This window comes from Camelus dromedarius, chromosome 18 (assembly GCF_036321535.1).
Source record: "Camelus dromedarius isolate mCamDro1 chromosome 18, mCamDro1.pat, whole genome shotgun sequence".
NCBI lineage: Eukaryota > Metazoa > Chordata > Mammalia > Artiodactyla > Camelidae > Camelus > Camelus dromedarius.
In genome coordinates, this window is record NC_087453.1 from 39,181,334 (window position 1) to 39,303,844 (window position 122,511).

Consider the following 122,511-nt stretch of genomic DNA (forward strand, 5'->3'; position numbering starts at 1 on the left):
GTGTTTTTGATTTTTCAGATATAAACACAGGAATGGAAATGCTGGATCATATGATAGTTGTAGTTTTAGCTTTGTGAGAAACCCCTTTACTGTTTTTCATAGTGGTTACACCAATTTACATTCCCACCAACAGGGTACAAGTGTTCAAAAGCTATATTTCAAAAGTCTTTATTTTGCATTCACTTTAAAAATATTGTTACTATATAGATAACTCTGGTTGACATTTTTCCTTCAGCTCTTTAGAGATGTTATTGTACTTTCTCCTAGGTTTTATAATTTCTAGCAATGTTTGCTTCCAATCCTAATTTTTGTTGCTCTATATGTAGTGTTTCATTTTTTCACTAATTGCCTACAAGCTTTTCTCTTTATACTTGGTTTTTATTGCTAGTCTGTGAGGTACATGGCCATATTTCTCTTCTATTTGTTTTGCTTGGGGTTCAATGAGCTTTTGATCTGACATTTGTTTGCCTGTCATTACTTTTAGAAAATTCCTGGCCATTTTCCCTTAGAATATGTTTTCTCCTTTCTTCTTTACTGCTTCTCTTTTGATTTTTCCAATTACATACAATAAACCTTTAGACATTGTCCTGTGGGATGTTCTCAGCTACTGAATGCTCAGTTGTAATTTTTTTCTGTTTATCTTTGATTTCCATGTGGTTAATTGGTATTGCTCTGTCTCAGGTTCTCTGATTCTTTCCACCAATTTGCCCACATCTTTTTAGTTCATTCCATTAAAATAATTCTTAATATTTGATATTGTGCTTTACTTTTGTAGGATTTTCATTTAACTCTGTAAGTAGTTTCCATTTCATTTCATATATGTTCATGTGTGTTCTTCACCTTCCCACTAGATCCTTCAACATAATAATAATAGCGATTTTAAATCCCTGCCCTGTCTGATTGTTCCAACATTTGGTCTATCTCCGATTTTGGTTCTGTTCCTCATCTTATCTCATTATAATGTATAGTTTTAACATGTTTTGTTTATGTTTTCTGCTTGACTCCATTTTTATTGTATGCTTGGCATTGTGAAAAAAATTGTAGATATTGAGATAATAATTTATGTTTGAAAATTTTCAGTTAGGATGATTATAGGGGGCATTGATTCAATGCAGTTGTACCCCACCTGGCTGGCCTCTGTTGTTGCCATAGCTACATCAAGCAGACAACAAGCTTCCCGTTCCTCCAGTGGGATTCTGCCATGGCATTGCTCTGAGTGGGAGGTCTGAGGATTTCCTGAGTATTCCTGTTCCACCCTCAACTTTTAGCAGACCTGCATACTTTTCTTACAGACAGTCTCTCTCTGTGCCCTTGACCTACTCCAATGGTAGACTGCTCCTTTTGTTACTCAGTGCAAGGCTTTGTTGAGTGCTTGCAGGCTCCTAGGTTCTCCAGGTCTTCCTGCTGCCCCTCAAACCTTGGGAAGCGCAGTCAGCCGTCCAGCCAAGGATGTCACACATCTCCTTCCTGACACCTGCTGTTTCTTATGAGCACCTGATGGAGGCCAATGGGACATTTTTCATGAGTATGTGTGGATTCCTCTTATGTCAAGGTTTCTCAAGATTCTAGCCCTCACTCAGTCAAGAAATTCATTAACATTTTATTTAATTTATTCTAATCTCTATAATTTACTAGTAATCAACAAGTTTATATGGCTTCTCAAAGGAGATTTGGACCCTTTGGAATTCAGTTTATATTCCTACCTTGTGACATAACCCGAGGTGGATTTTTAAAAGCATGATTTTATAGATTTTTTGGTCCTTTCTTGTTTTTCAGACTGTGACAGTATTTTCTTGAGGCATTTTGGATTCTTAGCAATTTGGAACACGGATCTCATTTCTTTTGATACGTCACTCTAGCTTTAACAGTTTCACAGAGTACCAACATTTTGGATGCTTTGATCCCATTACTGTATATTGGTTTTCTGTTTCATTAAGTATGCTTTCATTTTTATTTTGGTTTATTCTGCTTTGTCTGTATTTGTATCACGTGTAGAGATTGATATTTAGCTTGTTTTCAACTTTAATTCTTTACTAGGATATGGTTCTGAGGCCATGAATTTCACTGAAATCAGTGATTTGGCTGCATCCTGAAAGTTTAATGTATAGTATTATCAGTATTATTCATTTAAAAACACTTTATAATTTTCAAAATAAAATTTTCTTTTACCTATAGGTTTTATATATATACATATACATGTATATATATAAATTTCTAGTTATATTTTTATCATCACTTTTTAACATTGTATTATGATGAATTCATATACTTGGCTTGCTTGACTTTAATTCTTGAAGTTGAAAAAATGTTTTCTACAGTGTTTGATCACAGTTATCACATGAAACTCCAGTCCTGGCCAACATCCTGATTACAGTCTTGTGATAGACTTTGAAGCCAAAGGACTGGCTCAACAATTTTCTAATTCTTGACCCATAGAAACTCTGAGGTAATTAATGTTTGTTGTATTAGCTGCAAAGTTTGTGATAACTTCTTATCTAGCAATATATAACTAATAAGTGGGCTTTTAAAAACTATAGCTTCTCAAGTTCCAGTCCTATGTGATTCTTTAAGTTTGGGATGTTAACCAGAATATGTGGAGTTTGGTTTTTTTTTTCCTAACTCTCTGTGTAACTCTTATTACAATCTATCCGGATTGTGAATCACTGCTCTAGGTCGTATACCTCCTTCCCCCAAAACTTTTACATTGTGAACAGAACATTCTTACTAAAACTCACAACTGACCACACTTTTTGTGTTTTAAACCTCTCAATGACTACACATTACTAATACAATAAACTTCCAACTAACTAGCAGAGGGCACAACACCCTTAACTCTCTGGCTGCTGTGTATCTCCCCATATACTCTCCTAGTCACCCCACAAAAGGCGTCATAAACAGTATGCACCTGGTCCTCCTTGTAGACTCTTTCCTGTCTCCACACATTTGCTACTCTTGTTTCAACTTAGAATTTTCATTCTCTATCCCAGCTCCCATCAAACTGTAAACTGTTCATCTACAAAATGTAAATAAAAATTTGCCTCCTCTATGAATCACATAACTATTATGAGACTTATGGCACAATTAATTTTTATAATTTGTCTCTTGAGCAGTAGATTGTGTACTTTTGCATGGCTTAGACCCAATTTCATCAATCTTTGTTTACAACAGTATTGTTAAAAATTAGACATCCATCATACATAAAGAGCAAACTCATGCCAGAAGATTGTTGTTCAATGAAATACAGAATGAATTTTTAAAAATATGTGTTCAGCCCTAGCTGTTCATAATGTGCTATACACACCATTGTGTTACTGCCCTTATTCTTAACATGTATTTTTTCCTAATTCAATATTTTATATATCAAATAATATGGTTGATTTTCATTATTGCTTTATAGTTTTATATTGTATCATTGTTTTCAAATATCCACCAGTGAGTAACCAGTAATCCAGTAAAGGTTCTTGACCCCAAGAGGGGCATAACTCTTAGGATTAAAGTTAGTGCAAAGTAAGACATTCTCAACTCCTAACCCCAGCTCCCAGCTCAGGAAGTGTCTGTATAGACATGTACTCAAATATATACAAATGCTTTTCTTTGTTATTTGTAACCACATTAGAAATGTATTGGAACTGTCACAATTAGGTGTAGCCCAATTAATTTTTATATATGTGTGAGTATTACTTTTTTAAAAAATACATTGATGAGTTACTGTCTTTTTTTTTTCCTTAAAAAAAATTAATTTGTGTGTTTGAGAGGTCAAAAGGTATTTTAACTGTAGCAGTAAATTCAGTCCCATAATGTTTTGGTTTAATGAAATCATACTTTAAATGAACTTTAGATTATGACATGTTTTTTACATTGAAGAATCTGGATAAATGCTTTGCTCCAGGCATTATATAGAAATCCATTTTCTGGAACTTTGGCCAAAAGTTAGAAAAGTATCAAAGCTTAAGTAAGCTATTTCACTTCTACCAGCAAGTAAGGGTCTGTGAAATTAATAAGAGACAGACTTTTTTTTTGTCTTTAGCTTTAAGGGGCTTGGACTCTTCAGCTTTTTAACCTGAGATTGACAATCCAGTTAGCTGTCTCATTTTAAGAAGGCCCATTTCAAGCCATCCCCTACATTAACAGTACCTTCCCTGTGTATGTGCAGGGCCTCTCTGAGTAGCAGGGTTTGAGGGAAGTGGGCGTGACAAGCACCTCTCAGTTTTCTGATCTCCTTTTTATAACTTGCTGAAGGTCTTCCAGGGTGTTTATTTTCTGATATCTGTTAAGTTATCCTGCAGACTTGCAGGCTGGAGCAGTCAGTGTAAGGGACATTTCTATGATGTCTGCTGTGTATCTCATACTGTGTTCAAAGTGTCACTTTTCAACGTTTATGAGAGAGTGGTGATGTTTTACATTTGAAGAAGCAGGCTTGAAGAAATAATTTTTCTATCATCATGCCCCTGCTAAGTGGTGAACTAGACATTCAGAACCAAACCAGACATTTGGTCTCAAAGGCTGAGCGTTTTATTCATTGCCTCTCATACTTCTTTGAAAGCAGTTTTCATGTTTTAGCCTAAAGGTGGCCTCTGGACTGAACCACCTTAGAGATGTGCTTTGTTGATATGCAATGTCTTTGAATTTCAACTAGTGATCAGCATTGGAAAATTGGAAAATTTCTCGATGAGGCTTATGGATTTCTGGATTTTTAGGGATGACTTGAAAATCCAGTCACTGGCTGTCTGTGTTCCCACCGTTTGGAGCAGAGAGGTGGGGCAGTAGCTGCCCTTTGTAGATCGGGCTCGTGCAGTCAGCGCGGTCCCCCTTGTCCTCACTGGTGATGTGCTTGGCCTGCGGCACTGATGTTCTGTTACCTGCCTCACTGCTTGTAGTTGTGTTAGTCACGTCTCTGCCCAAGCTTCACCTTGTATGTGTGATTCCAACCTTTAAAAAAAAGTTTTTGGACTGTCACCACTTATCCAACTTCTAATATATTGTTTGTAATTCTCAATTTTTTCAGAAGTCCTAAAAATTTGTTAATAAAACTGTAGCATACATAATGCTTTTTACCCAGCATTAGGTTATTAGATATTTTTAAAATCTTCGTTTTTATAGTAGTAACAATTTAAAAGTTCTAAAGAATGATGATTATAATTTTTCCACATATCTTCATCTCAGTGAGCAAATAAAAAACCACTTCTTTTTTTTACTGGGATGAGACTCACAAAAAAAGTAATTGATTGAAGATTATATAAATATTTTTTTTCTTTTAAGAATGGGTTATAAAGATATCACCACACACTAGTCAAATGACCATCATTAAAAAGTCCATGAATGATAAACACTGGGGAAGGTGTGGAGAAAAGGGAACCCACTTACACTGCTGGTGGGAATGCAGCTTGGTGCAGCCACTATAGAAAAACAGTATGGAGATTCCTCAAAAATACTAAAAATAGACTTACCATGTGATCCAGCAGTCTCACTCCTGGGCATGTATCCAGAGGGAACTCTAATTGGAAAAGATATATGCACCCCACTGTTCATAGCAGCACTATTTACAATAGCCAAGACATGGAAACAACCTAAATGTCCACCAACAGATGACTGGATATAGAGGTTGTGATATATTTATACAATGGAATACTACTCATCCATTAAAAATGATAAAATAGTGCCATTTGCAGCAACATGGGTGGCCCTGGAGAATGTCATTCTAGTGAAGTAAGCCAGAAAGAGAAAGAAAAATACCCTATATCACTCATATATGGAATTAAAAAACAAAACAAAACAAAACACAAATGAACTAAATGTAAACCAGAAACAGGCTCACAGACATAGAATACAGACTTGTGGTTGCCAGTGGAGAGGGAGGTGGGAAGGGATAAACTGGGAGTTTGAGATTTGCAGATACTGACTGGTACATGTAAAATAGATAAACAAGTTTATACTGTATAGCACAGGGAACTATATTCAATATCTTGTAGTAGCTTATGGTAAAAAAAAGAATGTGAAAATGAATATATGTGTATGTTCATGTATGACTGAGGAATTGTGCTATGCACCAGAAATTGACACAACATTGTAAACTGACTATACCTCAATAGAAAGAAAGAAAGAGAAAGAAAGAAAGAAAGAAAGACAAACAAAAAGGGTTGAGAGAAAATCATGTAGAAGATGGTCAGTGAAGATCTAACACACATATCATAGACGTCCCTGAGGACAAAAACCAAAGCAACAAAATGGAACAAATATTAAAAATGGTATCTCAAGAAAACTTTGGTGAAATGAAAAATGGAGTGTATATATACATAAAGCCTATATCACATGCCTGGAAAAACTGACCCAAGGTGGCCAACACCAAGGAATATTGTAGTGAAAGTATTGGACTTTAAAGGAGAAGGAAAGTCCCCTGCATGTCTGAGCAGTGTGATCAAGGACAGAAAATCTGATCGCCAGCAGGAGGAAGTGCAAATTAAGGATTCTGTGCCATTTCAATCTTCCGAGAGTAAAGGCTGCAGGCAAGAACTCCAGGAAGACTGTTCCTGAGAAGCAGCTTCTGGGGTGGAGTTGTCCCCTTGGGGCACCCTATGAGCAGAGAGCATCTCTGTGGGGTGGGGGTGAGTGAGCCCTCCAGCTCTTCCTCAGGATCCAGCGGCTGTCTGGGATCAGAGGCCCCCAGGGGCCCTTCCTGCAGCCTGGCTTGTTCTGGGTCACAGTATCTTCATTGTCCTTGGTCTTACATGATTCAGATTAAAAACATTGGTTGAGGCTTTGACCGAGACCCATGCCGCCCAGTACAAGTAGAATATGGCCATGGAGATTGTTTTAAACATCACATTAGAAAAGGAAAAAGAAATAGGGGACATTAATTTTAACAATCTGTTTTATTTAACCCACTGCACCCCCAAATGAACAGTTCAACAGACAATCATTATAAAAGCACACTGACGTGGGTAGCTTACGTTCTTTGTTTTCACGTTCAGTTTCTGAAATCTTGTGTGTGTCTCATGCATGGTGCACCTCAGTTCAGACCAGCCATGTTCCCGTTGCTGTATGTGGCCGGTGGCTGCCGTGGTGGCTAATGCAGACCTGGACAGGTTTGTGGACAGTCAGTGTGACAGCCTGGGAGGCTGGCTCTGAACGTGCTGGCCTCTCTTTGGAATACCTTCAGGCGCCTTAGGGACGCTGACTCAGGCCAACACCTGAGGACACAGCCTGCCAGCGGGTGGCTGTGGACACATCCCAGTGCTCTCTGCCCTGTGAGGGGGTTGGAGGCCAGCAGTGGACAGTGAGGAGGTGACCACAGTGGTGAAAGGACAGTGGCCCTGGGGGGCAACCGTGAAAAAGAGGGCATTGCAGGAACAGTAGAGAGGACGTGCTGAATTGGGGTGTGGGCAGCAAGCGCATGTCCCCTGCCAGGCGCCCGTGTGCACTTGGCCTAGACCTCGGGCCCCACAGTGCAGCCCTTCACCACCCACACCCTGGTCTGTCCACCCTGCCCCCCACCACTGCCCGTGTAGGGGATGGAAGCTGCTGTGCCAGGCCCAGCTCTGTCCTCACACCCCATCTCTGGTCCAATAGGAGCTGGATGGCCTTCTGGAAATCAACCGCATGACCCACAGGCTGCTGAGCAGGTACCTGACTGGACAGCTTCGACGCCGTGTTCCGGGAGGCCAGCCACAACGTGTTGGCGCCCTGTGGGAGAGCCACCCTCCACATCTTCTGGGAGCTCAGCTCTGGCTTCCCGCCCGACTGCTGCTATAGCGGCTCCGCCAGCCCATGAGCTCGCCGCCTCAGGGATGGTGCTGGGCGCCCCTGCCAATGGGCATCTAGCAGGATGGTCTCAGGGCCTCCACCCTGCCCCCCATCCCCCATCATTTCCCACATCCAGAGTGCTCAGGCCCTCCTGGTCTCCCATGTTTTCAGGTGCAGCCTTGGGCCAGCCCTTGGGAGTGTGGTGTGGTCATGGCTTGTGCAGACCACATGGCGGGACCAGGGCTCTTGTCCGGAGTAACCCCCGTGGCTCAGGGTGAACCCCGTGCTGCATGTGGACGGCGGCTGCTGGGTGGGCACCACCAGCACACTTTGAAGTCTGCAGATGTTGGAACGTGCTGGGCGCCTCTCTTTTCATTGGTTCTACTCTGAGATGTTGGGGAACATGAGGATCAGTGGTCAGCCAGCCTCCCACCCACCTACCATTTCACTCCTATATTGAGCAGCACAAAGCGACCCACTGGGTGGGTGGCATGGCTGCTGGCCACAGGGTTGTGCAGTCCCGCCTTGTGATGCGGCCCACATTCTGGGGTGGCCCTGGGGTGGCCCCTGCACTCTGGGCATCCACCTGCCTGAGGCTTGTCCTCTCTGCGCCCTGTTCTGTGTCAGCACATGCAGGAGTGTGCATGTATGTAAGAGTGTGTGAGTGAGTAATAGTGAGAGAAGTGGGGAATATGAGTGATGGTGGGTGTGTAAGAGACAGTGTGTGCGTGTATGTGAGCTTCTGTGTGAGTGTCATCACCACTGCTTAAAAATAAGTGTCTTTGGCTTTTACTTTGCTTCATTACTGCGTCTGAACATCCCACCACGTGTTGGCTTAATCACGGCTGACTTCTCGGCCTAGATTTTTGTGCCTTGATCCAGAGGGGCTGAGCTTTGACCCTGAGGGCAGAAGGGAGGCTCTCCTGCAGTCTGATCATACCTGTTGGTGCCCTTGTCTGTCTGGGACCCAGCGTCACCTTCCTTGTGGGGAGGCAGGCCTGTTCCTGGTGTGTGGAGCTGTGCATCAGAGCCATTGGCCCAGCCCCAGGCAGCAGAGGGGACATGTGGCTGTGGCCACAGGGGCCACAGGTGGAGCAGCCTTCTTGGGTCAGGGGTCCCCATGCCTGGCTGGGCATAAGCCACCAGAACCAAACTTGAGAGACCACTCATCCCTGTCAGCTCCCTTCTGAGTGCCCACTTTCTTGAAACATTTGTTTTTAAAGTTGTTATAGAGTTAGAATTAACTGAAAAAATATTTTTATTATACAAGTAATACGCCATAATTGTAGAAAAGCTAGAAATCTTATATATATACATATATATATGTATATTTCTATACATGGAAATAATTAAATTCTTAATGATTTCCATTGTAAAAATATCTTCTAGAGTTTTTGCCATATAGTCAAAGAAGATGTACCTTTTTTATTTTGCAGAAATAGTTGTTATTAGGCATACTGTTGAATACACACTTTATCCCACATGATCTCAAAGGAGAGCATGCCATGTTAGCAAGGGTATATACGTGATGTTGTGCTTCTGAATATCTGTTTAAGTCATGGGCAGTGTTTGCAAGATGTTTGTTGCTTAGGTTGGTCCATTTGGAACCTTTGGAATGAATTTCTATTATGTCCCTTAAATCATTTTTGCCCAGTGCTTAGAACTGGCATCTCCAAAGGTGAAACATAACAGAACCCAGTGTTGGCAAGTCCAGAAAATACATTATAGTGGGGGCAGGGGGTGGGGAGCAGAATCAGGCAACACGGGAGCTGATTTTTGGGTATTACTTTCAGTTGCATTTTTGATTGTCTAGTGTTTTGTCTCCCTTTTAAGGGATTCCCAGAGATCTTGCAAAAGGAGCAGTTGAAATGTTCCCTGGGCCCCCTTTGTGCCCACTGCACAGCATGCACACATCGCCCACTTGTCCTGGTCATCTTGGTGACAATAATTAAGATGGGCTGAGTCTTCAGAAACACCAGGAGCTGTGGAAGGACTGCGGGGTGGTGCTGGGGCAGGTGAAAATGACATGAGGAGGAATGTTCAGCATGTGCTGTAAACTCTTCTGTTGAATCACTGTGTTTTCTGAAAGATGCTTCGGGCATCTGGATGAAAGCTGGGTGAGGAATGTGGAGTTAGGGAAAGAGATTCTGAGGCTCTGCCCTCTGAGCTGGGCCCATGTGGGTGCCCTCACCCCAACTGTGGCTGATGCTAGGGAACAGCCTCACTGTCCAGGGCTGACTGTCCTACTGGTGGCAGGAGCCCCAATGTCAGAGCCGAGGTGGTCAGAACTCAGGTCAGGACCTCTACCCTCAGTTCCCTGAGCCTGCCCAGCATGAGATCTACATCATGTTGGTGAGCAGAAAGCTGCCTTCACCTGGTGTTGTGCTGGGAGCCCGCGGGCGGGTCTGCAGAGCCTGCCCAAAGCCCAGGCACCTGGAGGCCAGGTGATTGCTCAGGAACCCAGTGTCATGTGTGTCAGAGCTACAACCTTGGCATGTGTGCTGGCTGGGACCAGTGTGATATGACCTCAGCCTCCTCGGGCCCAGAAACCTGGGGTGCAGTTCAGGTAGGCACACACCAGAGCAGCTCTGGGGGCCTCTCCCTTCCATCAGTGCCAGCAAGAGCCATTCTGTATTTTTAGGTCTTCTGGTGGAACCCTTAACGTTTCATTACCTGGAAAAGGCATTTTGTGTGTCCAGAGTGAGAACCACAGTGTGCGCCTAGTGTTTTAATTCCTGCCTCAGGGTTTCCTGAGAGCTGCTTGCAGGAGACCAGAACTCCCTGTTGCTTGGTGTATCTGCTTATTTTGCTGCTTATTCCTGATGCATGAGTTATGCCTGGTGGCTCTGGGAGGATGCTTAGGTGGCCTGAGACTTCAGTTTAACCTGTACAGCATCTCACTGTGACAATACTGTAGCCTTGGCAGTAAGTCAGCAGTTGGGCTCAGAGTCACCCTCTGGCTGGAACAGCACCGAAGGAGGGTGTGTCCTGAGTTGGGTGTGGTGCACCACGAGGCTGTCCCACCGCTGGCCGTGCTCAGGATGGTGGCTGCCAAGTTTCTCTGCTGGCATTGTACCATTTTTCTGTTTGAAGTTGATAAGTAATTTATAAGGAGGTAATTTGAGACGTTAAATAACTTGCTCCTTGTTAACACTTGACCCACAGATTTCGGCACCTGTTGGTGATTCTCACACAAAGCAGTTTTCACTGCGGTGGCTGAACTGTGGTGATGTGGGGGCATTTTCATTCCATCTACAGGTAGTAGTTGGCATTCTGCTGTGTGCGCTTGTTAGTGTTTATTCGTTTGTTCATTTATTATGAGTGAGGACTCAGGGATCCTAACATGGGATTATAATCTGTTACTGGCAGGACTTGATTCTGTGGCTGAAGTCGGCCATGTTTTGGCTGGTGGGATCCCCTCCTGCCTTGTCTCTGTGTCTTCTGGGCTGTCCCCAGGGTTCTGAAGCCCTGCCCTCCTTTCTGCACCGCAGGAGCTTCCAGGTTCATCTTGGAATTCTCCTACCTTATCCCTGAAATCTGCAATTCACCAGGACTCCTTTTAATGGAGAATATTTTAAAATTAAGCCAAGCCTGGGTGTTAGGTGTGTCCTCGCCTCTGGCCCCTCTGGGACTCTGGGAAAGGACTTCTCTTGACTTCCCACTTGTGGTGTGGCCAGCGGTCCCTGGCCTGCAACCACATCACTCCAGCCTGTCTCTGTCTCTGTCGGTACATGGTGATTTCCTTCTGTGTCTCTGTCCTCTTCCTGTGAGGACATGAGCCCTGTTGTATTGGATTAAGGGCCCACTCTGCTCCAGAATGACTTCATCTTGACTAATTACATCTGTAACAACCCTGTGTCTGAATGAGCACATTCTGAGAGGCTGGTGATTAGGACTACGAGTTCTGTTTTGGGGTACACAGCTAAACCCCTAATGTTTACGTGCGTCTCCTTCCATCCTGCTGTCTGTCTGTCGAAGCCATGAATTCACATTGTGGTCATCAGTTTCCATTCAGCACTGCAGGCTTCAGTTCCATTTCTGTAACTTCCTTCTACACTGAGGGTTCTTGTTTCATCATTCTTAGTGTATTCCCTCATTTGCTCAGTTCTAGACTGTGCAGAAAGTAGCTTCAGAATTACTGACCCTACCCACTGCAAAACACAAACCTAGTAACTGGAATTCAATATTTGTTTCCATTTTTTTGGTCTTTCGATTTAGAAATTTATATGGTCAAAATATGGTGTTTAACAGTTGTTTGGGGGGAAGGGTATAGGTCAGTGGTAGAACGTGTGCTTAGCATGCCCAAGGTCCTGGGTTCAATCCCAGGACCTCCATAAAATAAACAAACAAGCAAGCAAACAAACCTAATTACCCCCAAAAAATGTTGTTTAGGATATTGGAGTAAGTTTGGATTTACTCTTTTGCCTTAAAAAAGTGAGACTCTGGACACAATTTATGAAACAACGGTTTCACCGGATGTTCCCCTGAGGGAAAGGAAACAAGGGGTGTGAACTCTGTGACTCCCTGGCTTTCTGCCTGGAGGCACTTTGGACATCTTGTTCAGTGGAGGAGACAGATTGGAAATTGAGGAAGCCAAAACAGCTGGAATTTGCAAGGCAGAGTATGGGAAAGGAGAGAGGTACACAGAGAAACAGCTCCTGAGACCAACCTAGGTGCCCTTTTTAGTCTTTTCTTGAATTTTAATCTCTGTACACAAGACTAGGAGAGGAGGAGCTGCTGTAGATGGACTAGTTCCCAGAGCTCACTGGGCCTTGCCCGCAAGAACAGAGAAACCTCACTGAGCACCCGGGCACTCGAGAGAGTTGCCAGAAGGGCCTGTCTTAGTACCAGCCCTAGGGGAGTGTCTGCTGCACACCCTGACAGGTCATGAAAAGATCCAGCTGACTTGCAAGCAGTTTAGCCATCTGCCCACAAACACTCAACACTCTTTAAAAGATGAGGACAAAATCCAGCCACTCAACATCATGCTGCTTCTGTGCAAATGTGCTCAGTGCTGTGGGCCGTTGTCCTCCCCTCAGATGCACATGTTCATTTCGTGCGCTGGTGTTGTTTTGACAGTTACATCCTTGGTTAATTTCTAAAAGTGCAATATGTGTTAGTCAAGGTCTTAGAATTTAGTAATGAGCAAATCTGTATTTTTGTAATCAATGTATAGTTGTTTTAAAATGTGCTAGTTTTCAGGTGTACAGCATAGTGACTCAGTCACATATATGTGTATTTATCTGTTCTTTTTCAGATTCTTTCCTACTATAGGTTATTCTAAGATATGAATATAGTTCCCTGTATTATACAGTAGTGCTTTTTTGTTATCTATTTTACATACAGTAGTTAGTATCTGCTAATCCCAAACTCCCAATTTGGCCCTCTCCCCACTTCCCCTTGGGTAACACAGTTTGTTTTCTATGTCAGTGTGAGTCTATTTCTGTTTTGTATATAAGTTCATTTGTATCTTTTTTTTAGATTCCACATATAAGTGATATGTGACATTTGTCTTTCTTGACTTCACTTAGAATGATGATCTCTAGGTCATCCATGTTACTGCAAATGGCATTATTTTATTCTTTTTTATGGCTGAGTAGTATTCCATTGTATAAATATATCTCATCTTCTTTCTCTATTCATCTATCAATGGACATTTAGGTTGCTTCCATGTCTTGGCTATTGTATATAGTGCTGCTATGAACTCTGGGGTGCATGTGTCTTTTCAAGTTTGAGTTTTCTCCAGATATATGCCCAGGAGTGGGATTGATGGATCATGTAGTAACTTTATTTTTAGTTTTTTAAGGAATCTCCACACTATTTTCCAGTGGTTGTACCAAACTACATTCCCACCAACAGTGTAGGAGGGTTCCTTTCATATTTTTTTAATCATGCTCCTTTGCAAAAGTTTTACATGTTTAAGCAAACCCTTCCAATTTGGAAGTGTTAGCAGATATTGACATTTCTGCTTTAAAATCCAAGAATCTGATTTTCAGTGGCTCCTAATCCATTACAAAGCCACAGTCTCTTGGCCCAGCAAGTGAGGTTATAGACTCACCTTCTGCTAGCACATAACCAGTGACCTGAGTGACCAGTTCACTGCCCAAGTCTGCCTTCCTGCTCCTGTCCCCACATCACTGCTATGTGCAGAGGATTAGCCAGGCCCGAGTTCCTGGTCATTCCCAGTTGTCAAAGGACTGAATTAGGCTTGAGATGTTCTGGTGCCAAGTTTGGAGACTGTTTATGTGCTAGACGGCCCTGGTGTTCTCTCTCTGTTCCTCAACTTTGGATACACTTCTCATACGTTAGAGTATTTGTGTCTCAGAATTTTCCTATATGATAATTACATCAGTTAATTGGGAGGAAGCCTTAATTGATGAGTGATAGGAAAGTTTTGAATTTTAAAGAACTACCATTAAACTTTTGGTTTCCTTCTTTCCTTCCTTCCTTCCTTCCCTTCCTTCCCTTCCTCCCTTCCTTTCTTTCATCTCTCTTGTCTAGATTTGTTTAAACAATATTACCATTCTCTCAAGAATTTCAAAGAGATAAACAGCCAAATGCACAACTCCAGTATTTGCATGGATCAAAGGTAGGTTCTTTTGTGTTTATATTTTGAAGTTTAGTTTGAATCAGTTTAGTTGCAGTAATTTAAACTTATCACACCACATACAAAATGTTACAGTTCCTTTCTGTTCTTCCCTTTCTGACAAGTAATGTTGAGCTGGGGCAGCCTTCTGGCCATGGGGTGGGTGGACCCAGCCTCACTGCTGGCACTAATGGAAGTGAGATGATTGGCAGATTTAAAAACTTCAGAACATCAAGCCAGGAAAGTGTGTGAAAGAGGCTTGGGGGCACATCTGTGACAGAGGGGAAGGGGGCCCAGCCAAGTGTGACACCTTGAAGGGAGGAGATGAGGTGGGAGAGGGCAGATGGGAAACGGCTGACACCCAGAGACCACAGGCAAGTGGGCGCAGGACACTCGCTGGCTCCTGAGATGAGGCACATGTCCAGGCTGACAGTGGCCGGGTATGCATTAGCACTGTGAATATTTAAAACCCTCTTACAGTTTTATGGGAGATACTCTGTAGTAAAATAAAGAGCCAGATGCAATGAGCAGAACTTTCCCCAAAATGTAGCAGAAAAATAAAAATAGATCTCCAGCCTCACCAGTGATTGAAGAGAAACATATGATAGCAGTGAGTAATTTTGCCTCTCAGATCAGAAATGTCTGGGGGAGTGAAACTGCCTTAAGGATGGCCGCAGGAGTGCATGTGAGACCGTGTGACTTGGGGCAGCCATCTGCCAGCACTCACCAGTATTTAAGTGTTCTCTCTCACTGGTGGGAAGCCGGACCCCTGAGGAAATAAATCACTCAAGTACAAAGTAATATCTGTTACTGGCGTAATGTACAACATCCTCAGAAAAAACATGGTGGCAAACTCACTGGCCACCAAGAGCACTAGAACAAGGTACTGTCCAGGGGATGCAGTGCCATCACTGAAAAGGACCACGCATACCCTGCAAGCAGGTCGTGGGGCACAATGAAGTCAGCCTCCAAACAGAATGGTCCTGAGAGGAGGATGCCCTCAGGGAAGGATGTTCTGGTTGGTTTCCCCAGGTCTGCAAGCCTCTGGCTGGCATCCTTCAGGTCTCTGGAGGATGCAGTCCTGGGGAAAGGGCCTGCGGGGTGGTTCTGAGAGGCCCCCCAGAGCTGCTGCCCACCGTGGCGTGAAGGTCCCCTCGGCAGCATTTCCTCCAGGAGTGCTCGCACACAGAGACAGCAGTGTTTCCACTTCTGTGAGACAAAGTTATGAGCCCACCAGTCCCGAGGCACTGGGGGTCCCCCTTCACACCCTCCATGTCCACAGGGGGCACTGCAGGACACCTGCAAAGAAGGTGTCCACCTGGGGGGAAGGAAAAAATAGATCGCTCATCTTAAAGCAACCAGAGGTGACTGAACTTGGCCTTAAGGATTTCAGCCTGTTTGAGAAATTACGTTTGTGTCATTTGTATTCTCACAACCAAAACCAGGACTGTTTGTTAGAGTGTTTGGACTCATAAGAAAGTCTTAACAAGTTTGCATGAGCAACGCTGATGTTGACTGTTCCTCTTACATGACACTTTTTTTGAGGATCAAAAAGAGGCGGAATGCCACAGCCTGGTGCCATGGAGCTGAGCCGTGCTCCTCGTGAGAAGGCGCCGTCCCCGCTGAGAGAGGTGGGCAGTGCAGGTGGGGCACTTGCCCCTGCGAGGTTGTGGGACACACGGGAACCTGATCCTTTCTTTTGTTAGGAGTGGTGAACTTGGGCTAGTGTCTCATGGGGTTAAAACCGACTTAGCTGAGTGCCCCTTATGTGAAGTCTGGTTACTTCTTGGTAGTGGCACCGCTCTGAGTGAGCGCTCTTGAGCAGGTCACTGATTCTCTTTCCTGTAAGTGTCCGCACTTCCCAGTTGAAGACGCACAGTGGCGGGGCATTAGAGAACCCAGGGCAGGTGGCTAGTGAGTCTGGAGCCCGCGTCCTCTGGTTTCTGGGTGAGACATCGGGCGTGCCAGCACTGTTTCTTGAATTGAGCTGGGAGGTTTCCCTCTGAGTCTGAGTGTTTTAGAGCAGATGTTTTAGAATTTCTCCCTCTCCAGAAGCAGTGCCTCCTCCCCTCCCTCTCAGTAGTGACATCGCTCTGGTTGTGTTGTCCTTGGGATGTGCCATCCTTGGGGTGACTGAGGTCACCAGGAAGCCAGACACTGGTCAAGGGGAGCAGGGATTAGATGTCATTGAGCCCCAGGTCCCAAGCAAGTCAAGGTGGCTTTGGGAGTGAATTTTCTCACTTGTAACATGAGGCAATTTGATTTCACTAATGATTTGTTTTTCAAGCATTACAACTTATTATCAAGAAAAACCTGACCCAGAATCCCAGCATTGAAAGCACCTTTGTGCTTTGAGGAGGGACATTGGAGGAGGTTGTGTCTGAGCCCATGATCAAGACATGGTCTTATGAGTCTAATAGGGTTGTAGGCATGGGTGTGGGACAGGTGTTTGACAGTGTTTCCACCATGGTCAGTCTGGCATTTGATCATTGGTTTAGATTCAGACTTTGTGTTGTGGGAGTCCTAGGACCACCTGCACATTTGGTAATTCTCTAGACGGACTCATAGCTAAGTGTATTATGACAAATGGACACAGAACAGACTCAGTGAGGCAGAAAGATAAAGAGGTGGTGACGGAAGTGGGTGCAGGTGTTCCGTGGTCCCTCTTGTGGGTCACATGGGACCTGGGATGCAGAGTGTTCCTGCCCAGGAAAGAGGAGCCCACAGAACACCTGGGACCAAAGCTTTCACTAGGGGACAGAGGCACAGCCACCTGTGTGACCAGCCCCCATCACTGAAACCCCAGAACCCCCAGAAGGAAAGGAGGAGCTCCTCAATAATCACTGTTTCTGTGAACAACATAGACAAGCTTGTATGTCATGGCAATGTCCCAGGTGTAGAAAACAGCTGTCAGTCGGTAACAAAGGCAACAGTCCATGGGCTGAGTTCCCAGGAGTTGTAGGCTGGCATGTTTGGAGCTGAGCAACCAGGCCTGCTGTGCTGAATTTTTATAATCCTTGCTGTCCTGATGGGACTCTCTGTGTATGTAGAGGAAATATTTAAGGCAGTTATAAAAGGAGAAGGGGGAAATATCAGGGGCCTAAATGGAGGTCAGAGTTCTACGCTGCACTTAAAGTGGTACCATGCTGATAGCAGCAGACTGTGGTGACTTACGTGATGTGTGATGTAAGAGCTGGAGCACCCCGACAGACCTGTGCCAGAGATGCTGTCAGAAATGCCACAGGCAAGTCACAGTGGAGTCTCAGACATGTTAAAGTGACCCACAAGAAGACTGAAACAGAGCCTACTTAAATATCGGTAATCACGTTGTGTGTAAATGTATTAAATGTCAGTGGTCTGAAGACAGTTACAAGGTAGAGATGGGCAGACTGGATTAAAAACATGACTATATAAGAAGCTCACTTCAAGTTAATGATTCACATAGTTTGGAAATAAAAGGGTGGAAAAGATGTATCATGCAGACACTAATCAAAAGAAAGCAGGAGTAGGGGAGAGGGTGCAGCTCAGTGGTAGAGTGTGTGCTTAGCATGCATGAGGCCCTGGGTTCAATCCTTAGTACCTCCATTAAATAAAGAAGCAAACAAATAAATAAATCTAATTACCTCCCCACTAATAAAGAAAGAAAGAAAGAAAGGATGGAAGGAAGGAAGGAAGCAGGAGTAACTCTATAAATGTAAGATAAAGTAGGTTTTAGAGCACAGAGTATTACCAGGGATGGGGGAATACGACACAATGATAAAAAAAAGGTCAAGCAAGAAAATACAGCAATCCTAAATGTTGATGCACCAAACAACAGGGTTTCAAAACACTTGAAGCAAAAATTGACATAAGTGGAAGGAGAAATGAACAACTGCACAATTGTAACTGGAGAAGTCAGCCTTCCTCTCACTTAGTAATTGAAAGAGTGAGTGCACAGAAAGTCAGCCAAACACCTTCAACCAACAGGATACTATTGATGTGTATAGAGCGCTTCACCCCACAACAGCAGCACACAGATTCTTTTTAAGTGCCCATGAGCATTCTCCAAGATAAACCATACCCTAAAACAGACCTCAACAAAATTTTAAAAATTGAAATATTACAGAGTGTGTTATCTGACCACAGTGAACTCAAACTAGAAATCAGTAACAAAAAGATGACAAGAAAATCTCCAAACACTTGCAGATGAACACATTTCTAAATAAACCTTGGGTAAGAGGAAGACTCAAGGGAAATTTTTTAAAAAGACATTGAACTAAATGAAATGCAAATATATCAAAATGTGCAGGGTGCAGCTAAAGAAGTGTGTGAGGGAAATGCATAGCACTGAATGCTTGCATTAGGAGTCTCCATGCTGAGTGTGTGCCCATGTCCTTAGACAAGCTTGGAGGTCCCCTCTTATAGGAAGCCACCCTGATTACCTTTCCTACCAGCCCACACTGCATCCCTGAGAATGCAGCTCCCCCTACCCCATCAGAGTCTGTCCTGCATGTCTCCCCCAGGAGACTGGGAGCAGTTCCATGGGGGCAGCAAGGAGGCTGTAAAGTAATTTCATTTCTTCTTGCAGGATCTCAAAATGTTTTTGTAGGATCAGCAGTTTAATAAATGTTGAAAACCAAATGGTTTTATTTTCCTTCTGTTTTAGCAAGTTTGTTTTCGTGTTTTCAGGTTGAAATCATAGATACCAGTAAGAGGGGTCTAACAGGCTCTCCAGATCCCTCCACCCAGGGGCCCTGCATACTCATGCACTTTGCCAAGCAGTTCCTCCTCTTCACATGCACATAGGGGCTATGTTGAATTCCCCGAGACTTCATCAAGCACTGACTTTCTCTGTCCCCAGCCTTTGAACCTGGCCTACTCAGGCATTTATGGCAGCTGCCACAGCTTCGTGGGGGCCCCACTCTTCCAGATCGTCTGCTGGCTGCAGGCTTCCAGGGCATCGCGGTGGTCAGGGAGGAGCTGCTGCAGGTGGTCTGGAGCCGGTGTGCACCCCTCAGGTGTGCGGCCTTCCTGGGGGTGGGATTCTGCACCCATTTCCTGGGGTGAGTGTAGTGGGGCTTTCCTTTGCAGCCAGTGATTATCAGTCCTGGGTCATCACAGGGCATTTTATGAACAGATACCTTTTCCCAAGTCCCTGTCACACCTTGGCCTGTGGGGCAGTGGGGGCTGGTGGCTGACACGGCCCTTCTCCCTCAGCTGCAAGGCACAATCCTGCAGTATGAGGAGAAGCTGATGGAGGTGATATCTGAAGTCTGCCGGCTGCCTCGGCACAAGTATGGCTCTCCCAGTGAGCACGGCACCTCCTTGGGTGCACGGGGGGTAGGGGCAGTGTCAGCCCAGCCGCAGGGAGGGAGACCGAGTGGGCAGTCACTGACAAGTTTCCGATCTGCTTTCCCCGCTGGGAGGAGGTGGGGGCCAACCAGAGCCTGATGGCCTGCAGCCTTTCAGCCAGTAGCAGGCTGCAGGAGGGTGTGTGGGGGGTGTGGGGGTTGTGGGGCGGGGGTGACAGGGCTCTGAACCCTGTGCACCTCCAGCTCTTCTGCAACACCCGGATCTTGAACATCACTGACCAGGGAGGGGCGGGGAGCTTGACTGCCAGGTCCAGCTGCCCGCTGGGCTTGACTGGCCCAGGCCTGGGGGCAGCTCCACGCAGGGTGCAGCCCATCTGTCACACTGATTGGCTGGCTGTAGGGCCCTGAGGCAGGGGTGCTCTGCAGGGTGCCAGACCTGCACGGCCTGAATAGCATTGGTTTGGGGCTCCCCACACAAACAGTCTTCATGATCTCAGAAAGCATTGTCCTTGATAAAACTGGACTACAGGAGCCCTTGTCTCATACAAAACTGCCTTTTGTCTTGTATCCATTAATACTTTCCTGAGAGCTGGATGACTGCCTTGCTAAGCCCACATGTGGACCACCCATGGGAGACTGCTCTGATGGGCAGTTGGCTGGTGAGGCTGAGCCCCCAGGGCTGTTGCTGGTGTCTCGGGAGATGGCAAGGTGACCCATTCGGCCACTGGGGAGGGAAAGGACCATTGGTGAGCCTGGCTCAGGAGCCTGAGTCCATTGTCAGAAACAGATGGTAACACTGGGGTCATAAAGGTGGTGCTTAGATCCTGGCCAGAGGAGGGCATTTTTAATGTTGGAGATGAAGCCATTTAGCCAAATCCAGAGCTGGTCTAGGGCAGAGCTGTGGACTTCAGGGCCGCTCCCTACATGTCCTCATCCCACTGTGTGGCCGGGCCCGTGGCACCTTGTGCACCTCGTGTAGATGACACTGTGTTGCTGGGGACACCCTGCTCTTTAGTGCCTGTTGGGGGGCTACACGTGTGGAGGAATATCCCCCCAGGAGGGTCTGAGCTCACGCTGGGTGATGTGGAGATCTGGGGATGGATGAGGTGGGCGGTGGACCACGAGAAGAAAGGATGGCCTCTTGGGTGGGCAGGGCCATGGTCCTTGTGGACCAGCATTCAGGGCCGACCTGTTGGGGTGAGGGGTTTGAAACCTTTTAAGTCTCTGACTTTGTCCCTCTTGGGGTTGTTTCAGCTCTTCCACATCTTCTGTGTGACTACCCATTCCGGAGTCAGCTTGGGGAGTGCTGACTGGGTCAGCACTGAGTGTAGGACTGAGCCAGAGGACACTGACTCTCTGTCCAGGCTTCACGCCTTGTGTCTTTTCCTGCCATATCACAACATCCAGGGCCTCCAGGACAGCAGTGGAGACGCATGGTCTTGCTCAGGAGCCCTGGGGGAAGCTGTGCGGGTTTCACCACCGAGTAGGAGTTTAGCTGCAGGGCTTTCCTGGATGTCCTTTATCAGATTAAGTGCGCTTCCCTCTGTGCCTGTGAAGTGAGTTTTATCAATTACCTTTCCTACCTCTGCTGGACACGATGCCTCCTTGGAAGATACAGGCAAACCTGGGAGACATGGCGGGTTTGGTTCCAGACCTCCGCAAAGAAGCGAGCCCTATGACTTGTTTGGTTTCCCAGGGCATGTAAAGTTATGTTTACACTAGACTGTAGTCTGTTAAGTGCATAATAGCATTATGTCTTAAAGAACGTACACACCGTAATTAAAAAACACTTCATTGCTGAAACATGCCAACCAACATCTGAGCCTTCAGCAAGTTGTGACCTTTTGGCATAGTAACATCCAAGACCACTGATCACAGGTCACCCTAACAAATATAATAATGAACTTTAAAATGGGGGCAGGGTACAGCTCAGTGGTAGAGCGTGTGCTTAGCAAGCACGAGGTCCTGGATTCAATCCCCAGCACCTCCACCTAAAAACAAACTAAATAAATAATTACCTCTCCATTTGGCTAAATAAATAAATAAATTTTAATTAAAAAAATAGAAAAGAGTTTAAAAATTAAGGGAGGAGGGTATAGCTCAAGTGGTAAAGTGCGTGCTTAGCATACATGAGGTCCTGGGTTCAATCCCCAGTACTGCCATTAAAAATAAATAAATAGATAAACAAATAAGTAGATAAATAAGTAAATCCAAGCCCTCAAAGCAAAAACAAAAATAATATAAGGGGAAAAAAACAAAAAAATTTTTAAGTTTAAACTATTGTAAGGATGACCACGATGTGACGCAGAGGCGGGAAGTGAGCAGATGCTGTTGGAAAAATGACACCTGTAGACTTGCTCGATGCAGGGTCACCACAAACTTCAATGTGCAAAACACACAGTGTCTGCCAAGCGCAGTAACAAGAGCTCTGCACAGGGCTGACAGAGACAGAGGCTCTGGAGCTGAGGCCCAGGGCCCAGGTTGTGCTGGGGTCAGGAGATGGGTGGCCATGCCCATGGGGGCATGGTGGCCATGTCAGAGAATGCTCCCAGCCAGGTACCCCAGGCAGCACCCTGGGGCATCTCCTACCCCTCCAGCCTCCCCCAACCCCAGACTCACCCTCTACCACCACAGGCATCCTGGAGTTCTTCCAGCCCCAGATGAAGGATGTCGTCGAGTACACGGAGCTGAAGACAGCATGCTTCCAGAACCTGCGGGAGGTGAGTGACACTGTCCTCTTCTGCCTGCCCAGCCAGCTGAGCCTGGTGGGTGCCCAGCCCTGCCCGGGTCCTGCCGGGCCCCACCCCGGGGGTAATGGGACAGGAAGGATTTAGAGGCTTGATTTATTGGGATCATTAATCAGGGAAGGGGAGCAAGTGTTTTCTTCTTGACTATTATACTTTAATTTGAATTTGTTTCCTACAATCGAAAAACAGAAAAACATTCAAATTAAAAGTAAACTTTTTTTTCTATTTGGAAATATGATTTTTAAGCTTTAACAAATCATGGCATCATTTCTTTTGGTTCCTATGCTATTTTTATCTCTACATATGATGTTATATTTCTCTCTGTATATATTTCTAAATACTACTACTGAATTTTTTCTATTTGTTCTATTCAAAACCCATTTTATTAAATAAAGTTGGAAATTTTGAAAAATCATTAAAAAAAGAAAAACAGATATGAAATGGAGCTCATCGTTAAAGAATGGTTTACTCTGTGAGCATCGTCAGAATGTTTTATTATATAGTATTTGCTGCATCTAAATGAACGTATGTGACATACACGTAAGGTGTAGAGCGCCATTGCCCGGGAGCGCTGTCTGTGATGGAGAGTTCAGAGCTGAGGCTGTTGAGCCCTCGAAGTGTGGCTCCATGTGACAGGAGAACTGATTTTTAAATTTTATTGAATTTCAATTATTTTACATTTAAATCGCTGCACGTGCCCCATCCCTGCTGTGTGGAGAGACTGATAAAGCAGACACTAGGAGCCCCCATCACTAAGAAATCACATGTGGGACACCTGCTTTCTCCACCGATTGCCTCTGGTGTCATTTAGCCTGTCCCTCTGTCCCCTGTAGGTCATGTCCACTGACAGCTCTGAACTGAGGGCCTAGTGAGTGTGACACGGGCTCTCATGGGCTTCACTCTGCATTTCCCTCAGGACTGAGGAGCAGGGCATCTTCCCTGCTGCTAAATGCTCCCTTCTTGTCATGTGTCCATTTTACTATAATTTGTGTATCTTCTGTGTTACATTTGATGCACACACCTCTCCCATTTGTGGCTTGAGTTTTCACTCAAGGTACTTGATAAACTGATACTCTTTGAATATAGTCACTTTTTTTCATGGTTAACACATTTTGTATGGCTTAAAAGAAGTCCTTTGTTACTTAGGAGCCATGGAGATATTCTTGTGTATTTCCATCTACACGTTGCAGGTTTTGCTTTCTACAGTTCAGTTCTAATCCTTCTGGGGTTGGTTTTGGTGTCCGATATGAGATGTGGAGGAAGATTTTTGTCTCTCCCTGGGGGGTGACCAGCTGTCCCTCCTCCAGCGGCTGAAGGATGATGCCTCTCCTTGCTGGTCCCTAGGGTCACTCTGTCCCCCTGCAGCTCCCAGTGGATATGCTGCTCTGTCTCCTGGCTTTATTCCATGTCCCACTGGTCTGTGCATCTGCCCCTGGCTTCCAACTCATAGTCTTATGCATTGTAGCTCTAACTTCAGTCCTGACGCCTGACAGGACGTGTTCCTGACCTTATGTCTTCAACCACCTTCTGCCTCTTCGTGGATCCTGTTTCTGCTTTGGAAGGATTAAAATCAGCTTGCCAAGTGGGTTAAAAAAGCATATTGGGATTTCGGTGGGAATTGTGTTGCCTTTCTAGATCCATATAGGGAGGTCTTTGCTCTGTTGCTTCTTTGGTGTTTATTTGCGGGGAGGTAATTAGGTTTATTTATATATTTTTTGAGGCAGTACTGGGGACTAAACCCAGGACCCTGTGCATGCTAAGCACACGCTTTACCACTTGAGGTGTCCCTTCTCCTCCTGCTCTGTTGCTTCTTAAAGCAGTCTCTTGTCTCCAGGGCCCTGGCAGCTTGGCAGGGGCAGGGTTGTGTTGTGCAATGACCAAGACAAGGGAGCCCTGTACACTGTGCTGGACATGACAGTCAGACTGCCAGGCCTGTAGGGGCTGGCTGTGCCACGGGACTGGCCACCTCACATGTGTGTCTGCAAAAATCAAAGTGTGCTGGGTACAACCTCTGGTCAGGATCCACATCTTCCAGGTTTCCTTCTGCTGCTCTGCTGCCAGGAGACCCTTTCCAGAGAGAGGGGACCCCCAGGCCCTCATTGTCCTGCCCCGTGACTCGCATGGCCACCTTAACCTGCAGCACAGGTGGTGGGGAGGTGGCGTGTGGCTCCCTGAGAAGCTGCTGTCCAGGGCAGCCTTGCCCCAGGAACAGCTGAGGGAGAGCTGAATCTTCACCCTAAATACATGTGAATGTTTTATAACCAAATACGTTAGGGAATATTCCTTTAGATAGTAATCACTTATCATGAAATTGAAATGTTAAATATAGAAAAGTTCCCCTCACGTGTGGCTTTTGTGAACACACACATAAAGCACAGCCTCATCCATGTGTGTCCAGGCCTGAAGGAGCCCCTTAGTCACTGGCTCCAGGGCAGGGTGGGTGCCACCCTGTGGGATTGATCAGGTTAGTGGCAGGGACTCCTTAGTGTCTGGGGTCTCTTCTGGTCCTGCTGCCCTTTTAGGAAATAAGATTAACTGTCAAAAGCTTTTCCTTTACAAAATAGAAAATGTCAAGGATGCCTTGTATGAACAAAAAATAATTATGGAACCAAACTCCTAAATTAGGCATTTGGGACTAACGGATGCACATGGCTATATCTAAAATACATAACCAACAAGGGCCTACCATACAGCACAGGGGACTGTATTCAGTCTCTTGTGATAACCAATAATGGAAAAGAATCTGAAAAAGAATAGAGATAAATATGTATAACTGAGTCCCTTTGCAATACACATGAAACTAATGCAACTTGTAAATCACTACACTTTAATTTTTAAAAATTCTAGTTTTCAGATGATTGATTTTCTTGAACAACTGTTTTCTTGCTGACTTTTCATTGTTCTGTCTAAAATAACTGAAGATGGGTTGGGTTCACTGGTGATTAACCTACAAATGGGTAACCTTGATGATAAAATAATCTTAGTACCTCTCATTACAGTATAAGGTAATGTAATACAGCACAATGATATAATACAATAAAATAATTATATTCTGTTCCACAGGAGAAAAATATATGGAACCACAGGAGTTTGAAGCTGGAGGGGCAGAACTCATCAATTATCAGCTGAAAGGAGTTGTCAGGGCAACACTTGGACATTTGTTGGCTTCTGAAAGGAGTGTGATCCTGTGTTAGATACTTTGGAAAAGAAGGGGGAGGGTATAGCACAGTGGTACAGGGAGTGCTTAGCATGCAACGAGGTCCTGGGTTCAGTCCACAGCACTTCCAGTAAAATAAATAAACCTAATTACTTCCCCTAAATAAATAAATAAATAAATAAATAAATAAATATTGTAATGAAAAATACTTAAAAAAAAAAAAAAAACCTTGGAAAAGAAAAATCTGGGACCGATGAGATCCTTACCTGCCCAGACCCTTAAATTCTCATTGTCTATCCCTGGACACAAGCATAGACTTTCTGAGGTGTCTGGGACTCTCAAAGGCCCCCCAGCCCTGGGAGACAGGCCCCCACAGTGGTTGGACCTTCCAGCTCTCAGGAGGTGGATGAGGGTTTGTCCCCTCTGCCCACTGACACACATCCTTGGTGTCTCCTTCCTTATGACACCTGGGCCTGGGTCTCAAGTCTACACCATGTAATGACTCCCCTGAGTGAGGAACTGGGCATCTAGAAAACATGTTATGAATAGCTGTCAGTTGATCTTAAAGCTTTGACTTATGAGTGGATGGCTGCTTCCGAAACATAGATAAAAAGATGGCCTGCAGCCAAGCTGAGTGCAGTCTCCTCAGCTCCAGTCTGGAATTCTGCACTGTTGCTTTGGTCCTTATAGAAATAGGGGTAATGTCTTCCAGTTGGTCCACCTGGTGGACTTTGGAAAGTGGAAGATGCCTGGCTGCTCGCACTCCATCTCATCACATCCAGACTCCAGACACTGACCTCTCCTTGGTGGTTATTTTCATGTCTCCAAGGAAAGTGGTGGTAAATTACGTTTGGCATCCATATGGGCTCCCACTAATATAGATGGAGATGTTAAGGATGGATGTGGCCTTCAAATTGCCACAAATTAGACAAATGGGTTAGCCATCCCCCAGCTTCCAGGGAAACTGTGCCTGTGGTGAGGCTCCAGGGTGGTGGTGGCCCTGGCTGGCACCGGGAATTTGTTCAGTAACCAAAAATGTCGATCTTGCTCTGAATCTTTGCATTAGATAGATACTTCTTATAGCTTTCTGGAGAAGGGTTGTTTCATTTTGTTTTCCAAATTCTGCCATCTAAGCCCAACCTGAAATTTTTGGTAATGTAGTTTATTCTTTTTAACTTGTATGTGTGTATACTTGTTAAACTTTGTTTTACAATAGTTTTACACTGCTTTGTTTTGTTTTGTTTTAATTGATGTATAGTCAGTTACAGTGTGTCACTGTCTGGTGTATAGCATAGTGTCCCAGTTATGCATTACATACATATATTCATTTTTATATTATTTTTTATTAAAGGTTATTAGAAGATACTGAGTATAATTACCTGTGCTATACAGAAATTTGTTTTATCTATTTTTATATATGGTTAATGTTTGCAAATCTCAAACTTCTGAATTTATCTCGTCTCAGCCCCTATTTCCCCACCACCAGTAATAGAAGATTATTTACTAAGTCTGTGAGTCTGTTTCTGTTTTGTAGATGAGTTCATTAGTGTCCTCTTTTTTCTTTTTTTAGATTCCACATATGAATGATATATGGTGTTTTTCTTTCTCTTTCTGGCTTATTTCACTTAAAATGATGCTATCCAAATCCACCCACATTGCTGCATGCTTGTTTGTTTCTAATGCTGACTTTTATAGCCACTCACTATCTTTCTATGGTTTGGTTTGGGGGCAAAAATTTGAGCTCATTGGCTGTGGCAGCAGGAAGCAACATAGCTGGCTGGATGGGCCGTCTGGTGGGGCACTGCTGGTAGGCAGGTGCTTTACCACCGGTAGAGACCCTGTCTGTGTGGCACTGTCCCCGTGATGCCACACACTGGCCAGTCCACTTTCTTGCACTCAGTCACCTTCCAAATGCCCTCCTGCCCTGTTGGTGCAGGCTGGCCAATCACCCGTCTCCACTTTGCATTTTTTCCTTGACAGTAAGTATGTCCTGGAGATCATAGCACATGAGTGGTGACATTCCTGTACCTTTTTGTAGATACATAGGCTCCCACAGACACCACCCTCATTCCTGTTTGCAAGCTGTGCCTCACCATCTGATGCTCTCCTTTCTTGAGTATGTCCCCCCAACACACACACACTCCTAGTGCAGGAGGCCCGGGAACAGCTCGTGTGTGTGCTGGCTCAGAGGGCACCTGTCACATGTATTGTGGGCACAGGATTCAGGCACAGGTGACCAGGAGCTTGAGGGGTCAGCCTCCTTCTGGGGGGTTCTGGTGGAGCCAGGGATGGCTGGCTGACCGCTGCATTAGGTGTCTGTTAGGTGACAACAGGACCCTCACCTGTTGGGGACAGAAAGCCTTCTCTCCCTCCTCTTGGTCTTAGCTTTGCTGTCACCTTGGGGGAGCTCCTCAAGGGAAACTCTTTACAGTCATATGTTTGGACTCTCTGATTTCTGTTTAATAACTGCTTTATTATGGTTTCAGGTTAGGTGGACAGTTGAGCCCTGAGGTGAAGGCACCACAGTCAGGAGAGCCCTCCCCTGATTGCGGGCCCCACACTCTGGAAGGGTGTCCTGTGCTTGACCATCTGTGGATGCACGGTGGGGCTTTGGGAGTTCTGTCACCCCTGTGATGCTGGAAGTAAATTTTTCTCCACATTGGGTTCTCCTGGAAAGTGGATGGGCCTTGCATGGTGTAGGGTGTTATCACCTCTCTAAAGGAGCTGGTGACCCAACAGCACATTCAGGGCCACTGCTCAGAACTTTGTCCAGGGCTCTGGGGACACTGGTGCCATCCCTCCTGCCCTGTTTGCACAGGAAGTGCCTTCTTTCTACCTGTGCAGGGACGGCTGTCATTCCATCAATGCTGGAAAGCAAAGGCCACGTTTGAGGCTGTGTTTGCGCATGTCCACATTGAAGTTAGTCAAAAGTAAGTAAACTGAAAATGCAGTTCCTCAGCCAAGGACTTGATCACCACATGTGGCCAGCAGCTACCTCGGTGGACTGCAGAGAACATTTCCACCAGCCCCAAGACTCCATTTATTTTACACTAAATGACAAAGATGTGCCTTGTTTTCAGCACTGATTTCTTTGTCCATCTTTGTTGTGAGATAAACTACCTCTGTTTAGTGAACTTCTCTGTTCTGGTTTTTAGAATTATGTGACCTGATGCACACAGCCCCTTTCCAGAACATCTTGCCAAGAGTCCAAATGAAAGGTGAGCCAGTGTCTTCTGACTAGGGTGGGGATGTACATCTGTGTGGCTAGAGGACTGAAGGCCAGTTTTGTTTTGATTTCAGTGCCTGTTCATTGGGGTAATGAGTAATTTAATACAGTTAAGTGAGTATTGAATAACTGAAGTAGTTAGGGCTGAAATGATGTCTTGGATGTGTGTCAGAAAAGCCTGGGTAGGGGGAGACGGTACTGCTCAGTGGTAGAGCATGTGCCTAGCCTACACAAGGTCCTGGCTTCAATCTCCAGTATCTCCATTAAAATAAATAAGCCTAATTACCACCCCCCCCCCAGGAAAAACCCACACAGAATCGCATAGAAGCAGGGATGTTGAGTATTTGTCCAATGAGAGTGGCAGGAGCTCGTGATCCTTGCAGCAGATGGGCACTGAGGGTTCACTGTCCTATGCTCTGCTTTTGATTACTTTGGATTTTTCAATACATTGCTGGTTGGATTTGCATTTCTCTAATTATTAGTGAACTTGAGCATCTTTTCATGTGCAGTTTAAAAAACAGTGACAATAACAAATACTGGTGATGTAATAGAAAAGAGCAAATCTGAGTCCACCTTAGATCTGTTCCTTAAGCTTTAACCCTGTGCCCAGTCTCCCAGGCTTAGCCTTGCCGGCTCTGCACCTTTTGTAAAACAATGTTGCCTGTAGCCTGAAATAGACAGCAGAGCCAGTTCTCGGGGTACTGACCTTTAAGGTTGTCAGCACTTCTGCACTCCTATAAAGATAACAAGCTGCAGACTAGAAAGTAACATTTGTTTTGATGGAGGATTTGGAGGAGCACCATGACCTGGTGCACGTGGACAGCTGCAGGAACAAAGAAGTATTCCTACACCAAGAAGTTTACAACAACTAACATACACCCAACCCTGTCTTTTTTTTTTTTTTTTTTTTTGGTATAAAATGATCCTGTATTCTGACTAGGGGAGGATAGTTGTCCAAGGCATTAGTCCACCGTCCTCTCAGTCTGCTGGCTTTCCAAATAAAGTTGCCATTCTTTGCACCAACACCTTATCTTTTGATTTATTGGCCTGTCATGTCGTGAGCAGAGTTTGGACTCAGTAACAGTTTCACATGTACAGCAAAGCAATTCAGTTATGCATATAAATACATATATATTTCTTCTCTTTAGATTTTTTTCCATTATATGCCATTACAAGAAATTGAGCATCATTCCTTGTGCTCTATAATAGGACCTTGTTGTTTATCTATTTTGTATAGAGTTATGTGTATCTGTTAATTCCAAACTCCCAATTTATCCCTCCCCTATGCTTTGTCCTTTGGGAACCATAGTTTGTTTTCTGTTTGCAGGAAGCATTTTTAGAAGCAGACCCAGTGAGCTACAGGGAATGCACATTTAACACTCTGGTAGATATTGCCAAATGGCTCTTCAAAAAAGACCACACAACTTCACACACCCACCAACAGCATATGGGAGTGCCTTGTTAACACTGTACATCATCAACCTTTTCCATTTTTGACAATCTGAGAGGACAGGTTCTCACTGTTGCTTTAATTTGCCTTTCTTTTGTTAGGATTGAGGTTGGGTATCTCTCTGCCTCCCCATCCCAGAACACATACACATCCTTGTTCATTGGTAAATACACATACAGAAAAAACAAATTTCTACTGTATAGCACAGGGAACTATATTCAATATCTGGTAGTAACCTATAATGAAAAAGAATATGAAAAGGAGTATACATATGTACATGAATGGCTGAAACATTAGGCTGTGCACCAGAAATTGACACATTGTAACTGACTATACTTCAATTAAAATTTTTTTTAATTAAAAAAAGAAAATATACATACAGAAACGTGCACAAAGCTTTATTTTACATGTGTGGCAACCATCAGGTCAAGAAACATAATATGGAATGTGACCAGCACCCCAAAGTACACCTTGCCACCAAGCTCCTCTCTGATCATAAGCCCCTCCCTCCCACAGAGGTAACCACTATCTTGTGGTCACGCCCAAACAATACAGTCTATTTTGGCATACATTTGAATTTTCTATGGATGAAATCATATTACACACGTTCTTTGGGGTTGGACTTTTTTGCCCCATGTTATGTTTCTGAGATTCATACACTGTTGCATGGTGATTTGGTATCATTTCACATGATTAACAATCATTTCAAATTCTCTCTCTCTATACTGGGGGCAGGGGGGGTCTCCTCTCTCCCTTCAGTGTTTCACTGGTGTTGTAAAATCTCCCCACATTTCTAGGCAGAAAGGTTAAGAAGGTGGGAAGGGGGATGAGAATTGGGAAGAAGCTGAGGCTCAGAGATGCCACACAGCCAGTAGGCGCCATCCCAGATTCACACCCGTGACTGTCTGACACCAGAGTCCAGGCTCACTGCCCCATCCCAAAGAGATGAAGCAGCTTCATACAGACCAAGGGCATCCAGGGTGACCTGGGCTCCATACAGGGCACACCCTGGACAGCAAGGACTGTAGGGATGCAGAAGAGAGGGTTCAGGGAAGGCTTCCTGGAGGGGGCAGCAGTTGACCTTTGCTCTGACCCTTCTTCTTCCCCAAGGCCTCTGCCCCTAGCCCAGGGTGAGGGGCTCCAGATGCTCTCACCTCTGGGCAGTATCTTCTTGGAAATGACTTCTGTTTGCCTGGCCGCAGATGGGTCCTCAAACAGGTTAGAAGTTGGAGGCCATGGGCCTGTGCTGGGCTCCAGGGAACCCTGTCGTGACTTACCCTCTGCCCTCCCCTTGCAGACACAGCCCTGGACTGCGACCTGAACTGTGAAGTCAGGCAGGACAGGGGCTTTGTGGACAAGGCAGGGGATCTCTGGCTGGGCCCAGAAAGGGGGATGGAGTTTGGAGCTGCTCTAGGCTGGGCTAAAAGGGATGAGGCCACCCAGGTGTCCCCCTGCCTCCCAGCTGATGCCAAGGTCGGGGGGTTGCCAAAGAGGAACCAGGCGTGGCTGGGGGTCTTCCATTGGGAGAAAAATCATCACCAAGAATTTTCAAGCACACAGGTGCCCAAACGTTCCTTTGAAGGGAAAAGTCCTTCTGGATTTTCAGTCTAGACTGGGGGTCGGCAAACATTTTCTGCAAGAGCAAGCTAGTAAGTATTTGAGGCTTTGAGAGCCATGCTGTCTCCACTGCAGGTGCTTGGTTCTGCCACTGTGAGATGAGAGAGCTGCAGGCAACATGGAAGCAAAGGGATGTGACAATGTTCCAATAAAAGTTCACTTAGAAAAACAGGCAGTTGCTGAGACAAATGTAGTCCTTCGACAGTAGCATGTCAAGCCCCCAATCTAAATGAAAAGGGAAATCTACCAAGGTTGAAACTAAGAGCTTTGGGCTGGACTGTGGTGGCACTTAATGCATTAGAAGTACAGAGAAGAAGGGTCAAGTTGGCCTTTGTGAGCAAAGAGGACTCACTTGAAGTCCACTTGAGCTGGGCTCCAAAGCGATGCCATAAGGGGGACATTCCAGGTGCGGGGACAGCAGGGGCCAAGGCCTGGAGGGAGGAATGGATCTTGCAGTCAGGAAGTTGCCTAGGGAAAAAGGATGCTGGCTGGAGACATAACACGGACATCCATGAAAGACAGCCGTGTAGTTGGACTTGATGGTGTGGGCACTAGGGAGCCATTTCCATTTCTTGAGCAGGAGCAGACCTATCCTCAGAGGGTGGGGTGAAGATGAAGAGATGGGGTTCAGAGGCTGGCCAAGGGGACACTGGGGATGGGTGCTGGTCTGGTCTGAGACCCCACCACCAGCTCTGCTTTGCCATTGGCAGCAGAAGTGGGTCTGGGGGCTTGGTGGGTATGGAGCCATCCTGCTGGTGGGCTGTGCCAGGGACAATCTGAACTGTGATGACCAGGACAACTGTGACCAGCATGTGCACTGCCTGCAAGGTGAAGGGGGCTATGGGGCAGCTTGTGTTCCTGGATTCTCAGCATCACTGCTCAGCTACCCTGCAGGGATTCTGACCCACATGAATGGCTCTGAAGGCAGAGCTCAGGGCCAGAGTTTCAGCTCCTGATACACCATGATGCTCCTTCAAACCTACCTCAGACTGGCAGCTGGCCCTCCACAATATACCCAGTGCCAGTGGGCACACACACCAGGGCAGAGTTCTGGACATGAGCTGACTCACCTTTCTCCCCCCTCTAGGGGAGTGGAGAATGCCAACATTACTTAAGCACCTACCGTGAGCTGGAGCTTTTCCCAGAACTCCCTAACCATCCAAGCTCGAGGGCAGCATCTCCCCACTTCAAAGGTGAGGATGCTGAGGCCCAGAGGGTAGGAGGCCCCTGGAGGCACTCAGCCAGTCTGTAGCAGATCCAAGGTTTCCTATTCCAACACCAAATCCAGCCTCCTCCCTGGGTGCTCTAAGTTCCTTGCCCTAAGGATCACAGGGATTGAGGAGGGTGGTCAGAGGGGTCCTCAGTTCCTCCCCCCCACTTTTGGCCAAGATTCAAGTAATTGCCTGAAGTGAACATCATTGCTGGGGCTTGGCACATGGGGTCTAATAACCACAGGATTTAGGGGCTCCCAGGACTGGAGGGGTGTGTGGCCCCTACAAGATCCTGAACCTTCTGGCTGAGATGAGGACATCAGAGCCAGAGAGTGGAGGGACCCACAGCAGGAGGGAATGTGCAGGATGAGAGCTGGGGGGCAAAGGGGCTTTGTTGCATCTGCATGGAATTGCTTTCTCATCACCCGCATCTTCAGCCTCACCTCTGGCAGGTATTCAGTCCCTACTGCGGACCAGGCACCATGATAGGTATGTCACATGGTTCTGTCTTTCATTCTCATAGCCTGAAATCAGTCCTATGGAAATGTTATCATCCCCTCTACAGCTGAGGAAACTGAGGCCCAGCGAGAACAGTAACTTTTCCAGGGATGTCCTCACCTGGTAGATTCTGAATCCCAGCCCAGGCTGTCTGACTCCTGAGCTTTACACTAACTCCTTCTAATAACAGAAACTGGTAGTTCTTGGGCATTTCCAATGGGATTAGTCTTTTATGTGGATTGTTTCAGAGCTACATGACCATCCTCTGAGGTAAGGACCTGTGTGGTCCTCATTTTGCAGGTGAGGAAACTGAGGCAGCTCAGAAAGGTGAAGGGCCTTGGCCAAGGTCACAGAATCCAAATTTCCTGGGCTCAAGTTGAGGCTTATCTGAATCCTACCATGAAAATAGAATCCCTAAAGCCTGCCCCGTCCAAACCCCTCATTTGATGACTGGTGAAATGGAGATGCAAAGGGGAGTGGAGGCTCACCCAAATCGTACAGTAGTCACTGGCAGCAATGGGACACAGGTCTCCATGGGGTCCCTCACATATAGTTCCCATTTTACAGATGGGCCAGTTGAGGCATGGAAAAATAAATGACACAGAGAAGACTAAAGGAGGAGTCAGGGTGGTAAACCCAACTTCAGTGTACAGAGATTCCTGAGGTCTCCTCCCCTCCCTGCCAGATCCCCCAAGACCTGTTTGGGGGCAGGCTCTTGGCTTCAGCCAGCTTGACCCTGGGCCCATCTCTGTACAAGTTCAGATTCTCTACCATTCCAGCCATGAGACCCTGCCCCTGGCCTATGCAGTGCTCTACCTCACCTGTGTTGGTAAGTTGGGAGGTATTGGCGAAGGGCAGTGTGAAATTGGTGCAGGGTTAAATACAGGCCAAAGGAACAAATAGAGAACCAGGGCATAGACCCAGGCTCATCTGATTGTCAGGTGACATTCAATGAACTTGCAGCCGCACCTCATATCATACTGAAAAATAAATTTCTCTAGTGGTTACCAGTTGGAAGAGGGAAGGTGGAGGGGCAATGTAGGGGAGGAGAATAAGAGGTACAAATTATTAGGTATAAAATAAGCTACAAGGATATACAAAGACTTCTGTCTTGGTGATGGTTTGAGCATAAACTCACAACATGGCCCAGTCTCTGTGCCAAGGGGTGAGCACTGTGAGCTTTCAATGTGTGTTGCTGCTTTAAACATACACCTGCATTTTACCAATGAGCAGTGAAGGGGGTCATGCCTTAGCCTGGAGTGCTGTCACAGTGACTCTTGGCCCAGAGCAGTGGGACCAGGTGGCCTCCCAGGTCTCCACCCCACCTTGGGATTCTAAGCTCTGAACCTGAGCCCCAAACAGCATCCCTGACAAGGAAGGAGGCAGAATGTTCAATACAGTGCTGTGTAAAATACTTTGTACATAAGCCAAGTTGAGATCAAAGGCCCCTTGATGACTCCATCAAAAGAGGGATTCAGACTCTCCTAGCCCATCAGATAAGGTTTGGGACTCCAAGCACCAAAGGTCCCCAGACTGGGCTCTCAGATGAGGTGCCAGCTTCTGAAAGCCAGCCAACAGAAATCAGAAAATCAGAGTCACAGTGACCCATGCCTCCCCATTTCTGGCCCCACCTGCTTTCAGTTTTTCCAGTTACTCCCTCCACAAGCCTTACTTTTGGCCTGGACATAGAAGAACTCAGGACTGGTCCAAGACCCATTGCCAGAGAAAGAGGTGGCCTGGATCCAGGCCAGGTAGTTCCCTGCATTGAGCTGGCTCAGCTTGGCCCCTCCATACTTCTGTACTTCTGTCTGAATACCCATTCCCGCTGATCCTGGTGAAATAAAACACATGTATCAATTTCCCACAAACATGTGAGGACCAGGCAACTTCCCACCTAACAGTGACCTTTATTTGCAGTAAAAGGGGAAAAGCCAAGTCTTACACCGTGGCAGTCCTCTAGTAACTCTAAGCACACCCAAGTTAACCAACTCTTATCTTTTTAACCAAAAAGAGTTCCAGAAAGATTAAGTTATTAAGCCCAATATAGTCTAGGTTGAAAAATCATTTTATGCAACAAAGTAGTGTCTTGAGGGTGAGAATAAGTCAGCTCCTTGCACACTCTGAGAATTCCTCAAGGAGTGTGGAGCCAGTAGCAAGACCTAAATCCTTACGGACTTAACTCCTTACGTTATTGTTTAAAGTCCTAAGCTGACCAGGTGCTCTGTGTCACAGTATAATATCCACTATCACCTGTAATGGAAACACACCCGGACATGGGCCACTGCCCCTGTCTTACCTCAACTTGTGGTCCATGTTTTATTTCATACACTAGAAGCAATCCATTGGGATTCTCAGGTTCTAGCCACTTTAAAAAGATGGAGTTCTCAGGCCTTGGCTCCCAGGTCATCAATCCAGGAATGTCATCTCTTCTTACTGTGCAACAACTGAAACAAGTGATAAAGCTAGGTTCTGGTCCCCAGGGAGGAACCAAAAAACACCAGCCTAACTTAAGAATACCTCCTGCACCGAGGCATGCAGGACTGCAGACAGTGGCCACGTTGATGCCTCCTGACTGGCTGGGTTCCCACAGCAGGGGTTTTGGAATTGGAGCGATCTAGTGACCTGTCAATCTAATGACTTAGCAATCTAGTCTCCCCTACCCCAGACCCTCCTGTCCGCGCCTCCAAAGAAAAACCTACTATCAAGTATAGGAAAAAAGTCTCAGCAACTTGAGTCGCTTATCTCTGGTACTCGGCTTCTATGTGATGCTGTCAAAGCCAAGCAGCATTGAAAAGGTGCTGATAATTACAGGCTGTAGATTAAACAACATTCTACTAAAACACCAATGGCTCAATGATGAAATCAAAGTTGAAATTAAAAATATACCTTGAGACAATTGATAATGAACACACAACCACACAAAATTTATGGGACACAGCAAAGGCAGTGCTAGAGGGAAGTTTATAGTGATACAGGCCTTCCTCAACAAAGAACAATCTCAAATAAACAACCTAATCCAAGAGCTAAAAGAATTAGAAAAAGAAGAGCAAAAAACTCCAAAACTCAGCAGAAGGAAGGAAATAATATAGATCAGGGAGGAAATAAATAAAATAGAGATTTAAAACACAATAGAAAATAATCAATCAAACCAGGAGCTGGCTTTTTGAAAGAGTAAATAAAATCAACAAACCTCTGGCCAAGCTCACAAAGAAGATAAAAGCAAGAGCACAAATAAGCAAAATAGGAAAGGAAAATGGAGAAATTATAACAAATAACATACAAATACAGAATATCATATGAGAATATTATGAACAACTATATGGAAACAAAATGGATAACCTAGAGGAGATGGACAAGTTTCTGGAAACATACGGTCCACCAAGGCTGAATCAAGAAGAAACTGACCACTTGAACAAACTGATCACTAGAAATAAAATTGAATTAGCAATAAAAAACCTCCCTACAAATAAAACTCCAGGGCCAGACAGCTTCACTGGAGAATTCTACCAATCAAAGAGGAACTCACATCAGTCCTTCTCAAACTCTTCCAGAAGATTCAAAAGGAGAGAATACTACCAAACTCATTCAATAAAGCCACCATCACCCTGATACCAAAACCAGGCAAAGACACTACCAAAAAAGAGAATTACAGACCAACATGACTGATGAACATAGATGCAAAAATCTTTACCAAAATATTACCAAATAGAATCCAACAGCACATAAAAAAGATTATATACAATGACCAACTGGGGTTCAATCCAGGGATACAAGGATGATTCAACATATGCAAATCAGTCAATGTAATACATCACATCAACAAGAGAAAGGATAAAAATTACATGACCATCTCAATAGATGCAGAAAAATCATTTCATAAAATTCAACACCAATTTATGATGAAAATTCTCACCAAAGTGGGTACAGAGGGAACATATCTCAACATAATAAAAGCTATACATGACAAATCTACAGCCAGCAGAGTACTCAACAGTGAAAAACTCAAAAGCTTCTCACTAAAACCTGGGACAAGACAAGGCTGCCTACTATCACCACTCCTATTCGTAATAGTCTTGGAAGTCCTAGCCACAGCAATCAGGCAAGAGAGAGAAATAAAAGGGATCCAAATTGGAAAAGAAGAGATAAAAGTCTCACTTATGTAGATGACATTATACTATATATAGAAAACCCTAAGATGTCCAGACAAAACTACTAGAACTAATCAAAGAATTCAGCAAAGTAGCAGTTTACAAGATTAACATTCAAAAATCAGTTGCATTTCTTTACAGTAATGATGAATCAACAGAAAAAGAAAGTAAAGAAACAATCCCCTTTAAAATAGCACCCAAAGTAATAAAATACCTAGAAGTAAATCCAACCAAGGAGGTCAAAGACATATACATGGAGAACTATAAAACACTGTTGTAGGAAATTAAAGAAGACTTAAAAAAATGCAAAGATATCCCATGCTACTGGGTTGGAAGAATCAATATTGTTAAAATGGTCACACTGCCCAAGGCAATCTACACATTTAATGCAATCCCTATCAAATTACCCAGGGCATATTTCACAGAACTAGAACAAATCATAATAAAATTTATATGGAACCATCAAAGACCTAGAATTGCCAAAGCATTACTGAAGAAAAGGAAAGAGGCTGGAGGAATAACTCTCCCAGACTTCAGACAATACGACAGAGCTACAGGAATCAAGACAGCATGGTATTGGTACAAAAACAGACATACGGACCAATGGAACAGAATAGAGAGCCTAGAAATGAACCCACAAACTTTTGGTCAACTACCCCTTAACAAAGGAGGCAAGAACATACAATGGAATAAAAACAGCCTCTTCATCAAATGGTGTTGGGAAAACTAAACAGCAGCATGTAAATCAGTGAACCTAGAACACTCCCTTACACCATACACAAAAATAAACTCAAAATGGATCAAAGACTTAAACATAAGACAAGATACAATAAACCTCCTAGAAGAAAATATAGGCAAAGCATTATCTGACATACATCTCAAAAATGTTCTCCTAGACCAGTCTACCCAAGCAATAGAAATAAAAGCAAGAATAAACAGATGGGACCTAATTAAACTTACAAACTTTGCACAACAAAGGAAACCATAAGCAAAACAAAACAACAACCTACAGAATGGGAGAACATTTTTGCAAAAGATTAAACTGAAAGAGGCTTGATCTCCAGAATATATAAGCAGCTCACACAACTTAATAGGAAAAAAAAAAAAAAAAAACTAATCCAAAAATGGGCAGAAGACCTAAACAAGCAATTCGCCATTGAAGAAATACAAATCATCAATAGACACATGAAAAATGCTCAGTATCACTAATTATCAGAGAAATGCAAATCAAAAGTACGATGAGGTATCACCTCACACCAGACAGAATGGCCATCATTCAAATGTCCACAAATGACAAATGCTGGAGAGGCTGTGGAGAAAAGGGAACCCTCCTACACTGCTGGTGGGAATGCAGTTTGGTGCAGCCACTGTGGAAAACAGTATGGAGGTTCCTCAAAAAACTAGGAATAGACTTACTGTATGACTCAGGAATCCTGCTCCTGGGCATAGATCCAGAAGGAACCCTACTTCAGGATGATATCTGCACCCCAGTGTTCATAGCAGCACTATTTACAATAGTCAAAACATGGAAATAGCCTAAATGTGCATCAACAGATGACTGGATAAAGAAAGAGTGGTATATTTATACAATGGAATACTATTCAGCCATAAAAACCGACAACATAGCTCCATTTGCAGCAACATGGATGCTCCTGGAGAATGTCATTCTAAGTGAAGTAAGCCAGAAAGAGAAAGAAAAACACCATATGAGACTGCTTATGTGGAATTTAAAAAAAACCAAAACCAAAACCAAAACCAAACCCATAAATACAAAACAGAAGCAGACTCATAGACATAGAATACAAACTTGTGGTTGCCAAGGGGACTGGGGATGGGAAGGGACACACTGGGTTTTCAAAATTTGTAGATACTGACAAGCATATGCAGAATATATAAACAAGATTATACTGTATAGCACAGAGAAATATATACAAGATCTTGTGTTAGCTCACAGCAAAAAAAAAAAAAAAAAAAGCCAACAATGAATATATGTATGTTCATGTATAACTGAAAATTTGTGCTCTACACTGGAATTTGACACAATATTGTAAAATGAGTATTACTTAATAAAAAAAGTTAAAAAAAAGAAATACATAAAAAAAGAGTCAACTCTTGCAGCTTTGCATGAATGTTCTATTGTTTCTTTTATGATGATATTAACTGATATTTTTATTTTGTAGCTTGCACACTGAGGATATTGGGATAATTCTCTCTTTCCAAAGCACTGAAGCTTTGTATGAGAGTTTGTGTTTGCTGTCTCTGTAGCTCTCAATTTGTATACTTGTTTACATCCTTTTTTCTAGATTGTCTCCTTTCTGTCTTGATTTTTTAAGTACGCAGACTTTACCATATGTATTTACCTAATTGTTATACACAGCAGATGATTAATTTGAGTAATGAATAACTGAATAATATACTAGCTAACAGGTTTTTAAACAATATATTTTGAATTCAAAATGTCTAATTTTAAGATATATGTGCCTAATCCTTCATATGATGTAATACTTAACTGGGAACTGTCATTAATTTAAAGGATATTTTTGGCTCATTCAAATGTTTTGCAGCTTTGCATTTTGACAGTTTATCTCATACTTGTCTGCTAATGACCATTGAATGTTGAGAAAAATTCAAGGGGGGGTATAGCTGATCACAGACATAGCATTCACAAGGTCCTGCTTCAACCCCCAGTACCTCCATTAAAAATAAATAAATAAATCTAATTACCTCCCCCCAAAATAAAAATAAATATAAAACATTAACAGCAACATAAAAAGGAAAGGAAGTATGTTTTAAAAATATTGAGAAATAAGCAAAATCTAATATTTAGGTCCTATTAAAAGTTTAATTAAAACTGTTATTGCTTTATGGTTAGATGGCTTACTTTTCCATTTACATATAACAGCTTTTTGGCCTGTGAGCTCATTCAAATTTACAATGACAGTTTAAGTCTCCATGTTCTACAGTTGTGGCTGAGAAATACAGTCAAAAAAGAAGGAAAGCTTTTCCATTGAAATAATTATTGCAGGAGTTGATGATTCTTGGGACTCTTATTTGAGGTTAATAAGTCATATGGACATATTTGTGAAGTCTTAAACCCAAATCACCTAGCTAAGCCACACAGCTGAGACAGTTGACACCGAGTCTGTGAGGGTGGCAGAGGTTTGGCTAGGAAGTCACCCTACAAAGGACCTGATCCTGACTCTATGCTGTCTTACAACTACCACATCAGGGATGGAGTGTTTGAAGGGCTGAAGCAGACATCATGTTGCTGGTGGACAGATCATGGAGTCTTGGCTGAGCAAACTTTAGAATTGTGAAAAGTTTTATTTCTGGCATTGTGGAAGTCTTTGAGTTTGGCCCCAAAATAGTGCAGATTGGTAGGTCTGACAATATTGAAGACATTTAGCTATTTCCATTATGCTCTTTGATATACGCTAACACCAATGGTGTCACTTTAACCCTTGCTCAGTATAGTGGGGGCCTCAGAACACAGTGGCTGTTAAATACTCACAGAGACAAGAAGAGCTTGTTGCAAGCTGTGGCAAACTTACCTTGCAAAGGAGGCAATACCCTCACAGGTGAGTCAAAGTGATCTGGTGCACTTGGAGCTCTTGCTTGCAGTCAAAGCTTGTGGCTAGATAACCATGTGATGGATTATCTTTTAAAAATTCAATGAGGTATGATTTTGAACTTCATTCACCAACAGAGCTTCAAGACCCAAGCTGGCATGAGGGCTCGAGATCGAGAAATTGGTGTTCTCATCACTGATGGAGAATCCCAAGATGATGCTGAGACAACGTCAAGGAAACTGAAGGATGAATGTGTGCAGATGTTTGCTATTGGTAAGCACTGAAAAGACTAGCTGTGCCCTCAGGGCTTACACATGTGCTGAGGATCATTGTGTAGTTAAAAATATTTTATGAAGCATGGGCGAACAAGCAAATGCATTTTCCCTATGACATAATTTATCAAAATGCTGTGCCAGGAAGTTAATTCACTTTCTTCTTTTCTCCTTGCAATGGGCCAAAACTCTGTGGCTTATTGGAAGACAATAATGGATCAAGAGAACAAATGTACTATTAATAGGACTCAGGAAAATTTCTGTTCATTTTTCCACAGCACCATGTTTATTTTTGATATCTGTTATTTTACTTTCCAGAAAAAACACTGGAGAGACATTTTTTGGTGGGTAATTTTTGCTGGAAACACTTAGGAGAATCTAAACAAAGTTGTCTTTGGTTAATATTAATTTTTGTTTTTATTTTATAGCTAGAGGTATGTGATCATTTGATTATTGAGGAAAATCATATAAACATTCTCGTTAACATCAAATATATAGGTATAGCCCATGAAATGTTGGCTTTATTCCATTGATTTTTTTTCTTAGACTTTTTTTTAATTTGTATGCATCTATTTTTTACAAGGTGTTAAAAATGCTGATGAAGCTGAGTTAAAGATGATTGCAGCAGATCTCGATGATACCCACACATATAATGTGGCAGATTTTGAGTCCCTCTCCAAGATCATGGATGACCTCATCATCAACTTGTGTGACAGTGTCAAAGGAACAGGTCAGATTAGCCCAGGGTTTCTCATCCTCAGCACTATTGATGTTTTGGTCCAGATAATTCTTTTTTGGATGGAGGGAGTGGATTCTTTTGTGCATTGTGAGATGTTTAGCAGCTTCCCTGGAGTCTGCCCACTGGATACCAGTAGCATTATCTGAGTAGTGACAACTAAAAATATCTTCAGAATTTGCCAATGTCTTCTAGGGAGAATAATGCCCCCAGTTGAGAATCATTGGTTTAGTCCTTGCCTTTTTTTTTTTTTTTTCCTGTTGGCATCAAACTATAAATGACTTCTAGCTTATTTGAGGATAATTTCTTTGCTGGTATATATCTACTTTCTGGTAAAGCATCTTCACTCTATGTAACTCTTAAGCTACTATTAAATGGTTTTTCACAGATATTGTTTTCTAAAACTTGCTACCTTTTGTTTCTGATTAGGAATGGAAGAGGGATCTTATATATGATTTGTTTTGCCCCAACTACTGATGACCACATTTGATACTTTGCACTTATAACCTTTAAATATAAAGACAAATTATAATTTTAGAGCTTGGACTTTTATAAAGGATGTCATCTCTCTTTATCAGTGAAGAAACAGATTTAGGGAAGTTAAATTACTTACTCAGGGTCAAATTGTTAAAGATGTTTATAGAATTCCTTTTTTAAAAAGGTAGCTATTGATAAGGAATTAAGATTTAGAAATAAAGTTATAGAAATGAATTTGTAGTGACAAAGGGTAGTGTGAAATGGTTATTTTCTGTGTAAATCATTGGACAAAACATGGTAAGCACCAAATTGAAGGTTTTTGGAAAATTAATGATAAAAATCATGGCTCATGTTATATGATTATAATTTCTTTCAAATATATGTAGATTATAGTAAAGGCTGTCTTTCACTAATTTATTATGGTTTTGGAAAGTTGGAATGCATTTAACAAAGTGGCAGAAAAGGGTCACATGCTTTGGGTACTGAGGATACATTAATTTGAATGTTTCTTGTAATTCTGTCTCCAAAATTTTGCAGATTTTCTTTTTGGATTTTGAACAACAGACTGACATTTTCCCTGGAAAAACATAACAGCCAGGAAGCCAGATACTGTAGGTTTCTGGCTCTAGATTAGCAAAGAGAACTGTAGTTTTATTCAGTTAGAGACAACTTTGAGTGTTGATGAAACCATCTTTTATCTATTTTCCTTTTTTTTTTTTATTATCTACTGTGTAATAGTGGCATTCATTTATTTTCCCAGACAGTAAAATTGCTTGATAATTTTGTTCAATTAAGGTTAGGATACTAAGAATGGAAATGCTTTTCCCCAGTTTTGGCTTACAAAGAAAGTAGAATGGGCTTATATGAGAATGAAAGTCCATGCTTATGGAGTCATTGGATTAATTCTCCTATAATTATTATTTGGAACATCTTTCTAATGGTCATATTTAAATGAATATTTCCATTTTTCATTAATATTTATTCCAAATATTTTTCTGTATTAGTCATTTTACCTATAATGATTTCCACAGAGAAAACAATCAAAGGCAGTAGAATCTTCCCAAGTTTTAGAAAATGTGGTTATTCTTCCTCTGTCTTGAATGAGAAAAAAGGTTAGCTTCTTTTATCACTGAATTAGATCTTGTCAGGGAACTAGATATGAATAAGAAGCCAGTTCTGTCCTCATAGAGCATAAGTTATAGTTAAGGAGATAAGACGTGGATGTAAATAATATTCAAAATGCCCTCAGAATGATAATGAGGGCAGTGAACTTGGACGATGCCAGTAGTGATACAGGTAGTGTAATTGTCAGGACCCCAGTTGTCGTTTACTGATACATGTGCCAGGTTAAATAGAGGAGAAAGTATTAAAGTATGATCCAGAGGTTTTGAGCTCTAGGTGAGTGATGAACTTGTGGTGCCATCCGGAAGAGGGGGAGCAAGTTTTAGTGAGAGAGAGTGAGCTCAAGGTTGAGTCTTCTGAGGCTGAAGAACCCTTTGACCATCCATTCAGAAAGGACTTTTGGGCATTGGGCCTCTAAACTGAGTTACTGTGACTACTTAGCATGTGAAAGAATGTGTGTAAAAGCTTGAAATATGGAGAGGAAAATATTTCAACTTAATTTTTTTTGAAGTATGATTTTTTTAAATTGTTTATTATTTTGGGTTTTTTTGATGGGGGAGTTAATTAGGTTTGCTTATTTATCTTAATGGAGGTACTGGGGCTGGAACCCAGGACTTTGTGCATGTTAAGCATGAGCTCTACCACTGAGCTATACCCTTCCCCCTACTTCAACCTAATTTAAATGTCAACAACTTGCTTAAAAATGAAAAAAGTGTTTGCACTTTATTTCCATGAGTAGGTGGCTTGGAGGCACCTTCTAACATCATTTCTTAGTGAACCCATCACAATTTGAGAGTGATCTAGACACCTACTTCTGACAGTGTGGATAGATATGAAGTGGAATCCTACTCAGTTTCTGGAGGGAAATGGCAAGAAGTGAGTAGACACCACCTAAAGCCCCCTCCTTCCTGATCCAGAGATCAGGTCCTCTTCCTTAGGACCCTGAGAACAGTGCTGGATGAGGAGCAAGAGGAATGGAGAGGGGGCCAAACTGAGTCCAGGGTGCTTTGCATTTCTTGCTAGGCAGGCACTTCTATTTGGGCTTAATTAGAGGCAAAGAGCTTGGCTTAAATTTTTATGGTTTCTAAGAATTGCAGAATAGCAATACAATTTTTAATTAAAATTTTATTGGAGGATGCTTAATTTATTCATGAGTTTATACAAGAATCATAGAAGAGGAAGGGAACATTGAAGATGATCTAGTTTTACCCATGCATTTCACAAATAAAGAAGCAAAAGCTGGGAGAATAAATTGTGTGAATTGTCAAGATCTCATTGCAATCTGGTGGTTGCCAAAAAGACAAGACAAGGGCCTCATTAAAATCTAATTTCTAAGCTCATTGGAGTTAACAGCTTCAGTGTGATTATAGTAGAAAAGAGAGAAGTGATGATAATCTAAGTTGTTTTTATTTTATTTTTTTTACTTTTCCCCTAGTTTTATGAGAACCAGTTGGAAAGTAACACAGTCATAAAAGATCTGAAGCCCAAAACTGAATATGTTGTCAGTGTGTCTTCAGTGGTAGAAAATGAATATAGTGAGCCTCTGAAGAGCATAGAAAAAACCTGTTAGTCTGATTTTTTAAAAAGATCTTCTCCTTGATTTATTTTTTAAGGTAAAGAAGATGAAGCCCATGTGGGATTTTTGTCAGAATTCTGAAGCATTCTTTTATTCAATATCCATTCAACGCACATTTACTGAGTGTGCTGTTTGTGCTCAATAAATACTGTATGGTTTCTGCTTTTACTGTCTGGTCCTGATGTCACGGGTCCCCACTGGTGGAATGGGTAGTCATGGCCACAGATATCTCACAGAGAACAGTATCTTTCTCAGTTATTCACCCTTTCCTTAACATTTTTAGAATTACTTATAATTTATTAATGAAATCAGAGCTGTTAACACCCCAAATCTCATTTTCTCAGACATCTAAATATATAAATTTTACTCTCACCATGATCTATCTACAAGTAGTTCTCCACTTCTTAAGGGAAGATACCATGTGGGGAGTGGGTCTAGGACTGTCTGGAAGAGCAGCTGTGCAGGAGTAACCAGGTTCAGTGCTGCACATGGCTAGATCTTCAGGCTGGCAGTGAGATTTCCCCCTTTATCCCCTGTTTTTTGGATTTGGGCCTTTGCTAGAGAAGATCTGATGGCTTTGGCTTTGAGTACAGCTTTGGGGCAAGATGTTTCTCACTCCTTTTCCCAGTAGGGTTTCTGAGGCCATATAAAAATACCCTTTTCTTCTTCCATCTTCTTGGCTGGTCTCCAGGAAAGAGGGAGGCCACTTGTAAGAAGAAGGAGTGGGTGTAACTCTCTCCAAGGCAAGAACTGACTCTACTCACTGCTCAGTCTCTTAGGTCCTTATCTCTTATTTCCTTTCATATTAGACCATCAGAGGTGGGAAATAATGTATTTCATAGTGGGCAAGATTAATCTGATAATTCCTTAAAACTTTAAACTTAAACATTGGACAAAAAGTAGAAAGATGTGTGGGTGTTATGTGGAAAGGAGACTGTAAACATTTTACTCTGCCTCATGGGCTGATCTTCAAAAAGCCCATCATCCCCTAAGTTTCACATATTAGTATAAGGTGCTCTCATTTAAAATGTTTTACAAAGAAAGGTGAAATGAAATATTGAATTGTTTTTTTTATGTATGAAATCCTATGATTGAAAAACAAAAATCATCAACTTAAAGATTTTCCAGAAAAAGGGATTGATATCTCAGGAGGTTGGTCTCTGTTTGTCTGCCATATGGACTCCCTGGAATGTCATTTTAAATTTAAACTTCTTTTCTCTATGAAATAGTTATAACATGCAGTCCCTGAGTATGAGGTGGAGATAAACAATGAGCTTGGGGTTTTGTTAGCAGAAAGGAAAGGATTATATTAACTCCCACTGATTACTCACAGTAATCCCTTCTCTATTTAGTGCATACAAACATCAATAATTAAGTGGGAAAAAAACAATTTAAAAATGAGCAGAGTAAGAGGAAGTGGACTGATATCTGCTTTTGCATTCCTACAGTGCCAGTCCCTGTAGTCAGCCTCAAATTTTATGACATTGGTTCTACCACCAGGCAGGTCCAGTGACAGCCAGTGGGAGGGGCTACACCTTGTTATATGAACTCATCAATGCCACAGAATAGACCAAACCCAAAGAGGCGGGAGATGTTTGTTTCTTTATCATTGAGTCCTCCTGAGAATTCACTGGTTTAGAGTCCCCATGAAATGGCAGTTACTTATGAACTCACTTATAACTTTACATGCAAAATAGAAAAACAACAGGTTGGATTTATGGTCTGTGACACATCTTAGCAAATATTACTGCAATAAAAGGAAAGGCAGTTCAGAGAAATAAAAAATAAATGTTGTGTTATGTACATGCTTATGGACAGATAAATGGATAAAGAAGATGTGGTATATATATACAATGGAATATTACTCAGCCATAAAACTAATGAAATAATGACATTTGCAGCCACATGGATGGACCTAGAGATTATCCCACTAAGTGAAGTATGTCCAACAGAGAAAGATAAATATATGATATCTCTTATATGTGGAATCTAAAAAATGATACAAATGAACTTATTTACAGAACAGAAATAGACTCACAGATACAGAAAACAAACATGGTTACCAAATGGGAAAGAGGGGAGTGATAAATGAATTTGGGATTAGCAGACACACACTACTATATATAAAAGAGATAAACAACAAAGGCCTACTGTATACACAGGGAAGCATATTCAATATCTTGTGATAAAGTATAATGGAAAAGAAAACAAAAATCTACAAATCAGTGTTACTGGCTGTCCCCAGTTAGTGGAAACATTTAATCTGAATATGTTATTTACATTCAGTATGTCCATCTGCAGATATGTGTGGCTGACAGTGAATGATGTGCAGCTGAGTGAACTCTTTCCCAACACAGAGTACATGGTCATCTTCCAGGCCATCCTGTATGACCTCACAAGTTAACCTGTCACCACAATGGAGGTGACCTGTAAGACATCACTAGTTTTCCTTCTTCCCTTATTTCTGTGAATATAATGTTCTTTAGGCTTTTTCTTTCACCCAATGATGCTAATAATAATTTGATAATGTGTGCATAAGTTGTAGGGTTATAACTTACTGCAATAAAATTTGAGAATTAAGATTCTTTCTAGACTTGTGGCAGCATCTTACATTGGTTCTAGGATTTGCATTTATCTTTCCATATTAAACACGCCTGATTTCGAGATGTATCTTACAGTCAGCAATGTCTTACAATTGTTGTTAGTGAGGTGTCGATCAGGGAGTAAGATACAAAAGAATGGTGTATCTTACAATCAATTTTGTTGTAGATACATGAAAGATGGTATGTAGCACTGGTGAGGCAGGAATGTTGGGTGAGTGTAGTTTTGGTGGAAGAGATTAAGTTTAAGATCAAGGTGTTCCAAGTTCTTCTTCTTGAAATAGAAACTCTATGGCCCATATGGATAGTCTGTTTCAGTTAAGCAAATTATCAATTAATTAAATGTCAAAGTATATTGATCATCTATGATACTCCAGTCCTGTGCTTAGGTGTTGGGAATGAATAATACAGAACAATAAAGAATTTGCGGACTCTTTCATGATTTGCACTTCTTGTCTGTGTGTTATTCAGCCCTTTTCATGTTTCTGGTTTGTTTCAGTAGCATTTAGGTTATTTTTCTTGAAAAGTGACAGTGATTATATTTAGGACCCTTGCCTTGCCTATTTTTGTTTCTTGCTTCTTGAGGTGGGCACTCTGGGATGGCTGACTTGGCTTAAATGTTGAGAGTCTCAGCTTACATTTCAAAGGAAATTAAGATGTTGGAAGGAAACTTCAAGAAGGATAGGGGGTGATACGGAAGCATGATGAAGCAGAAAATAGGCACCTGCAAGGTGGGGCAGGAGACATTCACTGACAGCAAATAATCATCTTATATATGTTGGATCCTGTCAGGAGCTGATGGCTTGTGGGAATGGAGTGATGGCAGGTGGGAAGAGTGGGGAGCCAGCTAGGGATGGAGACATGTTCTGGGAGTGCTGGGAGAAAAGTCCCAAGAGTCATGGTGGGGTTAAAGTTGAATGTGGTTCTAGATTGGGATACGGGGCTGGACTGCAACAGCAGAGGATGGGAGGGCACATAGATGAAAATATGGAAGGGATGGAGGTGCAGGAACATGAAGGTGTAGACAGAGATTCAAGAAGAGAGATATATAGAGCTGAAATGAGAGAAAAAGGAAATTGGTCAAACAGGCACCTTGGAAAAGTAGGATATGTTTCAGAGAGCAAAAGAAAATCTCCAAGACGTTCAAATTTCAAACTCCCAATGAAATGTTAGGTATCTTGATTGTGGTGGTGGCTTCATAGGTGTACATACCTGTCAAAATTCATCAAATTGTGCATCTAAAATATGTGTAGTTTACTGTACAGAAATTATACCACAATAAAGTTGTGGATTTTTCATTGGGATTTTCTTCTGTTTAGGCATCTGTGCTGAATTCCAGCTCATCTTCATTCTTCACTCTTGTAACCATTTGTTTTTCTATCACATTCTTAAGGGAGCATATCACTGATTTTGATTTCTCTTTTAACTGCTTTAACTATCTGATAAACATGGGCTATACACTTATAGTGAATTATGCTTTATTAGAGCTGAGCAGAAAGTAAGAACTTATTTAAATACAGTAAAAGAAATTTAACATAGAGAAGTTAGAGTTGTAATAAAAATTTAAATTTATCCTATTTCTAAGAAGCCTTCTTAAGAAGAATCCAACTGTACCTGGTAGAATCATGGTATTTGTATCATCACAACCAGTTTGTAATTTTGCTGCACACCTTGGTGTTTTCTCCAAACAACTTCTTGAAATCTTATGTGGATGCTTTAGAGCTTTGTCACTGAGAACCACATCTGGACCTAATTTGTCATACATCTCCAGTGCCTTTGCCCACTCCTTGAGACCTGAAACTCCAAGACGTGTCTCACAGCACCAGGAATGTCTTATGGGGACCTGCCCCTAGAAAAGTGTGTAAATATATTGTCCACTACAAAATGTCAGAAAAGGATGTCAAAGAGGTAGGTTGATATTAAAATGGGTTTAGAAATACTTGCTTTCCTAGTAGGTTTAACAAAAGAATCTAAACAAGCATAGATGATAGCATATTTTGCATACTTGTTATTTTATTGATCTAGTGTTGAAAACTTGTTATACTATACATTAATAAAACACTGTTTGAGTATTGATACTATATTGGACTGTCTCACATTTTGTTTATAAATGTTTTGCTGTATGATATTAATCTCAAAAACATTATCCCTTAGTAGATAGAGTTATAGAATCAGGATGGTGTTTCCCTGTCATCCAGATGCCTATATGATGCTCTGCCATCTATGAATGACTAAAAATTGTCATAATAATGTTTCTAAAAATGAGAGCTAGCAAGGGGATACTGGAAAGAGGTTTGGTGTGTCAGGTAAAAGGAGGACAGGACAGTTGAGTAGGACAAAGGGAAAGTATAAATAGAATATTTGAGGAGAGTCCCTTTGGGACCAAGCAGTTTTGAGATGATAATGGGTGTGGAGAGCTGTTTCCATGACAACCTGCCTCCAAATGGGAGCAAACTGAGGGGCTCCAAAAGTGAATGGATTTAAAACTCATGTTTGCCAGAGGGGCCATCCATGTAAGGATCTCAGAAATATTTTTGGAAGCTAGAGATAGCTTCTGTAAGCACCCAGTTATGGACTATGCTGCTCCTTTGGATTGTCCAGAAGCTCATTTATACATGTGAACATGTTTATCTCATTCTGGAGTTCAATTTCAAAAGCGGTATAATGACCATTGGGTCACACAGGGTTCTTGTGCATAATAAATAAGCTAATGCACAGGAGAATTTCTCTGAGAGAAATAAGGCAGTGATGTAAGGGGAGACAGGGGAAATGATTAGGTTGTTTGAATTCCTAGGCAGTCATCATTTACCAGACAATAGTGCCAGGCACAGCTTTAGTCCATGCATTTTTGGGCTGTCTTATAGTTAGAGGTGGACAGGCCATAGGCCAGCATGCGTCTTAAAGACTTCTTCTCACAGACTGTGTACACAGTCAGCATTTCTGCAGTGTGTGATGAGAGGGCTCCCCCAGGGACTGCTCAGGAAACCACCTGTGAGTTGTGCTTGCACTTTATTGATCATTGGGAAACTATTGCTAAGCCTCCTTGGTTACTTCATCTCTTCATGTTATTTTTGCCTGGATTTAATAATGCTTGGTTCCTAGACTGTTTTTGTTTTTCCCTTATTTTCTTCCCATCTTCTATCTTTTTTCCTTTTATAATAATTTCTCTCCTATTTTTCTACCTGCCACTGCCACTCATTCATCTTCTAGATACTTGACTGGTGTGTGTGTGTGTGTGTGAGTTGGGTGTGTGTATTTGTAGGGGGGTGGAAAGAAAGAATATTCTTGATGGAATTATCTCTGGAAACCATGAATTAGTTATCAAATGTTTTGAGTTCTTCCTATATGTGAAGTGCTATCAGGACTAACAGAATCTTAGAATCTTTGCCTTCAGTAGTTTGTGATTTTGTTATGGAGATAAAAGGTAACAATACATAAGATCATGTAAAAAAAGGTGAGGTGCATGATGCTTAGAGAGAGGGGAGACTTCCAAACTGGAAAGGTCAGGAAGATGCTGGACACCTTCCTGGGCCCCACTTTCCCTGCTCCATTCTGAGGCCACTTCAAGGAATGTCCCTTTCTGTCCCTCTCATGGTGCTTGCATGGAATTTAACCTAATTAGCATTACCTGTTGGTCTTTTTCTATCTGTTTGGCTTTCCCCTTCTAATGAAGGCAGAGACTTTTTTATTTTTGCTCAATTTGTGTTTCCAGTTTCTGGCCCAGTGCTCAGCATATAATTTCCTAATTCAATCATGGTTAAGAAATTGAGGTCCAGAACCAGCTAGGTTCCCCAAGATATATCATGGAGGCCACAAAAATAACTCAGAATTTTCTAGTAGCCACATTAGAAAAGGTAAAGAAAAAAATGAAATGAATTTTAATGATGTGTTATATTTTACCCTGTATATCAAGAATATTAACATTTTGACATTTATCAGTATCATAATTATTAATGAGATATTTTACATTTTTGGTAATAATTTTATCTTTGAATCCACTGTGTATTAATTTGCACTTAAAGCACACCTCAATTCAGATGCCACATTTCAAGTACTCAATGGCTACATATGGCTGGTGGCTCCATGAACAGCACAAGTCTACAGAATTTAAATGATTTGCCCAGTGTCACCCAGGAAGCTAGTAGTGGGATTAGTGCTATAGTCTGGAACTTTTCCTTCCTATCCAGCAACTCCCTCATGGAGGCTTAGAAACTTCTCCTTTGATGCCCAGCTGTCTATACATGATTAAGATATCTTGTCAGGTGTCCCAGCCTGCCCCTGAACATCAGACAGTACTCACTTCTGCCCTTTTCTGACCGTATAATATCTCTTAGCAACTTCCATTGCCTTCTTGACAACAGTTCTTAACTGGAAGGGTAGTGGCTAGAGATGGAAATGTGTCCACATGAGCAGACTGACAGATTTTTTTCATAAACATAGCAGGGGTGGTCAAAAGAAGAAAAAGTCAGGAAGAAAGACCAGTGGAAGCAGGTCATTTAACATACCAAATGGATAGTTTCAATGTATGTTTGTAATCCTCAAGATTGCCTAAGTATTTTTAGATACATCCAAAGTGCATTCCTAATGGCTGGTTTGTTTTGCAGTTGTGCTCATGAAAGTGATACCAGCCTCTTGATCTCAATAGGCCTTTTAATTGTAATGATTAGAAACAAAATTTTTGATGGCTCTGGGTTTTGTGTATTTGGCTTTGATTACCAGGAGATGGAGAAATAATTGACAATGAAAGCTCTGAACTGGTGGGAGACATTCCAGATTGCTTAAGCTGCAAACTAACTAGACTACTGGTCAGTATCAGGGATCTTAATTGAGGTTTCAGCTGTTATCAGCACTGCAGGGCTATTCCTGTCTTTAGATAGAGTCAGTACAGTCAGCTGCACATTGTGTTTAAGGTGAGTGATCTATAGGAAAAGCTTGTGTGAATTACTTAGATCATAACATTATATGGACCATGAAGTTCCATGCACTCTCTATATTGTGGGCTAAAGTTTGCACTTAATGGGTATTGTGTGAAGGAGTCCATGGTTTTTCTTAGATTCCCCAAAAGTGTGAGGTGCAAAGTGATTAAGAACTACTGAGTTAAAAGTGTGACTAAATGGAAGTTTAAAAAAAAGTCACCATTTTTAGTAGAATATAAATAGTAACCTACTGTATCAATAAAATGCTTGCAATTTCAGAACTCTGTTTTATATTTAACTTTCAAATGAACTGAATTGGTAAGATACTTGGTTCTAAGCCATGTCATCAGCCAGTTTCCCTGTGTCCATTAAAAGACAACAAGGCAGTTTGATTAAATGCAATTTGTAGATCACCTCCAAAAATATCATCTTTCCTTTTCTCATAACAGGCACTGTGCCAGCCCCAACCAATCTGAAGATTACAGAAGTAACACCAGAGAGTTTCAGAAGGACTTGGGATCATGGAGGTTCTGATGCATCTCTCTTCAGAATCACCTGGGCCCCTTCTGGAAACTCAGATAAGATAGAGTTAGTGTTAACTTTTTCTTTCTCTTCCCTTTTACTTTTTTTTTTTTTGAATGAATTGAGTTGTTTTTAAACATTTTTTATTGAGTTATAGTCATTTTACAATGTTGTGTCAATCTTTTTTTTTAAGATCCTATTTTGTTATAGAAAAACTTGTTTGAAATATAGATTACCTCTGTTGTCTGAAAAGCTAAATGGAGTGCTTTCTACTGTTTTTGGATCCATGCAAGAACTATAGGAGATGGGGAGTTTATCACAAGGGAGTTGTGAAGTCCCTGGGTACAGTTACTCTGACCTGGTTACAGTTCTTTTATACCCCTCTCTCCACCCTCATGGGCACCATGCTCACAGACAGGCAAATAACTCTATTGTGTTTATTTATTTAGGATCATGCAGTGAACTCAGGAATCTGAGAGTCTTTGGGGAGACAACCAAAAGCCTTTCTGTAGACTGGGATCATATTAATGGGCCTGTTCATCAATACAGGGTCATTTTTTCTTCCACCATTGGTGATCCAGGTGATGAATATGTGAGTCTGACTTTCATCTAAGCATTTTGTAACCTCTTGCCTGATTGGAGGGTGAAATTAAGGTTTCTTCTTTAGGCAGTGCGGTGATGAGAGTTGAGTCCTTGACTCATGTGACAGTCACATTTTATATGACTTTCTCTGACCTGGACAATCAGAATCCTCCTCAGCTTGGGGATGGTGACATGTGGTTGTGGTTGACAATGCAGTGGGGGCCAAGGCTGATGCAGGAGGCCTGGAGCCCCCAATGGAAGTCCTAGACCTGGTACTCTCCCACAGCAGGGGGTACTGTCACCTCCCTGATGGTTCTACCTCCTGCATCCTGTCCTGGGGCCCTGCTAGGATGCTCTAATCTGGACCTGTATCAGGTTAGTTCAGAAGGTCTGTCATCTTCCTGGGATTATTTTTATTCATATTCTCTGCTTACTTTTCTGTTGGTTCTTTGTGTTTTTCTTACATTGATTTGAAGACCTATTTTTAAAATTTCTATTACCCAGAGGCCCTGGGCTCAGAGGCACTGGATGCCTGTTGGCCAGGGCCAGCATGATGCTAGTGCCAGCTGCACAGGGAGGCTGATGTTGGGCCCCTGCCAGACTGTGCACATCACACTGCAACCTGGGCTGGACCCAGCCTGGCTGGGGAGACCTCACATCCCCTGAGGTGTGGGCAGGCCAGGCCCCATGAGGCCTAAAGAATTTTTTTAATGTGGTATAATTTAATCTTTTATTGATTCTTTTCTTCTGCAGATACTTATTTCCTAGTCTTGTGTTTGTAGGTTAATTTTATTTTCTGTTTGTTTCTTGCTCATGCAGAATAATCCAGATGATTTTATATACTGATCCTCAATCCAGTAACCATGGCTTAATTTATTTACTAATTGTAAATGTCTTTGGATTATGGTGGATTTTCCATGCATATAATAATTTCATGCACACAAAATGACAGTTTTCTTGCTTAAAATTTTATCTTTATGTCTCCCATTTTGTTGTTATATTGCATTATTATTTCGACAGTGTCTTCAGTATAGTATTGAGTAGAAAAGGTTAAAGTAGGCATCTGGTTCTGGTTACAGAGAAAACTCTCTCAATATTTGCACATTAATTATACTGTTTGTTATTTTTACCAAGTTCACACTCATTCTGCTCTTTGCACAACAGGCCAATAAATTAAGAGACAAGTTGTTGGGGCAAGGAATAGGGACTTTATTTGAAAAGGTGACTGACTGAGATGGCCAACTAATGTCCTGGAGAACTCAAGAGGAGTAGAGATGCACAGAGTGAACTTTTTAGCAGGGAGTTGGAAAATATAAAGAATATCCAAACAGAGTTGAAGAATACAATCACTAAAATGATTTTAGTGATCTCATACACTAGAAGGAAACAAGAATAGACTAAATGATGCAGAATAATGGATCAGTGAGCTAGAAGACCAATTAGTGGAAATCACTACTGCAGAACAGAAAAAAAGAATGAAAAGAAATGAGGATAGTTTAAGAGAACTCTGGGACAACACAAAGCACACTAACACTTGCATTATGGGGGTCCCAGAAAGAGAAGAGAGAGAGAACCTGAGAAAATTTTGGAGAGATAATCACTGAAAACTTTCCCAACTTGGGAAAGGAAACAGTCACCCAAGTCCAGAAAGCACAGAGTTTCACACAGGATCAACCCAAAGAGGAACACACCAAGGCACTTAGTAATCAAATTGACAACAATTAAGGATAAGGATAAAATATTAAAATTAGCAAGAGAAAAGAAACAAAATACCATACAAGGGAACTCCCATAAGTTTATCAGCTGATTTCTCAGCAGAAACTCTACAGGCCGGAAGGGAGTGGCAAGATGTATTTTAAGTGATGAAAGAAAAAAAAAAATTACAACCAAAAATACTCTACCAGCAAGGCTCTTGTTCAGAATTGGTGGAGAAATCAAAAGACTCACTGATAAACAAAAGCTAAGAGAATTCATCACCACCAACTCAGCTTAACAACAAATTTTAAAGGAACTTCTCTACTCATGAAACCATAAGAAAAGAGAACAAAAAGAAGGAAGAGAATTAAAAAAAAAAAAAAAAGACCTACAAAAGATTGCTTTGGCAGTTTGGGGTCTTTTATGGTTCTATATAAATTTTGAAATTGTTCTAATTCTGTGAAAAATGTCATGTGTGTTTTGACATGGGTTGCATTGGATCTGTAGATTTCTTTCGATAGTGCAGCCATTTTGATAACGTTGATGCTTCCAATTCAAGATCACAACATATCTTTCTGTTTCTTTGTATCACCTTCAATTTCATTCATCAATGTTTTACAGTTTTCAGAGTATAGATAACTTCCTTTGTTAAGTTTATTTCTAGGTATTTTGTTGTTTTTGATGCAATGGAAATGCTTATGCCAGTTATAAAATTCTGGTTTTTGAAGTGAAAAAAAGAGTGAATGAAAGGCCACAAATGGCAAAATATCCTTCTTTCTTATGGGTGAGTTGTATTTCATAACGTATATATCGTGCATCTTCTTTATCCATTCACCTGTTGATGTGTACTTGGGATATTTTTGTGTCTTGGCAACTGTTAATAGTGTTGCTGCTAATAGCAGGGTGTATGTACCTTTTTGAATTAATTCTTATTTTGTATTAGCTTTATTCCTTTAATGACTATGTAAGTTTAAAATGCTAAAGCTCTAAACATTCTTAGAGATGATGAACAGTACATATACATAAATTTACATATATATATAATATATACATATGCAGTAAAAATAGCTGATAGTCTTATGAGTGATTTCCTTTTATGTGACACTTTCCTTTTTTCTTGCTACCTTTAGAATTCTGTCATTGTCTATAAATGTTGTTTTTTGATTGATGATATATCTTGGTGTGGGTCGGTTTGAGCTGATCTCATTTGGGACTCAATGATTCCTGTGTCTGGATATCTGTTTCCTTTTTCAGATTAGGGAAGTTTTCAGCCATAATTTTATCAAATATTTTCTTAACCATTCTCTCTCTTCCTTTGGGACTCCTCTAATATGAATGTTGGTATGCCTGATGCTGTCTCAGAAGTCCCTTAAACTCATGTAACATGCTTTTTCTGCTTGTATTTCTGACTGGGTGTTTTTCTCTGATTGGGTGTTTTCCATTATTCTATTTTCCAGATTACTAATGGATCATTGGTATTGCCTAATCTTCTATATTACATACAGTTCTCCCCTGATTAGTTCTTTTTTATATTTTCTAGTTCTTTTTAAAACCTCTCTGTGTTCATCTGTTCTTTTTCCCAGTTCAGTTATCATTGCTTTGACCTCTTTGTCAGGTAGATTATTTATCTCTTTTCATTATGGTTATTTTCTGATTCTTTCATTTAAAACATGTTCTTGTATCTTCTTATTTTAACTTTCTATATCTCTGTGAAATTAGGTGAAACAGTTTCCTGTCCCAGAATTAAAGGTGTGTCCTGTGTGAGAGCATGACTTTGCAGTCTTCTATGCCCAGCAGATTTTTGGGGAAGAGTTGGATATGAAGTTAACACAGGCTGCTGTCTTCTACCAGGATGTGCTGGCAGCACTGAAATGGGTCGGTAGGGCTGGAGTTAGAGAGATTGGAGCCAGTTTCAGGTGCAAGCAGGGGTTTCTCTGCTCAATGACTGTTACAGCCCTAGCAGGGGTCACACAGGGTCCTGTGGGCTGGAGCAGAATCTCCGGGGTTGTTGGGTTCTCTTGGGGTGATGGCAGTCTCTGCTTTGGTTTGGGATGTGGCTGAGGCCTGAGAGCTTGCAGTGGCCCTGTATACTGGTTTTACATTTTCCCCACTGTGCACGACTTGACTTGAGGGTGGGTCAGGGCCAGAGAGATTGGGGACACACCATTGAGCTAGTCCCACCCCCTCTCAGTTGTGGAAACTCAGGAAATTGAGTTCTCATGATGGTAGTCTCTGCCCTGGTGCTAGTATTGCTCCTTCCAGAGTGTGTGCAGGGACAATCTAGCTGGCAGTGACTGCTTACTGTCTTTACAGAGGCAGGGCCATATCCAGGCCAGCACATTTTTCTCCCATTGTGTGCACTGTTATTGGCAATGGAAGCCTCTGCCTGAGTGGGAAGCAGCACCAGAACAGGGAAGGCTGGAGCAGGAGCCTGGTGTAGTCTGATGGGCCCGCTTGAGCCATCCCTGCAAGCTGGCCAGAGCCCCAGGCAGTGTTCAGTCTGCTGTTTCCTTGCTGTGACTGGGAGTCAGCAAGTCTCTGCAAGGCTCTTCAAGAGCAGAGTCTCAGCTTTTACAGTGCTCCAGTAAACCCACTGGGTTTCAAACCAGCTAAGGGGCTCATCATCTCAGTGTTGAACCCCATTCCTGGGTGCCTGATATATGGTTCAAACCCCTCATTCCTCTGGGAGGACCCTTTAGCCTGTGATATCCTGTTATCATTATGTTCCCCACCATGAGTGTTGGTACTGACCAAATCATTTCTCCTCCCTTTTCTCCCGACTCTGTGTGGCTCTTTCTTTACAGCCTTGATTGTAGAAGAGCTGTTCTGCTAATCTCCAGATCAATTTTTTAGTGAGATTCACTCTATATGTAAGTGTAACTTTAATGTGTTGGTGAGAGGAGGTGAGCCCAATGACCTCCTACTTTAACATCTTGATCTCTTTCCTCCACAATCTAATATTTTTATTAAACCATATTTACAGTATATAGGCACCCAAGTAATTTTGAGGTTAAATGATAAAAGTAAAAGGAGTAGTAAAGATAAGGTTATGAAGTCATCTTCTTGTGTAAATGATGGTTTACCATTATTAAAATGATACATGTATTTGCCTCATTGTGTTATAAGTAACATATAAAGGGAATATAGATGAGTAATACCTTTATTAACTCCCATTAGAGTAGTAGCAATGTTAGGCCATGAGAATGATGTCAATACAAATGGTTCTCCAATTAAATTGTTTCCTAGGAGCCATCATGCTGCTACTAGTGGAAGGAATATTTGTGGTCTACAAGCTAGGATTATAGTTCAGCTGTAATACTGTTCATAGTTTGAATGTGTTAGGCCAAATAGTATTGATAATGTCAGGCTGTGGGTGATTATTAGGGCTGTAGCACCTCTATAATTTCATGCTGTTTGAGTATTAATGACTACAGTAACTAGTGCTGTGTGGCTGATGGAGGACTATGCGATGAGCAATTTTAAGTCTGTTTGGAGTAGACAGATAGAGCTTGTTATGGTTATTTCTCATAAAGACACTATAAGGAAAGGATATGCCATATAATTTTCCAAGGGCTTTAATACTATAATTTGTAGTATGGCACAACTGCCTAATTTGAGTAGTATAACTGCAAGTACTCTGGACCCAGGAATGGAAACTCTAATTATGATTTTGTTAATCAAAGGTGTAGGTCCTAAAGGGGTATATTTACCATAAATGCTTTTATATATGTCAGTCGTAGGAAAATGCTAGATTAAAAAATGGATGCTGTCTAAGTTTAGTACTGAGTTATTAGAAAATGTAGTGAACTTATAAGATTCTGGATAAAAATTAGTGCAATGACAAGTGGAAGTGATCCAAGTAGTACATACAATAAGAAAATCTTGAATTTAATCAGCTTGCCTGATTTTCTCAGTGGGCAAAAAATGATAAGGGTTTTGACTAAAGTTTTTTTTGATTAAACTACATAATGTGATCAATTGTGAAATGTGAAATTTTAAGGATATTTATAATAAGAATAGCATTGTGATAATAGAGATTTGGGGGTTAATAATTCTTTGGATAGATGAAATTGGCTGGCTATGTGTATTTGTGGAAGAAGACAAGTTGTTGATGCAGGTGGAGGCACTAATACATAGGAAGGTTAGTGAAAAGTGAAGGCTAGTATCATTCAGTTGATTCAGGAAGAATAAGCTGATAAGGCTGGTTAATAGGCCATAAGATGTAGTATTAATTCAGAGGATATAATTTTTGATAATCATATTAATGGTATTAATATAATGTTTGGAATAATGAGTATATTTTGTGGTTGGCTTTATTCCTTTGATAACTATGTAAGTTGAAAAAGCTAAAGTCCTAAATGTCCTTAGAAACAGTGAACAGCACATATATGTAAATTAAGAAATATATGTACAGTAAAAAAAAATAGGAAATGAGATAGCAAACCATGAAAGACATGGAAGGAACTTAAAAGACGTATTACTAAGAGAAAAAAAAAAACAAAAAACCAACAGTCTGAAAAGGCTACAAGCTGTAGGATTCCAAACAAATGACATTCTGGAAAAGGCACAGCTACAGAAACAATAAAAAGATCGTGGTCTCCAGGGGTTTGGGGAGAGGAAAGAGGGAGGAATGAATAAATGGAGCACAAGAGATATTTAGGACAATGAAATTATTTTGTATGATACTGTAGTGATGGCTACATGTCATTGTCATTATACGTTTGTCAAAACCCATAGAATGTACAACATCAAAAGTGAATCCTAGTGTAACTATGCACTTTGGTTGATAATAATGTGTCCATGTTCATTCATTGATTGTACCAAATATTCCACACTGATGAGGGGTGTTGAGGGTAGAAGTGTATATTGTTGAATAGTTTTTGTCACTTTTATTATTTTATTTACAGGAAAGATGCAATTCATTTTTCAAAATACCATAGTGGGATCAATTCAAGAATGATAGGTATAAAACTATGGTTTGACATGCAAATTTTTCAATATTGTCCATGATATAAACCTGGTCATGTAAATATTAGGGTTGTTTGATTAAGGTGTCATGAAAAGGCATCTTTTTTAGGCCTAAGAAGAAAACTGCCCATGAATGTATGACATCTTCAGATGAAATTAATATTTGGATTGTTATTTCTGTAGGTAAAACTGCTAGATTATTCACCTGCAGTAGTTATTATTTTCATAGATTTAAGTCTGATATAGAAATTACCTAGGAATTGAGGTTTAAAATCCTAATTTGTATGTCATAGCTTCATCATTGATGACCCTCATAGTAAGGAAATTAGTATTAATTCTGTCTAATATATGAAGAATTTCTAGTGATATTTGTGTAGCTAAGATCAGGATAATGGCTGGTAGAAAAATTCAAAATGTTTTACTTCCTGTGCTTGTAGTGACCTTTTGATAGTTAATTTTGTTGTTAACATAAATGAAATAATGTAAAGGACTAAGGAGCTATTCAGGAAAACAATTATTAATGCATGATCATGAAAGTGTAAAAGTGTGCATCTTGGAGACATCGCTGCAATGGATATGCCATAGAGATGTAAGAGTTTGAACCTATGCTCTAACTTTAACAAAGTATATAATTCTTACTAGAATCTCAATTTTTGAGAAAAAGTGGTTATGGTTTTAAGTTGAAACTATTTGTAGGAGGTTTTAATTCCCTCTTTTCTTATTTTAAATTTGTGTAAGTAGGTCTTTCAAATGTATGATATGGTGTGGGATAGCCATGTTTTCATTAGAGATTAGTAGTTGTTAATTCTACTATTGATATTTCTCCTTTAGAAGCAAATGCCTCTCAAATGTTACAATTATTAATACTACTGCTGTGAATGAAATGAATGAACCTACAGATGAGATGGTATTTCATATTGTATGTGGATCTTATTAATCAGAGTAATGTCATGGCATTCCTGAAAGTCCAAGAAAGTGTAATAGGAGGAAAGTTATGTTAACACCTATAGATAACATTGTAAACTGAATTTTTGCTTAGGTTAAGAGTATAGTCTGAAAATAATGGGAATTAGTGAACAAAACCTCCTATCATGGCAGATACTGCTCCTATTAATAAGACATAATGAAAATGTGCTGCTCCATAATTTGTATTGTGGAGAACAATGCCCAAGGATGAATTAAAGCAAGTCCTATCAGATATCCTACTGTAAATCAGAAAATAAAACCTAAGTCTCATTATATGGCTCATGACCATTTAATATCACCTCCATTGAGGGTTTCAAGTCAGCTAAACACTTTTCCTCCTGTAGAAACAGCAACAATTAAGGTAACTGATGTAAAATATGCTTCTGTGTCAACATTGATGTCTACTGTGAATATATGATAAACTCATACAATAAAGCCTTAAAAAAACAGTGGGTATTATAGCTAAAACTTTAACTGTATGTCCATAAGGTTCTTTTTCCCCTGAATTATATGTAACATGTAACAACATGTGAAATTATAAATGTTGATATAAAATCACATCTCCTGTACCACAAAGAAAGTAGGATTTAGATTGCGGTCTGTTAATAATATAGACATTCCAGCTGCTAAGCCTGGGAACAATAGTAGTAATGGTAAGACTGTAAGTGGGACTGATCAGACAATTAATGATGTTTGATAATGAGATAAGGCTGGTGGTTTAACATTAATAATTGTAATAAAACTGATAGCAGCCTTAATTGAAAAATACATGCTAAATGTGGGGGGAAATTGTTAGGTCAGTGGAAGGTCCCACATGAGTTAGATTATCAGCTAGAGGGGAGTGTATGGTTCAACCTGATCCTGCACCTGCTTCAACTATTGATGATGTAAGCAAAAGTCCAAATGATGGAGAGAATTTTTGAAACAATCAGGTGCTCCAATTATTAATGGAACTTAGTTTATGAATCCTCCAATTATGATAGGTATAAGTATGAAGAAAATGTTTACAAATGTGTGGGTGGTTATTACTACATTATAGATTAGGTCTTCTCCTAGTAAAGCTCCAGGTTAACCTGGTTTGGCATGGATTAAAAGGCTTAAGCCAGTACCTGCCATTTCAGCTCAGACACTAAATAGTGGATAAAAAGTGCTGATATCCTTATGTTTAGTTGAGAATAAGTAAAATGGCTGAAAAAGCAGACTTTACATTTAAAGACAGAGATTGAGCCCTATTTTTGCCATGCTCTGTGGTGAATGTAATTGAACTGCAAGTTCAAAAAAGCAGATTCAATTCTACTAAGGTTTCTCCTGCTTTGTTCCCCTTGAAACCAGTTGATTAGAGTAATTATCTATTAATTAAAATATTGTGGAGTCAAAATCAAGAAATCTAGCAACGATTTAGCTTAAGAAAATGTTAACTTTGTATTCAGTTTGTGCGGGATAAATTTTAAAATCATTTTTCAGAAATTAATTGGATTTGCTTAGAGTTTGAAGGCTCTTGAACTATGCTAACTTAAAGTCTTAGACCATTACTGATAAAATTGATTTTAGAGGAAGAAGTTATGTCAGTATTAAAATTAGTGGTGATAAAAGGATTATTCCTTTCATTTTCCCAAATTGTATTTGATCTTTATGTTGTTTATTGATGGAGATAACTTTAATGATGTGAAGTGGGTTAATTTATGTAGAAACATGTTAAATGGTACTGTAATAAATGTTAATGTTGTAAAATGTCCCTATGTTTTGTTGTTTCTTGAATGATTATTCAGAACTATTAGATCTAGGTCTGTGATCATGATGATCTGAAGATTACAAAAATCGAGTGAGGAATGAGTGATCACTGAAGGCTTTCTTTCCTTTATGACACTGAGAATGTTTAATGCAGTGAGAATCCTCATGTCCTACAAATGTCTCTATGGGTAATAGACTTCTAATGTGTAATTGGCTGAACTGCTTCCCATTAAAAATTTTTCCATGTAACCTGAGTTTTTTCTCTAAATTAAAGCTGTTCTCCCCACTTTCCTGCAGTGAGAATTAACCTCTGTATAGTTTTCTTTTGCACACTAGGTCTGGAGCTTTTCTGAAGGCCCATCCAGAGTGACTACAGACCTGTATTTTCTCAACAGTGGGAATGTGTTCTTGTTGAAGGGATACATTATCAATGACATATTTTTGTATTGATTGAAAAGAGTTTCTTTTCTGTGTAAGTTCTTTGGTTTAAATAAAAGCTAGCTTTCTACCTGCTGCTTTTCTTATATGTGTTACATTTATATGATTTCTCTACAATTAGATGGATATGGATATTTTTCTTCCTTCAGGTCAGTTGTGTTTTGATAAAAACCTAGTTGTTTAGGGTAAGGTAAAATAGTTTCTCTTGAGAGCAGGACTTATTAAGGAGAACAGAATATTCTGGCTTATTTCAAAATAGTTACTTTCCTTCTTCCCTGCTAGAAGCACAGCTCATTTTCTCCAATTTTCAGTGTGAGAACCTTGTAGGAAAGGATCCTGGCCTCACAGAGGAGATAAACCTCACCAATCAGCTAGTCCACAAATTTGGTACTTGTCTTTGTGCTGATCCAGGCTGCCATCTTCATTCGTAGTGGCCCCCAGGGAATTAGAATGTACCAAGGCCCATCAATGCCTTGATGCAGATAAGATAGAAGTCACTCTATTGTATAGCAGCCAGAAAAATGGATGTTCTAAGTGTGTTACTGAGTCTAAACTTGTTCTGTTTGCCAAATGACAGACCTATAAAACAGGGGATGAGGTGTTGGGGAAAAGAATAGTGACTTTATTCAGAAAGCTGGCTGAGAAGATGGCCAGCAAATGCGCTGTGAATTATCTTCCCCATGCCAGAATTCAGTCTCCTTTTATACTAAAAACAGAGGGGGTATGTGGTTGTTGTAAACTTCTTGGTGTAGGAATTCTTTGTTCTTGGAATCCTTTGTTCTTGCAGCTGTCCTTGTAGGTCAGGTCATGGTGTCCCTGTAAAACTCCAACAAAACAAAAGTTATTTTCTATTCTGCAACTTGTTACCTTTATATGAATGGAAAAGTACTAATATCATTAAAGGTCAGAGCCTTGAGAATAGGCTCTCCTGTATATTTCATGCTATTTGCAACATTGTTTTACAAAAGGTGCAGAATCAGCAAGACTAAGACAAGGAATAAGAAAGAGCACAGGGTTAAAGTCAAAGGAACACATCTAACATGGAGCTTGATTGTTCTTTTCTATTACAAGTGTGGCCAATTTTCTTCTTAGGTAGAGGCTGGGAACCAGAATTTTTCTCCCACTCACTCTGTATTATGGTGGGGAGAGAATCTGTGAAAAATGCCTGAACCCTTGTTCAGACTGCATACCTTTTCAAAACAGTGATTTGTGCTTTGTCACTCCTGGGGGCCTAGTGATTGCTGGGTTCTGTCATATCTCAGATGTGGGTAGGTTAGCTGGAGGCTTGAGTCTGTCTCTGGAGCTAGCTGGGGAAAGAAGCTGCATTAAGTACCCACCTCCCAGGGAGCTAGGGATTGACTTTCTCCTCATTTCCAGAGATAGGCAAATTAGAAGACAGATCCTTGTGCAGCAGCTGGTAAAGTTTGAGCAGTAGATGTGAAGTGAAATGTCTTCCAGGAATGATCTGTGATCTTGAATTTATTCTGGGATGAGTGAGAGAGAGGAGTCACAGGAGAGTGCATGAGAATGATTAATAAAAATGAACAAACAAAAAACTTTGATTCCTTCTCTGTAGACACTGAATGTGACTAGTTAATGGGGGGCCCCCTAAACTCCCAAGAAACAGGTGCTAGAAAAATCAGGGTACTAGGCATATGGACCTTCTCCTTCCAGGATAAGCTGGAAGACTTTTCCCTTCCCCTCACCACAAACACATCCCCACCACAATGGAGCATGCTGGAGGAAGGAACAACAGAAAGTGCCTGCTTGCCCATTCAGGCTCCCAGAGGACCCTGAATGCTCCCAGATGCAAGCAATTTGAAGTCTGAGTTTCAGGGAGCATTTGGGATAGTTGGAACATTCCATGTGCTGTCTACACACTTCCAGGGAAAAACTGGCACCTGAGTGTTTTGCCCACTTGCTTGGTGCTGAGTTAGGAGGAACGACCCTTGGATGTGCTTGCACACCCATTTAACACCACTGCTTTCTTACCTGTGGTTCCCTGGGGTACACATGAATGTTGAGCCCACTGAGCTCCTTGAGCTAAGTGATTTAGGGACCAGTCCCTCAGAAGGCAACAATAAGCTGGGCACCGTAGATGCTGTGTTCCAACTCTGTGCTCCTTAGAAGATGAGAGTTGGGTTTGCATTCTGAGTGTAAGGCTCAGTGCTGGGCACTGGGGTTATGGCACAGGTGTATCTCAGTTTTTCCTAACATTTGGATATTTGCCCAGCCATCCAGTGTGTAGGAGAATGCACTAGTTTTTAGATGTCTCTCACAGCAAATTGATTCTCATGTAGCTTTTATTTAGTACATCCATGGGAGTGGAGAGGAGACTCCAATTCTACCATTGTGTTGATGTCCCAAATATACATTTTTAAATGGTTAACATATTGAATTTTTTGTTGCATGAATTATATCTAAATAAAAATAATTTAAAAACAAATAGAAAACAACCTTCAAACCATTGTTGCCAGTAATGGGCACCAGCTTATAGATGTAAACATAGCAAAAAACACAGAAACAGTAAATTAGCATTAAGAAAGTGACATTAAGGTGACAGAAAATCAACCAAGTGGTATTGGTGCTTTGCACTCACCTTGTGGAGCCAAGAAATAACTCATTTTGGGTTCAACTGTGCATGTGGTGCACTTCTCCATCATCAAGACTTACGTGTCCCTGGCAGTTGACAAAATGGGTAACATTTTTCTTTAGAAAAACAAAAGGAGGGGGAGAGTATAGCTCAGTGGTAGAGTGTATGCATGCTGTATGCAAGAGGTCCTAGGTTCAATTCCCAGTACCTCCATTAAAACAAGTATATAAACCTAATTACCTCTCCCCCCTTAAAAGGGTATTACAAAATATATATATATAAATAAGAGGAAAAGTAAAACACAAATAACATATTGACTTTTATGCTAAATAACAATAACAACTAGACCCATTATAATAGCTAACAAAATATCAAGTACTGGAATGATATAGGGCAACTTGAGCTCTTAGATTGAAGATAAGATGTTATAATGATACAAATATTTGGAAATATTAATTTAACCACACACCTTGTGTGTGAATCAGTAATTCCTGACCCCCTCCCCAGTTTTTTACCCATGGGAAAAATAGTTCCACAAAAAAAAAAAATGTAATGATATATTTATAGCAACTTTTTCCCCTCATTCTTTCCAAAACTGGAGACACATTAAATATCTGGCAATAGGAGAATGGATAAATGTATTACATCCATATAAAGGTTTAAAGTGGAACATTCAGGATTGAAATGGGTCATAGTTTCAGAAATGATTAAATCTCATAAAAATCATGCTGAGAGCAAAGGTGAGGTGGGGGATAATCTGTCTTAGTGAAAACAAGAGCCTTATTTACAAATTTTAAGCTGAACCCCCACCCCTTCTTTCCTTGTTCAGCTTCCTGAATCCTGGCAGCCATGCTCAGTATTGCCAGATGGGAGGTTGCAGGACACTTGTGGGATATCTGGAGCTGTCCAACTCAAAGACTTCCAGATCCATATGCATCTCCCTAGTTAATACAGAGTAGAACACTGAGAGATCCAAGTCATCATGCAGGCACATAGCTTTCATATTCAGCTGATTCCTACCAAGCACACAAACACAAATGGTCAGGGGAGGACTATGTGACATATGCGGACCTCTTCTAGCATGAAAGGGGAAGGGGAAAAACATGGAAGAGAGGTATCAAAGGAACAGGAAGAAACTACATAGATCATAGAAAAATATGAAATAAGGTTTATATTAATGTATTTCAAGTAAATAGAAAAGATAGTGTATCCAATCAGCACTATAATTTACATATAGAACAACTATATATCAGTAAATACACTTAAATGTATGTACAGTTATATGTGCATATATAATATGCATACGTACATGGTTGCACAACCACTCAGAAACTTCCACCAACAGGCTTGTTATGTTCATTTGCAGCTCTCCATATCTGCATGGAATAGGAAACTCCTGACCTATTTGGAGAATTTGAACACAACCACTTGGATTTATGCTCCCTAGAAAAGGCTCCCAAAATGCACTCTCAATACATATATCATCTTCAGATATTCCCATAACACAGCACCACAAATGGTTTTATTAACAACTTGACTTTTAAGACAGTTTAGAAAATCTCTCTGTGCTCCCTGGCCCACTGTCTCCCACAGGATACATTAGATTAAAATTCACATGCAGTGTCATCATCTTAGAGCCCTGGGAATACTGGCCTTTTCTCACAAGAGTGGTTAAGTCGCAGTGAGTGCACTGTCCTGCATCTTGGTTTTCACCTTGGTTTTATGTGGTAAATATTTTCTTGTTTTGTCCTCAGGAGGATTGAATGAGAAAATCTAAAAAATCTATGTGTTTTTATTCCCTTCTCATGCCTGGGTTGGGCAGTTTCTGGGTAATTGCTGGGCAGCTTAGGGAGACTCATGCAGCTTGCATGGGCTCTGGCATTCTGGCTAAAGAATACTGAACCCCAGCATTGGGAAGTGGAAGGTAATGGATTCAATGATTCATAGGATGATAGTGCTGGAATTTACCCTCAGAAGCGTAAGGAGAGGTGGGTTTTCTTACCAACCCAAGATCACTGGATAGTAAAGGAAAAACAGTACCTGGAGGAAAATTTCAGTTAAAACCCAAACAAAGCCTGAGTCTCCTTGTCAAACATGGATTGACATCATTTTACAAGAGCCAAATGAAAATAAGTATTTCTTTTACCATGACCATATGTAATGGTTCAGACCATATTCCTCATTTCTCTCAAGGGCTCTGTGACTACCTGAGATGTCTCTTCCTGTGTTGTGAAATGGGACCAGGGTGGAGATTCTGTACAACCCAAGCCCCAACACCTGGGGACAGACACAGGGAGTGTGGCCATTTGTTTTCTTGTTGATGCTGGGAAACCTAATTTGACCTGTGAGCACAAACAGGTCCCTGGAGTTTATCTTGTGAGATTGACCGAGCCCTTGGACTATTTCTCTGTTAAAGTAACTTTACTCCCCATTGACCCTTCATATAGATAGCTGCAGTTGTGATGAATTCCTGAGCCTGAGACCTTTGTAATAACCTCAGCACTTGGAATTTTTATTCTACTGTCATGGGACCTTGTCTAAAGTCTCCTTCCAAATAGTCTCATTCCACTTCTCATCTAAATATTCTCCTCTGCCTTCATCTCTATTTCTCTGGATGACACAATCTCTAGTGCAAATGCTTACATAGGGATTCTCATCTTCATCCTGACTCTTCTCTTCTCTCAAATCCACATGCATCATCATGTCTCATGGTCTCTGCCTGTATGATTCTTCCTGGATCCAATTCCATCTCTCTGTCTCCAACTTCACTGCTCGCTTTGGTACCGCCACCACTGTCTTCATTCTCAAAACGTTGTCTTGGTCTTCTACCTGATTTGCCTTTTCCAAAGTGGTAGCACTGTCCTTTTAAGTAGAAATAAAATTCTTATTTGTGGTGTCAGCTCCCTCTTTCTCCTGACCCCTGGTGGCTTATACCTCCATGTCTGCCAGTTGCTCATTGCATTCTTGCCCTCTGGATTTTGGCTGACACACCCAACCACGATGATCAGTGTTATATGACCTGTATTGTCCCAGCACCACAGGAGGCTCCTCTCCAAGTGTATACAATGATTAAGTGTCCCCTGGTGGTGGGCAAATTAAAGAGCCACTTCTACCAAGACTACCCCCAATTCCACTGTTTCACCCTTTCCTGTTTCTATTATTAGTAAAACTTATCACCTCCTGACATACCATATCGCCTCTTTAATTTGAGTGCTCAGAATCTTCCTTTCCTCCCTGAAGTGTTAGCAAAATGAAGATGTTGATTTTCTTTTTAGTTTTAATTAATCTTCTCCAACTCAAGCACAATTTTATTTATCAGTTTTGAGGCAATATTATTTACTTGACCTTGATGTTATCTCTGTCATTTACCCGTGTGATTCCTTTCAGGTCTAAAAGTCTAATGTTCTGCTTCCCTTCTACCATAATCAAAACCGGTTTGTGCTCAATACTTAGTGAGAGGACATCATTTGTGAATAAAGATACTAATTGTGAGGCTCAGACTTAATTATGTGAGTGAAAAAGCATTGAGAGTTCCTTAGATTGCACTGAGGAGTGAGTGCAAGATGGTAAGTGAGAGATGGGGGCCAGCATTGTGGAGGTTCCCCAAAACTGTCCAGTTGGATTTCTTCTTCATCAGAAAACTCATATTGCAGAAGTCTTGCAGTGAAAGGAAACAATCTCCATATAATTTATCAAGTTAATTTTTTTATTTGTAGCAATTGTTACATTAGAATATAGATTTTAAATAAAATTTTTTTATGAACACCATTTAATTCCATTTGAAAGGTAATTATTGAGAAGGGACAAGATGGCAGAGTAGAAGGACACTCTTAGCTCACCCTCTCCCACAAATACACCAAGACTGACATCCATGAACCCACCTAACCAATCAGAACACCTGCTGAACTTTGACAGAACATCGCCTTCTTCAAAAGACAAAATATGCCACTAATCTGCTAGGAGAAAAGGAAAAAAAAAAAAAAGAAGAAAGAAAAAGCAAAATAGTGCAGGACCTGTCCCATGGGAAGGAGCATCAAAGGAGGAATAGCGCTCATTTGCTGGGTCTCCCCCTATCCAACAGAGGGGTCAGCAGGATGGAAGAGGAACCCCCAAGTCTCCGATCTGTATGGGATAGCCCTTGTCTGACAGAACTAAGTTAAATGGGCACAAAGGGTCTCTGCAACCCCCATCCATAGGTGCAAACTGGCAGGGGCGGGACAGGACAGACTGCCCAAGCTGGGAGGAGGACTCAGGACAACTGTACAGAGGCAACCTCAGGGGACTGCTGTGTGCTTTGCCATATGGCCTGGAGGGTATACAGAGCAGAACAACATGGGCCGCCCATAAAATACAAAAAAAAAAAAAAAAAGCAAACTATCACTGCTGGTGTGCCCTGGGAGGAGGGGTGCCATAACGTTTGTCTCCACAGACCTGCAGCACCATTATTGGCATGTTCTCAGGAGAAGAGAGGCAGGACTGAACAACAGCCAAAATATCCTCAGGTGTGCACTGCCCAGGTGGAGGCGGGGTCAAAACCTGAATCAGTACCTAGGGGCTTTGCAACCACATAGGCGAGCTGAGATTTATTTACAGCCCCAGGCAGGTAGAATCACTCTGCCCTTGTGCCTCTAAGACAAACCAACAAGTAGTGGTATTTTGTCACAGAGCAGGGACAAGGGCTGGTGCGGCTATTTTCCCTGAGACCGTCTAAAGACCTGACATGAAGTGGGGAGTGGCACTGATCGGGGAAGCAACCTTCCCTCCTAACATGCACAAGGGCTGTGCTGGACCTTGGCTTCCAGAGGGGGCTTGACCCACCTGTCTAAAATGCCCTAGCTTAGCACAAAGATGAGGAGTTGGGAGAAGATGAAACCTGCCTGCTGACCAGCTAGGAGAGCAGCACAAACAAGGGGCCTGTCCTGAGGACTGTTAGAACCAGGGAGTGGAGTTTATGCAGCAGGCGGAAGATAGGGGTGACAACAAACAAAAGAGAAAGAAAGCCCCATTCAATAGCCAGGGAAGGCTCTGGCTACCAGATCACTGGCCACACCCACAACCAAAGGGATAACAGGCAAAAGGCACAGAAGGAAGACCTGGCAACCACCCATACTTAAGAAGGAACTCTTGACAAAATTATTAAGAGCACACAGTCTCCATGGGAATGCATCCTTTTTTCTTTTCTGTTTTCTTTTACTTTTTAAAATTTTACTTTCTTTAAAAATTTTTAGTCTCTATTTTTAATCCCTTTTAAGATTTTCTTTAAAAAATACATTTATTATTATTTTTAATTTTTCTCAAATTCATTTTTATTTCTCTTTGTTCTTCTGTTATGAATCATACTCTGTATTCAAACTTTTATTACTTTTTTGTTTTTTTAAGTTTCAACTTGATTTTTATTTCTCTTTGTTTTATTCTGTTATTGAATATACTGTTTTCAAAAAATGTTTTCTTCTAAATTTTTTTGTTTTATTTCCACCTTTCCTTTAGATAAATAAATAAACCTAGCAACCAACCCCTTAAAGGCCAAAGTAGATAACTGATACTCCATAAGATAGTGCCAGAGAGACATAAATAAAATGAAGAAGCAGAGGAACCACTCCCAATTAATAAAACAAGATAAATCTGGTGAAAGAATGATCAATGAAATTAATCTTGATAGTCTAATAGATCATGATCTTAAAATAAAAAAAAAAACGAGTGATTAAAGTGCTGAAGGAACTAAAAGAGATTGTGTATAGAGACATACAATATATCAAAAAAGGAAATTGAAATTATAAAAATTAGACAAATTAAAACTGGAAAACTCATTTGCTGAGATGAGAGCTGAGATAAAAGTTGCAAAAAGTAGGCTAGATAATGCAGAGGAATAAATAAGTGACTTAGAAGACAGGACAAAGGAAATCACCAAATCAGAACAGCTGAGAGGAAAGCAAATAAAAACCAATTAAAACAATATAAGGGATTTATGGGATGTATAAAGTATATCAATCTATGCATAATAGAGATCACTGAAGAAGAAAGAGCAAAAGGGATTGAAAAGGTAATTGAAGAAATCATGACTGAAAACTCTCCAAATCTAAAGAAGGAATCAGATATACAAGTACAGGAAGCACAGAAGGTCCCAAACAAGAAGAACCCAAACAGACCCACACCAGGACATATTATAATCAGGATGGTCAGGGTTAAGGATAAAGAAATGATGCTAAAAGCACCAATAGAAAAGCAAAGAAAGAGTTAGTTACAAAGGAACCCCTATAAGGCTTTCAACTGATTTCTCTACACAAACACTACAGGACAAAAGGGAGTGGCAAGATATATTCAAAGTCCTGAATGAAAAAAAGATGCAACCTAGGATACTTTATTCAGCAAGGCTATCCTTTAGAATAGAAGGAGAGATGAAGAACTTCACAAACAAGCAAAAACTAAAACAATTTAACAACACTAAACCTATGCTAAAAGAAATATTGAAAGGTCTACTCTAAATAGAAAAGAGGCAGGCTGCTACAGAAAGGAGAAAACCATAACTGGAAAGGTGAAAACTACAATGACTTACAACAGAATAAACATGAAATTGTAAAAGAGGACATCTAAATCATTAAGGCTGGGAGAAGGGAGAATGAAAACATACAGTTCTTTTTTTCTTTTTACTTTTCTTTTTTTGTTTGTTTTGTTTTGTTCTCAGTAAGATGGGTTTGAGCTTATATTACTATCTGTTTAAAACAAACAAAGTAACGAGTTAATATACATACAAAACTACAGAGACACAAACTCTAAAAAGAAACCAAGATAATACAAAGGAAAATTATCAAACCACAAAAAGAAAAAGAAAAACAGAAAAAAGAGGAAATACAAAATAAACTGCAAAACTAAGTTCTAACTGGTAATAACACACATCTATCAATAAGTACTATAAATATCAATGGACTAAATGCTCCATTCAAAAGACATAGAGTGGCAGGCCGGATAATGTACAATATTCTGCATACGAGAGACCCACTTTAGGGAGAAGGACACACATAGATTGAGAGTGAGAGGATGTAAAAAAAAGATTTTCCACATAAATGGGAATGACAAGAAAGCAGGAGTAGCAATACTGATTTCAGACAAAATAGACTCTAAAACGAAGGCCATAAGGAAAGATAAAGGACATTTTACAATGAAAAAAAGGAGTAATACAAGATGAGGATATTACAATCATTAACAAATATACACCCAATATGAAATCACCTAAATACATAAAGCAAATACTAACAAATTTAAAAAGAGAAATTGATGGGAATAGAATCATTGTAGGAGATTTTAACACCACATTAACATCACTGGACAGATGTTCAAGACAGAAAATTAATAAAGCAATAAAGAAATTAAATGATACCAGAGAACAATTAGATTTGGCTGATATTTTAAGAACATTATGTCCCCCCAAAATAGAATATACATTCTTTTCAAGTGCACATGTAACATTTTCTAGGATAGATCATGTTCTCCAGAACAAAAGAAACCTCAACAATTTTAAGAAGATAGAATTATTTCAAGCATCGTTTCTGATCACAATGCCTGGAAACTAGAAAACAACTACAGAAAAACAAAGGAGAAATAAATGACAGCATGGAGATTAAACAACACGCTACTAAAAATCAATGGGTCAATGATGAATTCACAAAAGAAATTAAAAATACTTTGAGACAAATGGCAATGAAAACATAAGCACACAAAATCTAGGGGATGTAGCAAAGGCAGTGCTAAGAGGGAAGTTTATAGTGACACAGGCCTTGCTCAAAAAAGAAGAACAATCTCAAATAAACACTTTAACCTACCATCAAAAAGAATTAGAAAAAGAAGACCAAAAAACCCAAAAGTCAGCAGAAGGAAGGAAATAATAAATATCAGAGAGGAAACAAATAAAATAGAGATTTTTAAAACACAATAGAAAAAATCAAACAAACCAAGAGCTGGTATTTTGAAACAGTAAACAAAATTGACAAGTTTCTGTCCAAGCTCACGAAGAAGAGAAATGACAAAGCACAAACAAGCAAAATAAAAAAGGAAAATGGAGAAATTACAACCAATACCACAGAAATACAAAATATCATATGAGAATGCTGTGAACAATTATATGGAAACAAAATGGATAATCAAGAAGAAATGGACAAGTTTCTGAAAAATACAGTCCACTAAGACTGAATCAAGAAGAAACTGACAACTTGAACAAATCAATCACTAGAAATGAAATTGAATTAACAACAACAACAAAAAAAAAACCTCCCTACAAATAAAAGGCCAGGACCAGATGGCTTCACTGGGGAATTCTACCAAACATATAAAGAACTCACACTGGTCCTTCTCAAACTCTTCCAAAAGATTTCAAAGGAGAGAATACTCCCAAACTCATTCTATGAAGCCACCATCACCCTGATGCCAAAACCAAAGATGCTACCATAAAAGAGAATTGCAGATCAATATCACTGATGAACTTAGATGCAAAAACCCTCAACAAAATATTAGCAAACTGAATCTAACAGCACATAAAAAAGATCATACACCATGATAAAGTAGGGTTCATCTCAGGAACACAAAGATGGTTCAACAGATGCAAATAAATCAGTGTAATACACCACATCAACAAGAGAAAGGACAAAAATCACATTATCATCTCAATAGATGTAGAAAAAACATTTGATAAAATTGAACATCCATTTATGATTAAAAAAAAAAAACTTCACCAAAATGGGTATAGAGGGAACATATCTCAACATAATAAAAGCTATTGATGACAAACGTACAGCCAGCATAGTTCTCAATGGTGAAAAACTGAAAACATTCCCACTAATACCGGGACAAGAGGAGGTGGTCCACTCTCACCACTTCATTTCAACATAGTCTTGGAAGTCCTAGCCACAGCAATCAGGAGAGTAAAAGAAATAAAAAAGATGCAAATTGGAAAAGAAGAGATAAAATTGTCACTATATGCAGAAGAAGTGATACTAGAGGCCAGCAGGACGGAGGGGGAGCATCTGAGGCTCAGATCTGTATAGAGCAGGCCTTGACTGACACAACTAAGTTAAACGGGCACAAAGGGTCCCTGCAAAACCCAGCCCGAGATGCGAGTCAGCAGGTGGGGGATGGGACAGGCTGCCTGAGCCGGGCGGAGAACTGGGGCAGCTGAACTGAGGCAGCTCCAGGGGACTGCAGGGTGCTGCATGCCATGGATGAGTGGGTACACAGGACAAAACAACTTGGTCCCTCCATAAAACAACATGGCTGATGTGCCCTGGAGGGAACGGTGCCATAGCCCAATCTCTGAAAACCCGTGGAAGGTTTTCGGGTGAAGAGAGGCGGGGCTCAGGCACAGCTGCCATATCCTCCTGTGCTTAGTACCCAGGCAGGGGCAGTGTCGAAACCTGATTCCAAGACGTGTTTACAGCCCGAGGCAGATAAGATATTTCTGCCTGGGTACTTCAGAGAACTCATGCTGCTAAGACAAACAAGGAGCTGAATTTTGGTGTGGAGAAGAGTTGAGGCTGTTCTGTGGTCTTCACCGAGCCCGCCTATGGAGCTCGGACCTGAGGTAGAGCAGGCAACTCCACACAGTAAGGGAGCAACTGGCACTGAGAAAGGGCAGGTGGCCACTGGTCTTCCTGGCAGGAAAGCAGCACCTGATCATGGTGTTGGGAGGGGGCATGAACCGCTGGCCTACCTTGCCTGAGTGCAGCATTGGAAGGGGGAGTGACCCACCCACCCACCAAGAAAAAGAGTAACATCTGACTGCAGTGTTGGTAGGGTACCTGATCAGGGCAAAGATAAAAGACATCTATAAAATCATTACGAGTACAGAGTCTCCAAGAGAAACTCACCTTTTTAATCTTTTTTTCCTCTGTTCTATTTTCAATTACTTTTTTTAATTTTTACATTTTAAACAATTATATATGTATCCAGTTTTAATCCTTTTAAAAATTTTCTTTTAAAATATTTTCATTATAATTATTTTTAAAAATCCACCTCATTTCATTTTTATTTCTCTTGGTTTTGATCTCCTGTTATTGATTATACACAGGTTTCAAATATTGTTTTGTGCTATTTTTCTTTTTTCTTTTTAAGGTTTTTTAAGAAGACAACTCAACTCAATTGCTAGTCTGTTAAAATTGCTCTTCTGTTATTGGTAACACATGGTTTTCAAACGTTTTATATTTCCCTTATTTTAAAATCCTTTCCATTTTTCTTAAGTTTTATTCCTGCATAGGTGTTAGATAGATAAATAAATAAACTTCCTAAGGACCACAATAGATAACTGATAATCCATAAGCTACAATGCCAGAGAGATATGAGTAACTCAAAGCAGAGGAACCACTCCCAATTAAAAGAACAAGAGAAATTCCCCGAAAGAAGAATCAATGAAATAGACATTGATGGCCAACTAGAGTGAGATTTCAAAAAAGGAGTTATCAAAGAACTGAAGAAACTAAAAGAGATAGTGTTTAGAGATATAAAATACGTCAAAAATGAAATTGAAGCTATACGGAAGAGACAGGTAGAATTGGTAAACTCATTTGGTGGGATGACAGCTGATCTAAAGGCTGTGCAAAGCAGATTAGATAATGCAGAGGAACGAATAAGTGACCTAGAAGACAGGACAACAGAAAGCACCCAGTAAGAAAAGCTGAGAGAAAAACAAATAAAAACAAATGAAAACAACATAAAGGAATTATGGGATAATATAAAGCATGGACACATAAGATGGATTCCAAAAGGGGAAGAAAGAACAAAGTGGATTGAACAGGTATTGGAAGAAATCATGACTGAAAACTCCCCAAACTTAAATAAAGAAACAGATATCCAAGTACAGGAATTTCAGAGGGTCCCAAACAGGAAGAACCCAAACAGACCCACACCAAGACATATCACAATCAAGATGGCCAGAGTCAATGATAATGAAATGAGCCTAAAGGCAGCAAAATAAAAACAAAGTATGAGTTACAAGGGAACCCCATTAGGCTCTCAGCTGATTTTTCTACACAAAAACTACAGGCCAGAATGGAGGGGGGCAAGATATATACAAAGTCCTGAATGAAAAAAAGATGCAGCTTAGGATACGTTATGCAGCAAGGCTATACTTTAGAATAGAAGGAGAAATAAAGAATTTCACATATAAGCAAAAACTAAAAGAGTTTAGCAAAAATAAACCCATGCTAAAAGAAATATTGAAAGCTCTACTTTAATTAGAAAAAAGCAGGGTGCTACAGAAATGAGAAACTCATAACTGGAAAGGTGAAAACTACCATGAATTACAAATAGAAAAAAAACATGAAATTGTAAAAGAAGACATCTAAATCATTAAGAGTGGGAGAGGGAAACAAGAAAATATAGAGTATGTTTTTCTTTCATTTTAAAACATTTTGTTCATGGTAGGATGGGTTTGAGATTATATTACAGTCTGTTTAATGAAAAGTTATGCAAATGGGCTAATAAACTTACAAAAAAGGGTAATCACCAGAAAAATAAGTGAGTCACAAAAACTAAATAAAAGCCAAGATACAAACAAAAATTACCAAATCACAAAAGGAAGAAAGGAACAAAGAGGAAATACCAAATCAACTGCAAAAATAAGTTCAAAATGACAATAAACACACGTCTATCATCAATTACTGTAAATGTTAATGGACTAAATGCTCCAATCAAAAGACATAGAGTGGCAGACTGGATAATAAAGCAAGAACCTTCAATATGCTGCATACAAGAGACCCACTTTAGAGAGAAGTACACATATAGATTGAGAGTGAAAGGATGGAAAAGGATATTCCATGCAAATGGAAAAGCCAAAAAACCAGGTGTAGCAGTACTGATTTCAGACAAAATACATTTTATAACAAAGGCCATAAAGAAAGATAAAATGGACATTTTATAATGATTAAAGGAGTAATACAAGATGAGGATATTACACACATTAATATATATGCACCCAATATAAGAATACCTAAGTGCATAAAACAATTACTAACAGAGATAAAGGGGATATTGTTGAGAAAACAATCATAGTCAGAGATTTTAACACCACATTAACATCACTAGACAGATCTTCTAGACAGAAAATAAATAAGGCAACCAAGAAATTAAATGGTACAATACATAAATTAGAATTGGTGGATATTTTCAGAGCATTACAATCCCCCCAAAATAGGATAGACATTCTTTTCAATTGCACATGGAACATTTTCTAGGATCGATCATGTACTTAGGCACAAAAGAAGCCTCAACAATTTTTAGAAGATAGAAATTATCTCAAGCATCTTTACTGACCACAATGCCATGAAACGAGAAATCAACTACAGAGAAACACAGAAGAAAAAAAGGAAAGCATGGAGATTAAACAAATGCTATTAAAAAAAACCCAATGGATCAATGATGAAATCAAAGTTGAAATTAAAATATACCTTGAGACAAATGAAAATGAAAACACAACCACACTAAATTTATGGGACACAGCAAAGGCAGTGCTAAGAAGGAAGTTTATAGTGATACAGGCCTCCATCAAAAAAGAAGAACAATCTCAAATAAGCAAGCTAACCCACCAGCTAAAAGAATTAGAAAAAGAAGATTGAAAAAACCCCAAAAGACAACAGAAGGAAAGAAACAATAAAGATCAGGGAGGAAATAAATAAAATAGAGATTAAGAAAAAATAGAAAAAAAATGAATCAAATCAAAAGATGGCTTTGTGAAAGAGTAAATAAAATCATCAAACCTCTGGACAAACTCACAAAAGAGAAAAAAGAGAGAGCACAAATAAGCAAAATAAGAAAAGAAAATGGAGAAATTACAGCAAATAACATAGAAATACAGAATATCATATGAGAATATTATGAAAAACTATATGGAACCAAAATGAATAACCTAGAGGAGATGGACAAATTTCTGGAAACTTACAGTCCACCAACACTGAATCAAGAAAAAACTGACCACTTGAACACACTGATCACTAGAAATGAAATTGAATTAGCAATAAAAAAAACCTTCCTACAAATAAAAGTCCAGGACCAGACGGCTTTCCACGGGGAATTCTACCAAACATACAAAGAAGAACTTTCAAACACTTCCAGAAGATTGAAAAGGAGGGAATGCTCCCAAACTCGTTCTATGAAGCCACAATCACCTTGATACCACAACCAGGCAAAGACACTACCAAAAAAGAGGATTACAGGCCAATATCACTGATGAACATAGATGCAAAAATCCTCAGCAAAATATTAGGAAATAGAATCCAGCAACACATAAAAAAGATTATGCATCATGACCAAGTGGGGTTCATCCCAGGGAGACAAGGGTGGTTCAACATACACAAATCAATCAGTGTAATACATCACATCAAGAAGACAAAGGACAAAAACCGCATGATCATCTCAATAGTTGCAGAAGAAGCATTTGATAAAATTCAACACCCATTTATGATAAAAATTCTCACCGAAGTGGGTATAAAAGGAATAAATTTCAACATAATAAAAGCTATATATGACAAACCTACAGACAGTATAGTACTCAACGGTGAAAAACTCAAAAGTTTCCCACTAAAATCTGGGACAAGGCTGCCCATTATCACCACTCCCATTCAGCATAGTATTGAAGGTCTAGCCACAGCAATCAGGCAAGAGAGAGAAATAAAAGGGATCCAGATTGGAAAAGAAGAGGTAAAAGTGTCATTATATGCCGATGACATGTTACTATATATAGAAAACCCTAAAAGGTCCAGACAAAAACTACTAGAACTAATCAAGAATTCAGCAAGGTAGCAGGTTACATGATTAACGTTCATAAAATCAGTTGCACTTCTTTACATTAACAATGAATCAGCAGAAAAAAAAAGTAAAAAAAAAAAAGTCCCCTTTAAAATAGCACCAAAAGTAATAAAATACCTAGGAATAAATCTAACCAAGGGGGTGAAAAATTATACACAGAAAACTATAAACCATGTTGAAGGAAATTAAAGGAGACTTTAAAAAATAGACAGATATCCCATGCTCTTGGATTGGAAGTATCAATATTGTTAAAATACTCATACTGCCCAAGGCAATCTACAATTTTAATACAATCCCTATCAAATTACTCAGGACATATTTCACAGAACTAGAACAAATCATAATAAAATCTATATGGAACAACAAAAGACCTAGAATTGCCAAAGCATTACTGAAGAGAAAGTAAGAGGCTGGAGGAATAACTCTTCCAGACTTCAGACAATACTATAGAGCTACAGTCATCAAGACAGCATGGTATTGGTACAAAAACAGACACATGGACCAATGGAACAGAGTAGAGAGCCCAGAAATGAACCCACAAACTTTTGGTCAACTAATCTTCAACAAAGGAGGCAAGAATATACAATAGAATAAAGACAGTTTCTTCAAAAAATGGTGTTGGGAAAACTGGACAGCAGCATGTAAATCAGTGAAGCTAGACCACTGCCTTACACCAGACACAAGAATAAATTTAAAATGGATTAAAGACTTAAACATAAGACAAGATACAATAAACCTCCTAGAAGAAAATATAGGCAAAACATTATTTGACATACATCTCAGAAATGTTCTCCTAGGACAGTCTACCGAAGCAATAGAAATAAAAGCAAGAATAAACAAATGGGACCTAATGAAACTGACAAGCTTCTGCACAGCAAAGGAAACCATAAGTAAAGCAAAAAGACAGTCTACGGATTTGGAGAAAATTTTTGCAAATGAAACCAACAAAGGCTTGATCTCCAGAATATATAAGCAGCTCATACTACTTAATAAGAAAAAAACAACAACCCAATCCAAAAATGGGCAGAAACCTAAACAAGCAATTCTCCAAGGAAGAAATACAAATGATCAATAGGCACATGAGAAAATGCTCAATGTCACTAATTATCAGAGAAATGCAAATCAAAACTACAATGAAGTATCACCTCACAACAGTCAGAATGGCCATTGAAAAGTCCACAAATGATAAATGCTGGAGAGGCTGTGGCAAAAAGGGAACCCTCCTACACTGCTGGTGGGAATGCAGTTTGGTACAGCCACTGTGGAAAACAGTATGGAATTCCTCAAAGGATTAGGAATAGACTTAACTTATGACCCAGGAATCCCACTCCTGGGCACATATCCAGAAGGAACCCTACTTCAAAAAGGCACCTGCACCCCAGAGTTCATAGCAGCACTATTTATAATAGCCAAGACATGGAAACAGCCTAAATGTCCATCAACAGATGACTGGATAAAGAAGAGGTGGTATATTTATACAATGGAATAGTATTCAGCCATAAAAACTGACAACATCACACCATTAGCAGCAACATGGATATTCCTGGAGAATGTCATTCTAAGTGAAGTAAGCCAGAAAGAGAAAGAAAAATACCATATGAGATCACTCATATGTGGAATCTAAAGGAAAAAAAACAAACAAAACATAAATACAAAACAGAAACAGACTCATAGACATAGAATACAAACTTGTGGTTGCCAAGGGGGTGGAGGATGGGAAGGGATAGACTGGGGTTTCAAAATATAGAATAGATAAACATGATTATACTGTATAGCACAGGGAAATATATACAAGATCTTATGGTAGCTCACAGAGAAAAAATGTAACAATGAATTATATATATGTTCATGTATAACTGAAAAATTGTGCTTTACAATGAAATTTGACACAACATTGTAAAATGATTATAAATCAATAAAACATGTTAAAAAAAAAAAGAAATTAACATTGGTACAATAGTTTTAACTAAAGTATAGACTTTATTTAGGCTTTACCAAATAAAATTTAATTTCCCCAAATCACTAGTTTGTTTTACTAGGGTTCTTTTTTCTTTTTCCAGGACCTAATACAGCATACTACATAGCATTTGGAATAGTGGAATGTTGTTCTTGTTTTAGCTTTGTATGACAAATTTTTTTAGATTCCAAGTAACATACTGTCCTCTGAGAATACATTAAAGAAACATCTGTGGTCCCTTCTTTTAAAGAATGTCTATGTATTTTTATATTTGTGTCTTATAATAAGTGGGCATTTTATTGAAAGGGATGTCAATTTCATGGTACTTAAACAATGGATGTTAGAAACTTATCAAAATACTTGTTGATGGAAGAGCAGACTTTAAAATATCAATACAAGTGATAAAAGCCCTGGAACAAGAGGACAGGTTTGAATAGTTTTATGAGGAATATTTGATTTGAAGCTCTAGAACTTACTTCACATAAACTTAAATTATTTACTAATGCTTCATTTTTTTTTTTTTTTGCCTTTATTTTGTATATGAGCTACAGGATGGGAAAGTAGTGACCAGCCAGGATCATAGGTGGGACAGGCTGGTGCTGCAGAGCCTTGCTCAGGCCATTCTGGAGACACCCAGTGTCTCCCTTCTTGGAAGAAAAAAAGAGCACTATAGGATGAATAAAGAATTCATAAGTAAGGGAAAAAATGAAGTTTTTGAGCTTAGAGGCTTGGACTAAAAATTTGATTCTGGTTTCTTATTTTTTATGCTCTACTGTCTCCTTTCTGAGAGAGGCCTTGAGGCTTAGAGATTGAGAGTGAGGAGTAGACTAGGGCCAAACCCAGCCCTGCCACTGAGTGATTGGGGTATTTACAATAAATCTCTCTTTTCTCATATGTAGTGTGAGGAATAACTCCTGATCTCTCTTTGGAGGGTCAAATGTAATCATCTAAGCAAAGTACTTGGCCCACAGTAAGTGATAAGCAGAGTCAATATTTTCGTTATTGTCATTGTTTTATAGTATTGTTATTATTAATATTGCTCACCTGGTCTGCATATTTACATTTCCTTTTAAGATGTTCCTCTGACTACCAGCTCTTTCTTCTTGGCTTAGGCAGTCAGAGGTATTAGGAAAGGATTTCTTGATGTGATTAAAGGATTTCTTACAAAAATCTCTGAATTCTAACTGGCGTCTAAGGAGAGAGGAGAACATGTTTCTGTTGTTCCTGCATCCTAATTCCCTGGGAACCCTGGTGTTAGGTAGAATGGAGCCCATTAGTCAAGGACAGGAGTCAGGAAGAATGATGACGGCATTCATGGCTTTGGAGAGAACTTTATACTCAAGTCTATGGAACTTTAAGAAACATAATGATATCTCTGGTTTCCAGTGTTGTATTATATTGTTCACTAGAGTTTTGAAACCATCTCTAGGAAATAACAATTCTTTGTCTCCTTATGCTCTTAACCAAAAGGTGTTTTATTATATATATATATATATATATATATATAAAATCTCTGACATGCATTTATTGCAGAGAGGAGTACACAGGCTTCACTAGCAGTGGTGTTGGTCCACATATATCTTTTATCTCTTGGTTTGAAGGTAATTTCATTAGTAGCTATATTTGTATATTATATTACAAAAGATAATCTAATGGACAAGTGATAGACAATAAAATGATAAAGAAATTTGATTAGATTTGCAGTGCTTTTAGAAATTTCTAAAAGCAGAACCATATGTGGACAAATAAAAAGCAAAATTCATTTTTTTAATATTTGGTAAAATTATTTATTATATTTTATGATGTTTTTTATCTGACAAATAGAAAATTTACTTTTTATAATTTACTTCCAGGTTTCTTAGATATATTTAGTACTTTACATGCCTCTTGCTTGTATAGACAACATTCAAGAACTCTTAAAAGAATTTGTTCAGATCTTCAGTACTTGCCAGTATGAAGTAACGATTGTTTTATTTTGAAAAAATAATAGATTGACTTGATATATTCAGATTTGTCTTTCCTAATTATATTAATGATTTTTAATATTTATCTGTGGTTCACTCTAGAACTTACAGAATATTTGGAATCAATTATTATGGGTATATCTATGTAATTTTTAATCCAGAAAATATAAGATAACTGGATTTTGAATGTGAGTGATCAGTGCCACAGTTAAGCAAATTCTAAAACAATCAAGCACATTTGTTTACTTTCCTCATTTTCAAAATCCTTTTGCAATGAAAAAGTAAATAAATAAAAATGAGGAAAAAGGGCAGCAGCAGAAGGGTTTCATAAATGGGCCAGAAATTTGATGACCTTGTAAGTTCTAAAGTCAATGAAATCACATTGATATCAAAATCAAATATATATTCTTGCACATTTATTTAGTACCAGGCACTAGTGATGGGTGTTAGATGATAGGGCTAGTTACATAACTGAAAAAGACCTATGTTATCACCTTCATGAAACTTAGAACAGAGTGACATGAAAGAGGTGTGTAATGTTGCTTCCAGTGGAACTCAGAAAATCCCCCAAGTTCTGAGTCAATGATAGTCATTTCTGGGGTGGCTGATACAGTAAATGGTTGCAAGGGTGTGCAGAGCGGTCAATCACAGAACAGATCTGGCCTCCATCTTCTAGGCAAAAAAAAAAAAAAAAAAAAAAAAAAAAAAAAAAAAAAAAAAAACATTTGTAATAAGGTCTCTGTTGTCCTGAGAGGAGACTCTTGGTTTGAGGATTGATGCCAAAGAGAGAAACAAAATAGTAACCTGGGTTACTTTGAACTTGAGTCAAACACTAAAGGTATCTGCATATTTACTGTATGTCCATGTTTTGTAGCCTAATGTACTTATCACCTTGGTGGTTTTGAGGACACCTATCTCCAGTCAGTACTCATCACTGTATTCTTCTTTACAAATACAAATGGATTGGCAAGAATTTCCACATATTTGAAAAAAAACATTTCTAGCATGGAAGAGAAGCACCAATTTAAGCAAAGAAGTCTTCTTTGAAGTCCTTTCAAGAAATGGTTAATACAAAAGACAGAATACTTCAGAAGGATGGTACACTAATTTGTAAGTATTTATGAAAGAAAAAAACTAAGCATGTATCACAATATAAAGAAAATCTTAATAAATTTTTAAAAAGTTATACATCAGAGGTCAGCTTATTTGATCATATGATAAAACTGAAATCAAAGAACAGAAAAGATACCTAAAAAATTTCCTAAAGATGTGAAAAAATTTAAAGGTACTTTTCTAATTGTCTTGTGGCTGAAGGGAATTGAAAACAAATTACAGACAGTTACTAATGAACCACAGTAAAAATCTGCATATCTAAATCTTTGGGATGAGGACAAGCTGATGCTGAGGGCATTGTATTCATTTTAGGAAATAAGGAAGATGGGAAATAAATTGCTTAAATATTCATTTTGAGAATTTCTTTAAAAGAATGTAAGAAATTAGTATGGATAAGACACATAAAATTAAATAAATATAACAAACGAAATTGTTTAACTTAAGCCAAGAGCAAATTTAATTTGAAAGGAAAAAAAAAAAATAGAACAAACTAACAATCTGATTATGAAGTGATGAGAAAAAACAATGTTAAAAATGAAAAGTGGATTTACACAACATTGTAAAATGACTATGCTACAATGAAAAAGAAAAAAAGTGAAAAATGGGAACTGTCAAGAGATAATGATGATTTTAAAATTATAAGATAATGTGTATAATTTATATTGTAAATAAAAATGTATTGAAACAGATAATTGATGTATAAATTATTAGCAAAATCAACCCAAGAAAAGAAAACAAATATAAATTTTGAAACATAATATCTTTCACATATAATTTCTTTGCTCCAAAGGCATTAGACTCAGATGGTTTTAAGGCTGTATTCTCTTTTCCAAGGTCAGAAGTTTTCCTATTATTTAAAACTTTTTAGATAAAGATAGAATAAACTGCCCTGTTTACTCTATGAGATTATTGATACTAAAATATTAGTACAAAAAAGAGAATACAATGGATCAATTTCACTTAATACAGATACAGAAATCCTAAGTAAAATCTGAAAAAGTATAGAAATATGCTAAAAAAATATGATTAAGGAATACAAGAGTGATTTAACATTAAGAAGTATATTAATTTATCATGTTAATTGATTAGAGGAGGAAAGGATGATTATTTCAGTGTATGATGAAAAGGCATATGGTGTATCTTAATGGTATGCTTCCTAAAAATTCTTAGTTTAGAACTTTTAAAACTTCTTATGGAAATTATTAGGTTCTCATTAATATGAGAAACAAGATGTCTAGTATCCTGTTTTTGTTTAGTAATTTGGAGGTCCTGAAAAATGTGATTAAAAGAAAAATAAAGTTTTTTTAACATTTTTTATTGATTTATAATCATTTTACATTGTTGTGTCAAATTCCAGTGTTCAGCACATTTTTTCAGCCATTCATGGACATATACACACTCATTGTCACATTTTTTTCTCTGTGAGTAATCAATAATATTTTATGAATATTTCCCTGTGCTATACAGTGTAATCTTGTTTATCTATTCTACAATTTTGAAATCCCAGTCTATCCCTTCCCACCCTCCACCCCCCCAGCAACCACAAGTCTGTATTCTCTGTCTATGAGTCTATTTCTGTCTTGTATTTACGCTTTGTTTTTGTTTGTTTGTTTGTTTTTGTTTTTGCTTTTTAGATTCCACATATGAGCGATCTCATATGGTATTTTTCTTTCTCTTTCTGGCTTACTTCACTTAGAATGACATTCTCCAGGAGCATCCATGGTGCTGCAAATGGCATTATGTTGTCAGTTTTTATGGCTGAGTAGTATTCCATTGTATAAATATACCACCTCTTATTTATCCAGTCATCTGTTGATGGATATTTAGGCTGTTTCCATGTTTTGGCTATTGTAAATACTGCTGCTATGAACATTGGGGTGCAGGTGTCATCCTGAAGTAGGGTTCCTTCTGGATTCAAACCCAGGAGTGGGATTCCTGGGTCATATGATAAGTCTATTCCTAGTCTTTTGACGAATCTCCACACTATTTTCCATAGTGGCTGCACCAAACTGCATTCCCACCAGCAGTGTAGGAGTGTTCCCCTTTCTCCACAGTCTCTCTAGCACTTGTCATTTGTGGATATTTGAATGATGGCCATTCTGACTGGTGTGAGGTGATACTTCATTGGAGTTTTGATTTGCATTTCTCTTATAATTAGTGATATTGAGCATTTTTTCATGTGCCTTTTGATCATTTGTATGTCTTCCTTGGAGAATTGCTTGTTTAGGTCTTCTGCCCATTTTTGGATTGGGTTGTTTATTTTTTTCTTATTGAGTCGTATGAGCTGCTTATATATTCTGGAGATCAAGCCTTTGTCGGTTTCACTTGCAAAAATTTTCTCCCATTCCGTAGGTTGTCTTCTTGTTTTACTTCTGGTTTCCTTTGCTGTGCAGAAGCTTGTAAGTTTCATTAGATCCCATTTGTTTATTCTTGCTTTAATTTCTTCTAGGAGAAAATTTTTGAAATGTATGTAGATAATGTTTTGCCTATGTTTTCCTCTAGTATCTTGTCTTACGTTTAAGTCTTTGATCCATTTTGAGTTGATTTTTGTATATGGGGTAAGGGAGTGTTCTAGCTTCATTGTTTTACTTGCTGCTGTCCAGTTTTCCCAACATCATCTGCTGAAGAGACTGTCTTTATTCCATTGTATATTCTGGCCTCCTTTGTCAAAGATTAGTTGACCAAAATTTTGTGGGTTCATTTCTGGGCTCTCTATTCTGTTCCATTGGTCTGTATGTCTGTTTTGGTATCAATACCATGCTGTCTTGATGACTGTAGCTCTATAGTATTGTCTGAAGTCTGGGAGAGTTATTCCTCCAGCCTCTTTCTTTTTCTTCAGTAATGCTTTGGCAATTCTAGGTCTTTGATGGTTCCATATAAATTTTATTATGATTTATTCTAGTTCTGTGAAATATGTCCTGGGTAATTGGATACGGATTGCATTAAATGTGTAGATTGCCTTAGGCAGTGTGACCATTTTAACAATATTGATTCTCCAATCCATGGGCATGGAATATCTTTCCATTTTTTAAAGTCTTCTTTAATTTCCTTCATCAGTGGTTTATAGTTTTCTGTGTATAATTCTTTCACCTCCTTGGTTAGATTTATTCCCAGATATTTTATTACTTTGGGTGCTATTTTAAAGGGGATTGTTTCTTTACTTTCTTCTTCTGTTGATTCATTGTTAGTGTAAAGAAATGCAACTGATTTTTGAACGTTAATTTTGTAACCTGCTACCTTGCTGAATTCTTCAATCAGCTCTAGTAGCTTTTGTGTGGACCTTTTAGGGTTTTCTATATATAGTAACAAGTCATCAGCATATAGTGACACTTTTACCTCTTCTTTTCCAATTTGAATCCCTTTTATTTCTTTCTCTTGCCTGACTGCTGTGGCTAGGACTTCCAGGACTATGTTGAATAGGAGTGGTGATAGTGGGCATCCTTGTCTTGTCCCAGATTTTAGTGGGAAGCTTTTGAGTTTTTCACCGTTGAGTACTATGCTGGCTGTAGGTTTGTCATATATAGCTTTTATTATGTTGAGATATGTTCCCTCTATACCCACTTTGGCGAGAGTTTTTATTATAAATGGGTGTTGAATTTTATCAATGCTTTTCCTGCGTCGATTGAGATGATCATGTGGTTTTTGTCCTTTCTCTTGTTGATGTGATGTATTACATTGATTGATTTGTGTATGTTGAACCAGCCGTGTGTCCCTGGGATGAACCCCACTTGATCATGATGTATAATGTATTTTATGTGCTTTTGGATTCTATTTCCTAATATTTTGCTGAGGATTTTTGCATCTATGTTCATCAGTGATATTGGTCTGTAATCCTCTTTTTTGGTAGTGTCTTTGCCTGGGTGTGGTATCAGGGTGATGGTGGCTTCATAGACGAGTTTGGGAGTATTCCCTCCTTTTCAATCTTCTGGAAGTGTTTGAGAGTTCTTCTTTGCATGTTTGGTAGAATTCCCCGCGGAAAGCCGTCTGGTCCTGGACTTTTATTTGTAGGGATGTTTTTTATTGCTATTTCGATTTCATTTCTAGTGATTGGTTTGTTCAAGTAGTGAGTTTCTTCTTGATTCAGTCCTGGTGGACTGTATGTTTCCAGAAACTTGTCCATCTCCTCTAGGTTATCCAGTTTGGTTCCATATAGTTTTTCATAATATTCTCCTATGATATTCTGTATTTCTATTTTATTTGTTGTAATTTCTCCATTTTCCTTTCTTATTTTGCTAATTTGTGCGCTCTCTTTTTTCTTCTTTGTGAGTTTGGCCAGAGGTTTGTCGATTTTATTTACTTTTTCAAAAAACCAGCTTTTGGTTTGGTTGATTTTTTCTATGGTCTTGTTAATCTCTATTGTATTTAATTCCTCTCTGATTTTTATTATTTCCTTCCTTCTGCTGCTTTTTGGGGCTTTTTGTTCTTCTTTTTCTAATTCATTCAGGTGGTGGGTTAAATTGTTTATTTGACATTGTTCTTCTTTTTTGAGGAATGCCTGTATTGCTATAAACTTCCCTCTTAGCACTGCCTTTGCTGTGTCCCATAGGTTTTGAGGGGTTGTGCTTTCATTATCATTTGTCTCAAGGTATTTTTTAATTTCAGCTTTGATTTCCTCATTGACCCATTTTTTTTTTCAATAACATAGTTTAATCTCCATGCTTTCCTTTTTTTCTCCTTTGTTTCTCTGTTGTTGATTTCCAGTTTCATGGCATTGTGGTCAGTAAAGATGCTTGAGATAATTTCTAGCTTCTTAAAATTGTTGAGGTTTCTTTTGTGCCCAAGTACATGATCGATCCTGGAAAATGTTCCATGTGCACTTGAAAAGAATGTATATCCTATTTTTGGGGGGTGTAATGCTCTGAAAATATCCACCAAATCTAGTCTTTCTATTGTATTATTTAATTTCTCTGTTGCCTTGTTTATTTTCTGTCTGGAAGATCTGTCTAGTGATGTTAATGCAGTGTTAAAATCTCCAACTATGACTGTATTCCCATCGATATCCCCCCTTATCTCTGTTAGTAATTGTTGTATGTACTTAGGTGCTTCTATATTGGGTGCATATATATTAACGAGTGTAATATCCTCATCTTGTATCACTCCTTTAATCATTATAAAATGTCCTTCTTTATCTTTCTTTATGGCCTTTGTTTTAAAGTCCAATTTGTCTGAAGTCAGTACTGCAACACCTGCTTTTTTGGCTTTTCCATTTGCATGGAATATCCTTTTCCATCCTTTCACTCTCAATCTATATGTGTCCTTCTCCCTAAAGTGGGTCTCTTGTATGCAGCATATTGAAGGTTCTTGCTTTATTATCCAGTCTGCCACTCTATGTCTTTTGACTGGAGCATTTAGTCCATTAACATTTAAAGTAATTAATGCTAGATGTGTGTTTATTGCCATTTTGAACTTATCTTTGCAGTTGAATTGGTATATCCTCTTTGTCCCTTTCTTCTTCCTTTTGTGGTTTGGTAATTTTCCTTTGTATTATCATGGATTTTATTTAATTTTTGTGACTCCCTTGTAAGTTTTTGGCTTGTGGTTACCCTTTTTTGTAAATCTATTAGCCCATTACTATAACTGTTTTTATTAAACTGATAGTAACATGATCTCAAACCCATCCTACTGTTAAAAAAAATTTAAAAAACAAAGAAAAAAATATATTCTATATTTCCCTGCCACCCTCTCCCACTCTCAATGATTTGTATGTCTTCTTTTATAATTTTGTGTTTACTTTATTTGTAATTCATGAGTTATCACCTTTCCAGTTGTGGGTTTCTCATTTCTGTAGCATTCTGCTGCTTTTCTATTTAGAATAGACCTTTCAACATTTCTTTTAGCATGGGTTTAGTGTTGCTAAACTCCTGTAGCTTTTTTTTTTTTTTTTTTTTGTCTGTGAAACTCTTTATTTCTCCTTCTATCCTCAAGGATAGCCTTGCTGGATAAAGGATCCTAGGCTGCATCTTTTTTTCATTCAGGGCTTTGAATATATCTTGCCACTCCCTTCTGGCCTGTAGTGTTTGTGTGGAGAAATCAGCTGAGAGCCTTATGGGGGTTCCCTTGTAACTTACTCTTTGCTTTTCTCTTGCTGCCTTTAGAATCATTTATTTATCCTTGACTCTGGCCATCTTGATTATGATATGTCTTGGTGTGGCTCTATTTGGGTTCTCCCTGTTTGGGACCCTCTGAGCTTCCTGTACTTGGATATCTGATTCCTTCTTTAAGTTTGGGAAGTTTTCAGTCATGATTTCTTCAAAAACCTTTTCAATCCCCTTTGATCTTTCTTCCCCTTCTAGGACCCCTATTATGCGAAGATTGGGATGCTTTATATTATCCCATAGGTCCCTTATGCTATTTTCATTATTTTTTATTTGCTTATCTTGTAGCTCTTCTGAATGGGTGCTTTCTATTGCCCTGTCTTCTAGATCACTAATTCGTTCCTCTGCATTATCTAGTCGGCTTTGCACAGCTATTAGATCATTCCTCATCTCTGTCAATGAGTTTACCCATTCTACTTGGCTCTTCTTTATAGCTTCAATTTCATTTTTGACATATTTTATATCTCTAAACGCTATCTCTTTTAATTCCTTCAGCAATTTGATCACTCCTTTTTTGAAATCTTGATCTAGTAAGTTATCGATATCTATTTCATTGATCTTTCTTTCAGGGAATTTCTCTTGTTCTTTTAACTGGGAAAGGTTTCTCTGCTTCTTCATCTTACTCATACCTCTCTTGGCACTGTGGTTTATGGAGTATCAGTTGTCTATTTTGGTCCTTAAGGAGTTTATCTATCTAATGCCTATTTAGGAATAGAACTTAGGAAAAAAAGAAAAAAATAAGAGAGAGAGAGAGAAAGAATTTTAAAAGAAGGGAGAAAGAAGGTTTGAAAACAGTGTATAATGAATAGTAGAAGAGCGAATTGAAGCAGAGTATTAATCGGGTAGATGTCCTTTTAAAACCTTTAAAAAAAGGGGGGGGGAAGATGAATAGATGTATTTGAAACCTGTGTCTAATCAATAACAGGACATCAAAACCCAAGAGAAATAGAGATGAATTAAGAAGTAAATATTAATAGGGTAATAGAAAATAGAACAAGTAAAAACAGATTTAAAAAAAAGGGGGGGATTGTCGGTGTTCTCCTGGAGTCTGTGTGCTTTTAATGTGAAGTCTTTCTGTCTTCGTCCTGTTCTGGAAGCTCAGCTTGCTGTTTTCAGAGGCCCTCTGTTGGCGCCCTCTTCTGTGCTGCTCCCAGCACCTGTCGGCAAGCAGATCGCGCCTCCTCCTAACACTGGGTCAGGTGCAGCTCTCCTCTGCTGTGGGCGGGCGGGTCGCTGCCGCTCCGGATGCCGCAGTCAGATGTTGCAGACTGGCCAGGTAGGAGGGCGGGTCGTGCCCCCTCCCAGCACCTCGGTCAGGGGCTGTGTTCCTGCCCGAAAGGCGGGGGGCCACTCTCCCTCTACCTGCGCCACTGGTAGCTCCGCTGCTCTGTGCGGCTGCGCGCTCCGCCCTGGTCGGCACTCCGCAGGTGGAGCCCTGTCCCTGCTCCGAGCCAAAACCCAGCTCCTTGTTTGTCTTTGTGGAGCAAGTTCTCTGAGGGACCAGGATGGAAGGATCCTATATGACCTGGGCTGTAGGCAAGCCTCAGTCTGGCCTTTGAGGCTGCTAAGCCCTTCGGTGCGGATGCAGGTTTCGCCCCCGCCCCCGCCTGGGTGCTAAGCGCCAGAGGATATGGCGGCTGTTCCTGAGCCCCACCTCTCTTCCCCCGAAAACTTTCCATGGGTTTTCATAGATGGGGGTATGTACCCTCCCCCCCCAGGGCACATCAACCTTGCTGTTTTTCTGGAGGGCCCAGGTTGTTCTGCCCTGTGCACCCACAGCCACAGCGCACAGCCCCTTGCGTTCCCCCGGGGCTGCCTCCGTGCAGCCGCCCCCGTGCTCCGCCCGGCTTGTGCAGCCTGGCCCTGCCCGCCTCTGCCGGCCCGCATCTCAGGCTGGGTGTCGAGGGTACCCTCTGTGCCCGTTTAACTTAGTTCTGTTAGTCAAGGGCTGCTCTGTACAGATCCGAGCCTCGGAGGCTCCCCCTCCGTCCTGCTGGCCTCTCAGTTGGAGAGGGGAGACACAGCGAGCAAGTGCCTGTCCTCCTTTGCCGCTCCCTCCCCGTGGGATCCGTCCCACTCTGCTTTGCCTTTTGTTCTTTCTTTTTTCCTTTTCTCCTACCAGATTTTTGGAGTCTTTATCTTTTGAAGAGGGCAATGTTCTGTCAGAGTTCCGCAGGTGCTCTGGTTGGCTGAGTGGGTCTGTGGATGTGGGTCTTGGTGCATTTGTGGGAGAGGGTGAGCTGCAAGCACCCTTCTACTCTGCCATCTTCTCCGAGTCTCAAGAGAAGAAAGGAGTTTTATATAAATTAAAGGTAGGGGCAAAGTTATAATTAGGTGATATGATTGTTTACCAGAAAATTCAAGAAAATCAACTGAAAGCCTGGTCTGGTATCATAGAAGATAAGTACATAAAAACCAATAACTTTCTTATATCCTAACAATAGGTTGCATTCACAGTTTGTTCAAAATCCATTAAATCTTGTATCCTAAAAAGACATATGAAGCATAATATATGTATACAGATGGATATGTGCATGCATATGAAATCTGACTGATGGAAATAAAAGAAGAGCAGAGTAAAATAAAGTGAGAGAATACTGTCATCCTTTTGGAAGAACTTGGTGTTACAACATTATCAATTTGCACCCAGATTTATTAATTCAGTGCAACTCCAATCAAGACTCAAAACATTTGTTAGGAAAATCAGGAAGTTCATCTTAAACTTGGGCATAAAATGAGGGGAATGAGATTCTTTTCTTACATCTTAAATGAGTTCCAAGTGCCTAAGAACTGAAAACAAGCAAGAGTATTAGATGAAGTCAGTAAACTGCCTTTAAAATCCTAGTTTGGAGGCGAGACTTTCTAATCAAAGCACACTGCAGAAAATACTAAAGATTAAAAGACCTGATTTCTTCTGTTTCAAACCAGATAGTAAAGGTATTGTTTACAAAAAATAGATGTGGTTTTCATTAACCTTAAAAATTACTGTATCACTTAAAAGATAAAGACATTAAAATCAATGTTGAAATATACATGGCTAAAAGTATATATAACACCCATATTCTACAAATGAAAATGGAAAAATATGAAAAGTCATGAATGGTCAATTCACTAAAGAAATAAAGATAGTCAAGAAAAATAAAAAAGTTTTCAAAAATTTTCCTCACTTCTAACCTGAAATGCAAATTGAAACATGATGCTATGTTCTGCCCATCAGATTTTGGATAAATTAAAAAGATTTTTATTTATATTCAGTGCTGCAAAGAATGTAGAGAAAAGGACACTCATATTCATTGGTGGGTGTATAAATTCTTGATAACAACCATTTAGAGGAAATTTCTTAGCATTAGACAACTCAGGTCTCATAGTGTGACTTTCATGAATTTAGTCTTCATATGGTGAAAGATAACATATGCAATAATTTTAACTGCAGTGTTATTTTTATCAGTAAAAACCAGAAACAGCTAATGCCCATAGAAGAGAGGTAGTTGAATATATTACCATACTCTGATGTGTCAGAAAGCTGTAAACAGCCAGTAACCTTGTGAAGGAAAAGCGGGCTGGTCTAACAAGATAACTCACAAGTATAGGAATGTGAAGGAGAGGCTGGGCTGGGCTAACAAGATAACTCACAAATCTAAGTATTGGAATACTGATCTGAGTTCTGTGGGCTAACTTGTAAATCTAAGTTAATTAGTGTTGGTTTGCTGTTCTTTTTTTTTTTTTTTTTTTTTTTTTTTGCTAGCCAGCTGGATTTTCAAAGATATATATCTGGCTTTGGAGTGTTGGTTTGCTGCCTCCCTGCCTCCACTTTTGTGATAATGATGCTGCTAAAGCTGTTCCATGCCTATTGGCTGAATACCCCAAGCTTGTACTTTACCCTATAAAACCTCATGTTCACATCTTGGAGGTGCTCAGAGCTTTGGACCAGAAGCCCCTCTGAGCCTGCTGGCATAATACATCTGAGTACTCCAACCCTCCGAGTGGTGCTTGTTTCTTGGCTGGCCTGTCATTTCCGTAACAACCTGAATGCACTTTCTGACCTGTTCTGAGAAATGTTCATAATATATTGTTAAATGAAAGGCAATTGCAAAAAGTTATGTACCATTTTAATAGAAAGAGCATGTATTTAAATACATGGAAGTGTAGTCATGGAATTGTTAACAACAGTTACTTCTGGGATGTAGAATTGAGGTTTGAGGAATAGACACTGACCTTTTATAAACAGTTATCAACTTTTTCTTGTTGTTTTTACATTTTAAAATTAACAAAAAGGGGGGAGGGTATAGCACAGTGGTAGTGTGTGTGCTTAGCATGCTCAAGGTCCTAGGTTCAACCTCTAGTACTCCCATAAAAATTAATAATAATTAATAAATAAATCAATTACCTTCCCCAAAATAAATTAAATTACAAAAAAGTAAATTTGCTTTATAGATTCAATCCATTTTAATGACTTTAATTACAAGTGTGTTGGAATGACAGGCAAAGAACTGTGTTAAAAAATAAGACTATAACTAGGATATAAGGGAACATTGTCAGAGTTTTTATTCTTAGTCACTTTCCTTGTAAAAATTTAAAATTAGAAATGAGCATGATATAGTTTCATTCAGTTTTTATATAGTCTTGGGGTTTTAAAATTTTGAAGTCAAGGACAAGACATCTACAGTCCACCAAAGTTTAGCAGATACACAGCACACAGCACCACCATTCATGAAGGTAATTAGACCATTTTGGTTGTTGTTCAAAAAAGCAGTAATTTTCAAGTTATTAAAACAACCTTCAAAATCTGTTTTCTGTTGTTGGCTAATTTTTTCCATCTTTGCATTTATGATAAAAGATTAATAGTCTATGTAATCATAATACTTACAATTCTCCTGAATGCCAAGCTTGTCTTTCCACTAGTCTATTATTTTCCTCTTTTCACCCCGACAATCTACACCTGCTGATGTCTTCTTATGTTAATAAGTAGCATCCAACCAAGCTAGAAGCCTGGTGGTCAACTATGATTTGTCCATCTTCTCTCACCTCTCACATCCATTAATCACCAAAATGCTGTTGACCCAGCCTCTTAAGTGTGGGTTCATCACCAGTTGTGGGTTCTGGTCAGCAGAAGTCCCACTGAGACGGAGTGAATTACTCAAGACTTTGTGGAAAAAGTCAAGAGAGCAAGAGGGAGTTGGAAGCCAACTCCAGGAGCCTCTCAAATGCTCCCATATTTATTGAGTACAGTTGAAGGAGGAATGCAGGAATTTAGGGAAGGATAGGGTGGGATCACAATGAGTACAAAGGCTTTGTTTATTGTTGGTGTTTGGCTCAAGGTCAGAAGACCCTTTTTGGTGAATTATTTTCATGTTGAGCCTTTCAGCTTATCAGAGCAGAATTTATGATAGTCAGCTGCTTAGCAACTTGGACTCAGGCGGCTGTGCCTGTCTTAGGTTGCCCCCTCAGGGGATCTTACCCGTCTTTGGCTAACCAGCCTTCTCACATTCTGAGTCTGCAGCTTTTTACCATTCCAGCCCAAGGCTGTTTTGGGGATAGAAGACTATCTAACAGCAGGCAAGCCCAGCACTTATAGCCAAGGGCCTGAGTCATTGCTATAACCTCAACTATGCAAGCAAGGTGGTTACTAAGCACATCTTTAAGGAGATAAGCAGCTTGGGTCTGTTACATTTTGTTAACCCAAACATGGGCTCTCACAATTAAGTGTTTCTTAAATTATTAACTATAATTATTTATTGCCTAGATTACTCTACTAAATGCTTATTTAGTCTCTTTGCCTTTAGTTTTACTATTTTTAGTCCAGCCTCCAGACAGCCACCCACTGGATTGTCTAAAATGTACTAGTGTATTGTCAAGACTTCTGCCATGGTACATAGGTCATCTTGTCTGTGGCATGCTGCCTACCATTTTTCTGTTCTCATCTTTCAGTGTGCCACCTCCTGTGTCCCCTTACCCACCTCGTGTCTTGGTATTTTAAAATCCTGTCAAACAAGACTGCTTATAGCTCTTGAGCTCTCTAAAGGCTGGTGTTTCATGACCCTGTCAGATTGTTCATGCTGTGTGTTTGCTCTCCCATTCCCTGGAATGCCTTTCCTGACTTCTTACATGTTTTGCCACCACACCTAGTACCTCTAACATAATATCAAAACCGTTTCAGAAACTTAGTTCTTTGTGTATCTCTTTCCAATATACTGAAAACATTCAGATTATTTATATTTATCTTTATATATTTAGAACTTATATGGGGCCAAGTATATGAAAGGAACTCAGCAAACATTTAATAAATGAATAAGGTTTATCCTGTAGCAGAAATAAAAGACTGTGAACCTCAAGCCATTAGAACCCTAAGTCAGCATGTGACCTATTGACTTTTTTTTAGTATAGTTAGTTGTCTTTAAAGAGTTTCTTTATACTGATTGATGCAAGTATAGGGCCAAGTGTTGGTTTCCTAGCCTTTGATTATTGTTGTGTCTTAGCCTTATTCTTCACATTGAAAATAAACATTTTAAATTCTAGAATCTTAATGAATTTTTTATGAGTGGTGGTTGTATCTTTGGGGAGTATTTTCTATATAGCCAACTGATACAGATGTGTTATTTCTGTATTTAGGGGTCTCTTTTGCAGGACAGGATCAGACATTGAGAGTTTGGACAAACTCATGAAAACAAAAAACATACCTGAAGTTCACAAAGATGCATTTAAAACTGGTTTTGCAGAAGCTTTTCTGGAAGCTCAAGCACTAACACAGAAAACCAACGGTAAATTGATTTGACACCATCCACATCTGGGGAAGAAAATCTGAAAGGAAGTCCTAGACCTACCATTAAGTGTTATAATCCCTTTTCTAACAATTATCCAACTTTTTATTGGTTATGTTTTATTATACTTATATCTTCAGCTGTGTGGAAGTGGAAATATCCGCAGCACTCTCACTTTTTCAAGTGAGAACACAGAGTCAATGATAGAAGCACGAATGGCTTCATGAAGATTTTGGTAATAGGTGCTGAAAATTCCAAAATTATATGTGATGAAATGTGATTACCATCAAAAACTTACTATTTGCGTTTCACGGAGCTGTCATTTCTCATTGCTGTCACTTGATTTAAGGTGTTTTTCTTTTTTCTCCAGATTCTCCAAAAAGAACTCACTTGATTGTGTTTATTTTGCTGGTAATTGGCACTTATGGACTCAAAACTATTTTTATCTGGTAAAGTTTCTTTTTGTTTATCTGGCTTTTTGTATCTTTTATATGCTTATTTCTTTTTCATAGTCTAAGGCTTAGAGATAAGGAAACATTCATGTTTATAGTTCGCAGATCTAGGTCTTTTACACATAAGTCAAGACTTCTGAGATTGGGTTGCTTTGAAATTGTTTTTTGCACTGAAATAGAAAAGTTTTAATCTCTTATGATTCTGTACCATCTGTATTGTCAGATGGCTTATTATATTTGCATTGTTTTGTGTATTACAAGAAAAATTCCTTCAGACGCTGAAAAATTCAAGTTACACTTGTTTTGAGAAAATAAGTGATTTTTTTAGAGTTCCAAGTATTATGTTAGAGTGAAAATGTTATATCTACTTCTAGTAATGGTTGGTTCCCCAGATATTTAGAAAATGATATCTGTCCAATAATAAAATTCTAAAAACATGTAGAAGAATTTTATGATAGCAATACAAAATGAAATAGTCATCTATTTCAAAGACACAATAATAAACTGAATTTTTAAAAAATGATCTTATGTAGAAATTTACTTTAAATGGAGTCCCATATTTTCTGTTTACCAGTCTAAAATGTGTAGAGTCAGGTTTAATCCATTCCCATTGGTTTTTCAACTACCATTCATGTTTTCAACTTTTTTATGATGGATTACCTTGAGAGAAAAAACTGATATACAATTAAGAACATTGGGTGACCTGGATCAGGAATTTTCCCCAGAATTTTCATGTAGCCTTAGTTATTTTAAAAGTTATTAGTGGCATCAAAACTGAGATGAGGTTTTAACATTCAGGAATAGCCTTTTTATAGCTAGATCTGCCTTCTCTTGTCTCCTTTTTTTCCTTAAAAAAAAGAAAAAAAAAGAACCAGTAAAGGGGTGATAGGTGGTATCAGCAGGGTAGTGGAGGGGTAGGATGAGTTCGGATTATTCATTTATGATTCTTAATTATGTACAATGAAGTTTGAGAACCATTGGTTTAAATTTCTATTATTAGATATAAGGAGAAGAGGAAAATTCTTAGTTTTAATTGGAAAGGCAAAGACATCATTTTAATGTGAACATAGTCTCAAAATCCAGAAGACCTAATTTCTACTCGTCATGATGATTAAATATATGTGAAGGCTTTCTTGCATCTGAAAAATAAGGTGGCTAAAATTTTATGAATCTATCAACTATGTAAATAGTCTTTTTCTTCCCTTTAGTCTGCTTCCAGACAACAATGGGGCTTGATTCTGCTGTGGATCCTGTGCAGATGAAAAATGCTACCTTTGAATATGTTAAAGGAATAAGTAAAAAAGTTTACCTTGACCACTTTAAACATTATCTTCATTGATTTTTTTTATTCTGAAGGTTGAAATAATAGAAAATATGTTTTGATCTCTGCCCTCAGTTCCTGAAGAGTCTCTGCTTTTAGGCAGTGAACTCTAGCTTTTTTTTTTTTTAAGTGTAGCATTTGATACTGTTCAGAATTTCTTCCGGATTCATCTCTCTACTTGCTTCCATGTATTTTGTACTTTTCCTTCCAAGTTCCTCGTGTACACCGAGATGCCCTGTGCCTAATCTTTGTGCTCACATTCTCATCTCTAAGTAGAATCATTTCCTCCCATTTCTTTTCCTCATGACCGCCTGTTTATTTCCCTTCTTCTGTAAAGTAAAGCCTTCCTTATGCTCTCTTACTACTTTCCATATGTCAGCTCTTACATATCACATTGTATCATAATTGTATATCTGTCTTTGAAATAAGAATTTGTATTTCCTTGCATATCGTTGGTACTTCATAACTGTTTTCTGAATTAATAAATGACATAAGAGGATTAAGACTTGGAATTTTCAAAAACTGTTTTTTTTAACATATCAGTAGAATTATTTAAAAACATCGTTTTTTTCTTTTTTCTTTTTTTAAGTTTATTTTGTTGAGTTATAGTCAGTTTACAATGTTGTGTCAATTTCCAGTGTAGAGCACAATTTTTCAGTTATACATGAATATACATACATTCATTGTCATTCTTTTTTATGGAGAGTTACCACAAGATCTTGTATATATTTCCCTGTGCTATACAATATAATTTTGTTTATCTATTCTATATATGCCTGTCAGTATCTACAAGTTTTGAACTCCCAGTCTGTCGCTTTCCACCTCCCTCCCGCCTGACAACAGCAAGTTTGTATTCTATGTATATGAGTCTGTTTCTGTTTTGTATTTATGTTCATTTGTCTTTTTCTTTTCTTTTCTTTTCTATTCTTTTCTTTTCTTTTTGATTCCACATATGAGCAATAACATATGGTATTTTTGTTTCTTTTTCTGGTTTACTTCACTTAGAATGACATTCTCCAGGGACATCCACGTTGCTGCAAATGGCATTGTGTTGTCTTTTATATGGCTGAATAGTATTCTATTGTATAAATATACCCAAACTTCTTTATCGATCGACATTTAGGCTGTTTCCACGTATTGGCTACTGTAAATACTGCTGCTATGAACATTGGAGTGCAGGTGTCTTTTTGAAGTAGGGTTCCTTCTGGATATATGCCCAGGAGTGGGATTACTGGGTCATATGGTAAGTCAGTTCCTAGTCTTTTGAGGAATCTCCATACTGTTTTCCACAGTGGTTACACTAAACTGCATTCCCACCAGCAGTGTAGGAGGGTTCCCTTTTCTCCACAGCTTCTCCAGCATTTAACATTTGTGGACTTTTGAATAATGGCTTTCTGACTGATGTGAGATGATACCTCATTGTAGTTTTGATTTGATTTTTCTGATAATTAGTGATATTGAGCATTTTTTCTTGTGCCTATTGATCATCCATATGTCTTCATTGGAAAATTGCTTGTTTAGGTCTTCTGCTCATTTTTTGGTTGGGTTGTTTGTTTTTTTCTTTTTAAGTCATATGAGCTGCTTATATATTCTGGAGATCAAGCCTTTGTCAGGAGAAGAGGAAAATTTTCTTTTGCAAATATTTTCTCCCATTCTGTAGGTTGTCTTTTTATTTTCTCGATGGCATTCATTGAAGGATAAAAAATTTTAACTTTGATGAAGTCTAATTTACCTGTTTTTCTTTTTCACTTGTGCTTTTGGTGATATTGAACTTTATTCTTAAAGAATGTCTCAAAGCATCAAAGCATTTTTGAATTGTTAATGCTTAAAAATTCATTGCATTTTTCCTGCAATTTGATATATTTACTATACTTTTAGGGAAGAATTTCTAATGGCAGACCAGTCAACATTTTTCTATATGCTTTAAAAATATATTTTATTTATTTTGTTTGTGGGCTTTTTGTTTTATTTCATTTTGGGTTTTTTAGGGGGGAGGTAATCAGGTTTACTTATTTACTTAGCTATTTTAATGGAAGTACTGGGCATTGAACCCAGGACCTTGTGCATGCTAAGCATGTACACTAACCACTGAGCTATACGCTCCCCCTTTTCTATATGTTTTGAGGAGGGTGCAATTCATACTTACTGCTTAGGGCTGGTTTGAATTTAAAAATCTTTAAAAGAAATACAATGGAATTTTTTTTTTTTCTAACAAGAAAAACAAGAGTGACCAGGAAATGCATCACCTTGGAATCAATCTCAGAAAAAAAATGTTTGGTTGCTGATTGGCATCTGATTATCTTGGGTAGTCAGCCTAGTAATACTTACTAATCTGGGCCCCAGGCTGGGCTAAGTACTGTGGGAGGCTGACAAGCAGGAAGAGCTCTGTTCTGTTTATGATCTTACAAAGTAGGTGGAAAGGCTTATCTAACACTCAGGAAGCAATTTATGAACAATCTTTCTAATGCCCAGAGTACCCAGTTTAATGTGCTTTGAATAAGTCTTAAATAAAAATTTAGACAATTAGCTAAAAGATATCATAGAATCAAGGACTAAATATGTGATATGGATTATAATCATGGTGTGACCCTGGGCAAGTCCCTTCACCTTTCCGAGCTTCCATTTATTTATCTGTAAATGGGGACCATAATTACGCTTACTCAGAAGGTCATAAGTAGGGGCAGAGGAGACCTTGCTGATGCCAGAAGCACTTAAGTGTCACGACTCATGGTTGCTATGAATGTGGGAACAGAGGAGTGGTTCTGACCTGGGGTTTGTAATAAAATAGAATTGGGTGAAAATTTAGTATGTGTGCTCTGGGACAAGTCCTTATCTGTAAAAATGACTTTATTAGATTGTTGTGTAGAGTATTTTAAAGGAGGTAAGATATCCTCAGGACTGAACACAGGAGGATTTTCTAGATGAAGGAGGCAACAGGTACAAAGCATAGTTCTCCCAGAAGGAAAGCATAGGTTCTGAACTAGCAAAGTAGGGTTGAGAATACATTTGGGGAAGGACTAAAGACACAGAGAGCTTAAACTGGGCCCAATAGGGTGATGCCGAAGGACTTTGATCAACAACTATTTTGCCTGACACTAGAAAGAAGGCAAAGATAACATTGGGAGAAAAACAAAAAACATTTCTGGGAAACTGGAGGCCAGGTTTAGGTCTGGTTCTGCTATGAGTTGGCTGCAGGTCTCAGACAAGTCATGTAGAGTCCCCGGACCTTATCCCAAGTAAGCTCCCCAAAGTGCACAGTGAAAAACAGTAGGCTCCAGATCGACAGATCTGGTTTTCCTATTGATGCTGCCATCAGACTGCTGCCAGAGTTTAGGGAACAAAGACTGTTTGGTCATCTGGGACTCACGGCAGTTTTCTAACACAGGCTGACTTGGTGCTTTGGAATATCCTTGATGGTTTGTAGCAAAACATACATACTCAGCATATATAGACACTCAAATCCAATCCAAAGTTCTGCTTGGAAAAGCATACCAGATTGTTCATGTGCCTTTCTGTAGTGTGGCAGCCATTCCCATGAAACTTCTGCAGCACTTTTCTTGGTTTGTTGATGATGACAGACATAGAGAAAAGCTCTCTAATCTGGAGCAACCTGCTCTCAAACTGAGCACATCTGATGAATCAGTTTCCAAATCAACAAACAGAACATAACCATGAGGCACAGAACAGAGCTTTCCAGGTCCTTATTTAGAGATCTTCACATGTAATTCAGAAATCTAATCCTTTGCTGGTGCCTGGGTGAACAGGTGCTATACTTTTGGAAAATAGTTTGGTACTGTGTCTCAAGATCTCTCAACACATTTATTCTTCTGTTCTTAGAAATTTAGCCAAGGAAAATCTGCTTAAGAAAGGGTGATTTCATATTCTTGAATATTTTTACTTTACAGTTTTCTATAATGATTAAACCAGAAAGTAGCTCAGACGTTCAACAATGGGTGAATCACTAACTAGCTTATATACACAAACCATGAAACATTAAGCAGATGCTAAAGGGAAGACTATAACAGAGAAAGTATTTATCTCGTAATGTCTAGTAAAAAAATGAAAGTTCAAAATTGCACTATGCTAGAACTATATCTTTATAAAACCCAAATGCATATGAACAGATACTGGAAAGTGGTTATGGAGAGATGTTGGTTGCTTTCTGTATCTATTGTGTTGTAAAATTGTTATTGTAATAGAAACCTGATGAGCAAAACAAGAACATGTAAGCTTTCTATTTAAAATTAGTACATGAGGACTTTTGAAGCATTAAGGATTAAGAAATTACAAATCTATCTTTTTAAATCTAAAAGTTAACCAACAGCTATGAGAATGACAAAAATATTAAAGTACATCCAATGTTGGCAATGATTCAAGAAAATAGGTACTTTCATACATTTTCATGATTGGTTTCCATGATGACACTAAACAAGTCACAACTGCCTTGTCCACCCCTGCTGTGTCCACCTGACTCCCAATCTTTTTGGCTGCTCAAGAGTTGACAGTCCAGATGTGCAGATGTGATGGGCAGGTCACACATCTCAAGATGAGCAGCCCTGTCTTAGGGAGGAAGCCCAAGGGGCTTGGACATGGGGAGGGGAGACTCTGAGTTCTGGGCCTGGGAACCTGGGGATCAGGGTAGTTGTGATGTGGAGAACAGGAGACGGGGTCTAAGAAGCATAGATGGGGGTACAGGGATGGAGACATGCCAGAGGGAGACTTGATGTTCCTGTGTCCCCAGGGGCCAAAACTAGGACCGGCCCAGGAAAGAGACAAGAGAGGAGTAAATGGGGCTCCATCTATATAGCAGGCTTTTGTTGGAGGAGTTGTCTTACAGTTGTTAATTTATGGAATTAGTCTGCAGACTAGATGATTCTTCCAAGTGTCTAACTTGGGCTTTTGTCCTTCAATCTTGTCTGCCATAGACACGTTGAATTTTTTCCTTGCAAGGCAGTATTAAGATTATTGAGTATTAGACAAATAAACAAGACTGTTTAATTCCAGCCTCAAAGTCAGAACCAAACTTGGTACTGACCTTTTGGAAGCACTGAGTTCATACCATGGTTCAAACCTCCTGCACAGACACTAACAGATGCTTAAGATCAGTTTCCACATTATCACCTGCAAAAGAGGATAGTGTTGAATTATTAGCCTCGATGGAGTTCATATGTCTTACTGTTTTTCCAAGCACACTGTTTAGTTCAACTGAATTTTTTCTTTTTTATAATAAGACTCTTTCAGTGAAGAAAACAGTACTTGATTTGCAATCTGGACAAACTCCTTACCCTGGATAATTATTGAAGAACATGGTCCTACTGCATTCAACAGTTATGTAGTGCCTACCTTCTGTGTCTCATCACATGAGTCCCTCAACACCCAGTCTACACCTGGTTCAGGAAGGCAGGGCCATCCACTTAGATGCTGTAGCACAAATAGCTATGAAAATTTCTAAACAATTACTGTATTTGTCTCATTCCACATATGTAATGAAAATTCACTGGTCAGCAGTGGTGCACAGACCACACTTTGAAACTTATGTAGACATTATTTTCTCCCCAAAGATGGAGAACCTCTAGGAGTGACAGTTAGGTCATTTTCACAGCTTGCACAGGTCACACTATGGCATCCTGCACTGCTTTTGGCTTGCTTTCAGTATTTATCACATAGAGTTCTACAGTAAGGCTATGTCATACTATACTCATGATAGGTCATGACCTTCTACATCCAAAGAGTCTTTTTCCATGGCTGCCTTTCTTTGGATTTAAATCCAGATGAAAATTTGTGTTGTTTTTGTATCACTTTGAGTGTGTCTTTTCTTGATGGGGACTCGGCAGCAGGAGGTTGAATTTATCTGAAGCTGCACTCAAAGCACAGTATAATTATTGATCCCTCAAAGTCTATTTTCTTATTTTATTCATTTATTTCAATTTTCCACCCCCTTTTCTCCTTACCTCCTCCACAGGAAATCATTATATATTTAATATTTTTTGTATGAGTTCATTTAAAATGTGTAGAGTTATAACATATGCCTATGTTTTAATTTTAGTAAATGCTACTGTGTTTGATCTCATTTTGTTTCTTGCTCTTTTAGTCTTAACATCCTCTAGACAATGCCAAGAACATGGGCCTGGCTGGCACATTAATGTTCTTTCTTATTAAACAAACGAACAAAACAAAACAAACATACAAACAAAACCAAAAGGATCCAACTAGATTAGTGGTCAGGCAACCAGTGCTGGCAGGTCAGATTTGACCCAATGCTTTTTTCTTGAAAATAACTTCTGTTGGGACACAGCCATGCCCATTTACTTATATATTGTCCGTAGATGTTTCATGCTTCCACAGTCAAGTCTAGCAGTCAGCACAGAAATCATATGAACTTGGTGTATGTTCTTCCTGATCCTTTACAGAAAGTTCACAGAGCCCTGAGCTGGGTGATCCATTACAATCCCCACACTCTCCTTTTCCAAAGTCTTCCTTTCTACTAACATTCTTACTGAGGAGGATTTGAGCCAATGGAAGGAGGACAAACAATGAAATCTTTACCATGACTGCAGAGATTTTCTGAAGGCAGCTTTCCATTTCAGAAACCCCACTTGTGATTATGTGACGGAGCCTCAGTGCTGGCAGAACACATCACACATTGGAAATGCTCCTTCAGCAACAAGCTTCATGCTTGGAGCATGTGAGCTAGAATGTGGCATCTAAGACTGCTTTTCAAATCGGTCCCTTAACTTATGCTGGCTGGAAAGAGGAGCTGATCTCAGTGAGAACTGTTTCTCATTCTTTATTGTCATCTTTTATTAATGATAGATGGCCTTGTTATCTGTATTATAGATTATTGTAAAAGGCTCCAGGTTATCAGGAAAAAAAGCATTTGAAAATACAGAATGCACAAATGCTTGGGTATTAAAGTAGGGCTGGTGAGGACCTGAAGCTCTGAGCATCAAAGGTCTATCAAAGCATCATTGCTCCTCATAGTGCCCTAGCGCTCTTTTGTCTTTCTATCCTGGTCTAGGCAGCATCTCTTATTGGGGTAGTTTAATAAAGACTCAATTGACAGCGGTTGTAGTACAGTACTGGGCACACAGTGGGCACTTATTAAATGTCTGTTGGATGAATGAATGGGCTGTGATGGGTGCTTTCAACCAAATCCCAGCCCTCTAAAAACTTTAAATGGTAAAGAAAATATTGCCATGGTCATTTGGCAATGGACAACCAGACCACAATATAAAAAGAGTCCAGGCATAAATGGACAATGCATTATAATAAAGACCTGCACATTGGCCATGGGGGAGAGTGTTGGTGGACACAGCAAAAAAATGAAAAGTGCTAGCTTCACTGCAGTCGTATTCACACTCAGGTGGTGTAATTAGCTTCAAGTACACTGTCTTGCTATCATCAACCCTAGGAGTGTCTGTTAGTACGTACTTGCTCCATGAATTTTCACAGTGCATTTGGATTTCACTTGTGTTCAATTCCTTTGCAAGGATTCAAATGGAATCAAGACATCATTACATAAAACTTTTATGTCCAAGTCCAAGGGCCAGCTTGCAAAGTTAAGAGATAACTATTTTTCCCAATAAATATATGAAAACCTGATCCATGCATATGGTATTTATCCTTCACTCTTGCTATTTGTTGCTTTTTTTATTTTGTTGTACAGTATTTCATATTTGCTAAATGGTATAAAGACTGATAGGACAAACACACATTTACACACTACCCACATTAACAAGTGAAACACTTTCAGTCCACTTGAAGCCCCTCATGATTTCATCCCTGATGACAGAATTCTTTCTCCCCATTAGATGTAACAGCTCTCTAGACTTGGGTATTACTCCCATGAGTCTCTTTATTCTTTTCTACATATATATTCACCCCTAAAAATATACTGTATTGTCTACACAGTTATAACCTACAGGTAACTGGTATCATTTAGGTATTTTTTGTAAATCATTTTACCTTAATCAGTATTATATTTTTTAGCTTTATCCATATTGATACAGGTAGCTGTTATATAATATTCCACTGTGTGAACATAGCATGATATTTTTACCCATTCCATTTCTGAATATTTACGTTATTTCCTTTTTTTTTTCTATTACAAACAATATTTTTGTGAGCATTCATGTACCTGACTCCTTGTGTACATGTGCGAGAGTTTCTCTAGGGTGATATCTGATAAGAATAACATTGATAACTGCTAAAAACAAAATCTGCAATTTATAGAGAGCTAAAAACATAATTTCTAAGTATTTTACATACATGAAATGATTTATCCTCACATCAGTCCTATAAAATAGATTATTAGCTTCATTTTACATATTAGAAAGCATAAGTGGGCATGTGATTTGCAAAATTTCAATTTCAGCAGATACAGCAAATTATCTTTCAAAGTGTTATAATAATGTCCATTCCTATTAGAGGTATATGTAAGTCCCCATTGGTCCACATTCTTGAATCATTAAATAATGTCAGATTTTCAAAATTGGGTTTCAAAAATCTTTACAGAGATAAATAACATATATTCATTTCTGATTTGTGCCAGTAACTCAAATGAGAAAGAAAGAGATCAAAGTAATTTTTGTCTTAAGAGTGTGGATGAGTACAGAGGTCACAGAGGTTGGTAGTTGAGAACACAGTAAAATGCCCCTAAGAGAGTCAGACATTATTGATCATTCGGTACAACCCTGTCCAAAGGATGCAGCCATACACCTGCGAAGTCTTATTTTTCCCAATGCTCACAGGACTATTGAACACTAAAGGGAAAGTTCAAACTAAAAATCAGAGTATAGAAAATCTCATCTCTAAATTTCAATTCTTTCTCAGCTTGAATATTATAACTTTATAGTGAGTAATGAGTCCTAAACACCCTCACAATCTCTTTAGTTGTGAATGATTCAAATAACACAGAGAAAATCAGTACTTTTTTTTTTAGTAGACTATTCACAGAAGCTGAACTTCACTGTTAATGAATGGTGATATAAATCCATATTTCAAAGAGTCTTCTAATAATTTCAAAATTGTTCTATCCTTTTCTTTCAGTTAATTATATTTACTTTTTGTAAACACCATTATTGTGGTATGGTTCTTGTATAGTAAACTACACATATTTCAGATGTACACTGCGATGAATTTTGATAGATGTGTACATCAATGAAACCACTACCACAATCAAGATTGTTAACATTTCCATAACTCCCCAAGAGATGCAGTTTTCAAACTCCCAATGTATCCCTTCCCACCCCCTTTACCCACTGGTAACCATAAGTTTGTTCTTTATGTCTGTGAGTCTGTAGGTGAGTTTGTGTCATGTCCTTTTTTTTTAGATTCCACATGTAAGTTGTATTATATGGTATTTTTCTTTCTCTTTCTGGCTATTTCACTTAGAATAATAATCTCTAGGGATATCTATGTTGCTGCAAATGGTATTATTTTATTCTTTTTATGGCTGAGTAGTATTCTATCGTATAACTATACCATGTCTTCTTTATCTAGTCATTTGTCTATGGACATTTGGGTTGTTTCCATGTCTTGGCTATTGTAAATAGTGCTGTTGTGAACATTGGGGTGCATGTGTCTTTTTGAATTTTATTTTTCTCCAGATACATGCCCAGGAGTGGGATTGCTGGATCATATGGTAAGTCTATTTTTAGTGTTTTAAGGAACCTCCATGCTGTCCTCCATAGTTGCTGCACCAACTTATATTCCCAACTGTGTAGGAGGGTTCCTTTTTCTCCACACCCTCTCCAGCATTTATCATTTACATAATGTTGAATGATGGCCATTCTGACCTATGTGAGGTGATAATCCCATTATAGTTTTGATTTGCATTTCTCTAAAAATTAGTGATGTTGAGCATTTTTTCATGTGCTTTTTGGCTATCTGCATGTATTCTTTGGAGAGATGTCTATTTAGATCTTCTGCCCATTTTTTTATTGGGTTGCTTTTGTTTTTAATATTAAGATGTATGAGCTGTTTGTATATTTTAGAAATTAGTTCCTTGTCAGCCACATCATTTGCAAATATTTTCTCCCATTCTGTAGGTTGTCTTTTTATTTTGTTGATGGTATCCTTAGCTGTGCAAAAGCTTTTAAGTTTAATTAGATCCCATTTGTTTATTTTTGCTTTTATTTCCATTACTCCAGAAGCTGGTTCAAAAAAATATATTACTATGATTTCTGTCTAAGTGTATTTTGCCTATGTTTTCCTCTAGGAATTTTATAGTATCTAGTCTTATATTTCAGTCTTTAGTCCTTTTTGTGTTCATTTTTTTTATATAGTGTTAGAGAATTTCTAATTTCAGTCTTTTACAGGCAGCCGTCCAGTTTTCCCAGCACCACTTATTGAACAGACTGTCTTTTCTCCATTGTATTTTTGTGCCTTTTTTGTTATAGAGTAATTGCCTGTAAGTGCATGGGTTTATTTCTGGACTTTTTATCCTGTTCCATTGATCTATGTGTCTGTTTTTGTGTCAGCACCATGCTGTTTTGATTACTATAACTTTAATCAGTACCTTTTTAAAACCAAAAATGTTTACTTTTCCCCATAATTGATTCACTTTTCTTATCTCTCCTACAAAAAAAAAAAAGGTTTGTTATGTATATTTGATTGATGGAGTGTTCTACTCAAATAATGAACACAAGGAGATTAAGGACCTTTAAAACTGTATTCAAAGTAGGTGAAAATAAAATTTTCCAGTTCATGGAAGTTGTGGGAAATGCTATTTTCCACAAACACACTTATATTAACACTTTAAAGCACATGAAGACCTTAAAATCCAACCAAATGGAAAATTCCCACAGTGTGGGACATGGTCTTCTCACCACAGGGACTGCAGATTCCTCACTCATCAGAGGGCCCCTATGTGCTCAGTAGACTTAATAAACCCCAGCATTTTTTGTTAGAGAGCTGGGCAAACACACTCAAATGAGCAGGAGTATTAAGACTTACTTTGCAAAGAAATAAAAATGCAGGCCATAAAAAGTCAGGATATGCTCACAGCAACAAAACAAACTATTCTATCACACATCCTATGTTTTTATGATAAATCCCTTTCCTATGGAAAACTTTGAGGTACTATGACCTCCATAAACTGCTAGCCCCCAGTCCTCAGAACATTTAAGAACTCTGAGAATTCTAATTCCCTATTGAATTTTACAAAAGGTTTATGGGGCCATGGACCACACCTCCTGATTCTGCAAAATCCGGAGAAAACATCAACAGTAGCAACAAAAGCTCCCTCCTTTGTTTCTCAGTCCCACCCAGTTTGAAAAGGTCTCTGACTTCTTCCAACATCAACCTGGATTATCTAGTAGGGAAAATTAGAGAAATTAGTATCTCTTCCTGGTATTTGAGTTATAAAGAGGGGCCCAGGTTTAATGTCTGTGCTATTGACCAAATCTCCTGGCCTCAGGGATGGAATGTTTTATCTTCCTTTTGCCTAAAACAAAGAAAAAATATTTCATGGTAGAATTTTGGTTATGGAGGGCTTGGTTGCCAAGTGATTTAGAGATTATAAGCCAGTCCTTATTCTCCCATAAAACTACTTGAAGGTAGACGCAGTCTGCCATGATACTCAAATTGGAAAAGAAATGTGGTTCCTTTTTTTTTTTTTAAATACTGCTCTTTGCCTTGATTAAGGCATAGTCTCCATTGGGACATCTGTTCATGAGCTGTCTAAGGTATCTGAGGTCTCAGACTATAACACATGACTCCCAGAGAGCCCGTCTCACTAAAGAATATTCTAATAGCAAGACTTTGGCTCATGAAGCCCTTAGAAGTCAATGTCTATAATTAACTGAGTATTAAAAAAACAAAAACAAAAACAAAACAAAAAGAAAAAACCTTGCAAGGCTCATTGTTATCTGAGTATGATACTTATCTTAAAGTCAGGTGGGAAGTTGGAGTCCACAGAAAGAAAAAAGAAAGAATGTGGAGAGATAAAAGGAAGGGAAAGAAAGTGGGGAAGGGTGGATGGGAGAGACAGAAGAATTGCACAGTAGAATGAATCTCATCTTTTAAATGATTTCATTCCTCCCTGATAAATCAGTACATTAGGAAATCTATTTTCCTTAAGGAAACAAACATCTTTGTTACCTTTAACACATTCTAAATTCTAAAGTTCTTTCTTTGGGGTTATAGTGAGTTCCAAAGAATTGGTATTTTGGGAAGGTGAAGCAACCTAAATGAAGCTAAACAGTAACAATTCATTTTAGAAAGCATGCGAGTGAATATATGCATGTATCAACCAAGATAAACTAACACCCCATTTCCAACCCAGTCTTATCTCCTTTGATCCTTGGTCTGGAGCAAAGACAGCAGAGGAAATTACTATTGTAATGAGGCAATAATCCAACTTTAAGTCAGAAATTGAAGCCAACATTGTTCATCATTTTCTTGGCTTGGGATCCCCCAGAGGTGGACACTGAGACAGCAATTAGTGTATCTGAGAGGTGAAGGAAACATGGGTTGAACAGTCAGGAAGTGGGACAGAGAATGGAACCAACCCCAGAACAATATCAACCAGTTATCGCTGGAGTAACTAGTGTTCATTCCCACTGGAGAGCTCTAGGAGGCAACAGAGAACCCAAACCTCAGTGTCCTCTCTCTTCAGGGGCCAGGGAGATGAGACACTGAATGAGTGCTCCTTCCAGTCCCTTCCATGAGCAGGCAAAGCCAGTCTCACTCACTAGAGAAAGCCCCCCAGCACAGTGACACAGGAGCTGGGAGTTGGAATTTATGGGTGTGCCCTGAAGTGGTGGGAGGGAGGGAATCATAGACATGAACCAATGTCAGCTACAGTTGTGCAAGGCTGAATGTAAACAAAGGATTATTGCACTCCTTCCTTGTATCATCCCCAGAACAGTTGAATTCTACTTAGCACAGTCAATTTTATAGACACATCGCTTTGTGTCACATATTATTAAGCATCATTAATCAGGGGCCAATTGAGCATTAACATTACCAACACTGCTTCTTTAGACCTTCTATCAAAGTTCCAAAACCCCAGAAATATGAGGTTACCATGGAGTCACAGAGCACATATATGTGCTGTCTTTCTTGTCTCGTATTCTGTCTTCTTTGGTGATCTGCAATCACCAAGAGGTGTCTCATAAGTGCAGTTGGAATGTCCTTTATTCTCACAAGGCTGAGGGGTGGTCAGATGTGAGGATTATCTCACTGGTGAGGAAGTAGCCTGAGCCATTGTGTTGTTCACCTTACAACTGCTAAGAACTACAGACCTGACCCACCTTCTTCCTTCTCTTTTCTCCTTTCCACTAGACCTTGCCATATCATGAGACTAATGTCAGTTTGGGGAAGATTTTAGACAAGGTTCATTTAAGACCTCCAAGGACATTGGAAACTATGTGACAGTTCCAAAAATATGACAAAATAACAATAAAATAAAGAAATGAATTTCAACTACTGACATGTATAGTATGATAGTACAGGTGTATCCCATATTATTGGTCTCCACAGATGCTGCATTTTTTGCAAATTGAAGGTTTACAGCAACCCTGCATTGAGCAAGTCTATCAGCACCATTTTTCCAACAGCATTTGCTCACTTCATGTCTTTGTGTCACATTTTGGTAATTCTCCCAATATTTCAAATTTCCTTCATTATTGTTATATTTGTGTGTGTGTGATCTGTGATGAAGCAATCCTTGATGTTACCACTGCAGAAAGATAAAGACTTACTCCAGGCTCAGATGATGCTTAGCAGGTTTTAGCAATGAAGCATTTTAAATTAAAGTACTGTTTTTAGGTGTGATGCTATTTCACATTTAATAGACTACAGTCTAGTGTAAGCATAGCTTTTATATTCACTGAAAAACCAGAAAAATCAGTGTGACTTGCCTTATTGCCTTGGTCTAAAACCAAACCTGCATTATCTCCAAGGTATGTTTGTATGCAGATATGATAACTGATCTCATCTTCATTTTCTGTCACCTGAAATCGATCCTATTGAACTTACCTCTCTAGAGAGTATTAAATATAGAACTAGCCCGAGTTTTTTTCTTATTGTATCCCTGCCACTGTATCTGCAGAGTCTTCCAGGTCTGGGGATCTTTTGACCCACTTTCTTTATTGACAGCACATGAAATGAAATCACACATTTACTCACAGTGTACTCAAATGTATGGAGAAAGGTAGCATCTTAATTTCTTTAAAAATGACTTTTTGCTTCTCACTAGCGCCCCCCGCTGGGTCGTGCCTCTGCTTGCGAATGTGCATGGAAGTTCAGAGGCACTAGAATTTTCAAGCAAACTTTTGTGTTGAAGTATAATGTACATAACAAAATGCACAAATATTTTAAGTGTACAGCTGCATGGATTTTCACAAAGTAAACATACCTATGGAGTGAGCAGCCAGATGAAGAAATAGAACATTACCAGGACCGCAAAACTACCTCCCTCATGCCACCTCCTTCTTACTAAACCTGGTAATTGATATGATCCAATCTGCTAACCTCAGTTCAATTCCATAATGGCTGCAACAAACTGCATTCCCACCAGCAGTGTAAAAGTGTTTCTTTTTCTCCACAACCTTTCTGGCATTTATCATTTGTGGACTTTTGAATGATGGCCATTCTGAATGGTGTGAGGTGATACCTCATTGTAGTTTTGATTTGCACTTCTCTGATAATTAGTGAAAATGAACATTTTTTTCATGTGCCTATTGGCCATTTGTATGTCTTCATTGGAGAATTGCTTGTTTAGGTCTTCTGTCCATTTTTGGATTGGATTGTTTGTTTGTTTGTTTTTTCTTATTAAGTTGTATGAGCTATTTATATATTCTGGAAATTAAGCCTTTGTCAGTTGCATCACTTGCAAATATTTTCTCCCATTCCATAGTCTGTTGTTTTGTTTTGCTTATAGTTTCCTTTGCTGTGCAAAAGCTTGAAAGTTTAACTAGGTCCAAGTTGTTTATTTTTGCTCTATTTCTATTGCCTGGGTAGACTGCCCTAGGAAAACATTGCTAAGATTTATGTCAGAGGATGTTTTGCCTATGTTTTCTTCTAGGAAGTTTAACATGTCTTATGTTTAAGTCTTTAAGCCATTTTTGAGTTCATTTTTGTGTATGGTGTGAGGGGATGTTCTAACTTCATTGATTTATATGCTGATGTCCAGTTTTATAACACCACTTGCTGAAGAGGCTGCTTTTTGTCCATTTTATGTTCTTGCCTCATTTGTTGAAGATTAACGGACCATAGGTCTGTGGATTTATTTCCAGGGTCTCTATTCTGTTCCATTGAACCGTATGTCTGTTTTTATGCCAATGCCATGCTGTTTTGATTACAGTAGCTCTCTAGTATTGTCTGAAGTCTGGAAGAGTTATTCCTCCAGTTTCATTCTTTTTCTTCAATATTGCTTTGACAATTCTGGGTCTTTTGTGATTCCATATAAATTTTAGGACTATTTGTTCAGGTGCTATAAAAAAAAATGTCCTGGGTAATTTGATAGGGGTCACATTAAATCTGTGTTTGCCTTGGGCAGTATGACCATTTTAACAATATTGAGTCTTCCAATCCAAGAGCATGGGCTGTCTTTCCATTTCTTTAAGTCGTCTTTAATTTCCTTAATAAATGTTCTGTGGTTCTCCATGTATAAGTCTTTCACCTCCTTGGTCAGATTTATTTCTAAGCATTTTATTGTTTTGGACTTTAAAAGTGATTGTTCTTTACTTTCTTTTCCTACTGTTTAATTGTTAGTATAAAGAAATGCAACTGATTTCTGCATGTTAATCTTGTATCCTGCTACCTTGCTGAATTCTTTTATCAGCTCTAGTAGTTTTTGTGTGGAACTTTTAGGGTTTTCTGTATATAGTATCATGTCATCTGCATATAGTGACAATTTTACCTCTTCTCTTCTATTTTGGATCACTTTTATTTCTCTTTCTTGCCTGATTGCTGTGGCTAGGACTTCCAAGATTATGTTGAATAGAAGTAGTGAGAGTGGGCATCCTTGTCTTATTCCAGATTTTAGTGGGAAGGCTTTCAGGTTTTCACCATTGAGTATCATGCTGGCTGTGTATCATCATAAATAGCTTTTATTATGTTGAAATATGTTCCCTCTATACTAAGTTTGGTATGAGTTTTTATCATAAATGGGTGTTGAATTTTATCAAATGCTTTTTCTGCATCTATTGAGATAATCATGTGATTTTTGTCATTTCTTTCACTGATGTGGTGTATCACATTGATTTCCATGTATTGAACAACACTCGTGTCCCTGGAATGAATCCAACTTTATCATGGTGTATGACTTTTTTATGTGCTGTTGGATTCTGCTTGCTAATGTTTCGTTGAGGATTTTTACATTTACATTCATCAATGATATTGGCCTGTTGGAGAGTGGCCAATATGGTGGAGTAGAAGGATGCTCTTAGCTCACCCTCTACCATGAATACACCAAGAGAGACATCCACAGACCCACCCAAGCACTCAGAACACCAGCTGAACTTTGACAGAACATCGCCTTCTTCAAAAGACAAAATTCCTCACAAATCTGATAGGAGAAAGAAAAAGAAGAAGAAGAAAGAAATTAGTGCAGGACCTGTCCTGCAGGGAGGAAGTAGCAAAGGAGATGAGCACTCTTAAGCTGGGACTCCTTCTCTCCAATGGAGAGGTCAGCAGGTGTGAAGGGGGAGCCTCTGAGGTTTAGATCTGTGCACAGCAGCCCTTGGCTGATAAAGCTAAGTGAAATGGGCACAGAGGGGCCCTGCAATCCCCATCCCTAGAGGTGAGCCAGCAGAGTGGGAGGGGACTGGCTGCATGAGCTGGGCAGAGGACTCAGGCCAACTTCACAGAGGCAGCCCAGGGGACTGAAGTGTGTTGTGTGCTGTGGCTGGGAGTGTATACAGGTCAGAATAGCCTGGGTCCCCCATTTTAAAAAATAGAAAAAAAGAAAGCAACACTGGTGGTGCACACTGGGGGAAGGGACACCATAGCCTTTGTCTCTACATACCCATGGCACCATTGCTGGCACATTCTCAGAAGAGAGGCAAGACTCAGAAACAGCCACCATATTCCTTGGTGTGTGGTTCCCAGGGGGAGGTGGGGTTGAGACTTGAATCTGTATCCAGGTGCTCTACAACTTCATACACAGGACTGAAGTTTGTTTACAGCCCAGGCAGAGGGGACTGTTTTGCTCCACAGGTGCCTTTGTAGATCTGTGTCTCTAAGACCAAAGAGCAACAAGTGGAGTTCTGGCACTCAGTAGGGGTGAAGGCTGATGCAGCCACTTTCTGTGAGCCTACTTACCATGAGTGGACAGAGTGCTGGATATGGCAATGATTGGTGGTGTGACCCACAGGCCTCTGGGACAAGCAAGCAGAGTTCACATAGTGGGGCAAGTGCAGAAGCAGCATTTGGTGCTGGAGACAATGCTGACTCAACAGTGCACTACAGTCCAGGTGTGTGACCCAGAAGTTGGCAGAACTGCACTGGTAGCTCTGAGGGCAGAGAACCTGGGGGACACCTGAGCAGTGCACTGGCATTCCTGAGCCTAAAGTGGTGGCAAGGGCAGTCAACAAAGAGTACTTAGAGCACTCCAACTCCACCTAGTATGCACCACAGCTCAGAAATGGGCCCGGAAGCCTCATTTCCAACAAAAGGGGAATAGACCCACCCCTATCAGGGCTATGACAACCACAGAACAAAAAGGAGGCCTTACTCAACAACCAGGGCAGGCTCTGACCACATCACCAGCCACACCCCCAATCAAAAGGATAAAAGCCAAGAAACTTTGAAGAAAGACATGGCAAGCATCCATACTAAAAATGGAACTCATGACAAAATTATTAGGGGCTCAGAGTCTACACAGGAATGCATCCTATTTAAAAAAAAAAATCCCTTCAAGACCACAGTAGATAACTGATACTCCATAATCCATAGTGCCAGAAGATATAAGTGAAATAGAGAAGCAGAGGAGTTACTCCTAATTAAAAGCACAAGAGAAATCCCCTGAAAGAATGATCAATGAAATAGACCTCAATAGTCTACTAGAACAGGACTTCAAAAAGGGAGTGATCAAATCACTGAATGAAATAAAATGGACTATGAATAGAGACAGAGAATACTATAAAATGGAAATTGAAACTATAAAGGGGAGCCAATTAAAAATAGAAAATTCAATGGCTGAGATAAGAGGTGAGCTAAAGGCAGTCAAAGCAGACTAGACAATGCAGAGGAACAAATAATTGACTTAGAAGACAGGACAACAGAAGTCACCCAATCAAAACAGCAGACAGAAAAGCAAGTAAAAAACTAGTGAAACTAATATAAGAGACCTATGGGATCATATAAAGCACACCAACCTACACATAATAGGGGTCTCAGAAGGAGAAGAAAGAGAAGAGGGGATTGAAAAGGTATTTGAAGAAATCATGACTGAAAACTTCCCAAGCCTAAAGAAGGAAACAGACATCCAAGTACAGGAGGCACAGAGGGTCCCCAAAAAGAAGAACCAAAATAGACCTACACCAAGACATATTATAATTAAGATGGCCAATGTTAAAGACAAAGAAATGATTCTAAAGGCAGCAAGAGAAAAAAATAAAGACTTAGTTACAAGGGAACCCCCATAAGGCTTTCAGCTGATTTCTCTACATGAACACTGCAGGCCAGAGGGAGTGGCAAGATACATTCAAAGTTCTAAATGAGAAAATGTTGCAACCTAGGATACTCTATCCAGCAAAACTATACTTTAGAATAGAAAGAGAGATAAAGAATTTCACAGGCAAGCAAAAACTAAAAAAATTCAGCAATACTAAACCTATGCTAAAATAAATATTGAAAGGTCTACTCTAAATAGAACAGAAGCAGGACACTATAGAAAGGAGAAAACCGTAATTGGAAAGGTGATAACTACAATGAGTTGTAACAGAATAAACATGAAGGTGTAAAAGAGGACATCAAAATCATTAACGGTGGGAGAGGCGAGCAAAAAAATATAGATTTTTTTTCCTTTTTTTAAGTTTATGTTTGAGCTTATATGACTGTCAGTTTAAAGCAAACAGATATAGTAATGGGTTAATATACTTGAAAAACAGCGTAACCACAAGTCAAAAGCATATATACTGTCACAAAAAACAAAAAGAAACCAAGATAATACAAAAGAAAATTATCAAACCACAAAAAGAAAAAGAAAAGAAAGGAACAAAGAGGAAATACTAAATCAACTGGAAAACTAAGTTCAAAATGGCAATAAATACACATCTATCAATAATTACCATAAATCTCAATGGACTAATTGCTTCAATCAAAAGACATAGAGAGGCAGACTGGATAATAAAATAAGAACCTACAATATGCTGCACACAAGAGACCCACTTTAGGGAGAAGGACACACATAGATTAAAAGTGAGAGGATGGAAAAAGATATTTTATGCAAATGGAAATGACAAAAAAGCAGGAGTAGCAATACTGATTTCAAATGGACAACAGGCACGTGAAGAAATGCTCAATATCACTAATTATCAGAGAAATGCAAATCAAAACTACAGTGAGGTATCACCTCACACCAGTCAGAATGGCCATCATTCAAAAGTCCACAAATGATAAATGCTGGAGAGGGTGGGGAGAAAAGGGAACCCTCCTACGTTGCTGGTGGGAATGTAGTTTGGTGAAGCCATTATGCAAAACAGTACAGCGATTCGACTTACCATATGATCCAGAAATACCACTTTTAGGTATACATCCAGAGGGAACTCTAATTTGAAAAGATACAAGCACCCCAATGTTCACAGAAGCACTATACACAATAGCCAAGACATGGAAGCAACCTAAATGTCCATCCACATATGACTAGATAAAGGAGTTGTGGTATTTATACAACCTAATACTACTCAGCCATAAAAAAGAATAAAATAATGCCATTTGCAGCAACATGGATGGACATGGAGAATGTCATTCTAGGTAAAGTAAGCCAGAAAGAGAAAGAAAAATACCATATGATATCACTTATGTGTGGAATCTTAAAAAAAAAAAAGACACTATGAACTCACCTACAAAACAGAAACAGACTTGCAGACATAATAGACAATCTTATGGTTACTGGGGAAAGGGGTTAGGGAGGGATAAATTTGGAAGTTTGAGATTTGCAAATGTTAGCCACTATATATAAAAATAGATTTTAAAAAAGTTTCTTTTGTATAGCACAGGGAACTATGTTCAATATTTTATAATAACCTTTAATGGAAAAAATATGAAAACGAATATATGTATGTATATGCATGAATGGGACATTGTGCTATACACCAGAGAGTGAAACATTGTAACTGATTATACGTCAATTAAAAAATAAGATTAATAACATTGAATTTAGAGTTATTGTGAGAATTTGGGATTTTGAGAGAATCAGGGCAAGTTCCACTTTGTCCTTAGTTTTCTCAACTGTAAAATTGAAATAATAATCATCCCAGAATTGTAAGAATTTGTAAGAATTAAAATAAAAATTGTAATAAATTACTTAGCATTTTGTTTAATAAAAAGAATAAAAAGAATTAGTATAGACTCATTTGGTTTTGACAAGAATCATCTTCTGAATTACTTGTGTCATGACAGGTATAACAAACAGTGCCCCATTATTCTTTGGGTAACTGAACATTGGCAATGAAATCCAACCTGAATCCAAGTGCTTCAAAATGAGATGATAGGTTCCTTATGTTTAAACACATGACCAGCATGGCTGTGGGCAGGGCCATGACTGAAGAGCTTACGTGATGGGAATTCATGCTTCACCTCCTCACAGAGGCAGTGTTCAGGGCCTTCCATCCTGGAGGGCATCAAAAGCTTGCACTTTTTTGGGGACAGAGCACAGGCCCCAGTACCTGGATTCAGCAGAGAAATCAAAGGGAAGGGGCGGCAGCTGATGAAGTCTAGAAAAACGGAATTTAAAATTTTCCCTTTGTGCAAGGCAGGGTCCATAAGTTATCCTCAAGTGTCAGGAAAGTCTCATTCACAGCCCCTGTAAGTTATGATTGACGGGATCACCTTTGTCCACATTCTTCGGCAGGACAGACCTGAGAGAGTAAGGACAGCGTGGCAAAGGGGTCAGAGACCAGCAGGCGGAGATGGAGGGAACTGAGCCTGAGCCTGGAGCAGGAGGTGCGAGGGGCACAGGTGGGCTGGAGGAACTTTCTAGCACTCCTTGGAGTCCCCAGAAACACCTGCTGGCACCCACAGAGGCTCGGATTAGAGATCACTGAACAGGAAAGGGGACCTCCCATATACTGGAAATTAATTGGACACAAAGTCAGTCATATTTGGGGGTAGATTTTACTTGTGTCACTTAGATTAGTCAAAAATAAATTTTAGCCTTTAAATTCAATTAAATAATATCACCATACAATCCGGAAAAAAAAGGGGGGTTTTATTATTCTCTAGTCTCAGGGCACCTCTCTTCCCACGCGTTCTCCACCTGCGGGAGTCACTTCCCAGTGAAGCGCCTATTTCATAGTCAGCCACCAGATGTCAGGCCAAGCTTGGTCACCTCGGAAGTTTCCTGCCTACGAAATAAAATTTCTTTTTTCTCTCAGTTCAGGGAGAACTTAGAGATTCCTAAAACCCTCAGCGACAAGTACAGTGACCACAGCGGCCACTGGAAGCTCTTCATGGGTGAGATCCACGCCTTCATGTCTCTAAGAAGGTGAAGACTGTCTGGATGTCGAGCACTAAGTAAATCTCCATTATTACCTTGAACTCTGGCACTTCAAAGAGCCGCCACTCACTCACCGCAGTTTGCAGCCTCAGGAGCCGCCCCTCCTTCCCACCGCCTCGCGGAGCCCCGAGGCCCCTGGGTTGGGCCGAGCACCCGCCTGGCTTCCTGCGCAAGGGCGGCACCCGCCGTCCTGCCGCGGAGGGAACGCCGCGTACCTGCCTCGCGACAGGGGCGCCGAGCGGACTCCAGAGCGGGCTCAGCGATGCGTTCGCGGGGGCAAATGGCCTTCCTTCCTATAGCCCGTTCTCTTCCAATGTGTCATCAGAACTTCCCTCGTGGATGCAAGATGCCTGCGGAAGCTCCAAGAATCACGTTCTGGCCCAGCAACAAAGAAGACAAAAAAGAGGGCGAAGGACTGCTTCCACCCACTACCCCCACCCACTACCCCCACTCTGGTGGATTTTTGTGAGGGCAGAAATAACCTCTTCTAGACACCTCCCAGCAGATATAGCCTTACAGCTCCCTCCCGGGTCCTGGAAAGGTCACCAGCAAGAGGAACTGGGACAACCACGATAGGTGTAGATGGGGTAGAACCATCCCCAGGGGGAGGACACTACCCCAGACTCGAATAAAACAGGGCTCTGTTATCAAGGCTGTTGGGGAGGTAGCTAGCAGAATCTGCCTCACCGGATGAAAAACGGATGCAACACAGACAAAAAGGCCTGCCAAAATTCATATGAGAATACATTCTCTTCTTCGGACATCACTTAAAAGTGTATATACTGTGTAGGTAATTTACAGTGAAACCTTTTAAATTTCTGTGTATAGCAGTATTGACTACTTGCAATGGCAATTTACAAACATTTAATTATTCGGAATGCATTTTTGCCTAGTTCGTTATATCTCAACATAGTGGGGTAAAAATAAAAGGTTTTTTTTTTTTTTTTCTATTTCCCGCACTA

At 39.6% G+C, this 122,511-nt stretch overlaps 2 pseudogenes; both read left to right on the forward strand.

Annotated features, from left to right (window-relative positions):
• Window positions 1-7,572: 7,572 nt before the first annotated feature.
• LOC135323388 (cytoplasmic FMR1-interacting protein 1-like) lies at window positions 7,573-31,808 on the forward strand (annotated as a pseudogene).
• A 1,621-nt stretch (window positions 31,809-33,429) lies between these two features.
• On the forward strand, window positions 33,430-54,709 carry LOC135323389 (collagen alpha-1(XII) chain-like; annotated as a pseudogene).
• The last annotated feature ends 67,802 nt before the right edge of the window (window positions 54,710-122,511 follow it).